Source organism: Callithrix jacchus, chromosome 13 (assembly GCF_049354715.1).
Source record: "Callithrix jacchus isolate 240 chromosome 13, calJac240_pri, whole genome shotgun sequence".
Classification (NCBI taxonomy): Eukaryota; Metazoa; Chordata; class Mammalia; order Primates; family Cebidae; genus Callithrix; species Callithrix jacchus.
In genome coordinates, this window is record NC_133514.1 from 62,296,918 (window position 1) to 62,441,096 (window position 144,179).

The 144,179-nt window shown below is 36.1% G+C and overlaps 1 protein-coding gene across 1 annotated transcript; it reads left to right on the plus strand.

The window, feature by feature from the left end:
- Positions 1–688: 688 nt before the first annotated feature.
- On the plus strand, positions 689–108,186 carry LOC100385865 (heterogeneous nuclear ribonucleoprotein A1-like). The gene is made up of 2 exons (XM_078346880.1): positions 689–740; positions 107,218–108,186. Exons 1-2 carry the CDS (start codon positions 689–691, stop codon positions 107,838–107,840), a joined length of 675 nt encoding a protein of 224 aa, XP_078203006.1. The 3' UTR covers positions 107,841–108,186.
- The last annotated feature ends 35,993 nt before the right edge of the window (positions 108,187–144,179 follow it).

Below are 144,179 nucleotides of genomic sequence, written 5' to 3' on the forward strand. Positions count from 1 at the left end.
CCTCCAAAGAAACACAATTGTTCTGTAGCAATATATATGAACCAAAATGAAAATTCTGAAAAAAAGCAAGACCCAACCATCTGCTGCCTTAGAAAAACTTAGCTAATGAATAATGATAACCACAGGCTCAAATTAGAAAATGATATATTACACAAATGGAAGACAAATAGATTAGAGGCTGCCATCCTTGTATTGTATAAAACAGTCTTTAAAACAAGAACTATAAAAGAAAAAGACAAAGACAATTATATAATGATAGAGTTCAATTCAACAAGGATATTTAACTATTCTAAATATATTCACACCCAACACCAGAGCACCAAAATTTATAAAATGAAGACTAATAGATATAAGAAAAGAGATAGATAGGCCATACAATAATAGTAAGGGGACTTCAACACCCTACTGGCAATACTAGATAGATTACTGAGGCAAAAACTGACAAAGATATTCTGGATGTAAATTAGATTCTTGAGTAAATGGACCCATTAGGCATCTAAAGAATATTGTACCCAACAACTAAAGAATATATATTGTTCTCATCTGCACATGAAAAACTCTCCAAAATTGACCATATTCTGGTGACAAAACAAGTCTCAATAAAAAAAAATCAAAATCATATCTAGTATTCTCTCAGACCACAGTGGAATAAAATTAGAAATAATTTTAATAGTACTAAGAGGACAAAATGGCCGAATATGAGCAGCTCTGGGGTGCAGTTCTCAGCAAGAATGCAGAGGGTGAGTGATCACTGCATTTCCAAATGAGTTTTTCCTGCCCACAGACCAGGAGATTCCCAGGTGGAAAAGTGCCACAAGTCTCCAACACATCTGTTTCAGCTGGTGCAGCAGGTCTCTGCACAGAAACTCACACAAATCTGGGGCGCCATTTAACTGGTGCCTGGAATGCATGGAAGACAGAGTCCCCCATTCAACAGAGAAAAAGGGGGCTGAAACAGGGAGCCAGAAGATCTGGCTTAGTGGGTCCCAACCCCACCAAGACCAGCAATCTGAAATGCTCTGGATTGAGAGTTTCACAGCAAGCACAGCTGGACCCAGGACAGTCCAGCTCTGCAGAGGGAAGGGTGTCCACCATTACAGAAGCAGTCCACAACTACTGAGGTCGTCCACCATTATTGCAGCAGTCCACCATTACCGAGGCAGTCCACGTTATGGAGGTAATCTGCCATTATAAAGGCAGTCCACCATTACAGAAGCAGTTCACTATTACTGAGGCAGACCTCCATTACTGAGGCAATTGTAACTATACGTCTATAAGCAAAGCCACAGGAAGTTCACATAGCAGCTGGGCAGAGCCAACAGCAGCTCAGCAATGCTTCGGCTGGCAGACTGTGACTAGGCTACCTCCTCTCTGAGTAGGGCATCTCTTAAAAAAGGCAGCAGCATGTCAGGAACTTATAAACAAAGCCCCACCTTTCCAGGACAGAGCACCTGGGAAAAAACGGTGGTTATGAGTTCTGCTGCAGCAGACTTAAACATACCTGCCCAGCAGCTCTGAACAGAACAATGGAGCTCACAGCTCAGCACTTAAGCTCCTATAAGAGACAGACTGTCTCCTCAAGCAGCTCCCTGATCCCCATATATTCAAAAAGACACTTCAGAAAGGAGAACTGAGGCTGACATCTGGCAGGTATCCTTCTGGGGCAAAGATAACAGAAGAAACTGGCAGTGACCCTTACTGTTAGGCAGCCACTGCAGGTGATGCATGGGCAAGCAGGGTCTGGAGTGCACCTCCAGCAGTCCTACAGCAGAGGGGCATGACTATTAGAAGGAAAATTAAGAAACAGAAAGAAATAACTTCATCATCAACAAAAAGGACATCCACTCAGAGACCCCATCTGAAAGTCACCAATTACAAAGACCACAGGTAGATAAATCCACAAAATGGGAAGAAACCAGTGCAAAAAGAATGAAAACACCCAAAACCAGAAGGCTTCTCCTCCTCCAAGGGATCACAACTCCTCACCAGTAAGGGAACAAGGCTGGATAGAGAATGAGTTCCATGAATTGATAGAAACAGGCTTCAGAAAGTGGGTAATAAACATCTCTGAGCTAAAATATGTTCTGACCCAATGCAAAGAAACTAAGAACTGTGAAAAATGGTTCGATGAAACACTAACAAGAATAAACAGCTTAGAAAAGAAGATAAGTGAATTAATGGAGCTGAAAAACACAACACAAGAACTTTATGAAGCATACACTAGTTTTAATAGCCAAATCAACCAAGCAGAAGAAAGGATATCAGAGATTGAACATCAACTCAATAAAATAAAATGATAAGGCAAGATTAGAGAAAAAAAGAGTAAAAAGAAATGAACAAAGCCTCCAAGAAGTATGGGAAAAGACCTATTCTATGTTTGATAGGTGTACCTGAACATGATGGAGAGAATGAATCCAAGCTGGATAACACTCTTCAGGATATTATCCAGGAGAACATCCCCAACCTAGCACACAGGCAAACATTCAAGTCCAGGAAATACAGAGAACACCACAAAGATAGTCCTCAAGAAAAGCTACCTCAAGGCACATAATCTTCAGATTCACCAAGGTTGAAATAAAGAAAAAACTGCTAAGGGAAGCCAGAGAGAAAGGTCAGGTTACCCACAAATGGAAGCCCATCAGATTCACAGTAGATCTCTTGGCACAAACCCTACAAAGGAGAAGAGACTGGGGGCCAATATTCAACATCCTTAAAGAAAAGAACTTTCAACCTATAATTTCATATCCAGCCAAACTAAGCTTCATAAGTGAAGGAGAAATAAAATCTTTTTATGAACAAGCAATTGCTCAGAGATTTCATCACCACCAGGCCTGCCTTACAAGAGCTCCTGAAGGAACCACTAAACACATAAAGGAACAACCAGTACCAGCCACTGCAAAAATGTACCAAATGGTAAAGAGTAGCGGCACAATGAAGAAACTGCATTAACTAATGGGCAAAACAACCAGCTAACATCAAAATGGCAGGATCAAATTCACACATAACAATACTAACCTTAAATGTAAATGGACTAAATGCCCTAAGCAAAAGACACAGACTGGCAAATTGAAGAAAAAGTCAAAATCCATTGATGTGCTGTATCCAGGAAACCCATCTCACATGCAAAGATACAAATAGGCTCAAAATTAAGGGATGGAGGAAGATTTACCCAGCAAATTGAAAGCAAAAAAAAAAAAAAGCAGGAGTTCCATTCCTAGTCTCTGATAAAATTGACTTTAAACCAACAGAGATCAAAAGAGACAAAGAAGGACATTACATAATTGTAAAAGGATCAATGTAACAAGAAGAGCTAATGATCTTAAATATATATGCACCCAATACAGGAGCACCCAGAATGAGACAGATAATTAACAAGAATATCCAGGACTTGAATGCAGATCTGAACCAAGCAAACCTAATAGTCATTTACAGAACTCTCCACCCCAAATCCACAGAATATACATTCTTCTCAGCACCACCTCACACCTACTCTAAAATTGACCACATAATTGGTAGTAAATCACTCCTCAGCAAATGCAAAAGAATGGAAATCATAACAAACCATCTTTCAGACCACAGTGCAATCAAATTAGAACTCAGGATTAAGAAACTAAGTCAGAATCACACAACTTCATGGAAACTGAAAAACTGGCTCTTGAATGTTGACTGGATAAACAATGAAATGAAGGCAGAAATAAAGATATCCTTCAAAACCAATGAGAACAAAGACACAATGTACCATGATCTCTGGGACACATTTAAAGCAGTGTCTAGAGGAAAATTTATGGCAATAAATGCCCACCAGAGAAGTGAGGAAAGATCTAAAATTGACATGCTATCATCAAAATTGAAAGAGGTAGAGGAGCAAGATAAAAAAACTCAAAAGCTAGCAGAAGACAAGAAATAACTAAGATCAGAGCAGAACTGAAGGAGATAAAGACACCAAAAAAAAAAAAAAAAACTCTTCAAAAAATAAATAAATCCAGGAGGTGGTTTTTGAAAAGATCAACAAAATAGACAGACTGCTAGCCAGGTTAATAAAAAAGAAAAGAGAAGAATCAAATAGATGCAATAAAAAATGATAAAGAGGATATCACCACAGATTCCACAGAAATACAAACTACCATCAGAGATTACTACAAACAACTCTATGCACATAAACCAGTAAACCTGGAGGAAGTGGATGAATTCCTGGACAATTGTACCCTCCTAAGCCTAAATCAGGAAAAAGTTGAAACCCTGAATTTTGTTATTGGTGAATAACAAAGACTAAAGTTGAGGCAGGGATTAATAGCCTAAAACCAAATAAAGCCCTGGTCCAGATGGGTTCACAGCTGGATTCTACCAGACATACAAAGAGGAGCTGGTACCACTCCTTCTGAAACTATTCCAAACAATCCAAAAAGAGGGAATCCTTCCCAAATCATTTCATGAGACCAACATCATCCTGATACCAAAACCCAGCAGAGTCTCAACAAGAAAAGAAAATTTTAGGCCAATATCCATAATAAACATCAATGCAAAAATCTCCAAAAAAAATACTGGCAAACCAATTGCAACAGCACATCAAAATGCTTATCCATCACTCTCAAGTAGGCTTCCTCCTGGGGATACAAGGCTGGTTCAACATACGCAGGTCTATAAATGTAATTCACCACATAAGCAGAACCAAACACAAAATCCACATGATTATCTCAATAGATGCAGAGAAGGTCTTCAAAAAAACTCAACAGCCCTTTTTGCTAAAAACTCTCAATAAACTAGGTATCAAAAGAATGTATCTCAAAATAATAACAGCTATTTATGAGAAATTCACAGCCAATATCATACTCAATGGGCAAAACTGGAAGCATTCCTTTTGAAATCTGGCAGTAGACAAGGATGCCCTCACTCAACACTCCTATTCAATATAGTATGGAAGTTCTAGCCAGAGCAATCAGGCAAGCAAAAGAAAAAAAAAGAGGGGTATTCAATTAAGAAAGGAGGAATCAAATTGTCTCTATTTGCAGATGACATGATTATATATTTAGAAGACCCCATCATCTCAGCCCAAAATTTCCTGAAACTGTAAGCAACATCAGCAAAGTCTCAGGACACAAAATCAATGTGCAGAAATCACAAGCATTCCTGTACACCAATAACAGACTTAAAGAGAGCCAAATCAAGAATGGACTGCCATTCACAATTGCTACAAAGAGAATAAAATGTCTAAGAATACAACTAACAAAGGATGTAAAGGACCTCTTCACGAGAACTACAAACCATTGCTCAACGAAATAAGAGAGAACACAAATACTTGGAAAAACATTCCATGCTCATGGTAAGGAAGAATCAATATTGTGAACATGGCCATACTGCTCAAAGTAATTTATAGATTCAATGCTATCCCCATCAAGCTACCTATAACCCTCTTCAAAGAACTGGAAAAAACCACCTTAAACTTCATACAGAACTAAAAGAGAGCCTGCATAGCCAAGTCAATTCTAAGCAAAAAGAACAAAGCTGGAGGCATTACACTACCTGACTTCAAACTATACTATAAGGCTATAGTAATCAAAACAGCATGGTACTGGTACTAAAACAGTGATATAGACAAATGGAACACAACAGAGGCCTCAGAATTAATGCCACATATCTATGACCATCTGATCTTTGACAAACCTGACCAAAACAAGCAATGAGGAAAGGATTCTCTATTTAATAAATAGTGTTGGGACAACTGGCTAGCCATGTGCAGAAAGTAGAAGCTGGACCCCTTCCTGACACCTTACACTATAATTAACTCCAGATGGATTAAAGACTTAAACATAAGACCTTACACCATAAAAACCCTAGAAGAAAACCTAGGCAAAATCATTCAGGACATAGGCATAGGCGAGGACTTCATGACTAAAACACCAAAAACATTGGCAACAAAGCCAAAACAGACAGATGAGATCTAATTAAACTCCAGAGCTTTTGCACAGCAAATGAAACAATCATTAGAGTGAACCAGCAACCAACAGAATGGGAAAAAATATTTGCAATCTACCCATCTGACAAAGGGCTAATATCCAGAATCTACAAAGAACTAAAACATGTTTACAGGAAAACAAAAACAAACATTCAAAAGTGGGGGAAGCATATGAACTTTTCAAGAGAAGACATATAGGAGGCCAACAAACATATGAAAAAATGCTCATCATCACTGGTCATTAGAGAAATGCAAATTAAAACTACATTGAGATACCATCTGATGCCAGTTAGAATGGCGATCATTAAAAAATCTGGAGACAACTGATGCTGGAGAGGATGTGGAGAAATAGGAATGCTTTTACACTGTTGGTGGGAGTGTATATTATTAGTTCAATCCTTGTGGAAGACAGTGTGGCGATTCCTCAAGGACCTAGAAATAGAACTTCCATTTGACCCAGAATCCCATTACTGGGTATATATCCAAAGGACTGTAAATCATTCTGTTATAAAGACACATCCACACATATGTTCACTGCGGCACTGTTTACAATAGCAAAGACCTAGAATCAACCCAAATGCCCATCAATGATAGACTAGAAAAGGAAAATGTAGCACATATATACCATGGAATACTATTTAGCTATAAAAAAATGATGAGTTCAGGTCTTTTGTAGGGACATGGATGAACCTGGAAGCCATCATTCTCAGCAAACTTACACAAGAACAGAAAACCAAACACTGTATGTTCTCATTCATAGGTGGTTATCGAACAATGAGAACACATGGACACAGGGAGGGAAGCATGACACACTGGGCTCTGTTGGGGGGTAGTAGGGGAGGGACAGTGACGGGTAGGGAGTTGGGGAGGGATAACATGGGAAGAAATGCCAGATATAGGTGACAGGGATGGAGGCAGCAAACCACATTGCCCGTGTTTATACCTATGCAACAATCCTTCATGTTCTTCACATGCACACCAGAACCTAAAGTGCAATAAAATATGTGTGTGTGTGTGTATATATATATATAGTATTAAGAGGAACTCTCAAAACCACATAAGTATATGAAAATGAAACAGTATGCTTGTGAATGACTTCTGGGTTAAGAACAATAAAAAGACAGAAATCAAAAAAAATATTGGAAACAAATAAAATATAAAACAACATACTAAAACCTTTGGGACATAAGAGGCAAATTTATAGTGATATATATATATATATATATATATATATATATACACACACACACACACACACACACACATACATACATACATATATGTAAAGAATATTAAAGGCAGTTGTAGTGGCCCATGTCTGTAATCCTAGCATTTGAGAGACCAAGGCAAGCAGATTCCTTGAGCCCAGAAGTTTGAAACCAGCCTGGGACACATGGTGAAACTCCGTCTCTCCAAATAAATCCCCTAGGATTAGCTGGGCATGCTGGCATGTGCCTGTAGTCTCAGCTTATTAGAAGGCTGAGGTGGGAGAATGGCTTGAGCCCAGTAGGTTGAGGTTGCAGTGGGTCATGATCATAGCACTGCACTTCAGCCTGGGTGACACAGTGAGACCCTGTTTAGAAAAATAATAATAATACATGAGTACAGAAAGATCTCAAATGAATAACCTAATTTCACACCTCATGGAACTAGAGAAATAAGAAGCTGTTGCTAGCAGAAGAAAAGAAGTGACAAAGATCCCAGGAGAATTAAATGAAATTGAGACTAAGTAAATTATACAAAAGATCAACAAAATGAAAATTTGACTCGTTGAAAGGATAATCAAAATTGATAGACCACTAGCTAGATTAACCAAGAAAAGAGAGAAGATTCAGAGAAGCCCAGTTAGAAATAATACCACAAAATATAAAACATCATCATAGGCTACTATGAACATCTCTGTGCACAAAAACTAGAAAACCTAGAGAAAATCAATACATTCCTGGAAACACAACCACCTACGATTGAACCAGCAAGGAATGTAAATGCTGGTTAGAACAATAATCAGCTATAAGATTTAATCACTAATACAAAGAAAACTCCTAACCAAAAAAAAAAAAAAACTGCTTCAGACCAGATGGATTCACAGATAAACTCTACAGAACCTAGAAGAGCTAGTGCCATTCTTACTGAAACTCTTCCAAAAAATAGAGGACAAGGAATGCCTCTCTAACGTATTCTACAAAATTGGTGTCATTCTTATACAGAAATCTGGCAAGGACACAACACAACAAAATACAGGTCAATATCCCTGATGAAAATAGATGCAAAATTCCTTAACAAAATACTAGCAAACTGGATCCAGCAACACATCAAAAAGTTAATTCACCACAATCAAGTAGGCTTTATTCCTGAGATGCAAGGTTGGCTCAACATATGAAAAAAAATGTGATTCACCAGATAAACAGAATCAAAATTAAAAAGCATGTGATCATCTCAATAGATGCAGAAAAAGTATTTGATAAAATCCAACATCCCCTCATGATAAAAACCATCAACAAATTAGGCATTGAAGGAACATACCAAAAAATAATAAGAGTCATCTGTGACAAACCTGCTGCTAATATCATATGAATGGGGAACAGCTGAAAGCCCCCTAATAACTGGAACAATATGAAAATGTCCACTTCTTTTCAACATAAAATTAGAAATCATGGCCAGAGCAATCAGGCAAGAGAAAGAAACAAAAAATATTCAAATTGGAAAACGGGAAGTAATACTATCTCTGTATGCTGATGATATGATTCTATACTTAGAAAATACTAATGATTCCTCTAAGACTGCTAGCCCTGATTAATTACTTTAGTAAAGTATCATGATATACAGTTGATGCACAAAAATCAGTTTCATTTCCACCAACAATGCTAAAGCTGAGAATAAAACCAAAAACTCAATCCCATTTACAACAGCTATAAAAAATAAAATACTTAGCAATATACTTAACCAAGGGGATGTAAGATCTCTACAAGAAAAACTTTAAAAAACTAATGAAACCAATTACAGATGACAAAAATAAATGGAAAAACATTCGATGCTCACAGATAGGAAGAATTAATATTAAAACAACCACAATGCTCAAAGCAAAGCAATGTACAGATTCAATGTAATTTCTGTCACATTGCCAACATCATTTCTTACAGATTTAGAAAAAGAAACTATTTTAAATTCATATGGACCCAAAAAACAGCCTGAAAACACAAAGCAATTGTAAGCAAAAAGAACTAAGCTGAAGACATCACATTGTCTGACTTCAAATTATACTATAAGACTACAAAAACTAAAACAGCATGGTAGTAGTACAAACATAGATGCATAGACCAATGGAACAGAATAAAGAATTCAGAAATAAAGCCACATACCTACAACAAACTCATCTTCAAGCATTCTGCCCCCATACTGCACAAAAAAAGTATAAAAAATTGGAGAGAGGACACCCAATTCAATAAATAGTGCTAAGAAAACTGGCTATCCACATGTAAAAGAATAAAAATAGACCCTTACATCTTATCATATGCAAAAATTAACTCTAGATGGAACAAAGACTTAAATGTAAGACTTCAAGATATAAAAATCCTAGAAGAAAACCTGTTAGGAACATTGGCCTAGGCAAATTATTTATGACTAAGACCTCATATGACTAAAACCTCAAAAGCAAAAGCAACCAAAACAAAAATAGAAAACTGGGGCAATTAACCTAAAGAGCTTCTGCACAGCAAAGTAAACTGTCAGTAAACAGAAAATCTACCAAATGGGAGAAAATACTTGCAAACTATGCATTCAACTAAGGACTAATATCCAACTATAAGGGCCTTACATCAACAATAAAAAAACAAATCACCCTCTTAAAATGTCAGCAAAGAATATGAACAGACACTTCTCCAAAGAAGACATACAAGCAAGAAACAAACATGAAAAATGATCTACATCTCTTATGATCAGAGAAATGCAAATCAAAACCACAATGAGATACCATCCCATACCAGTCAGAATGGCGATTTTTTTTTTAAGTTAACAAAATAAGAGCTGCTGATGAGGAGGTAAAGAAAAGGGAATGCTTATATGCTATGGGTGGGGATGTAAATTAGTTCAATCCTCATGGAAAACAGTATGCATATTTTTCAAAGAATTAAAAATAGAATTGCCATTAGACCATGCAGTCCCATTACTGGGTACTTATCCAAGAAAAAGGGATTGTCTTATTGAAAAGACACCTACACTTATATGTTTATTTAGCACTGTTTACAATAGCAAATACATGGAATCAACTTAAGTGTTCATCAGTGGTAGATTAGTTAAAGAAAATTTGGTATACATACACCATGGAATACTGTCCAGCTGTAAGAAAGAATGAATACATATCCTTTGCAGCAACATGAATGGAGCCAGAGGCCATTATCCTAAGTGAAGTGATGCAGACACAGAAAGTCAAATATTGCATGTTCTCACAAGTGGGAGCCAAACAATGGGTTCACATGAACATAAAGATGGAGATAATAGACAAAGGGGACTGTGAGAAGGCTGAGAGGTAGGTGAAAGTCAAAATGCTACCATTGGGTACCTGAATCTAAAAATAATAATAATAAAGTAAAATACATATTGCAGAAGTAAATACAATGACAGACTCCAAAGCAAAAAGAAAATACTAGGTCAACATGCCAAAATAATTATTTTAAATATTTCAAAATTTTGTTCATAATAACATGAAAAAGCACCTTAGGTTTAACATTATCGTTTGAATAACAGTCATTTGAAACCATAATAAATTTATGGAAACCTAGAAAATGAGAAGAAAGCAAGCTTGAGGTAGAAAGAATTCAATTACTTTTTTTCATGAGCTACCATTAAAAGTTAATATTTTAATTTTTATGTAAATTATTACATGAATATTGATTTGAAGTATAATAAATATTTCCACTGAAATAAGAAAGTTATATATGTTGAATTAATTTTGGAAAATTATAAGAGTGACTAAGAAAAGTTTTTAAATATTTAATGGTGGAATAAAAAATAAAAACAATCTACATTTCCTTCAAATCATGTAGATGATAAAAGTATGGAAAACATAATTTATACTACCAAAGAAAAAAGTAGAAAGACATCCAAAATGACTATGGAAGGCAAAAAGAGAACTATAACAAAATGCATTGTCAGATATCATAATTGACACAATGCTCTGAAAAATAAATCAACACAATAGTTTTTCAATTTAAAGAGTTTTAGCTTGAATTCGGAATAATAATCAAATTGGCATGACAAGCAAAATGGACTGCAATAGAATTATAGACAAATAAAGAGAAACTAAAATGAAGCCTCTATTGGCAACACTAAGACCAGAGCACTGAACTAAAGCAAAGGAAACCTTAGTAGAACAAGAATAGCTGTGTTAACATGAATGTGAAAATTTGAAAACATAAGTGATGGTGTAGGAGTGGTAGGTTTTTAATAAATTTTGGATACTTTTTAAATGTCCTGAAAATATTTATTAAATTGATAATATAATGAATTACAAAGCACATTCCAATAATAAGAAATAGTATATTGCTTAAGCTACACTTCTCTAAAAATCATATTTTTAAAATCCCAATTACTTTTAATGTTAAATAGATTATGTTTGTAGATTAAGAACGTTTTAAAAAATTTATTAAAAGACCAATAATAACATCAGATCAATTCCAGGACTAAGGAATTCATGTCTAAAAATGTTAGAAAAATAATAAACAATGTTAGATAATATGAAAATAAAAGAGGCATTTCCTTTTTTGTCTTTTTTTTTAAATTACACTTTAAGCGCTGGGATACATGTGCAGAAAGGGCAGGTCTGTTACATAAGTATACATGTGCCATGGTCATTCGCTGTACTCATCAACCTATAATCTACATTAGGTATTTCTCTTAATGCTATCCCTCTTCTACCCCCCATCCCTCGACAGGCCCCAGTGTGTGATGCTCCCTTCCTGGTGTCCATCTGTTCTCATTGTTCAATGCCCACTTATGAGTGAGAACATATAGTGTTTGGTTTTCAATTCCTATGTCAGTTTGCTGAGAATGATGGTTTCTAGCTTCACCCATATCCCTGCAAAGGATATAAACCCATTCTTTTTTATGGCTGCATAGTATTTCATGATGTACATGTGCCACATTTTCCTTATCCAGTCTATCATTGATGAGCATTTGGTTTAGTTCCAAGTCTTTTCTATTGTGAACAATGCCACAATAAACATACATGTGCATGTGTCTTTACAGTAGAATGATTTATAATCCTTTGGGTATGTACTCAGTAATGGGATAGCTGGGTCAAATGAAATTTCTATTTCTTGGTACTTGAGGAAGTGCCACACTTTCTTTCACAATGGTTGAACTAGTTTACACTCCCACCAACAGTGTAAAAGTGTTCCTATTTCTCCACATCCTCTCCAGTATCTGTTGTTTCCTGACTTTTTAATGATCACCATTCTAACTTGCATAAGATGATATCTCATTGTGGTTTGATTTGCATTTCTCTAATGACCAGTAATGAGGGGCTTGTTTTCATATGTTTGTTGGCTGCATAAATGTCTTCTTTTGAAAAATATCTGTTCATATACTTCACCCACTTTTTGATGAGGTTGTTTGTGTTTTTTCTCATAAATTTGCTTATGTTCTTTGTAGATTCTGGATATTGTCCTTTGTCAGATAGAATGCAAAAATTTCTCCTATTCTGTTGGTTGCCTGTTCACAATGATGATAGTTTCTTTTGCTATACAGAAGCTTTTTAGTTTAATTAGACCCCATTTGTCAATTTTGGCTTTTGTTTCCATTGTCTTTATTATTTCAGTCATAAAGTCTTTGCCCATGCCTATGTCCCGAATGGTATTGCCAAGGTTTTCTTCTAGGGGTCTTATGGTTTTATGTCTTATGTAGGTTAACTCATCCAACATAAGTTAACTCCACGTTGAGTTAGACAAAGGAAAGAAAACCTTAGAAGAACAAGAATAACTGTTAACTGTGTTAACATGAATGAGTGTTGACACGAGTGTGAAAATTCATTACCTTTCAAGATGGAATGATTAATCCATCTTAGGTTATTGTAAGGAAGAGGTTCAGTTTCAGTTTTATGCATATGGCTAGCCAGTTTTCCCAACACCTTTTATTATATAGGGAATCCTTTCCCTATTGCTTGCTTTTGTCAGGTTTGTCAAAGATCAGATGGTTGTAGATGTATGGTATTATTTCTGAGGCCTCTGTTCTGTTTCGTTGGCCTATATATCTGTTTTGGTACCACTAACACGCTTTTTTTGTTGTTGTTACTGTAACCTTGTAGTATAGTTTGGAGTCAGGTAGTGTAATGTCTCCGAATTTGTTCTTTTTGCTTAGGATAGCCTTGGCTGTATGGGCTCTCTTTTGGTTCTATATGAAATTTAAAGTAGTTTTTTCTAATTCTGTGAATAAAGTAAATGGTAGCTTTATGTGGATAACATTGAATCCATAAATTACTTTAGGCCGTATGACCATTTTCATGATATTGATTCTTCCTATCCACGAGCATGGAATGTTTTTCCATTTTTTGCATCCTTATTTCCTTGAGCAGTGGTTTGCAGTTCTCCTTGAAGAGGTCCTTCACATCCCTTGTAAGTTGTATTCCTAGGTATTTTATTCTCTTTGAGGCAATTGTGGATAGGAGTTCACTCATGACTTGGCTCTCTGTCTATTATTGGTGTATAGGAATATTTGTGATTTTTGTGCATTGATTTTATATCCTGAAACTTTGCTGGACTTGCTTATTAGCTTAAGGAGGCTTTTCTTTTAAAAGTACTTTTACAAATATATCTTAAATGCAGAGCACACAAATGTACACAAATCAAAAATACTAGTCAGTGAATTTTCACAAAATGAACAAACTTAGCATCTGTTGTACCAAATGATGAAAGAAAATGTTACCAGCAAGCCAGATGTCCATTTTACACTCCCACAGTTACAACTTATGTTATAGGTAACAACTATCTCAAATATTCACTTCCACCCATCTTTTCACTCAACATCATGCTTTTTTTTGTAATCTATGTTCATTTATGATGTAACATGTAACAGTGGCAGGTTCATTTTCATTGCTGAATAATATCCTATTACATCAATACATCAAAAACCCTTGTACGTAGTTTGGCTTCAGATTTGGCTATCACAAACAATGCTACTATGAAAAGTTATAAACATACACACATACAAACACCATGCACACATTCTGAAATTCATATATATAAAATAACTTAATTATGGGGAAGCATATACCCTACATTCTTGTCCACAACGGGGTTTTTCAGACTTCTTACTTTTTGATTACCTAAGTAAACAGTGTTATCTGATGGTGATTTTAATTTGCAAGACTGAGTTTGAGCACATTTTCATAGGACTACTGGTCCTATTCAAGTCCTTTTCACCTGTTTCTATTTAGTTATCTTTGGTTGTCTCCCTTTTTTTGTTGTTGTTTAAATCATTTGAGGGAGTTCCTTTTATATTATTTATGTAATTACTGAGTAAATTTATTGAAAATAAATTCTATGGTCTTAGGGTTGCCGTTTTACACATTTTTTATTAAAGAAGTTTGTATTTTTAACATATTTCAATTCACCAATCTTTTCATTTATGGCTAATACCTTTTAATAATCTTAGCCTATTTAATAAATATTTGCCTATCCCAATATCATGAAGATATTTACCTATGGAGTATCCCAGAAGAAGTATTTTACCTTACATATTTTGACGTATGATCTGTGTTTTTGCCTGCATGTTTTCCTGGTATCTGGTATAATAATGTGGTCAAGACTCGTTTTATTTTTCTGTCTAGTTGTCTAGTTCTCTTTCTCCTTTGCTACTGCTCCACAGTTTTTTTAATCAAATGTTTCTATAAATCATATATGCTTGAATATTTCTGGATTTTTAAAAATTTATTTATTTATTATACTTGAAGTTCTGGGGTACATGTGAAGATTGTGCAGGTTTGTTACATAGGTATACACGTATCATGGCGGTGCTTTGCTACATCCATCACCCCGTCATCTACATTAGGTATTTCTCCTAATGCTATCCCTCCCCAATCCCCCCACACCCTGCTACCCCTAGCCCCCCACCCCCCAGACACCAGTTTGTGATGTTCCCCTCCCTGTGTTCAAGTGTTCTCATTGTTCAGCACTTACTTATGAGTGAGAACATGTGGTATTTGGTTTTCTGTTCTTGTGTCAGTGTGCTGAAAATGATGGTTTCCAGTTTCATCCATGTCCCTGCAAAGGACATGAACTCATTAATTTTATGGCTGTATAGTATTCCATGGTGTATGTGTGCCATATTTTATTTATCCAGTCTATCATTGATGGGCATTTGGGTTGGTTCCAAGTCTTGGCTATTGTGAAGAGTGCAACAATAAATATACAAGTGCATGTGTCTTTGTAATAGAATGATTTATAATCCTTTGGATATATACCCTGTAAAGGGATTCCTGGGTCAAATGGCATTTCTATTTCTAGATCCTTGAGGAATCACCACACTGTCTTACACAATGGTTGAATTAATTTACACTCCCACCAACAGTGTAGTGTTCCTTTTTCTCCACATCCTCTCCAGCATCCGTTGTCTCCTAACTTTTTAATGATTGTCATTCTAACTGGCATGAAGTGTTATTTCAATGTGGTTTTGATTGGCAGTTCTCTAATGACCAGTGATGATGAGCTCTTCTTCATATGTTTGTTGGCTGCATAAATGTCTTCTTTTAAAAAGTGTCTGTTCATCTCCTTTGCCCACTTTTTTATGTGATTATTTTTTTCTTGTAAACTTGTTTAAGTTCTCGGCAGATTCTGGATATTAGCCCTTTGTCAGATGGGTAGATTGCAAAATTTTTTTCCCATTCTGTTGGTTGCTGGTTCACGCTAATGATTGTTTCTTTTGCTGTGCAGAAGCTCTTAAGTTTAATTAGATCCCATTTGTCTATTTTGGCTTTCATTGCCATTGCTTTTGGTGTTTTAGTCATGAAGTCCTTGCCCATGCCTATCACCTGAATGGTATTGCATAGGTTTTCTTCTAGAAATTTTATGGTGTTAGGCCTAATGTTTAAATCTTTAATCCAACTAGAGTTAATTTTTGTAAAAGGTGTGAGGAAGGTATCCAGTTTCAGCTTTCTGCATATGGCTAGCCAGTTTTCCCAACACCATTTATTACATAGGGAATCCTTTCCCTATTGTTTTTTCATAGGTCTCTGTTCTGTTCCATTGGTCTATATCTCTGTTTTAGTATCAGTGCCATGCTGCTTTGATTGCAGTCACCTTGTAATATAGTTTGAAGTGAGGTAGTGTTATGCCTCCAGCTTTGTTTTTTGTTTTTTGTTGTTTTCCTTATGATTATCTTGGCTATGTGGGCTCTTTTTTGGTTCCATATGAAGTTTAAGGTGTTTTTTTTTTTTTTCAATTCTATGAATAAAGTCAATGGTAGCTTTATGGGGATAGTATTGAATCTATAAATTACTTTGGGCAGTATGGCCATTTTCTCAATATTGATTCTTCCTAACCATGAGCATGGAATGGTTTTCCATCTGTTTGTGTCCTCTCTCATTTCCTTGAACAGTGGTTTGTAGTTCTCCTTGAAGAGTTCCTCACATCCCTTATTAGTTGTATTTCTAGGTATTTTATTCTCTTTGTAGCAACTGTGAATAGGAGTTCACTCATGATTTGGCTCTCTATTTTTGCTGTATAGGAATTCTTGTGATTTTTGCACATTGGTTTTGTATCCTGAGACTTTGCTGAAGTTGCTTATCAGTTTAAGGAGATTTTGGGCTGAGACACTGGGGTTTTCTAAACATACAATCATGTCATCTGCAAACAGGGACAACTTAATGTCCTCTCTTCCTATTCAAATACCCTCAATTTCTTTCTCTTGCCTGATGGTCCTAGCTAGAACTTCCATTACTATGTTGAATAGGAGTGGTGAGAGAGGGCATCTTTGACTTGTGCCAGTTTTCAAAGGGAATGCTTCCAGTTTTTGCCCATTTGGTATTATATTGGCTATGGTTTTGTCATAAGTAGCTCTTATTATTTTGAGATATGTTCCATCAATACCTAGTTTATTGAGGGTTTTTATAGCACAGAGCACTGTTGAATTTTGTCAAAGGCCTTGTCTGCATCTATTGAGATAATTATGTGGTTTTTGTCTTTGGTTATATCTATGTGATGAATTAGGTTTATAGATTTGTGGATTTTGAACCAGCTTTGCATCCCAGCAATGAAGCCAACTTGATCATGATGGATAAGCTGTTGGATGTACTGCTGCAATCAGTTTGCCAGTATTTTATTGAAGACTTTTGCATTAATGTGCATCATGGATATTTGCCAGAAATTTTCTTTTTTAGTTGTGTCTTTGCCAGGTTTTGGTATCAAGATGATGTTGGTTCCATAAAATGAGTTAGGGAGAATTCCCTCTTTTTGTATTGTTTGGAATAGTTTCAGAAAGAATGGTACCAGTTTCTCTTTTGTTCATCTGGTAGACTTCGGCTGTGAATCATCTGGAACTGGACTTTTTTTTGGTTGGTAGTCTATTAATTGTTGCCTCAACTTCAGACCTTGTTATTGGTCTATTCAGGCATTCAGCTTCTTCCTGGGTTAGTCTTCGTAGGGTATAAGTGTCCAGGAATTTATCCATTTCTTCTAGATTTACTGGTTGATGTGCATAGAGTTGTTTGTAGAAATCTCTCATGGTAGTTTGTATTTCTGTGGGACTAGTGGTGATATTCCCTTTATGATATTTATTGCATCTATTTGAATCTTCTCTCTTTTCTTGTTTACTAGTCTGGCTGGCAGTCTATCTATTTTGTTGATCTTTTCAGAAACCCAGCTCCTGGATTTAATGATTTTTTTGGAAGAAATTTTTTGAATCTCTATATCCTTCAGCACTGCAACCTCCACCTCGTAGATTCATGCGATTCTCCTGCCTTAGCCTCTTGAATAGCTGGGATTACAGGCACCTGCCACCGTACCTTGCTAATACAAAAATTAGCCAGGCATGGTGGCAGGCACTTGTAATCCCAGCTATGACCATCATGCCCAGGCCAGGAGTTGAATCTTAACCTTTTCTCCTGCAACAATTAATATGCCTAAATGATTTCTCTCCTTTATCACTTAATGAGTTGAACTCCATTGATTTACCTTGAACTACATTAATTTTAGCAAGTCAGAAAGTATTCCCCCTTTTTCCATTCTCTGTAGGGTTTGTGTACGAATTACATTATTTCTTCCTAAAATTTTTGTATGAACTTACCAATGAAGCCACCTATGTCTTTGTGGGAATGGTTTTAATTTCAAGTTCAAATTACTATTTTTGGCAAAGGAATACTTCTACTTATATTTCCTGTGCTAGCTATGGTAAGTTGTTGTTGTTTTTTTATTTTAGAAAGTGGTCCATTGTTAATCATATTAACAAATATATTAACCTAAAGTTTACAATAATATGTTATAAACTTCTGTAAGATTTATAGTTCTGTAACTATGTTCAATTCTGAAAGAGGTTTCTTGTTTTTCCCCTTTTTTCTTATACAAGTGTTGTAGATAGAGTCACAGGATTGAAATGTGGCTTCTATCAGGTAGGACTTTATTTACATTGAAGTTTGGAAAATTCATGTGTGATTTTCCCTTTATGTCTGGTAATGACGATATTTCACTCATCTCAAAGATAGAAACTAAAACCTAATGCTCACAGAGCTCACACTGGCTAATATGTGTGAAAAAGGAAAAAGCAAACTTCCTGGCTTTGGAAAGAGGCTCTGAAAATTATTTTTATTTTTATTTTTTTATTTTTGAGAAGGAGTTTCGCTCTTGTTACCCAGGCTGGAGTGCAATGGCGCAATCTCAGCTCACCGCAACTTCCGCCTCCTGGGTTCAAGCAATTCTCCTGCCTCAGCCTCCCGAGTAGCTGGGATTACAGGCACGCGCCACCATGCCCAGCTAATTTTCTGTATTTTTAGTAGAGAAGGGGTTTCACCATGTTGACCAGGATGGCTTGAGCCACCGCGCCCGGCCCTGAAAATTATTTTAAATTAATGTTTTGGGGAACTGATATGGTATCACCTATCAACTGCATACTTATATTGAAATCACTGCATGAGCAGCATTTGGGGAAGTAACAAGACTCTCTTACTAATGTAGAATTGTCTCTGATAAGTTTACTTTTTGATATTAAGAAGCTTATTGATTTCAATATACAAGTTTATAAATTGTAAATAGATATTTATAATCAACATTGTCATATCAATAATTCCATTATAAGTTCATAGTTTAACTCCATATTTGAATAAAAACAATGAGTTCTTTTTTTTTTTTTTTTTGAGATGAGTCTCACTCTGTGGCCCAGGCTGAAGTGCAGTGACATGATCTAGGCTCACTGCAACCTCTGCCTCCTGGGATCAAGCTATTCTCCTGCCTCAACCTCCTGAGTAACTGAGACTACAGGCACCCATGACCATGCTTGCTTGGCTAATTTTTTGTATTTTTAGTAGAGACAGAGTTTCACCATGTTAACCAAAAAAATCTCTATCTCCTGACCTTGTGATCTGCCCTGAGTTATTAAGCCTAACTAAATTAGATTTAATGTTACTATTCAGGTGACTCAAACTCTTTTGAATACAAATTACACATGACATAGACAAAAAGATGATCTTTTAACTCTTTATCCTTATTTCAACACAAATGTGGTAACTTCAGGATAGTTCTCCAGGTAGCCTTGGACTGGCTCAGCTCTCCCCAGTTTCCCACTTGTAGTTCTCAAGAATAACTGTAGAATATTCTAAAAATCTCACATCCTGAGATAAGGAGAAACTGGCTAGAAGAGCTTAGGCTCTGTTCTAGTACCCTCTCCTAGCCCTTCCCCCAGATACAGGATTTTCTTCAGTGATTTAGTACAGAGTGTCATATCACCCCAGGATATCAATACCAGGGCAGGTTGCTTTTTTGGGTCCCTCAATTGCAGTGCAAGTGCTGCATGCACAGAGGAGACTCCATCCGCCTTGAGCAGTTTTCCTAAGCCCTGAACTGTCTGGCAATGAATCCTAGGCTCCTGAGTCCCCTGCTACCTATCTGTAAGGAAGCTGCTTCATGCAGCTTGTTATGCGTGTAGGCGTTCTGTCTTAGTAAACCCAATCTGGTAACCAGCACACAATACTGGTAATAACCACTAACTTTCTCAGAAGTAGTAAACTTTTAGAGTTTCTCAATTTAATTATGGTAAGAATAAATATGTAAAAACAAAGTATAATAATAAAATATGAGTAAAATATGATACATGTATAGTGTTTGAATTGTATGTACTTAACAAAGAACATTATTTAATTGTTAGCTAAATGTGAGGTGGGAGCTAAAAATGTTTCTAATAGCTATCAACTCACTTTTTGTTGTCTTTATCATTATGGCTCATCTGAGGGACCCTAAGAAATTTAATCCAAAATAGATGTATATAATCTTAGACTGAGATTTGTATTCTCTTATCTTTCTTAATACTAAAGCACCTTCTGATTCATTTCAGAAGATAGTAACATTTTTATGAGAAATTCATATAGCATGATTCTTCACCTCACTATGTATTTTATCTTCTTGGTGATATTAATATTTTGTAATAAAATGGCATTTCTAACACTAAGATAAATCATGTTTTCAGCTAATCCTCAGAACCCTCATTGGAGCCAGCTTTCTAATAAATATAGGCTTTCAATTTCTAAAAGAAAAGAACAGAGAATTTAATCCATTGAATAAAGATGGTGACTAATACCTGTTCTGTCCTTAGGGCATCAGATGAACTATTCCAAAGGTGAGGAAATGGAACCTTCAGGATGGTTTTGGATCCAACTCTGGTAAATCAAATTTGACTCTCTTTCATTTCCTTCAGTCTGCCTGAATTTGAAACACTCATACAAACTCTAATTTGAGAAGGACGCACTGCCAAGCATGAACCGGGAATCCTCTAGAAGTGAGGGAAATATATTTTTGGCTAACAGTTATTTAGTTGATTAACATGTCTATTACTTATAGCCCTTGGCCAATATAAGCTAATTCTCATGTACCTATTTCCTCTTTTTAAGATCCAACATTCAAACTGATATAAAAAATAAAGCACAGTGTTGTACGCCTGTAGTACCAGGGACTGGAAAGGCTGAGGTAGAAAGACAGATTAAGCCCAGGAGCTTTAGGCTGCAGTGAGCTATGATCACAGAACTGCACTACAGACCCTGTCTTTTTGGGGGGGGTTGGAAGGAGACAGAGTGGTCCTCTTTTGCCCAGCCTGGGGTGCAGTGACATGATCTCGACTCACTGCAACCTCTGCCTCCTGGGTTCAACCGGTTCTCTTGCCTTAGCCTCCCAAGGTTAATCCCAGCTGGGATTACAGGTGTGTGCCACGACACCCAGCTAATTTTTGTATTTGGAGTTGAGACTGAGTTTCCTCATGTTGGACAGGCTGATCTTTAACTCCTGACCTCAGGTGATCTGCCCGCCTTGGCCTCCCAAAGGGCTGAGATTACAGGTGTGAGCCACTGTGCCCAGTGACCCTATTGAGAGACAGAAATAGACAGAGAGAGAGAGAGAAGAAATAAAAGAAAAGAAATTCCACCATGTGAAACCTATAAGCTCCAATACAAGTAACTCCCACAGATGTGATACTTGTAGGCAGCCATCACTGCAGCGGTCTTGCTTCGACTAAAAGAAACCATAATAAAGACTACAACAGAAAGTAATAACTCAAGTGAGAATAGAAACCTACCCGTAAGTCTTTATGAAGGATTATTAGTGATGATGTCTATACAGATATGAGTATAGACACAGTGCTGTTGCAGCTTAATATATCATTGACCTCACTGGGGCCTTTAGCATCTGTCATACTGGGTTAGTTCAATAAGAGGGGCAGGTAATTCAGAAAGCAGTAGAAATCTCTGTATTGTTGCTGTGTATTCTCCCCTTCATCCCCCAAAATCATGCATATGAAGTCATCCGTGGCTACCTAGATTCTGCCAAATTCTTCTATAATCATTTATTACCACAGAGGAGCTAATCTAATTGCAACTCAGATGACTTGGAAAAAGAAGCAAGAGCCATGCTGCATCCAGGAGATGGTAAATAAGGAGATCATAAAGGAGAAATTAAATGTGAGAAAATAAACATATGTTCATGCAAAACAATGCATAAGAACAATGAATTAACCAGTCTTTTATGGTATACTGGATGGTACCCAGGCCTTGCATTTAGCTTTATTTATTTTTGTAAAAATCATATGATGTCCTAGACTAGGCATGCAGGAGCTTTAGCTTCAGTGAGACAAGTAAAGGAGCTTCCTTCCCAGGAGATGTTTGTGTTTTGTGGTTTGCTAAAGTCTGTGTTTATCACAGAGGCTCCAGCTGAAGAGAGGAAGGCAAGCATGAAAGGGAGAATGATACGTGAGAAAGTCTTTGCATTTGAGGAAGATAAGGAGGCCAAAGAGACCTGAGCAAAGAGCAGGTTAGTCACCTTGAATCAAAAACCTCTACTCCAGTCAGGCATGGTGGCTCATGCCCAGAATCCCAGCACTGTGGGAGACCGAAGCAGGAGGATGCCTTGAACCCAGAAGGTCAAGGCTGCAGTGAGCCATGAGTGCAGGCAGCACTACAGCCTGGGAAAGAGGGAACAGGGTAAGACCGTATCTCAAAAAAAAAAAAAAAAGGTCACCTACAAAAAACATAATAGAAGCAAGCCTTTCCTATTTTTTTCTTCCTTCTTCCCCCCATATAGTGGACTTAAATTTCAAGCTCTCTACTTTCCTTGATCCCCACAGAGCTTAAAACAGCCCCAAAGCCCCACAGGTGGAAGACTTGCAATGTACACCGAGAGATGAGTAGTTTTTTGTTTCATGGAAAGTTATAATGTAGGTTTCAATTTAAAAATGACAAACCTATATCCCTCATAATCTCATCCAATTATGTCTTACTGTTTCCTTTTATGGAGACGGCATCTTCTGTGCCACCTCTTGGTGTTATGACTTAATGTAACTCACTCCCTTTGTTAAATTTGGTAGCTTCCTTTCAAGTGGAAAATGTATCTCTAATGGCATAGAATTTAGTATCTCAAAGCCTTTGAAATACCAAAGAGGGGGGAAGAGACCCTCTGCCCTGCTATTGAGGAAACTGCACATTTTTTGATCAGCCAGAAGAGAGTGCGGTATTTATTTGGTGAACTGTGAACATCGCTATTTTCTGATTTATCTTAAGGTGGCAAAACCACAGCAATAGCTTACTTTGGGGCCCTTTATAACTAGAGTTGGCCTGCCCTAAAGCAGTAAAGTTCCTCTGAATTCAGTGTCCTCATATGTCAAATGGAATACACTGCAGAGTTGATTATAAATATAATTATGTATCTGGAGGACAGAGGACTATGTAACACGGTGAGCATTTGGTAGACTTTTGTGGTTGACATTACTTCCCTTGTATTAGTTAACTACAATGTTATCAGGGAAAAGAAAGAAAGATAATCTTCTTATTTGAAGCTCTTTGTTTCTTCTACTCAATGATTTTGTATGTGTTTGTACATGACAGGTCCTTCCACCCTACTCTACCATCTGCCTGCGCAACATACGTGTCTCTTGTTAAAAATTAGCATTCAGAGCAAAGTGGACACACTCATTTATCAAGAACCACAGTTTTCACTCTGAAGCAAATAGAAGAGTAAAGTCTGCAGGGAGAAAGGGAAGGAATGAGGGTTTCAATCCATCTACCCTTGTCAATAAAATTTCATCCTTTAAAAAATATATTTACGGCCAGGCACTGTGGCTCATGCCTGTAATCCCAGCACTTTGGGAGGCCAAGGCAGGGCAGATTACCAAGTCAGGAGTTTGAAACCAGCCTGACCAACATGGTAAAATGCCATCTCTACTAAAAACACAAAAATTAGCCAGGCATGATGGCACACACCTGTAATCCCAGCTACTTGGGAGGCTGAGGCAGGAGAATCACTTGAACCTGGGAAATGGAGGTTGAAGTGAGCTGAGATCGCACCACTGCATTCCATCCAGACTGGGCAACAGAGCAAAACTCCATCTCAAAAAAAAATAAGAAAAATGTATTACAACATATTGTCAGAAAGCTCTAGCTATATTATTTTTCCCATGGCATATACATCTAATCTTTGTAAAACAAACACAAAACATTTTTATATAAAGTAAACATATCAGTAAAGTACACTAAATATATTGCTGCTGGTATTAGTCAAGATCTTAACCCATTATTCAGCTACTGAAGAAATGTTTTCAAAATAATATTCAACTACTTTCAAGATTCTGACAAAATCTGTTGAATTAAATTCTCCCAGTTAAATTCACTGAGGTCTTTATCTTAAGCTTGCTGCTTCGTTATAATTGTATAGCTATAAATCTAACTACCAGTATAGTTTCTGATAGAGTATTTCATTTTGGGAAAAGCAAAAAATAAAATTTATATGATTTTATTTTTTTAATCTTCTACTTATTGACTTACAATATATTAGCTTTCCATGAATGTGTGGAAAATACTTTTAATTATGTAGTTCCTTGAGAAAGTTCATTACCATTTTTCATTCATTTTGGATAGGTTATATGATTTTTATTTCTCTATGAAATGGACTGGGATCCTCCCACTCAGATGTTCATGATTTATTGCTGACTGAAGCAGCTTAGATTGGCAAGTTCACAAGTTGGTCCTCTTTAATACCCTATTGTGAATGCCATATGGGCCTGCTGTTTTCTGTGCATTCCAGTTTTTCAAATATTCTCTCGCCTATTGTTTTAAAGACATGCTGCTATTTTGGTAAGCTCTTCATTAACCTCTGATTATTGTTTATGTGTTATATTTTCCTTGTTCTAAGATATAGAGTAGAAATATAAAAAGTCTAAGTCAATATCTTAGACATTTTCAAGCAATATCACTAATTTCATTGATTTATATTTAGGGACTAGTTTATTTCCTTCCATCTCTAGAAATACCTTAATGGTATCCATGGAAGTTATCTTCCTACCTTCTTTTTCTAACACAATTAGAAATAACATATGGTATTTTCCATACTCTATGTCTAATGCAAACTACTACTGGACACAGTGCTCAGCTCTTGAGGTAAAAGATAATACTCCATGTTCTCATACTTTCATTTGTCATAGTGGTTAGTCTATGTTTCTCACAAGAAAGCTGAATATAGTCTCACAGTGCCCCAGCCAAGTTCCATTTTCAGAGCAGTAAATCTTTTCTATTCCATTTTTATTCCTATATATAATAATACAATACTTATGAAGCCATGACCTATCTGATACAGTCTGAAAGCAGTATCAAATTTAAAGAACTATAGCTTCCCAAATAAAATTCTACCCATTATTTACATTTTACCAACCAGATGTTTCACACTGACTCATATTAAAAATCACCTCACTTTTCGATTATCTAATATCCCTACAGTCTATGGAAGCATCGTATTCTGTTTGCAACACTATTCTGTCTCACCATTGTGCATCCTTGATCCCCTCTCTCCTACGGGCTATACCTTCTTGCCTAATAGCACCCCAAAACATCAAACCTCTTCATCACCTGTATGCCTGCATCATGTAGATATTCTAGCTCACCTTCAACTCTTATCAATTATTTCATGAAAATAAAACTGTTCTCTCTACTCTTTGAATCATCAAAAAATATGTAAAGTAGTGACATCAGCACGATGGCATAATAGGACCCTTCAGCACTCCTCTCTATGCAGAAATATCAATTTGAACAACTATTCATGTACAATAATACCTTCACAAGAGCTAGGAAACCAGGTGAGAGATTACAGCACCTGGGTATAGCCAGAAATAAGAAAAGACACGTTGAAGAGGGCAGGAAGGACAGTTACACATTACACATGTCAACCCTTCTCCAACCTATGCAGCATAGTACAGAGATAAATACCTACTTTGTGGGAAAGAGGACGGAAGTGAACACCCAACTTTGCTCAGACCATAACACTAGGCTCAAACCAGTGAAATCCAAAGCCAATCAGGCCCTCATGGCCCAGGTTCCTGGTTAGCACTCGTAGACTGAGTGGCCAGGCCCCCTACAATGCCAGGCTAGGACCTGGATAGCTATTTTTCATAAGAAGACTTAGGAAACATCACACACTGGGCCTGTTGGAGGGTTAGGGGCAAGGGGAGGGATAGCAGGAGGACAAATACCTAATGCAAGCAGGGCTTAAAACCTAGATGATGGGTTGATGGGTGCAGCAAACCATCATGGCCCATGTATACCTATGTAACAAACCTGCATGTTCTGTACATGTATCCCAGAACTGAAAGTACAATAATAATAAAAAAGAAGACTTAGAAATGGCCAACAGGTATATAACAAGATGCTCAACATCACTTATTATCAGAGAAATGCAAATTAAAACTCCTATGAGATGTCATCTCATACATGTTGGAATGGCTATTATCAAATTATCAAAAAGACAAAAGATAACAAGTGTTGATGAGGATGTGAAGAAAAGGGACCTCTTGTACACTGTTGGTGTAAATGTAAATTAGTATAGTCATGTAAAAAACAATATAAATATTCCTCAGATGATTAAAAATAGAACCACCACATGATCCAACAATGCCACTACTTGTTACTATTCAAAGTAAAAGAAATCAGTATATCAAAGGGATCCTTGCACCCTGATGTTTATTGCAGCGCTATTCACAATAGCCAAAATATCAAATCCACTTATGTGTCCATCAACAAATGAACAGAAAAAGAAAAAGTGTTATATACACATAATGGCTACTGCTCAGGCTTACAACCCAACCTCACTTTCCTTTCCAGTTCTTACATGCTCTATCATTTACAGGACCTCATTTCTAGCCAATTGTCAGCAAATCCCAATTTATCTGTTTACTAATAAGATTTAAGATGTATTCATCCTAAAATAATATGAAACTCTTAAAGTTCATGGAGGCCCCTTCATGACCTAAAGAAGTTCATTTTTGATGATGGGATATTAAAAAATCACAGATATGAAGGGAATATGAAATTTCAAACTGGTCTGTTTCATGACTGTCTTTTGATGCATTAGAAAATTAAGATCTAGAAAGAGGAAGAGGCTTGATCAGAGCCACACAGTAAGTTAGTCACTTACCAAGACCACTACACTTGTCAGATCCAAGGCCTCCTTACCCATTCAAATCATAATAGTCAGTTGGCCATGTAGTCAGTTGAGTACCTTGAAAATTAGCCTTGAGCCCATAGGCCTTCATGATACTTGGTAAACATACCCACTTGCCCTCTAAGCTGAGGGGATAGGAAGCAGGTGTCAGTTTCATTAATATTGTGAGGGATCCCAAAGGTTTTATGAACCATTTCCATAAAATAACAACTTTCTGGGAGGAAGTGGGTAGGAGAAAGAAAGTGAGGAAGTTTAAACATATTTGTTCCCAGATTTGTATTGAAAACCAGTGAGTTTCAAATCTGGGCAATGACTCAGAAGCACCTGTAACTTACATTCACAAACTAACATAGCTAGGGGAATTACTTTAAGGTGGGTTATAAACATAAGAGCTAAAACTATAAAAGTCTCTAGAAGAAAACTTAGGACAAAATCTTTGCAATCTGGAGTTGGCATATATTTCTTAATAAGTTGCAGAGACAGCCCTCAAAAAAGGAGAAAACTTTGACTTCATTATGTTTATCAAAAGACACTATTAGGAAAGTCAACTGGCAAGCTACAGAATAGGAGGACAGAACATATTTGCAAAACATACATTTGACAAAGGACATATCCAGGATGTACAGTGAACTCATGAAACTCAAAAATAAAAACAACAATCTAGCTAAAACATGGCCAAAAGACTTGAGGATACATCTCACAAAAGAAGGTTACTCAATAAGCACATGACCAGGTGCTCAATATCATTAATGATCAGGAAAATGCAACCACATTCTCTTATATAATTAGTGGCAATGTAAGTAAAATAGCGCAACCATTTTGGACAAAGGCTTGGCAGTTTCTTGTTTAACAGCAAGCAAATGAAAAAACTACCCTGTAATCCAGTAGTTCCACTCCTAGGTTTTGTCCAAGACAAATGAAAACAGGTGTCCTCAAAAAGACTTGTACAGAAAGGTTTGGGTTTTTGTTGATTTTTTAATAGCTGAAAAAGAAATTTAAGGAATATAAGTATCTCAATTTATTCCATTGACATTTTATCCCATAAATCTAATGTTTTTAAATTAACTGTCAGTGAATATTTTCTCACAAGAACTAGGAGATAAAATATGAATGAATAGCAAAGTCATGTTAACATTAATCTAGAAGTAGTTGATCATACTAAGATGCTTATTCTTTTTCTGGACATAAATTTTAATTAATATAATTTAATGTAATATACATATAACCCAAGTATAGTTATGCCATCTAATTTGTTCTGGTTCATTTGCCAAAATTAAATATGTCATTAAGGAAAATGGATTTGCATAAATTCTAATTCCACAGTTTATCCCTGAGTTTCAGTTCTTGAGTAGGATCAGATTTTTACTGGATTATTTTAATTATATGTACCTAAAACCAAAAATGAGACTTAACAGAATATACAGAAAAAGGTTATAAAAAATTAGAGATGATACCCCAAACTGAACTCCAGGACTCCTGGCTGCACTGGGGCTCTATAGATGACTCTAGGAGCCACTGCAGACCATCGGGGTAAGGGTGGAACCAGCCCAATGGTACACAACAGGCATTAATAATGAGCTCAGGGAAGAAGTGTGTTGATGCCCAGCAAGGCCTGCAGAATTAGAAAAGACCAGGTACTGCCGTAAATAATTTCCCAAGGAGTGCAATAGAAAATGCAGAAGACCTGATGCAACACCAAAGGCTACACAGCAGCCATTTAAAATTAGGTCAAGTCGCTTTGGCTTCAGTTTATTTTTCAACAAGTGGAATAACAATAATAGAATTAAAATGGCCATACTACCCAATATGTGCCAATAACAAATGGTTGTCATAAAGATGAAATAAACCAATGAATTTGAAATTCTTAATATTTTTGTCAAATTAACAATAATAGGAAGAATAAGAATTAATAGGATTACCCAACAAAGAAGAATAATGAAGCTAGAAAGTAAGGAAGAGATTCTGTGTAATGCCACGAATAATTCTTTATGTATTGAATATCCATGATTGTGTACCTATCCTCAAGATTATTTTAGGATTGCTGTCTCTTAGGGTGTATTCCCATGAGCAAGAATATTTAGAAGTAGGAATATGATATTTTATCTTCACATACAATCTGTAGCACTTGAAAAATATGATAAAGGATTTTGTTTCTTTCTAATAAAGAGTAGACTACTGACTCTGAAGTAGGCTTGTGGCATGATGAAAGAGAGAATACAAATCTCTAAGATGAGCAATGTTAAAAACACAAGAGTAAATAATGACTAGTTTTGTGTAGGGAGAAAACAAGAGATATTAATAATTTACTTTTGTTTGGTTTAATAAGAAAAATATCAAAACATCATCGAAGTAGTAGTTTCAAATCCAACTTCATTTTATGCACTGATAATAATTTATAGGCCAGAGGAAGAGTTACGAACCACACGAATTATTTAAAAGGCACAATGTTTCCTCTTTACTTTCCTATTCAAAAACAAGGACAGTTTTCAAAGAGAAGAGAGAAAGAATTGTAGAAAATGCCCTAACAAGACAAACTGTAAAGCAAAAATAAAAAAAACAGATTCTACTCAGTTATTAAAATTTAAACCAACCCCCCCCAAAATCTTAAAGTCCTAACTCCCCACCCCCTCGACCACTGGTTTTATAAAATTATATAGCCTATATTTATTTGACAGTCCATCAAATGAATAAAAATATGCCGTTTGTAAATGTCATTCATTTTAGCAAAAGAAAATTCTAAGGCAGTACATAATGGCATTTCACTGCATGAAATAAGTAGGATTATAAGGTTTTACGCTTTAGGAAAAAACATTAAACACATGGGATTCCCTCAGTTAGCAGGAGAAGCAGTCTCAGGGTCTATGCATGAAATTGCCATACTAATCTCAGTTGGCCCTTTCTCATTGTTCCTGGACTGAAAACCTGTAAATGTGCCTTGTTTTACAATTAAGTTTTGGCTCTGCTTCTACTGGGTAATTTGCTCCCAGCTTAGCTGCTGCTGTTCCCTTGCCACAGTAATAATGCTTGTAAAATTTGTAAAAAGAAAACAGGACCACAATTTATAAGGTATATAAGGTAGACAATTTCTATCTACTAGTAAGGCTGTATGTTGCAGCAGAAATAGTGAATTTAAATTATGATTAGACTATTTATTATCTGCATGAACTTGGGAATTTACTTAAATTCTCTGAACTTTATTTCCACATAATGTTATCTGTAAAGTTGCTGTAAGAATTAGAAATAGAATGTTCAAATTGCCTTATGCAATGCCTGGCACATATTAGGTATAAAATAAATGGTTTCATTATATTTTATTGTATTTCTACAATTAAGTTAAAAACTCATAATTTGGAACTAGTAAGTCTAATTAAAATTATGAAATCTTCAAACTTTCTAATATAGCACACTTAAAATATTTTCACATTATCACTATTGTTTCTCACAAAAACAACCTAAAAAGTAGACAAGACCCATGTTATTTAATTCACTTATTGATGTTTAGAATTGTTATTAAAATTTTCAACTTTTATTTTAGACTTGGCACATATACAGCTTTGTTACATGGGTGTATTTTATGATATGGAGGTTTGGGATATGAATGATACCATCATGCATAAAATGAACATAGTACCCAACAGTTGATCAACCCTTGCTTCCCTGCCTCCCTTCCCCCGTCTAGTAGTGCCCAGTTTGCATTTGCACCATTTTTATGTTCATAAGTACTCAAAGGTTAGCTCTGACTTATAAGTGAGAACATGCAGTATCTGGTTTTCTGTTCCTGAGTTAATTCACTTAGAATAATGGCCTCCAGCTGCATCCATGTTGCTGCAAAGGACATGATTTCATTCTTTTTAATGGCTGCATAGTATTCCATGGTATATAAGTACATTTTCTTTATCCAATTCATTGTTGATGGGCACCTAGGTTGACTCCATGTCTTTGCTATTGTGAGTAGTGATGTTATGAAGGTATAAATGCATGTCATTTTGGCGAATTACTTTTATTTTCTTTTGGATATAACCTAGTAATGGGATTGCTGGGTTGACTTATAGTTCTATTTTAACTTCTTTGAGAAATCTCCAAACTGCTTTTCATAGTGGTTGAACTAATTAACATTCCCAACCTTTTTTTCTGCAGCCCTGCCAACATCTGTCTTTTTTTTTTTGACTTTTTAGTAATTGCCATTCTGGCTGGTTTAAGATGGTACCACACTGTGGTTTTGATTTGCATTTCTCTGATGACTAATGATGTTGAGCATTTTTTCACGTTTGTTGGTTGCATGTATGTCTTCTTTTGAGAAGTGTGTGTTGGTGTCCTTTACCCACTTTTTATTGTTTTCTTGTTGTTTTTTACTTATTTAATTGTTTAAGTTCTTTATAAATTCGGCATATTAGAACTATTTGGCTCTTTTTTTGTTCCATATGAATGTTCGAACAGTTTTTTCTAATTCTGTGAAAAATGATGTTGGCAGTTTGATAGGAATAACATTGAATCTGTAGATGGCTTTGGATAGTATGGCCATTTTAATGATATTGATTCTTCCAATCCATAAGAATGAAATGTTTTTCCTTTTGTTTATGTCATCTATGATTTCTTTTGTTGCTCTTATAAATGGGAATGTATTCTTGATTTCACTCTCAGCTTGAACATTATTGGTGTATAAAAATGCTATGGATTTTATACATTGACTTCGTATCCTGAAACTTTACTGAAGTCATTTATCAGTTCCAAGAAACTTTTGGCAGAGTATTTATCATCATATCATCAGTGAAGAGATAGCGTGACTTTCTCTTCCTATTTGGATGCGTTGTATTTCTTTCTCTTGCCTGATTACTCTGGTATGAATTTCCTGTTCTCTGTTGAATGGGAGTGGTGAGAATGAGTATCCTTGTCTTGTTCTAGTTCTCAGGAGGAATGCTCCTAGCTTTTGCCTGTTTAGTGTGATGTTATTTCATTTTAAGACTAATGAAACATAGATTCAATGAGCTGTTCAAATAGCTAGTATATAATGGATCAAGGAAGTAAATCTATGCCTATGGTATTGAGCTTACTACATTATGTTGTTGGGAATAGGAGAAAGCTGAGAGTTTTACGTCTTTTCCTCTAAAATTGCCCTCATGTTAGTTGATGGCAACTCTGTTCTTTCCTGTAGCCGAGGTCAAAACTTTTGGAGTTTTTATTCTTCTCTACCATAGTACCTTATCTAATGTTATCTCCATCGATAATTTTGGGGGGCTTATCATCATAATATGTTCATATTTATACTAATTCTCACCACCAACACTAGTCATCTTTCTCTTGAATTACTCTCACATTTTTACTGGTATTACCTCCATACCCCCAACTATAATCAATTACCAACATGGCAATCAGAATGACTCCTTAATAATATAAGTAAGATGATGTGACTCCTCTCTCAAAATCCTCTAATGACTTTCCATTTGCCTCATATTAAACATGACATGGCTCCAGATAATTATTTGCTTTCCCTCTCATATTCTCCACTACAGTTCCAAACCAATTGAACTTATGCTGAGAGCTCAAGTGAGACTCTCCTGGGATGCACTTTCCCCAAATAGTCTCACAGTCAATTTCCTTACCTTCTTCAAGTCTTTGCTAAAATGTCACCCCGTCAGTGAGGTTTATCCCTGACCTCCCAATTTAACATTAGAATTATCTCCCAGTACTCCAGATCCTCTTACCCCGATATATTCACTTTTCTTTCCTAGTATCTTTTTTCTAATATTCTGTACAATTTGTTTATTAATTGAGTCCATTACATTCCTGCTCCCACTGACATTAAAATTTAGGTTCCATGAGGGTAAGGAATTTTTGCCTAATGGGTGCAAAAGGCATACACAAGTGCCTATCACATAAACATGTGTTGTCTGCATGAATCCTGCCTTCTGCATGCCATCACTGAAATTCTGTTAAAAATGATGTTGGTAGTTTGATAGGAATAGCATTTAAAACAAAACCTTGACCACTTCCTCCCTAAACAAACATACCACATGTACACATATACATGCACATACACATACACATACATGCACACACACTCACACATGCATGTGCACACACATATGTATACACACATGCACATACACATGCACATACAAACACGCACACTCACACACACATGCACATACACATATTTGATTACTTTTAACAGATCTACTCTTCCTGGCCATTACATCATAGCTTAGTGATTCTCAAAATACTGTCCATGTATCATGAGAATCAAGTTTACAAAAGATTACTGATTAACAGCATAGATCCTGAGCTCACTCCTAGAAATGTAAAGTTAGAATTTCTGGGGCTGGGTCATATTAGTAGGGTACCTTTGCAGACTAGAATTGGAAAACATTGGCTAGCCTTTCCTTTTTCCCCTTTTTCTTTCCTCCATCTCAGCTGTAGTTTTTCTTGCAAAAAGAAAAAATTGTGAAAACATCCCCTAAAGGGTCAGTAATTGGAAGAGGGGAATGTGTTCTCACCTTCTGTAGTCCACTCTGAAAAAGGAAAAGCACTGATATGAGTATCAAGATGTTAAAGCTGAAATATTTTATTTCATGACAGAGGTTAAAAATGCAACCAGCACATCACATGGCCTTTTAAAGTAATTTGTTTGCATTTCTTTTGTTTTCTGTCCTGCTTGTTTGGAGTAATTCTGTCTTATGGAACAGAGAGAGCTATCTGACATCCTCTGTCTCTCCCTAATGCCATAACCATCTAGGAAAACCTACAAGGAGATTTTTAGGCTAGCTCTGCTCTAGACATTGGGAAGAAACCGTCTCTTTTCTTGATGCTGATGTTCCTCACTTCATCGCACTGCTATCCTGGTGAGACATGATAATATGATTAGGAGCTTGGTCTGGGTGAAAGGAATTAAAGATTAACTTAGTTTTAGACCAGAAGCATATTTGTGGTCTTATCTACCTTAACTGTTCTGGTGGTGCCATATAGGAAAGTGATTTTTAGCTTGCACCAATGGAAGAGCTTTAGAGAATCCAAGAATTCCCTAAAATTATTTGCAAAATGCATTTTTTATATTCAATATTTTTATAGAAATAAAATAGTAAACTGTCCTTAAATTCTCAAAAGTTTCTGAGCATCAAAAGGTATTAAAAGCCTCTTTCCTTAAGATTCAGGGTTTCATTAGAATTAATGTCCATATAGAAAATTCTCTTTGTATAAACAAACAAGTAAATTATCTGTTTATATTTGCCTTGCAATAGTGTGGTATCAAATATATTTAATTCTAATTTTGTTCATTATTAACATCCATCATTACTCTTAGAAGACATGCATGCTTTTAAACAATTTTTAGGGGCAGGGTGTCTCTATGTTACCCAGACTGGCCTAGAATTCCTGGACTCAGGGGCTCCTCCTACTCAGCTTCCAAAGTAGCTGGGACTATATACTAGAGACACCATGTCCTGCAATGCATGCATTTCAATTTATCCTTTCTGTGACTTACTCCTAAGATATAAACAACCAGAGAATCCCAATGTCTTTGAACATGGATTGAGCTACGGCCATATTGAGCAATGCTTTGGTTTGGAGCCAAGAATATATCATCAAACCTTCAAACAGCATCTATCCTAGAAATGGTCTTTTGAACTTAATTCAACAATGAGAAAACATAAGTCATAATTTTTCAAAATCAAAATCTAACTAAATATATACATTCACACTTCAATTCTTAAAGGAAATTTGAGTATTTCACTTCCTATTCATTTATTGCTAGCACATAAGATTTAAAGTATTCTGAGGTTTATATTACAATTAAATACTTTCATTTGAACGGGAATTTGCAAGTGACTTCATTTTTCTCTTTAAATTCAAATACGGCTGGGCGCGGTGGCTCACGCCTGTAATCCCAGCACCTTGGGAGGCCGAGGTGGGTGGATCACGAGGTCAAGAGATCGAGACCATCCTGGCCAACACAGTGAAAACCCGTCTCTACTAAAAATTCAGAAAAATTATCCGGGCATGGTGGCACATGCCTGCGGTCCCAGCTACTCAGGAGGCTGAGGTGCAAGAATCGCTTGAATCCAGGAGGCAAAGGTTGCAGTGAGCCGAGATTGTGCCACTGTACTCCAGCCTGGTGACAGAGCAAGACTCCGTTTCCAAAAAAAAAGTAAAATACGTTTTTATCATATGTTAACATTTAGAATAAATCCAATCACAAATTATAATTTTTTTCATTTTTGTTTCATTTATTGAGAAAATTTTTTAAGCTCCTATTTTGTCCAAGATATGGTATGGGTTATTAAGAAATATTTAAAAATATAAAGATGTGTATAATCTCAGTCTTGCACTTCAGAGGCTTATAATTTTAAAAGAGTGATGAGATGCACACACCTATAGCTACAGAGCAAAGCACTAAAGGGTGTACATACGTTATCGACAATAAGTCATGCAGGAGTTCAGCTAAGACAGTACTCTGTGTTGGGGTGTGTTAAAGAAATGTACCACCAGTTATTTACATGAAAGACAAATGTTAGCCTATTATAATCATAGAGCTCAATACTCAATTTTATCATTCAGTATTGATCAGAATAATTTTAAAACTGTGAATAAATTCAATAATATACTTTCAGAATGCATTATGTATAGCATAGCAAATAGATGCCAAAGGTTTTCAGTAAAGATTCAGTCAATTAATCCACTCATAGAGTTGAAACACTTGCCAGCTCTCTGCACAACTGAGAAATGAGTGCTATGAAATGAATGAGGGAAGAGGGCCAATAATCTGACATAGCTCAGCTCAAATGGTTCAGTGTCCACTCAAATAAAGAAATAGTTCCAGGGAAAAAAAAAGAAGAAAGCTTTAAAGTGAGTTTCAAGTTTAACACAAAGGCAAATAATTACAACTTATAATCAGTATTTGCTGTCATGACAAAAATTCCAGAGTCCTTTGAGTGTCCTCCAAAATGTTGATCATGAACTCTGTGTATGAGACAGTGAACTGAATAGCTTCTTCATTTATTAGCCCCAAACTATTGAATATTAGAAAATTCATCTATCTCTGTGTATGTATATGTACACACATTTAATATAAACATATATAATGTGTATATATTACATATATATGTTCTCAACTTCTTCAAAAAAGTAAAACACATCACTTGATGTTTACCATTTAATATTCACAGTTTACCTTGAGGTTCCAAAAGGACTATCCTTATTAAGCTTATTCTACCTGGAAGAGAAACAGTGTTAATATTATTTTACTCAATATAAATTCAGGTAGATGAATTTTCTCCATGTGTTTATCTGACACAACATTATGTATTAACTTGTTGAAAATAGGAAACATGATAAAATATTGCATATTTCCCTGGAAAATTGATTAATTACTTTGTTTTTGATTAATGAAGACTTTTAGAGAGCAATATTTTCTAATGTATCTTTTCTTTGACATGAATAAATATTACACTGATTCATAAATAAAGAATAGGACACTTTCTTTTGCTGAGAATTAAGCCCCCAAATATGAAAGGAATATCAAATATTACACTTTCAACCTGAGAATGTGATAGTCATGAACATTGTGAATCAGGAGCTCTGGGAAATCCATTATTATGCAAATAACTCAGTTTTCTTCAATTCTATAAAGGTTAATCTCTTGGTTCAGAAATTTAAATTTCTTGAGAAATCTACTGATGGATGTTGAATAAAAGTATATCTTATTTTTCTGGTAAGTTATTTTAGTTTTTTAGATCTCTTATTTGGGGAGAATATAACAAACTGTTTTTAGTTGGAAAAGTATGCAACCACATAATAAAATTTTAATCAACTGTAACATAAAAATCAACAAAACATTAAATCCTAAATAAGTAGAAAGTATTCACTTATCCCAGCATAAAATGTCTTCACCCCCAAAAATTCTAGGGATCAGTAGTTCTTTATGCAACATTCTTGACAATTCATAATCAGTAAAATATACATTTTTAAAATATATATTTTATTGCATTTTAGGTTCTGAGGTACATGTGAAGAACATGCAGGATTTTTGCACATAGCGATGTGGTTTGCTGCCTCCATCCCGATCACCTACATCTGGCATTTCTCCTCATGTTATCCCTCCGCAACTCCCTACTCCACACTGTCCCTCCCCTAGTCTCCCTGAACAGACCTCAGTGTGTGATGCTCCCCTCCCTGTGTCCATGTGTTCTCATTGTTCAACACCTGCCTATGAGTGAGAACATGCAGTGTTTGGTTTTCTGTTCTCGTGTCAGTTGGCTGAGAATTATGGGTGTCCAGGTTGATCCATGTCCCTACAAAGAACATGAACTCATCGTTTTTTATGGCTGCTTAGTATTCCATGGGGTATATGTGCCACATTTTCCCTGTCCAGCCTATCATCAATGGGCATTTGAGTTGGTTCCAAGTCTTTGCTATTGTAAATAGTAGTGCAATGAACATACATGTGCATATGTCTTTATAATAGAACAATTTATAATCCTTTGGATATATACCCAGTAATGGGATTGCTGGGTCAAATGGAATTTCTATTTCTAGGTCCTTGAGAAATTGCCACAATGTCTTCCACAATGGTTGAACTAATTTACACTCCCACCAACAGTGTAAAGTCTTGCTATTTCTCCACATCCTCTCCAGCATCTGTTGTCTTCAGATTTTTTAATGATCGCCATTCTAACTGGCGTGAGATGGTATCTCAATGTAGTTTTGATTTGCATTTCTCTAATAACCAGTGATGATGAGCACTTTTGCATATGTTTGTTAGCCTCATATATGTCTTGAAAAGTGTCTTTTAATGTCCTTTGGCAACTTTTGAATGGGTTTGTTTTTTTCTTGTAAATCTGTTTTACTTCTTTGTAAATTCTGGATATAAGTCCTTTGTCAGATGGGTAGATTGTAAAACTTTTTTCCCATTCTGTTGGTTGCTATTTCATTCTGATGATTGTTTCTTTTGCTGTGCAGAAGCTCTGGAGTTTAATTAGATCCCATTTGTCTATTTAATCTTTTGTTGCCAATACTTTTGGTGTTTTAGTCATGAAGTCCTTGCCTGTGCCTATGTCCTGAATTGTTTTGCCTGGGTTTTCTTCTAGGGTTTTTAATGGTGTTAGGTCTTATGTTTAAGTCTTTAATCCATCTGGAGTTAATTTTAGTGTAAGGTGTCAGAAAGGGGTCCAGATTCTGCTTTCTGCATGTGGCTAGCCAGTTTTGCCAACACCATTATTAAACAGGAAATCCTTTCCCCATTGCTTGTTTTTGTCAGGTTTGTCAAAGATCAGGTGGTCATAGATGTGTGGCATTACCTCTGAGGTCTCTGTTCTGTTCCATTGGTCTATATCTCTGTTTTGGTACCAGTATCATGCTGTTTTGATTATTGTAGCCTTGCAGTATAGTTTAAAGTCAGGTAGCGTGATGCCTCCAGCTTTGTTCTTTTTGGTTAGAACTGACTTGGTTATGCAGGCTCTCTTTTGGTTCCACATGAAGTTTAAAGTGTTTTTTTCCAGTTCTGTGAAGAGGGTCATAGGTAGCTTGATGGGGATAGCATTGACTCTATAAATTACTTTGAGCATATGGCTATGTTCACAATATTGATTCTTCCTGACCATGAGCATGGAATGTTTTTCCATCTGTTTGTGTTGTCTTGTATTTCCTTGAGCAGTGGTTTGTAGTTCTCCTGGAAGAGATCCTTTACATCCTTTGCTAGTTGTATTCCTAAGTATTTTATTCTCTTTGTAGCAATTGTGAATGGCAGTTTGTTCTTGATTTGGCTCTAAGTCTGTTATTGGTGTATAGAAATGTTTGTGATTTTTGCACATTGATTTTGTGTCCTTAGACTTTGCTGAAGTTGCTTATCAGTTTAAGGAGATTTTGGACCAAGACAATGGGGTCTTCTAAATATACAATCATGTAATCTGCAAATAGAGACAATTTGATTTCCCCCTTTCCTAAATGAGTACCCATTATTTCTTTTTCTTGCCTGATGGCTCTGGCTAGAACTTCCAATACTACATGGAATAGGAGTGGTTAGAGAAGGCATCCTTGTCTAGTGCCAGATTTCAAAGGAAATTCTTCCAGTTTTTACCCATTTAGTATGATATCGGCTGTGGGTTTTTCATAAATAGCTTTTATTACTTTGAGATACGTTCTGTTGATACCTAGTTTATTGAGAGGTTTTAGCATAAAGCGCTATTGAATTTTGTCTAAGGCCTTCTCTGTGTCTATTGATATAATCATGTGGTTTTTGTCTTTGGTTCTGTTTATGTGGTGAATTACGTTTATAGATTTGCGTATGTTGAACCAGATTTGCATCCCTTGGATGAAGCCTACTTGATCTTGATGGATAGGGTTTTCAAATGTGCTGTTGCAATCAGTTTGCCAGTATTTTTTTTGAAGGTATTTGGATCTTTGTTCATCATGGATGTTGGCCTGAAGTTTTCTTTCTTCTTGAGTCTTTGCTGGGTTTTGGTATCAGGATGATGTTGGTCTCATAGAATGATTTGGGAAGGATTCCCTCTTTTTGGATTGTTTGGAATAGTTTTAGAAGGAGTGGTACCAGTTCCTGTTTGTCTGTCTGGTAGAATTCAGCTGTGAACCCATCTGGACCTGGGCTTGTTTTGGTTGGTAGGCTATTAATTGCTGCCTGAACTTCAGCCCTTGTTATTAGTCTATTCAGGGTTTTAACTTCTTCCTGGTTTACGATTGGGAGGGTGCAAGTGTCCTGGAATTTATCCATTTCTTCCAAGTTTACTGGTTTATGTGTATAGTTTTTGTAGTAATCTCAGATGGTAGTTTGCATTTCTGTGGAATCTGTGTTGATATGCTTTTTATCGGTTTTTATTGCATCTATTTGATTCTTCTCTCTTTTCTTTTTTATTAATCTGGCTAGTGGTCTATTTTGTTGATATTTTCAAAAAACCAGCTCCTGGATTTCTTGATTTTTTGAAGGTTTTTTTTTTTGTGTCTCTATCTCCCTCAGTTCTGCTCTGATCTTACTTATTTCTTGTCTTCTGCTAGGTTTTGAGTGTTTTTGATCTTGCTCCTCGAGCCGTTTCAATTTTGATGATATGGTGTCAATTTTAGATCTTTCCTTGCTTCTCATGTGGGCATTTATTACCAGAAATTTTCCTCTAGACACTGCTTTAAAAGAGTCTGAGAGATTCCAGTATGTTGTATCTTCATTCTCATTGGTTTTGAATAACATCTTTATTTCTGCCTTCATTTCATTGTTTATCCAGTCAACATTCAAGAGCCAGTTCAGTTTCCATGAAGTTGTGAGGTTCTGAATTAGTTTCTTAATCCTGAGTTCTAATTTGTTGCACTGTGGTCTGAGAGACTATTATGATTTCTATCCTTTTGCATTTGCTGAGGAGTGATATACTACCAATTATGTGGTCAATTTTAGAGTAGGTGTGATGTGGTGCTGAGAAGAATGTCTATTCTGTGGATTTGGGCTGGAGAGTTCAGTAAATGTCTATTAGGTTTGCTTGGTCCAGATCTGAGTTCAAGCCCTGGATATCCTTGTTTATTTTCTGTCTCATTGATCTGTCTAATACTGACAGTGGAGTGTTAAAGTCTACCACTATTATTGTGTGGGAGTCTAAATCTCTCTTTAGGTTGTTAAGAACTTGCTTTATGTATCTGGGTTCTCCTGTATTGGGTGCATATATAATTAGGATCATTAGCTGTTCTTGTTGCATTGCTCCTTTTACCATTATGTAATGCCCTTCTTTGTCTCTTTTGATCTTTGTTGGTATAAGTCTATTTTATCAAAGACTAGGATTGCAACCCCTGCTTTTTTTTTTCTTTTGTTTTTGCTTGGTAAATCTTCTTCCAACCCTTTATTTTGAGCCTATGCCTCTCCTTGCATGTGAGATGGGTTTCCTGGAAACAGCACACCAATGGGTTTTGACTTTTTATCCAATTTGCCAGTCTATGTTTTCTGATTGGGGCATTTAGCCCATTTACATTTAAGTTTAATATTGTTATGTGTGAATCTGCCATTTTGGTTCTAGCTGGTTGTTTTGCCCATTAGTTAATGCAGTTTCTTAATTTTGTCAATACTTTTTACCATTTGGTATGTTTTTGGAGTGGCTGGTACTGGTTGTTTCTTTCTATGTTTAGTGCTTCTTCCAGGAGCTCTTAAAAGGCAGGCCTGGTGGTGGTGAAATCTCTGAGCAATTGCTTGTTCACAAAGGGTCTTATTTCTCCTTCGCTTATGAAGCTTAGTTTGGCTGAATATAAAATTCTAGGTTGAAAGTTCTTTTTTTTAAGGATTTTGAATATTGGTTCCCACTCTCTTCTGTCTTGTAGGGTTTCTGCCAAGAGATCTGCTGTGAGTCTGATGGGCTTCCCTTTGTGGGTAAACCGACCTTTCTCTCTGGCTGCCCTTAGCAATTTTTCCTTTATTTCAACCCTGGAGAATCTGAAGATTACATGCCTTGGGGTTGCTCTTCTTGAGAAATATCTTTGTGGTGTTCTCTGTACTTCCTGGACTTGAATATTGGCCTGCCTTGCTAGATTGGGGAAGTTTTTCTGGATAATATCCTGAAGAGTGTTTTCTAGCTTGGATTCATTCTCTGTCACATTCAGGTACACCTATCAAATGTAGATTAGGTCTTTTCACATAATCTCATATTTCTTGGAGGCTTGGTTCATTTCTTTTCACTCTTTTTTCTCTAATCTTGCCTTATCACTTTATTTCATTGAGTTGATCTTCAATCTCTAATATCCTTTCTTCTGCTTGGTCGATTTGGCTATTGAAACTTGTGTACGCTTTGTAAAGTTCTCGTGTGGTTTTTCAGCTCCATCGATTCATTTATATGCTTCTCTAAACTGTTTATTCTTATTAGCATTTGTCAAATCTTTTTTTCAAGGTTCTTAGTTTCCTTGCAGTGGGTTAGACCATGTTCTTTTAGCACTGAGAATTTTGTTATTACCCACCTTCTGAAGTCTGTTTCTGTCAATTCATCAGGCTCATTCTCCATCGAGCCTTGTTCCCTTACCGGTGAGGAGTTATATTCCCTTGTAGGAAGAGAGGCATTTTGATTTTGGGTGTTTTCATCATGTTTGCACTGGTTTCTTCCCATCTTTCTGGATTTATCTACCTGTGGTCTTTGTAGTTGCTGACTTTCAGATGGGGTCTCTGAGTGGACGTCCTTTTTGTTGATGTTGAAGTTATTTCTTTCTGCTTTTTAGATTTTCTTCTAAAAGTCAGACCCCTCTGCTGTAGGACTGCTGGAGGTCCACTCTAGACACTGCTTGCCCTGGGATCACCTGTAACAGCTACAGAACAGTAAGGGTTGCTGCCAGCTTCTTCTTCTGTTATCTTTGTCCCAGAAGGATACCCTCCAGATGTCAGCCTGATCTCTCTTTTATAAGGTGTCTCTTTGGATATAGGGGAATCCGGGAGCTGCTTGAGGAGACAGTCTGTCCCTTATAGGAGCTCAAGTGCTAAGCCGTGAGCTCCTTTGTTCCAGTCAGAGCTGTGGGCAGGTATGTTTAAATCTGCTGCAGCTGATCTCATAAACTCCTTTTTTTCCCTGCTGCTTTACCCCTGGAAGGTAGGGCTTTATTTTATAAGTTCCTGATGTGCTTCTGTCTTTTTTCAGGGATGCTCTTCCCAGCCAGGAGGTAGCCTAGTCACAATCTGCCAACAGAGGCATTGCTGAGCTGCTGTGGGCTCTGCCCAGCTGCTGTGTGAACTTCCTTGCAGTTTTGTTTATACAGGTATAGTTAGAACTGCCTTGGTAATGGTGGTCTGCCTCAGTAATGGTGGACTGTCTCTGTAATGGTGGACTGCCTCGGTAATGGTGGATGCCCTTCCTAGCACAGAGCTGGACCATCCTGGGTCCAGCTGTGCTTGTTGTGAAACTCTCAATCCAGAGTGTTTCAGATTGCCAGTCTTTGTAGGGTTGGGACTGGCCAAGCCAGATCACCTGGCTCCCTGTTTCAGTCCCCTTCCTTTCAGTTGAATGGGGGGCCCTGTCTCCAAGGCATTCCAGGCACCAGTTGAAATGGCACCCATATTTGTCTGAGGCTTTGTGCGGAGACCCACTGTGGCAGCTGACACAGCCATGCTGGAGACTCATGGTGCTTTTCTGCCCATTAATCTCCTGGTCTGTGGGCAGTAAAAATTCATTTGGAAATGCAGTGATTGCTCATCCTCTGCATTTTCTCTGTGAACTGCAATCCAGAGCAGTTCCTATTGGGCCATCTTGCATTGTCCCTCTGGTTGTCCCTTATACATTTTAATATTTAGAAATATTTACATATCTTAAAGGTATCAATTAAATAAGTTAACAGTACTTCAAAAAGTATTTTTAAATATAGTCATTTTTCTGTCTATATGCTCTGCATTTAAATACTTAGCAATTGTTTTATAACAAGTAAGAAAAGATAACACAAGTCAGTAGAAAACAAATATTCTGATAATAATGTACTTAGTGGTACTTGACACATTTTAGCCAGCTCTTGAATGCTCTTTCCAAGCATTAAATCAACATGAGAGAGGCTGTCATCAGGCAACCATAATATTGTTCCTTTAAATTTCCAGCATTCTGGTGGTAAAGAATTATCAAACATTAGCTCTTGTAACTCTATTTGTACTACACAGCATTTACTAAACATTTTAAGGGATGTTTCAAAAGACTTGCTGTTGCTGCTTCTCAGTAATAGAAATATAATGGCCCCCAGTCAGCTTTTCTGGCCACCCTCCTTCTCTGGCTTCTAATGCCTGTACCATCTTCTTGTCATGCTCATACTGATCTCTTCAGTAGCCTTGATTAGTACCGATAGGGATCTTAAGTTCCTTTATTCCATGCCTTGAAGTCCTTTACCCCCTATCACATACAGAATTCTTGATGGAATAAAATCTTTTATTTTATGAACTGACACAAAATTTCAGAACATTGCTTTTTAGTGTCCCTCAGAACCTCTTTATACTGTAAGACTTTACCTCAGTTTTATTGAGAGCTTATAACTTGCCAGGAAATGAGTTAGGGATATATAGTCATTTAATCCTCATCAGAAACTTATAAACAGTGTGATGTAATTGAATGTTAACAGGATAAGTACCTTGCCCAAAGTCACTAGCAAATCAGAGGTAAAATTTGAACACAAGCAGTATGATACTGTAGCTTATGCATTTAACTACCTATACTATATTCCTTCTCATAGGTAGAAGGAAAGATTCAGGGACTTATAAATTGGTTAGTACTGCACACAATAGCCCTGGCAGTAGATTAATTGTTCATTGGTATTTAGAATGTATTTTAGTACTTCTGTGTTCTGTAAAGCCCTGTGGTTTCATTTCTTGGTGGACCATATGAAGTCCACCTCTCTGTGGGACTATCTATGTGCTCTACTCTACCTTACCCATCTTAAGGCTGGACCATGAGACAATGTGATGAATGAAAGATGAGCAGAAATGACATGTGTCACTTCTAGACAGAGGCTTTAAGAGCCCATGGGTGTTGTGCGTGCTCAACTCTATCTTTCCAACAGCAACATCCACAACACCACATTGTGGCTTCTCTGTACACCTGGATCCCAGAATCAGGTCAAGAGCAGTGGCACAGAGCCGAGGCTGCAGCTGACCCACAATGGACATTTGTGAGTGAGAAATAAGTTTTATTTGTTTTAAGCTACTAAGATAGATTGATTATTACCTAGCTTATCCTGGTTAATTTTTTACCGTAGAACCTGTCTTTCACAGAACACCTATTAATATCTAATGAGATACTAGTGTGACACAGAAGAAGGTTGGAGAAACTCTTCCCCCATATAGCATTACCGAAAGATGAAAACGGAATTATTTTGGAGACAATGAGAAAGTCGTGCTCTTGTCACAGCATGACTAGAGCCTGAGGAAAACAATGCTTAAAATTGACAGTTCTTTTATTATGTTCTCTCCAGCAACAACTTCACGGAAGTTCTTGTGCCTGATACAGCTATCCCCCAAGATTCTGTTTCACTCAAATCTATTCATCAGTTCATTCAATAATTATTTTCTGAATGCTTGATAGATGCTGCTGGCCAGTATCAGGTGCTTACTTCCAACCCAACATGTGGCTGTGTCCTTAAAGTACCCAATGATGATGTAGAAAATTCTGATTTCCCAATCGACTGATAGAAGCTTTAACTATGTTTTTAATCTTCTTGTAAAAATATCATGACATTTTTGAGATGCCAGCTTAGCTAGGATGGAGTTCCCAGTTAATCAGTGGAATGTTTGTCTGAGTATATGTTCTGTGAAGGGATGTTGCAGATGTAATTGGAGTCCCTAATCTGTTGACTCTAAGCAAGGGAGCTTATCTGGATCTCATCTAGGTGGGCCTAGCTCAATCAATTGGAAGTCTTGAAAAGCTGAAGTTTCCCTAACAGAAGAAAGAAATTCCACTGTGGCCTTTGTCCATTGGTCACATGTTGTTCTGCAACTTCCTTCAATCAACATAATATTTTATGAAAATGTATCCATATTGATATGGATAATTTTATCCTTTTGATGATCTTTCATTCTATGAACATATCATAATTTACTCTCCTATGTACAGACATTTATGTTGTTTCAATAATGTTGCCTTCACATAAAAAGCTGCCATTCTTATGCATATCTCCACATGATATGTGCAAGAGGTGCTTTAAAGTACACATCTAGAGGTAGAAACAGAGTACCATGAGCTATAAGTTTCTGCAGCTTTACCAGCTCTCACCAGGATACTCTACAAGGTTGTTTACAAGTTTAGAGTACCACCAGCAGCCTACAAGTGGTATACTTATTCCAGACCCTCAGAAAGACAGCATTGTCAGTCTTTGTCATCATATTCAAGTTATTAGCATGACATAAAATCTCATTTTAATTTTAATTTTCTTTATTTCCAATGGAGTTGAACATCTTATTTTTATTAGATATTTGGTTTTCTCCTTTTGTCAACTACTTCCTAACTTCCTTTCTATGCTTGTCTATTGAGTATTTAGTACTTTTCTTTCTGATTTTAAAAATTCTTGATATTCTGAATAATTTATTTTCAATTATGATAACGGATATATTTGCTTCTGAATCTAACCATTTATTCTACTTGTTAAAAGTAATATTTTCTGTAGACATTTCCAATTTTAATGTATTTAAAATAATCACTGGAATTTTTTTAGTTTCCTGCTTGATGTCTACTCAGCCTGGTTCTCTAGACTCCCACCAATGCTGTGATTCCTACATGTCATTTCAATTTCAATACACATCTGTTGGTTACAGTTGTCCAGAGACATTCGCTCCTGCTTTCAAACTAACTGGTGCAACCTTAAAATTATATTATGACTTTATCTAAATAGAAACTAAATTTTAGGCAGAAAAATTAATGCATAATAACACAAAATATCTTCTTCCCTGAGCAAATTTCTTATCACCTCTTGAAAATTTGAGATCAAATAATAGATACAACGCATGGATGAGGCTCACAGTGTATTTATACTTCTGTTTTATATCAGCTCATATACAACCAAAAAAGACATTCATATGAATACAGAGTATTTGAAAAAATTAATTTAGATTGTTAAATATAGTGTGAAGTAGAGAGGTTTTCACAGTGCTTCACATTAACATGGAACTTTCTGCAAGTTTCTGTGCATCCTTGCCTTTTTTGAAGTTGACTTTAAGTGAGGAGACTAGGTACAATTAAAAGAGAATTAAATATAATTTTAAAAATCCAGTTATGATTTTCAAGTCATCTTCAAAATTAGACAAACTAAACTACTTGCAAAATTATCAGAATAACTGTAGAAATATAAAAATCTCAGAGGCTCATGAGAACCAGGAGGTTTCCTCCACTAGGATTTGCCCTTAGTCATCCAGCATTAAAAATAATGGCTATTCTTGGAATCTCTCAAAGGTCAAGAGATGAAACCAAAACATCTTTCTGAGACAGCTAGAAACATTAAGGAGGTATGACCCAGCAATTTAAAGTTTCATCTTACTAAAAGTTCATCAGGAAAACCACAGAAAACTTAGATGAGATAATTAAACAGGTGTACTCACAGGCTTGATATATATTTCTAAGTGATACTGAAGATTGTTTTCTTTCTTCCTGTCCTAATATCAATCAGTGCTATGATAATTAATTCTATCAAACTGAATTTCTGTGATCCCAACTTTAAGACATGTATTTAGCATCTATATGCCTATCAATGAATATATTAGTCATGTGTGTGACTGTGTATATATAAAAATATACATTTAGCCATGACCCTAATTCAGGATGCAATATAATATAACAAGAAATTCCAAGATATACAATTCACATTTGACCTTTTCACTCAGTCCTTTTCACACTTGCTTCTACTGATCCGTGTGCCAAAAAGTTCCGATAAAATTAATGATTTGAAGAAGGAAGTTTAGAAGCAGAGAAGTAGAAACCAACCAAATGATGGCCTAAGGCTTACTTTGCCAAGGCTCAAGCTGAGATGTAGTCTTGGACATGTTATTACTAGCAAAATTGCCTGTTTCTTTGCCTATTGGCCTTATTGTACTTGTTTGGACTTACAATTGAAAGGAACCTTAAATGCCAAGTCAGAAGCCAAGAGGAATAATTGTTGAATTAAACAGAATTTGAGTGAGAGTAGGAAAAGCATGTGAATCTTCATTAAACAGATTTTGGAAGTCATTGACATCTTCTTTTGCTTATTGGCTCTGGAGGGAGCTGTAACTTTCACATCTTCCACACCTGGATCATGAATTGCCTAAATTATCAAAGGCCTCCTTTGTTCACTTATTCATTCTCTAAGCAAACAGGTATTTTAAATCTACTGTATGGTAGCTCTGACATACAGTAGAAAGAGACACAGCACAAACCATACCCTCAAAGAGCAACACAGTTTAGTGAAGAGGATCAATGAGCAGTAAAAACACTGGCAGAAGAGGGAAAGTCATTCCAAGGCAATGTTTGCAGAAGAGGGAAAATAAAAAGTTATTCAGCAAGAGAAGGTGTGAGTGAGGAGGAGAGCCATAAAGTCAAAAGGAGGAGGAGCAACAGACATAAAAACTGGGAAGCTAAAGAGAGGGTGGAACATTTAGAGATGGCAAGTGGTTCAGTGTGGCTGGAGCTCAGGCTCTGCAGTGGGGAATATTCAAAGACTAAATGTAGCCAGGAGTCTGGAGTCAGAGAAGGAAAGTCCAAGTCTGGGGTAAATGTTGACCAGGAAGTTTATCATCACAATAAGGAAATGAGATGGAATCAGAGCCAGAAACTACGGAACTCAGAAAAGGTCTTGTCTTTAATTTTGAATTATTTTCTTCCCTTAAGGTGAAGGAAGAATAATCTGAGCTTGAAATAAAGACTTAGAATGTAGACCACCACCTTCTAGCTCAAAATTAGAAGACATTATTGGATAGTTGCAAGAAGTTATGAACTTGAGAATAACCCAGAAATAAGGTAAGGCCAACGATATGGTTTTTGAATCTGTATCCCCACCCAAATCTCATGTTGAAATGTAATCCCCAGTGCTGGAGTTGGGGCCAGTGGAAGGTTATTGGATCATGGGGGTGGTTTCTAATGCTTTAGCACCTTCCCCTAGTGCTATCATTGTGGCAGAGTTTTCACAAGTTCTGGTTGTTTAAAAGTATGTGGCAACTTCCTCCTTTCTTCCTCATGCCCCAGCCATGGAAGAAATGACTGCTTCCCCTTCACCTTCAACCATGACTGAAAGTTTCCTGAGACCTCCCCAGAAGCCAAGCAGATGCCAGCTTCATGCTTCCTTTACAGCCTGTGGAAATGTGAGACAATTATACCTTTTTTCTTTATAAATTATCCAGTCTCATGTATTTATTTACAGCAATGTGAAAATGGACTATTATAGCCAAGATATAGCATTTTGTGTGGAATAACATAATTAAAGAGAATGTTTTATTTCTTTGTTCCTGCTTTTGGCATAGTCAGACTTTAAAGGGCATAGTGGAAAGAGATGAAACAGAAAATTGGAAGGAATGAGTCATGAAAGGGAAGATACAAAGTGACACAGGAAAGATAAGAAAAGGCTTGCTGGAGTGACAGGTTCCAAGGATAACAGCAGAGATGTTCTGTTCCCACTGGCCTCACCATTTAGAGTGAAGTTCTCCACACATTATGTGGGGATTGTAAGAATCTGGCTGGACCCCTGACAGTCAGGGCAGGCATTCCATAGAGGGACCTCTGAAAATTGACAATATCCATGGGATAGAGCCATTTCTTCATATGTGAGTGTCATGAGGTACCATATAAGTTCCAGGGATCAAGAATCAACATTAGCTTTCTTATCACTGAAAATTCACCAAACTTTCTTGGATTCATTTGTACTTTCCTGTAACACCCTTCCTAAGTGGCTGCTCATCTAACTTGGATAAAACACCACTGGTGTTTTTAATGCTTATTCGGTTGCCTAGAAGTGTTATGCTTGTGAATGTCTGAAGTAACTAATCCAAAAGGAAGAGTCTTTCTCTTTTTTCTCTCATTTTCTTGATAGTGTTCCTTTGCACCTTACAGCAAAACGTCATCTTAATCTCACAAGTGGTAGAAATTCTGTAAAAATACTCAATAATAGATCATACATAAAGGATGGTACCTAATGTTCTTTCATAGCCAGTGTATTTGCTGTTTAAAAATAGTAAAAAAGAAAGAACAATATTAACAATGATGAAAAATACCCTCTCACAAATTCCCCAAATCATTTTATCTGTAATTAATCTGTAGTGAGAACAGGCAGTTGGCATAAAGTAAAAAAGATCGTCCTAACAAGACCTCTTAGTTCAGTAAGTCTTTTAATTAAAATGAGGACTTTCTGAGTAGATGTTGTTTCCAAGCAGTGGGAAATTATGTCAGAATGTGACATTATTGAAGAATCCAAAGCAGACTAGAAAGAAACAGGAGAAACGGGCAAACATAAGGTCCCTGGTTGCACCCACTCTCATTGTAAATGTTTTATCTTCCCACCATGTATACTGCAGCAAATTTTCAATCTCCACTGGAAAAAGTAAGCCACTGAAACTTTTTAACATCAGTTGTGAGTGCTCATATTTTAGCATCTTTAAAAATAATACATATATTAGATTGTTGGTATAGATATATTAAATACATTTTTCATTTTTATTTTATAGTCCACATTTTAGAATACTCTAAATTGGAATTTGGAATACTCTAAATTTGGAATTTTGGGGCTGCATATTTGTCAAAGTAGATATTGGTGCCTCATTTTAGGAAACACACTGACATATGTGTAAGTCACTTCACAGAGGTGGTTACATACATACTTAAGAAAAGAAAGATCTGTTCATTATTTCCTTCCTCAGAGTGGAGCACATAAGGCTTTGCAATCAAGTAAAGCTGTACTGGGACAGCAGAAAGTGAAATTTTTTACAATAACTAGGATAGCAAATATTTGCCTTTAAAAAAAAAAGAAAAGAGAAACCACACATCTTCATTGGCAGCATAGAGTAGTGAAAGTGACATGCATCATTTGCCCTCTTACTTACAGGAAGTCTATCACTCTAAATTTAATAGCAGGGTAGGCAGTGACAACTCAGTCTTTCTGTCTTGGCATAATTGCATGCCCCAGAAAGCTTCCATAATTTCCATTACTATTTTCAAATGATTCTGGAACAAATTTGGGTTTTGAGAAGTGTCTGTTAGAGTAAGGGAAGGGAAAAACGTGACTGACCAGAGGGCAGCACTCACCTCCACCACAAAGAAGGACAAAAACAGAGAGTAGATAAGCACAGTTTGAACACAGCTTCTAAGGGAAAGCACTGAAATTCAGCATGGAAGTGACAAGGAATCTCTACAGAAGGAAAGGGAATCTAAGCAGCCAGCCCAGCCAAGATTGGCTCAGAGGCAGGAGGAACTCCCTATTTTGGGAAAACGGTAAGTGAAAGATCCTCAGTGATCCATATTCACCCACAGACTCCTGCAATCCTAGCAATGGGAGAGCCCCTCAGCTCTCCTAAGCTCTGAGACTAACACAGGGAGCTGCCAGAAGTCCACACGATGGCACTGTTTCAAGTTACTGTGAAGTTGGTGCTGGGTCCCACGTATTCCATGGGACAAGCAGCTGCATCACTGCACCATTGTGGGAACCCAACTCCTGCCAGAGTACATGCTACCCTGGTCCCCTGCAGCTCCTGAATACCAGCATCTCTGAGGCCCAGCTGACATCCCCCAATGTCCACCTAGAAGGTTGCAGCATTGTGATGCCATCTGGGCCTAGCAGTGAGCCTAGGTGCTTAGCACTCTAATGTGCCACTATTCTACATCCCTGGGGAACAGGCAGTGTGACATACCAGGGAGCTTTTCTTCAGGAGAAAGGCAGCCAAAGTTTGTGTTCCCCGGAGCCTGAGAGCTGCCTGACAGGACTGCTGCCTTTGACAGCAACTCCTCCCTGCCCAGCAGCAGCAGGGATGCCACGTACTTACATGTGCCTTTAGGGGGACTGAGGATCAGCTTGCCAGTGTACCATCTTGGGGTCTGAGAATAGGCCTGTCCTACCCATTGGCATGAGTACCAGCACATGCCATCAAGAGCCTGAGGACATTCCTGACCTGCTTACAACCATCATTGATGGTGCCTGAGCTCACTGTCTGGGGACCCAGAGATTGATGTGTTCCAACCACCACCGCTGGTACCTATAGTCCAGGGACCTGAGGACAGACCCTCCCTGATCGCCACTGCCATCATCATTGCACACCTTTTGACAGCTTGAAGATTGGCATGGTCTACCTCCCACTGCTGCCAGTGCACACTATTCAGGAGCATTGGGACAAATCCACTCTGCCTACCATCACCCATCACCAGAACATGCACATACTATCCAGGGGCAAAAACAAGCCTACCTTGCCCACTGCCTGTGCCTATGTGTGCTTCCCAGCAGCCCAAAGACTGGCCTGCCCCAGACTGCCACCACTGCTGCTGGTGGCCATCCATACACACCACTCAAGAACCTGGGGAATAGCTTGCTATCACCACTACTGGTGCCTGCGTATGCTACTCAAGGGTCTGAGAGTTGAGCTGCCACCACTGCTGCCACTACCAATGCCATGCATTCTGCAAGGATCCCAAAGACCTGCCTGCCTAGCCCTCTGCTGATACCACAACACCTGAGCATGCTGCTAGGAGGCCTGAGGACTGACTCACTCAGATCCACCACTGCTGGTGCCCACGTACACTGCACAGGAGCCCAAGAACCAGCATGCCCTGCTTGCTGCTGTCACCACTGGTGCCTGAGGACCAGCCCACTTTGCATTTTCATCCCCAACAAAGCCTTGCTACAGTCTCTACTAACAACTGAAGCTTAAGCCTCTAAGGAATGAATGGACACTAATGACATTGATTACAGAAAGACAAATCATATGAAGACCTCACTATTGCAAAGCACCCTAACCAACCAACACTATAAATACATCTATTAAATAAAGAAATTTTTAAAACTCTGTGATACCAGAGAACACAGGAAAACAATACAAAGAAATCAGAAATATAAGTCATAATTTGAATGAGAAACTTAGTACAGAGATAAATATCATTAAAAAAGAACCAAGCAAAAATCTTGGAACTTACAAATTCGAAAAATAAATTTGAAAACACAGTCATGAAAGAAACTAGAAGAAGCAGAAGAAAGAATTTCTGAACTTGAAGACCAATTTTTTTAAATAACCCATTTAGAGAAAGAAAAATAAATGAAGGAAGAAAGCTTATGTAATATACAGGACACCATAAAACAACTATGTATATATTTTTTAATCTGGGAGTTTCAGATGCAGAAGAAATGGACAAAGGCATAGAAAACCCATTTAATGAAATAATAACTGAAAAGTTATCAAGTCATGCAAGAGATGTAGAAACACAGTTATAAGAAGCTTAAAGACCTCAGATAGATTCAATCCAAAGAAGTCTTCTCCAAGGCATATTGCACTCAAACTATCAAAAGTCAAGACAGAAAGCGAATTTTAAAAGCCTCAAAAGTATCAAATCACATACAAAGGAATCCCTTTCAGACTAACAGGATATTTCTCAGCAGAAACCTTATAGGCCACAAGAAAACAGGATGATACATTTAAAATGCTGAAAACAAAACAAAACAAAAAACCAGCCAGCCAATATACCCTACCAAGCAAGGTTATTTTCAAAAAATGAAGGAAAAATAAAGTCTTTTCCAAATAAGCAAAAACAGAAAATGCATCACTACTAGATAAGCCCTACAAAAATTCTTAGGGGAGTTCTACATCTGAAAGTAAAAAGATGATATTTACCCTCATGAAAACACACAAAATATAAAGCTCACTGGTGGATCAAATATAAAAATGAGAAAGAGAATAAAATCAAATTTTATCACTATGCCAGACCACCAAATCATAATGGTAAATAATAAAAAAGGAAGAAAGGAACAAAGAATATGAAAAATCAGAAAACATAAAATGCTGGGAGTAACTCCTCACCTCTTGAAAGTAAAATAGCTTTAATTTCCCAATTAAAAGATATAGATTGCCTGAATGAATTATTTTTTAAAAGACTCAAATATCTGCTCCCTAAAAGAAACTCACTTTGCCTATAAAGAGGCACACAGACTGAAAGTGAAGAGATAGAAAAAGATATTCCACATCAACAGAAATCAAAAGTGTCCAGGAGTAGTGATACTTAAACATTAAAACGTTCTACTCTAAGGACACATGCACACGAATGTTCATTGCAGCACTGTTTACAATAGCAAAGACCTGGAACCAACCCAAATGCCCATCGATGATAGACTGGACAGGGAAAATGTGGCACATATACACCATGGAATATTATGAAGCAATAAAAAACGATGAGTTCGTGTCCTTTGTAGGGACATGGATGAATCTGGAGAACATCATTCTCAGCAAACTGACACAAGAACAGAAAATGAAATACCGCATATTCTCACTCATAGGCGGGTGATGAAAAATGAGAACACATGGACACAGGGAAGAGAGTACTACACACTGGGATCTATTGGGGGGAATAGGGAGGGACAGCGGGGGGTGGAGGAACTGGGGAGGGATAGCCTGGGGAGAAATGCCAAATGTGGGTGAAGGGGAGGAAGGCAGCAGAACACACTGCCATGTGTGTACCTATGCAACTATCTTGCATGATCAGCACATGTACCCCAAAACCTAAAATGCAATAAAAAAACATTAAATCAAAAACATAAATGAGACAGGAAGATTATTACATAATGATAAAGAGATTAATTCAGCATGAGGATGTAAGAAACGTACATACATATGCACCAGCACCAGAGCACTCAAATATATAAAGCAAATATTATTAGAACCCATTACCATGATAGTTGGGGACTTTAACAGCCCACTTTCAGCACTGGACAGATTAAAAAAATCAGACTTAATATGCACTATGATCCAAATGGGCCTAACAAACATTCCATCCAATAGTACAGAATACACATTCTTCTCATCAGCAAATAGAACATTGTTCAAGATAAACCATATGTTAGGCCACAGAAACGTTTGAACGAATTTTAAAAATCTAAATTGTACCAAGTATCTTGTCAGACTACAATAGAATAAAACTAAAAACCAGTAACAAAAAGAATTTTGGAAACTATACAAGTACAAGGAAATTAAACAACCTCCTCCTACATGACCACTGGAGTCAACTAAAAAAAAAATAAGAAAAATTTAAAATTTCTTGAAACAAATGTAAATGGAAACACAACATATCAAAACTTACATATGAGACACAATAAGAACAGTGCTGAGAGATTATAGCAATAAACATCTACATAAAAAATATTTTAAACAACCTAAAGATATACTCTAAGGAACTAAAAACAAACAAGAACAACCTAAATCCAAAGCTAGTAGAAAAAAAGAAATAATATCAGAGCAGAAATAAATAAAATTAAGACTAAAAAGATACAAAGGAATAATGAAACAAAAGTTGATGTTTTAAAGATAAATAAAAATTTTTATATCCTTTCCCTTGGTTTTCTTTACCAAGGAAAAATTCTCTTTTGTTTACCATAAATGGCCTCTCACCAGGGGCTCTTCTTTTTCCATCTAGCTTTTCTCTGGCCCCTGGTAGCTTTTACATTTTCCCTCAAAACAAAAGTGTGAGTCAGGACCATGTATGTTGGAATCACCTGGGCAGCTGGTAAGAAGTGATGGTTCCTGAGCTCAAAACCTCAATTATCAATCAGTAGGTTAAGAACTCTGGGATCTGTAATTTAAAAGGCATGAAAGCACTGGAGGACCATGGCAAAAGCATTAGCATGAAAACTCTCCTTGTTTTTTCCTTAGAAGAGTTTTTCTTTCGTTTCTCTTGTCTTTTTATTTTATTTTCTTTTAGCAAAGATAGCCCTGCAAGTTAACTAATTTTAACTGCCTATCTTACAGCTTGTTGTTTAATATTAAAAATCAGCTCATTGAAGTATAACTAACATAAAACAAAATCCATCCCTTTTCAGTGTTTGGTTTGTTGAATTTGGACAACTGCATATAGTCCTGTGAGAATCACCAGTCACAATGTAGAACAGGGGTGTCTAATCATTTGGTTTCCCTGGGCCACAGAAGAAGAAGATTGTCTTTGGCCACACATAAAATACACTAACAGGAATGTAGCTGATGAGCTAAAAAATTTTTTTTAAAAAACCAACAAACAAAACACCTCTCTCTCTCTCTTTTTATCTTGAGATGCAATCTCACTCTGTTGCCCAGGCTGGAGTACAGTGGTGCTATTTTGGCTCGCTGCAACCTCTGCCTCCCGGGTTCAAGCTATTCTCCTGCCTCAGCCTTCCAAGTAGCTGGGGCTACAGGCACATACGACCACATCTGGCTAATTTCATATTTTTGGTAGAGACTGGGTTTTACCATTTTTGCCAGGCTGGTCTCAAACTTCTGATCTCAAGTGATCTGCCAATCTTGGCCTTCCAAAGTGCTAGGAGTAGAGGCATAAGCTATCTTGCCCAGGCTCAAAATGTTCGATGAAAGTTTACAAATTTGTGTTGTGCCACATTCAAAGCTGTCCTGCGTCACATGCAGCCCACAGGCTAGGGTTGGACAAGCTTGATAGAGCATTTCTTTCTGCCAGTGACCAGGCAACCGCTGCTCTTCTCTTTGTCTTTATAGTTTTGCCTTTTCTAGATTTTTTTTCTTTTCTATATTTTCTTTATTGTTATAAGAACATTTAACATAAAATCTACCCTCAGAATGAACTTTAAGTACAGAGTGTGAGATGGCTAACTAGAGGCAGTGTTGTAGAGCAGATTTCTTGAACTTCTTCAACTTAACTGAAACGTTACATTCTTGGAATAATATCTCTCTATTTCTCACTCCCTCCAGTCCTGGTAAACCACCATTCTATCAGGTTCCACAGAACACTTACATTCTTTTATCTCATTATGCTAACTTTGTATAAAGAATTTTAAAAGACTACTGCTTTCTTATGAAATGTGTAGTTATTTACAAATAAAAATGAAAGTAAACCAGTAGCACAGTGTATTAGTCTGGGTTCTTTAGAGGGAATGGACTAATAGGATTGATGAATACATAAAGAGTTTATTAAGGAGTATTGACTCACATGATCACAACGTGAACTCCTGTGATAGGCTGTCTGCAATCTGAGGAGCAAAGAAGCCAGTTGGAGTCCCATAACCTCAAAAGTAGGGAAGCTGACAGTGCAGCCTTCAGTTTGTGGCCAAAGGCTTAAGAGGCCCTGGCAAACCACTGGTGTAGGTCCAAGAGTTCAAAAGCTGAAAAACTTCGAGTCCGATGCTCGAGGGCAGGAAGCACCCAGCACTGAAGAAAGATGGAGGCCGGAAGACTCAGCCAGTCAATTCCTTCCACGTTCCTCAGCCTGCTTTTATCCCAGCAGCTGATTAGATGGTGCCCACCCAGAATGAGGATGGGTCTGCCTCTTTCAGTCCACTGACTCAAATGTTAATCTCCTTTGGTAACACCGTCACAAACACACCCAGTAACAATACTTTGTATCCTTCAGTCCAATCAAGTTGACACTCAGCATTAACCACCATACACAAGTTTGAGCATTTGACACTCAGCATTAACCACCATACACAAGTCTGAGCATTTGACACTCAGCATTAACCACCATACACAAGTTTGAGCACTTGACACTCAGCATTAACCACCATACACAAGTCTGAGCATTTGACACTCAGCATTAACCACCATACACAAGTTTGAGCACTTGACACTCAGCATTAACCACCATACACAAGTTTGAGCACTTGACACTCAGCATTAACCACCACACGTAAGTTTAAGCATTTGACACTCAGCATTAACCACCACACATAAGTTTAAGCATTTGACACTCAGCATTAACCACCATACACAAGTTTGAGCATTTGAATAGTTACCTCTTTAGGTTCTAATTCCATAATCTTAGATGAAAGCTACAGACAATCCTAATGATTAATATTTTGTCTGACTACCTGGCATAAATTTCAGGTTTTGAAAGATGATAAATTACGAAAATTAAATTATGTCTAGAGACAGTTTTACCCATAACATCACAAACTCCAAAAATTAGCTTCACAGGCAGTAAGAGGAAACACCAAATACAGTTTACTGGATGTGAAGCTATCTAAAATTATTTTGGCTTTCAGAAATGTAATCGCTGCCAGAAGCAGCTTGAAATATAAATTGGAATTCATTTTTGTTTTCCTATTACTGATAAGGAAGAGTAAGGGGTGGTTGAAGGTTCTTGAAAATAATTCTCAAATTTGACTTTTCAGGTTAATTTCTTCCTATTTTTTATGTCTTGTTGAAGTGTAATACTTTTAATTCTGAAGCTAGAGGGCCACAGGAAAGACTTGTTTACCAAGCACATATCAAAAGAAAATAGTAATCGGTGATGATCTCTTTGTCTTTCAATATCTAACTGCTGGTGGATTGTGGAATGAGCAGTCTGTCACATACATTAGCCATGTGAGCTATGGACCATTAGACTAGAGTGGTACTCAATGTAGCTTTTCTAAGATGGTTGTTAATTTGTTTAAAGTAGTTTTGGGACTTGAAAATTTTTGTCACAGTTTGGGGAGCAGAAGTGTTTGTTGCCTTTCTACGTATTAGTGAAAATTGCTTTGGGTGGTACACATTTTTATTTTATTAGTCCATATTACAACCTGAATTATGTGCTTTCGACAATGAACTACCACATATTTATGAAAATAACTTCATAAATATTAATAAAGCCTTCCCCCTCAGGCTAGTCTATGGGTGTTGCTATGAATAAACAGGAGTGGACTGACTGGAATGCTACTCTATTAGGAATTATCAATGTTGAGAAATGATCTCTTCAATTTTGGTTTAGAGGTTTCTGCTAAGACTTTACCTTATTTTTTATTATAATGTGGTTTTCCTGTGTACCATATTCTAAATTATTTATTAATTGGAGTACAGCCTAACCACAGTATCATTAATAATTAATTCTTCTTTTGGATCTGTGTGCATTCATGTGATTAAATGCCCGTGCTTTAGCTTATGGAACCCACAGTCTGCTTTTTGCATTGATTAGAAGAAATGCACAAATGGCAAACGCCCATTATGGAATTCCCAAAGGATATTCACAGTAACCTTTTCCTGAGCGTATCTAACCTCTGATGCACCATTATGTGGGAAGGGAAAAACAAACACTTCTACCCAGTTTGCTGCATTTGAAACAGTGAATTTATGGGTAGGTAGAGCTTTGTGCCTGCTTCTTCACTATTGTTCTTTTAATACTTATTTTTCCTCAAGAGCAAAGAGATGAGAGAATAGGATCGATAAGCTACATGAAGTGTCCTCAGCAATATGTAGGAAAATAAAATAACATTTAAAAAATACTCTTTATTCAGAATTTTCAACTTTAGCCAACATAATTGATTTCATCTTGATAAGCTAGATTCTTGTTTTAAGAAAAAAAACACTCCTCCCAGCCCAGAGTTCAGATGCTTAATATAACATAACAGAAGTTTACTTTTTTTGTGAGCTTTTTAGTCTTTTCTTAAAATTGTACTTTAGGTTCTGGGGTACATGTGCATATCATGCAGGATTTTGCATAGGTATCCACATGGCAATGTGGTTTGCTGCCTCCAGCCCCCCATCACATACATCTGGCATTTCTCCCCACATTATCCCTCCCCGACCTCCCCTCCCCACACGCCCCCACTGTCCATCCCTTGTCCCCCCCAACAGACCCCAGTGTATGATGCTCCCCTCCCTGTGTCCATGTGTTCTCATTGTTCAACATCCACCTATGAGTAAGAACATGCAATGTTTATCTGAGTTCACACCCCATGCAGGTTGGCAAAAGGCACTGTTTCAGACTCCTACTCAGAAATAAAGTCTGGCAGAGGGCTCTCCTCCTATTACTTTTTGGTCTGGAATAAAAGGCATATTCGGTCTCCATACTAGGGAGAGAGAGGCTGCAGACCATACCTGGGCTTTTCGTTTTCTCAGAGTGAGACCTTCAATGATAAAATGAGTCATTGAGGTGATGATACATTGCTCCCACTCAGAGGTCATTGGCCATCCCTAGTCACATGAGTGGGAATTCAGGGAGATATACAAATGTGGGGGAGCATTACTGTCTATGGCCCTGTCTACCCATCTAGTCACCAAATATTCTTTTGTTATTTTCTCCCAATATATTGCTCACATTTAATAGCTTCCCAAGGGAGGACACAAAAAAATTCCATTCAGTCACAAACTCAACTTCAAGTCCAGGATCTCTGGGTAGTGTGCAGTCATCTCTATGTTAAACTCAGATATGACTCCCACAGCTCTAGGTCCAGAAACCTGTAGACTAAAAAAAGACCTGATACTGCACTCTCTAATGAAAAACAAAAGAGAAAAATAGGAGACTAACGGTAGTGACTTATTTGTATCAATTCCCAAATTCCACTGAACATGTGTTATCAAGGGCACTCTCTTCTGCGGAAATGGATCTCAATTTTTTAATTCTGACTCTCCTTAGCCACACTGATTCAGGCACTGAAGAGTACAACCTTCCTCCAGGATATGCAATTTTCTGAGCCCAATTCCTTCCTATAGAACATCAGTACGCTGTCATAGACCCCATTACTGTTTATCAATATTCACTTCCTCTCCTTGCAAAGGGATTGTATGTCCCACTCTGTATTAATCTCTGAGTGTTACCTGATTTTTGTCAAAAAGCAAAATCAAATAAGCAATGAAATGTATTAGTCTAGGGTAGCACATGTCCTCCCTGATGATGTCTTTGCCCTCTGCCACGCTAATTTGCAATGTCAGAAAGGGACCCAGAGAAAAGAAAACGTGGAGCAGAGTCACAGGCAACCTGTGATGGCGATGGCCCTGTGGCGCAAAGAAGATATGAGCTTTCTCTGCTGTAAGCTACTGAAATTTCACAGTTGTTTGTTGCTGCAGCATAAACTAATAAGCCCATTCAAAGGATACATCTCTTTAGTCTAGTGACGTTTTTGGCAATATAACTGTTTCAGAAACTTTGTAGAGCTTCTTAAATAGTCTATGCCAGTTAGTCTGATGTGCTAATAAATGTCTGTAACATTCTCTTTAAGGCATGATTCTCATCTATGAAATGTGGGTTTGCTTTCTTACTCTTATAACACTTACTCTTACTCTTACTCTTATAACACTCACTTTCTCATATATATATATAAACTCAAAAGTACTCCTGTCCTTAGTCCTTAGTCCTTAGTCCTATACTGCTCCGATCCTTAGTTTAGTTTTGCCCTTAAGCATTTAAATTACTTGAAAGGTTGTACGAGTATGTTTCTCAAAAAGGATTTCTTGCTGCCAAGTATCAAAGCAGTTGACTCTTCTAACTCAAAGAAATAACTGTCCTAATTCCCTTTTATTAAGCTGCAAATTGACAATTTCTTTACTGAAATTATCTCTTGCTTGAAACACCTTGTGAATACAACTAAGAAGCAATAAAAATACTATGAGTGCTCCATCTTTCAATCCTTTCCCATAGAGCTACATCAGATATGCTATGTGATCTACTTTGCAAATTATCACAGATTCCAGTTTCACAAAGTATTTTATGCCTGCAAAAAGGGACTGCTAATATAAATCTAAAAATAATTCTAAAATTCAAAAGTTTACTTAAAAACTAGGTTATTATCTTTTTACTGTGATAACCATTTCCTTAGTGGCCACTAAACCATTGCCATGTACTTTAGTGTTTTGGTTCGTTTGTTATAGGAGCATATCTCTCCTGGTACCAGTTTCTGTATTAATCAGGAAAAGCTAGGCAACAAATAATTTCCAAATCCCTGTGGCTTCATATACCAAAGGTGTATTGGTTAGTCTCAGTACATGTTCCCTGGAGATGGTCACAGCTTCTGCTCTCAACAGCCCAGTGGAGGTCCTGCCCTCTGGTATTTGTATTAGTTGGCCTGGCAGCAAGCCTTTAAAAACCCGATCCTAGAAGTGACACATAGCATTGCTTTGGCCAATGTATTGACCAGAACTGGTCTTCAGGACCCCACCCAACTTTTGCAAAAGGACTAGAAAAATGTAGAGAGGTAAATAAAATCTTTGGGGAATATTGCTATCTCTACAAAAATTATGAAATATACCAATCAATTAAAAAGAAGCAAGTGACTAAATATGAACAAAATGACAGGAAAAAGAACACATTTATAATAATAACTAGGCACAGTAGTCATTGAATAAATCAGATTTCTGATATGCCAGTTTGTATGACAGCAGAAAAAAAAAAACAAAACACAATCATTTCTGAATTACTCAGTAAAATGACTGTCTAATTTGTGTTATTTGTCTCTTCCTTGCTTATCTTTCCCCCTCTGGTAGTTACTATTCCTGAATACAAGATGAAAAACCCAAACTAGGCTATTTTATATCTTACAGTTGCTATGGCAAAAAGTATTAACAAATAACACTGATGTGTATTATTTGTACAACTTGTAATCTTAATCAATTGTGTGGCCATGTAATTTATTGCTCAAACCAGAACATTTTGAGAATGAAAATTGGTGATATTAAAAAAACAGAGAAATAACTCAAGCAATTTTATTTTTCAAAATATAAAGATGGGTAAAAAGAAGTTGCACAGAGATTAACAAATTTATTTGAGGTTATAAAATTAAGAAGCAGGAGAAACATGCTTAAATTTGAGGTGCCTAATTGCCGTATCTCAACTCTTACTGTGCTGTCTCAATTACCTCCTCCCTTCGCACTAGAGAGTCATTAATAATAAATTTCCCAAACTGGGATAAATATATAAGGAACTTTGGAGGACATAGGAAGCTTTGTTTCTATGATATTTATTTGTGATGATTCCACATTAATCATGAAAGAGCAAGGGAACCGGTGGGAATTATTAAATAAAAAGAGCCCAGTTCTGCCATAATTTTTGCTTAAATGTGGAGGGAGGTGAAATAGGATGAGACGTCATGCCAAAGTCTTAAGGGACTCCAGAAGACTGGCTCAGTACTTTGACCAATAATGTATTAATGTAATTAATGTACATTATTATTGTAATTATTTGAACAATAATGTATATTAAAATTATTCAGAAAAGAATAAAATGGATAATATCCAGTTCAGTGTAAATGACTAGTATATACTCAGATATACAGTCCAAACATTTTTCTTTCTTTCTCTGTATCCTTCAAAAGTCATAAGAATATTTGCACCTAATTATATATATAGTATTAAAATATGCCGTGGAAGTTGCTAGACAGTATAACCTGATGGAAGAAACAGAAAATTTAATGGAGGTGAAATCAACAGAGAAGTTGACAGAACTTAGAAGCAATGATGCATTTCGTTTTCACAGTATGCCCTATGGTTTTTCATTTTATTTTGTTTCGCCTTTAAGACCATAAAACTATTTGTTAATTTCCATGCTCACTGCCTACCAAAGTTTATGGATATATTTTGCAGGAATCTGTAGTGCCTATCAAGCATAGTGTAAGTAGTGATTAAGGGGTCAGATAAAGAAACTAGGTAAAGAGGGTAGATGAATGAATGAATGAATGAATGAATAATACAGGGCTTGAAATAGATAATTTTGTCCCACTGCAGCCTCTACTCCTCAAAGATAAGCACTTAAAACCAGAAAGGCCATTATCTTTGACTCCATATGTGACTTTGGCCCCAAAGGCGAATGCAGTTTCACAGTGGGCAAAACAGTTAAACTCAAATAAAGTGGTTATTGAGCATTTTTATGACATCTCAAAACATTTTCGAAAACAACATTTACCTGTAAAATTGGCAGTCTCTATTTACCTTTACCAAGGTTTCCCTTAGAAAGTCCCTTATTGATTAAGTATGAATTAGGACAGTCTTAGTTGATAATTAACAAGGTCATTTGCAGGTTGCCCAGTCTGGTTTAAAATTAAATTTACTTTTTGGATTGATATTGGACATTTGATGTCCCTTAGGAAGATAGTATTTCTTGTGTTAGCCAATTTACATACTTTTGGCTACGGAAAATTCTTTTAAATGACCCATAAACTGCCAGAAATCAATTTAGATTTTGGTATAGTGTTTCAACCAGGCAGGGAATACAATTCAATTAATCCTTAATATTAAGTTCTCTGAATAGACCTTAGTTAATTTTTATTGCACATGGATGATTGTTCATGATGGCATGTGGCACTACTAGCAAAAGGAAAATTGACCATTGTCAGAGATAAACTACATGTAATTATGTAATTACACTTGACATAAATATAAGGATATTGAATGCACCAGGAAATCTGTAATCTGGACATTTTATTGTCTAATTCAAATATCTAGCCAATAAGCTGTGTAGATATTTCTTTTAAGTAGCTAACCACAAATGAGCTAATGACTGATTGTTTTATGGTTGCAATATCAGTGCACATACGACCAAAAATTGCTAATGGATTTAGTTTATATAGCTATTTGAGAAAAACAGATACTCTGGATGTTAGAGAACAGTCAGCATGTGTTATTTCTTTGCTTTGAAAATAATTTGGTGCTCTAGTCTTCCAGCAGGATTCTTAATAGGTCTGAAGCCCCAGAAATGCTGAATGGGGACTTGAACCTTCATTAGGCATAATCCTCATTAGCTGTGTCATATCCAGACACAACTCGCCAATTGCTGGTCCTCACAATACCAACTGGTCAGTGGCCCTAAGGCCCCAACTCTTCTACTGGTCCCTTAGCTTATTCCCAAGGCTGTAGGTCCACAGTAAAATATTAGCACAGCTTCCCTGTCCCCATTCCTCACCATTACCCTCCTCACTGAAACTTGTCTTTTCAGCTTCTATCGTGAAACTAGCCCCGAGTTTCCCGGGCTCCAAATTCAATGTATTTATGAGGTGCTGCCCAAAATAGTGTTCCCATGCCATAGCTCCTGGAAAGAAAGTATCACATCCTAGGCTCCACCTAGGATTTTGGAATGCCTCACCCTGACCCTACCTTCTGTGCCCAGAAGTAAGCATTGGACTCCTTATAAAAGGTAAACCCAGGAAATAAGTTTTACTAATAATTGAAACACAAGCCGGCAAGGAGGCGAAGATATTTAACAGGTGGTCAGAAGAGACAGGAAGACATATTTGAGCATCTCCCTTGTGAAAACCAGCATGCTCTGAACTAAGATCCTTCAATCTAAACATTCCAAAAGTATCATCTCTGCTTCCAAATGGTAGCCAAAGGAAGAGAAAGCTAGTGTTATTGAAAAGGTGATTCAGGGTTACTACAGTAAATTATCTTTTTTAAAACAACAACAACAACAAACAGTCTCATTCTGTCATTGGGCTGGAGTGCAGTGGTATGATTTCAGCTTACCACAGCCTCCACCTACAGAGTTCAAGCAAGTCTCCTGCCTCAGCCTCCTGAGTAGCTAGAATTATAGGCGCTTGAGACCGTGCCTGACTAATTTTTGTATTTTTAGTAGAGACAGGGTTTTGCCATGACGGCCAGACTGGTCTTGAACTCCTAGCCACAAGTGATCCATCCACTTCCGCCTCCAAAAATGCTAGAATTACAGGCATGAGCCACTGTACCTTTCCTGATGCCTGGTCTGTAAATCATTGTTTATGGTTCAAAGGAGATGGTCAATATTTTTGCCATGATCCTATGGTTAGTCAAGATCACTGCAGAGCTGCAGTGATGCCTCACATTGTTTTTTCAAGCCTATAATTCTGAATGTATTTAACCCTATGCTTCCAAAGGTCAGTCAGCCCACCAAGATGGCAGAAGCAGGAGAAACTTGCATCCTCAGCCAAATAATCGGCAGCCACCTGATGCACCCCTCTATGTGAACTCCTGTGCCCTTCCCTTATTCAGGTTTATCAGCAAAGGATCTCTCATCCCTTGGGAGAACTTTTCCTCCTTAGGGACCTCAAAGGCTTTTCCAGTATGTGAACTTATGTCTGAAGTATCTCATTAACCTAATTGAATTAGGGAAGTTCTGGCAGCATTTAACCTCAGACAAGCAGGTATAATTTCTGTAAAATAAAGATCCCTTGGGTATAACAGCTCAAAAACCTTCCTATGGTAAACATATTGAGATTATTTTATAAGACTGTGGCCTATTAAAAAGTCACACATGCAAGACACCTCATAAAAGTGAATAGGATACAGATTGCAAAATGCGTTAAACATCTTCTATCAGATTTTCTTCCAATCTGAGCCCATTTTTCATAGACATTCAGTCCAGCTCTGATTATTGTTAGTAGTTTTCAGTACATGCAACATACCATCTCTACTATAGTCACATTATATTTTATGGCCTTTTTATAGCAGTGTTGCATTTCTTATTTTGAATTCTAAATAACAACTAAATATTTTATTTCAGAGAATATAATATGTCCTTGTATATTTTTAAAACCTGATCATAAATGCAGTTTGAAAAAGGACTTATAGTAGTGACGATATTCTTTATGATGTGTATGAACTGTTTTACTCTATCACAATTTAAACATAAACTGAGGAACAAATGTGACCTCTAGGTGGCATCTAACTATTATTGAAATCAAAAGTTTCCTACAATGTTCGGAAAGTTTGAGAGCCAATTCCTGTCTTGACTACCATTATCTGAGCACCCCTTGTAGCTGACACATTTTCAAGGAGGTTCACAACCCTAACAGCCACACAGTCTCCCAGTACTAGTATGCCCTGTGGTGAAAGTTAATAGCAAATAGCAACGCCCCAATTCTGGAAGGACTGTTAATGGCCCAGACTCTTCAGCATTGAAGGTTTGAGTCACTCTACCAAGTACAAAACCAAGACTTACTGAGGTTCTTGCTTAGGGCAAAGGAAATGTGGAGTAGATTGTAAAATAAGACAGTTATAAATACCAGCTATGACCACATGACCCATTGCAGAAATAGACTCTGATTATTATAATATATCCTTATTTTATTATGAATATGTTTGCATATATGTATTTGTGCATAAAAGTGTTCTTGTTTTCTTCTCTTTCTTATTCCTTTGTCATATAACATGAGATAAATTAACTTTTATTTTAAGTAATGTGAATTTACGTGTAACATGAGGTAAATTAACTTGTATTTTAAGTATTGTGAAGTTTACAATAGTATGTAAGTAAAAGAATATCAAGGAGAAAAGTAAATATCACTGAAGGATTTCACATCCTCTTCTGGAAAAAAGGTAAGTGCATTTCCAGTTGCATGTAGGATAGGTGTATCCTGCTTGGCAGAAATGATACTTTGTTCTTATCTTTATTTGGATATTAAGTATGGCTTACAAAAATGTGTATGGTGTCAAGCTGACAAGCAGTGGACCCTGATGATTAATCTATTGTTCAACTCGGCAAGGTTGTGGTGCCCAGTTACCTGGTAATACACTAGTCTAGATGTTGTTGTGAAGATATTTTTACATGTAACTGACATTTAAAATGGTTGACTCTAAGCAAGGAGATTACTCTCCATAATATGGGCAGGCATCATCTAATTGGTTGCAAGTCTTCAGTAAAGACTGAGGTTCCCCAAAGAAAAATGAATTCTTCCTCAAGACTGCAATGTAGAAACTTTGCCCAGGTTTCTAGCTTACTCGTTGGCCCTAACAATTTTGAACTCAAGATTGCAACATCAACTGTTACCTGAATATTCACCCTGCCTGTCTGCCCTATAGCTTTTAGACTTGTCAGGAACCATAAATATTAAGTGAGCCAATTCCTTAAATAAATAAATTTCTCTCTATCTAGAGAACTCTAACACACATACCTTTGTTTCTCTTCAATTTGTTTTGTTAAGCCTGCAGCTTAAGAAATCATTTAAGCCAAATGAAATCAATGTAGAAAGTCTTGATTTGAAGCTTTTGCTCTTAACTTACTATCCAATACAATAAAAATTTAATAAATCATATTGAACCATTTCTAACTTACAAAGCCAAAACTTACCAAAGTGTAAAGAATTCAACAGCGACTTTTTGAAGTAAACTAGGAAAGCCTAATACAACCTTTTCTCCTCCACACAGAGAAGACCCATCCTTGGAAATAGAACACACATAATTTCTAACTGCTCTGGATGAAAATATTGTGAATTAAAATTCTGTGTTAATTTTTGTTTCAAAATGGCTGGCTATGGACATTGGATGCTGGGTCTCCTCAGAAAGTTCACAATTACCAGAGAATGGAAAGTTTCAAACGGAAAACTAAGGAAAGAGGGCCAAGACTTGTCCAAGTGTCCATGGGAAGAATCCAGGTTACAGAAAAGGAAAGCAGCAAGAGTCTGGCAAAGATAAGCCCCTAAGAAACTCAGAGCCCTGTGGAAAAAGTAGATGGAAGTCCATCTCTGCTCCTCTCACCACTTTGACAATCTGCTGACTGCCAAAATCTTGGAAACTCTCTGCCCTTGTGGCCCAGAGCAATTCTATCAGTGGTGATTTGGAGACTACTCAAGAACAGAGAACTGGGTAGCCACCTTGTACAGGTGCACCCAGAATTCCCTCAGACCCAAACTGAGATAGCAGCCACCATATTGGTTGTGGGCCACTGCTTTGCCCTTGAATTCTCTGCCCCTGTGTCACTGCACCACCAGGTTCCCCACAAGCATACCCCACAAAACCATTCTGACTTTAACAAGTACAGGAAGTGGGTCCCTTAGGAGCTGTTGAGACCCCAAATATATATAATGCTTGGCATGAGCCACCTCTAAGGGAGGGGTGAGCACAGCCTGCCAAAGCCTCCTTGAGACAAAGGAAATGTCGGTGCCATGGAAATCACTGAAGGAGGCAGCACTAACGCCTAGGAAGAAACATGTAGAGGGGGTCATCTTCTGCTTACCCCCCACTATTTTGAACACAGAAGGCTTTCTTTGGAGAAAGCATGTTTGTAATTTTTTCAATGGCCCCACCTGTACTGAAAATGAGCCCATGTCACTTGGCTGTACACAAAAGCAGGGTGGCAAATACCCCTCCCTAAACAGAGTGGCAGAATCCCAGCAACAGAGAATGAACAAGTTGCAGAATTACCTGCTCTGAACTGGGAGAGAGGCTATGTGCCCTAAGTGCCCATTTTGGTGGTAGCCATGAGAAGAGTGTATCTCCGGCCCACAGCCACACTGAAGCCAGGAACCAAAGGACAAAGTGTTGATGAACTGAAGGTCATGAGCCCATGACAAGGGCGTGATAGGGGAGGAGATCTGTACCTGACAGCTTAGAATGAGGAGCTGGTTCATCACCTCCCACTCTTTCCATTAAGACTTTGATGCATTCTAATATGATCTCTTCCCACTCACTACCTGCTGTCAGGATGAGTTCTTTCACAGCTTATCAACCCACCTGAAGGCAAGTCTGTTCTTAGTTTTAGGTGCTACTACTGAACTGTAGCCTGAAGTACATCATCAAAAAAAAAAATATTTCTGCCAGAAGGGCTTAGCTGGTCCCAGAGACAAGAACCATGAGACCTCCACACCCTCAGCATTGCAGGGGATAGTGTGTCAGCTCAAATACACAATAAATCAGTATAACAAGTAGCATCTAAGAAAGCTGCAGATGCTACCCACACCATCAAACCTAAAAAGAGCCTTGGAACCCTGAATGTACAGAAACAAAACAAAATGATCATACACATAGTTCACAGTCATACACTCAAGAGAAAAGTAAAAACACTAAAAATTCTTATCCAAATGATACCAAATTCAAAAATTAGAAGTGGCAGCTCTCTCAGATGAGAAAGAATCAGTACCAGAAATCTGGCAGTACAAAAAGCCAGAGTGTCTTAACACCTCTAAAGGATAGCATAGCTCTCTAGCATTGGATACTAACCAAGTTGAAAAGTTTGAAATGACAGATGAAGAATTCAAAATAAAGATTTCAAAGAAACTAAATGAGATCAAAGAGATAGTTAAAATCCAATACAAAGAAACCATAAAAATGGTTCAGGATATGAAACACAAGGTGGCTATTTTAAGAAAAAGCCTTATAAAACTTCTGGAATTGAAAAAGTTAACTAAAGGAATTTTAAAGTAAGTTAGAAGCTTTAACAATGGACTAGGCTAAGGAGAAGAAAAATTTCATAACCTTAAGATCAGATTTGAATTAACACAGTCAGACAAAAATAAAGAAAAAAGAATTTTTTAAATGAACAAGGCTTATTAATAATATGAGATTATGTAAAACAACAAAATCTCCAATTTATTGGCATTTCTGATACAGAAAAAGAAAAAGTAAACAACTTGGAAGACATATTTGAAGGAATAATTCAGGAAAATATCCCTAATCATGCTGGAGAAGTCAACATTCTGATTAAAAAAACATTGAGAACACATGCAAGATACAATACAAGATGACGATCCCCAAGGAATATAGCCATCAGATTATCCAAATGCAATGCAAAAGAAAAAATGTTAAAGGCAATTATAAAAAAGGGCCAAATTACCTAAAGGGAAATCCCATCAGACTGACAGTGGACTTCTCAGCAGAAATCTTACAATCAACAAGAGATAGAGGCATATGTTTAGCCATTCTGAAGAAAAAAATAAGTGCCAGCCAAAAATTTTATATCCTAAGCTTCATAAAAGAAAGAAGAATAAAATCTTTCCCAGAGAAGTAAACACCAAGGCAATTCTTCAACAGACCAATCATAGAAGAAATGCTCAAAGAAGTTTTAAACATGTAAATGAAAGAATCATACTTGCTACCATAAAAACACACATAAGTACAAAGTTCACAGAGTCTATGAAGTAATTAAACAGTTGAGACTAGAAAGCAACTCTCTAATGACACTAAGATGGAACAAAACCTCACAAACTAACATTAACCTTGAAAGTAAACACCCTAAATATTTCACTTAAAAGACATAGGCAAATTAACTAAAAGTAAGACCCAACTTCTGATGGATCTATAAAAATAAACATCAGAGAACCCAGACTCATAAATATCACTAGACCTAACAAAAGTGATAGACTGCCCACTCTGTAGTGGGGAACTTCAACACTCCATTGAAAGAACTAGACAAATAACTGAGGGAGAAAACTAATAAAAAATTCCTGGTCTTCAGTTGAACCTAATATACATTTACAGAATATTTCACTCAACAACAGAATACACATATTTCTCATCTATATGTGGAATATTCTCTAAAATTGATCACATGCTTAGTTAGTCATGAAATAAGTCTCAATAACCAAAATCATATCAAGCATCTCCTCAGACCACAGTGAAGTAAAATTAGAAATCAATACCAAAAGGAATTCCCAAAACCATGTAAGTGCATGGGAACTAAACAACTTGAATGACTTTTGGGTAAACAATGAAATTAAAGGAGAAACAAAATAAATTATTTGAAAAAAAAAGATAGATAGAAAGATCCCAAATCAACAGCCTAATGCCTCGCCTAAAAGAACTCAAAAAAAATAAAAAAGATAATTAGCAAACCAAACCCAAAGGTAGCAGAAGAAATCACAGCAGAACTAAATGCAACTGAGACCAAAAGACTTTTCATTTTGTTGATTACAGAATCAAATTACTGATTATTATATCTATAATTTATGTAATTTATTTGTATAATAACAAGTTATTATTTAAATAATTAACAAAATGAAAAGTTAGTACTTTGTGACCAGGTGCAATAGTTCATACATGTAATCCCAGGACTTTGCAAAGCCAAGGTGAAAAGAGCACTTCAGCCCAAGAGTTCAACACCAGCCTGGCAACATGGTGAAACCTCAGCTCTATTTTTTTTTAGTGATGCTTCTTTGAAAGAATAAACAAAACTGATAGACGACTAGCTAGATTAACCAAGTAAAAAAGAGAGACAATTCAAATAAGCACAATCAGAAATAACAAAAGTGACATTACAACTGATATTACAGAAGTATGAAAGATCCTCACAGACTACTATGAACATCTCTATGCAAACAAACTAAAAAACTAGAGGAAATTAATAAACTCCTGGAAACATACAGCCTCCCCAGAGTGAACCAGGAAAAAATGGAAATCCTGAACAGACTGATAATGAGTTATGAAATTGAATTAGTAATAAAGAATCTACCAAACAAAAAAACCCTGGACCAGACTGATTCACAGCCAAATTCTACAAGACATACAAAGAAGAGAATCTACCAATCTTACTGAAACTATTCAAAAAATCTAGGAGAATCCTCCCTAACTCTTTCAACAAAAGCAAAATCATCCTGATACCAAAATCTGGCAAAGACAAGAAGAAAGAAAACTTCAGGCCAATTGCCCTGATGAATATAGTTGCAAAAATCTTCAACGAAATACTAGTCAACTGAATACAACAGCATATTAAAAGATAATTCATCATGAACAATTGGGTTTTATTCCCGAGATGCAAGGATCAACATATGCAAATCAATAAATGTGATTACCACACAAACTAAAAAGAAAACCATATGGTTATCTCAATGGATGCAGAAAATAAAATGCAATATCTCTTCATTGTAAAAACCTTCAACAAAGTAGACATTGGAAGAACATACCTAAAAATAATGAGTCATGTATGATGAAACCACAGCTGACATCATGATGGGCAAAAGTTGAAAGCATTCCCCTAAGAATTAGAACAAGACAAGGATGTCCACTCACCACTTCGGTTCATCATAGTTCTGGAAGTCTAAGCTATAGAAATTACGCAACTGAAATAAAAGTCATCCAGGCCAGGCGCGGTGGCTCAAGCCTGTAATCCCAGCACTTTGGGAAGCTGAGGCAGGTGGATCACAAGGTCAAGAGATCGAGACCATCCTGGTTAACATGGTGAAACCCCATCTCTACTAAAAAAGTACAAAAAATTAGCTGGGCATGGTGGTGTGTGCCTGTAATCCCAGCTACTCAGGAGGCTGAGGCAGGAGAATTGCCTGAACCCAGGAGGCGGAGGTTGCGATGAGCCAAGATTGCACCATTGCACTCCAGCCTGGGTAACAAGAGCGAAACTCCGTTTCAAAAAAAAAAAAAAGTCATCCAAATAGAAAGAAAGGAAGTCAAACCATCTGTGTGTCCATGATGTGATTCTATACATAGAAAACCCTAAAAATGTCTCCAAAAGACTCCTATACCTGATACAAGACTTCAATAAAGTTTCAGTATATAAAATCAATGAACAAATATTGGTTTTTCTAAACACTAGTAATATTCACACTGATAACCAAATCAAGAACTCCACTCCATTTACAATGGCCTCAAAAAAGGTAAAATGCCTGGGAATACATTTAATTGAGGAAGTAAAAGATCTCTACAAGGAGAACTACAAAACACTGATGAAAGAAATCACAGGTGAAACCAACAAATGGAAAAACATTTCATGCTCATTGATAGAAAGAATCAATATCATGAAAATGACCATACTGCCCAAAATTCATTCAGAACCAAAAAAGAGCCTGAATAGCCAAAACAATCCTAAGCAAAAAGAACAAAGCTTTTTTTTTCTTGAAATGGAGTCTCGCTCTGTTGCCAGGCTGGAGTGCGGTGGCATGATCTCTGTTCACTGCAGCCTCCAAGAACAAAGCTTTAGACATTACATTATCTCACTTCAAACAATACTACAAGGCTTTAGTAACCAAAACACCATCATACTGATGCAAAAATAGATCAATGGAACAGAATAGAGAACCCAGAAATAAAGCCACATAGCTACAACTAAGTTAACTTCAATAAAGTTGACAAAAGTAAACAATGGGAAAAGGACACTTTATTCTATAAAATATGCTGGGAAAACTGGCTATCCACAGGCAGAAGAATGAAATTGGACCATTACTTTTTACCAAATATAAAAATTAACTCAAGATGAATTAAAGACTTTCATGTAAAACCCGAAGCTATAAAATTCCTAAAAATAAACCTATAAACAACTCTTCCAGGCATAGAATGTGTGACTAAGACTTTAATAGCAAATGCAACAAAAATAAAAAATAGACAAATGGAACTTAAACTAAAAAGCTTCTACACAACAAAAAACTTTTAAAAATCAACACAGTAAACAGACAACATATAGAATGGGAGAGAATATTTGCAATGTGCATTCAACGAAGGACTAGTATCCAGGATTTTTAAGAAATTTAAACCAACAAATTAAAAAACTATTTAACAGTGGGAAAAGGAGATGGATACTTTTCAAAAGAAGACACAGGCACAGCCAACAAATGTGAATAAATGCTTACCATCAATAATCAGCAGAGAAATGCAAATCAAAACTACAATGAGATACCATCTCATACCAGTCAGCCAGGCTGTTATTCAAAAGCAAAAAAAAAAAAAAAAAATGAAGTTGTGGAGAAGAAGAGGAAGCACTTATACACTGTTGGTAGAATTGTAAATTAATTCGACCCCTATGGAAAACAGTATGGAGATTTGTTAGAGTACTAAAAGTAGAACTACCATTCCACCCAGCAATCTCACTGCTGGGTATCTACCAAAATGGAAAGTAGATTTATCAAAAAATCCACTGTACTCACATGTTTATTAAATCACTATTCACAATAGCAAAGTCATGGAATCAACCTAAATGTCATCAACAGTGGATTGGATAAAGAAAATGTGTTTAGTGTACATGGTGAAATACTAATAAATGATGGCCTTTAAGCAGCAACATGAACAAAGTTGGAGGCCACTATCCTAAGTGAAATAATGTAGAACCAAAATCAAATACTACGTGTTCCCACTTATAAGTGGGAGCTGAAAAGTCAGTACACATGGACATAAAAATGTAAATAATAGACACTGAGAACTCCAAAAGAGGGAAAGGAGAAACAGGGTAAGGGATGAAAGTTACCAGTTGGGTACAATGTTCACTACTTGGAGTATGGGTCTGCTAGGAGTCCAAACCCCATCATTACACAATATATTCATATAACAAACCTGAACCTATAATTAATTAAATAAATAATTATTTATTAGTTATAAAATAAAGAATTTCTACATTAAAAAATATATTGCACAACTCAGTTCAAATACTTATGAAAAGCATACTATACTCAGGAAAGGTCTTTGTTCTAGAAAAAATAATAAACACAATTCTTTTCACCTGAGTTTTTCTCTGTTGCAATGAATTAATATTCTATGTAGTCAGGTATCTTAAGCATAAGTCCCATAGGCCATTATTAATTATCCAGGAGCCTGGGACAAGGACATAAGGCAGCACTATGACTGTAGGAAAAACAGACATTGGCCTTCCTCATTCCCACCCTCAAGTTCTAGCTTCAGCTCCACTAATAACAGTGCAAATAATAGATTAAGTTGGGAAAGCAAGAGTCTTTAGGGCTTTATAAGATATTATATCTGTTAAAATATACATTGAAATTCTTTGAAGGCGAAGGATTTGAGTCACCTAGCTGACCCCATAGTACTTTTTATAGAATAAATTCTGATAATATCCATGAATAGTGGTCCAGTTTTGTGAAACCAATCTCATTCTGAGAAGTAATAATATTTACTTCCATTTATTTTTGTGGATGCTATATATATTACTTTAACATAATTTGTGCTCTACAAAAAGATTTGTTTAGAAAAACTTTATAAAGCACTACATATATATTCTAGAAAATGACCTTGTCAAAAAAGGAAAATAAGAACTTTTAGTATAAAGTCTAAAGCCGTATTGCTTTCTGCATTCAAAAACTTGTATGAACAGAACAATAAAATAAAGAGACATAACTACCCTCTCACTCATACCACATTTTAAAGAAAATAAAAAGAGAAGGGGCACTACTTCTGCAATACAATTTACAGCTATAATTAAAACTCCGTCACTTTCGAATTCTTCTAAATTTTGTAGTTAGAGTCCTTTCCTCCATGGCTGAAATTACTTTCTTGTCTCAAGCTTCATTATGCAGCTTGCTTGCTCAACACTTTTCTTAAACTTTTCATTTTCTGCTACTATCCTCTTCTCATTCTTAAAATCTTACCTGCAATCTTTCTTCAAGCATATGATTTCATGTAGAATAACTAATGTATAGGGAAATGTAAGAGGAAAAGTGGATGTGGGAAGGGTCCCAGGCAGGTTGGAAACTATGACACTATGCAATGTATGAAAGATTAAGGTCCAAGCACTTTTGAGAGGCTAAAGTGGGAGGAATACTTGAGGCCAGGAGTTTGAGACCAACATGTTGAGACTCTGTCTCTATAATAAATAAATAAATAGGAATTAGCCAGGTGCTGTGGCATGCCCCTGTAGTCCCAGCTATTCAGGAGGCTAAAGTGAGAGGATTGCTTGAGCCCAGGGGTCCAAGGTTACAGTGAGCTATGATCACCACACTGCCCTCCAGGCTGGATGACAGAACAAGACCTGTCCCCAAAACGAAAAACCATAAAATAATTTAAAAATTTAAAAAGAAAAGGACCAGAAATAGTAAAAGAAGAGGCCAAGTGACTGCCAATGTGAAGAGCACCTGGAAACTCAGCTACACCACTGAGATCTGAATCTTTGTTCAGAAACTCAGTGGCATCAGTTCACCTAAGGAAGGTCAAATTTCAGTGATGTCTACCCAACTCACAAAAGGAAATTAGCAGGGAGCCAGCTATTGGATAATGTGCCAAAATTATCAACTCAGTGGGGATCCAGCTGACTAGAATGAAAGGCTAAATCAAGCCAGATTTAGCTAACACATAATAGTAGTGTTGAATGAATAAGCAAAAAGAATACCAGGTCATGAAGACAAGTCAAGGTAGATAGCACAGTTGAAGTCAAGAGGAGGTACGATGCAAGTGCCAAGCATAAAATGAAATCAGATCCCACTAGATTAGGGAGTTTTCAAGTAAGGCTAAACCCAAAAGGGTCACTTACAAGCTCCTCTGTAAAGTTAGTTATATAGCACATTGCAGCTCAGAGATTTTGAAGTTTAAAAACACTTCACCTGTAACTGGAAGTTGTCTAACTCAAGCAGCCATATCTATAGTCATATTCATTACTAACATGTGCCTATCTTAGTTTCCTATTGATGCTGTAACAAATCATCACAAATTTGTAGCTTAATATAGCACATGAGTGTTGTCTTACAGACTGCAGTTAGAAGTTTGGGTTGGTTGACAGGTTTCTCTGTTTCAGGTCTTATAGGCTGAAACCAAGGAATTGGGCTCTGGGAAGAATTGCATCCAAGCCCATTGAAGTTGTTGATGGAATCTCATTCTTTATTGTTGTATCACTTAGGTTGCTGTTCCCTTCCTGGCTGAAAACTGGGTGCCACCTACAGCCATAAGAGGCCTCTCTCTAGTTCTCATACACAACCCCTCCCTCTCAGGACTTCCCTTCCTTTTACATCTGTCTTTGCTTCCTCTTCCATGGCATCTCTGACTCCAGAAAGAAAAAGTTCTGTGATTTAAGGACTCATGTGATTAGATTGGGCCCAACCCAATAACCAGGATTTCTCTCTATTTTGAGATCCTTAACCTTAGTCACACCTACAAAGTCCCTTTACCTTTTAAGGTAGTGTATTCCCATATCCTCAGTAGCCGCAGTGGCTGCCACTCCCTCTGCCACTATCCCCAGGGAAAGAAGGGCTCTGCCATTTGGGAAGGTGATTTCTATGTCGTTGGACACCAGTTCTGAGAGTTAATTTAAGAACTCATTCCCGAGGGTGCTGTCCTTCCTCTCTCCTGCCCACCACATCTTACATTTAATAAATATGGTTGTTATTTTCTTATTGTCAAAAAAATTCTCAGGTGTGAAAATTAGGGTGTGGATATTAGGGGGCATTATTCTGCCTACCACATACCCATACTTTATTATTATTTTGCTGGTCAGATTGACCATTTTGTAACATTCACTGCTGCATATGACCGAGAAGCTCACGGTTACCCTGCTCCTTAGGAAATATTAAGATTAGAGGTTTGCAGAGCAAAAGTGTACAATCAGAATACTACACAGGAGTTGGATGGTCTTCAAACATATTATCAGGGAGCTTTGGTAGTCAGATGAAATAACCTTGTTGAGATTATTTCTATGAAGGCTACTAAATACTGCTGTGACCCTCTCAGGGCAACCATGTACTTTTGTGCAGGTTGTGTCCTGCATTAGCATGCTCAGCTGAAGGGTTGGAATCCAGCCAGCATTTCACCTAGAGCTCTGTGTTCTGCCAGCACCCAGAGAAAGCAGTGCCCACAGGGTCCGCACAGCCCTGGAACTTTCTCTGCTCAATAGTGTTAAATGACAGCCTGACCCATTCTTGCTCTCTGACTTTCTCTTTGCTCAGCCTTAAGATGCCCATGTCTCTTCTCTTTCCTCTTGTCATTCAATCATTGTCTTTCTCATTTCACTGGGCAGTTGTAAAATACATCAATTCCCAACATTAGAGCACTTCTTTCCCACTAGTTACATTCTAGGTTGGCTTTTTTCTGATACCATCTAAATAGTCACTGTGACTGTGCTGGTAATATTTATTCACACCACATTTTAGACTAAATGCTTTCTGGGAAGATATCTTAAAAATTAATTTTTTTCCATCCTGTGAGAATTCCTATAAAGCTCAGTCAAAGAGGGGAACTATTCTTGGTCAAAATACCTTACCCTTTTCCTTTCTGGACTTTTAACTGTTTGTCACGGTCCAGCTTAGTCTTTAAAGCTGTATACTGCTATCAAATGCAATTTTAGTTCTCCAGTGTTTATTCATATAAACATTGGGTAAGTTCATCTCACATTAACTAAACATTAGGATAAGTCATTTATACATGTAAAGTATAAATAAAATTAGTAATTCTTTTTTCAGCATTGGCCATTTTATTTTGGTCTTACTCAATTTAATGGGCTGTTAAAAATGTTCAATTCTTTGTAAAATTTTTACAGATTAAACATAGATCAGCAAGACTGGTGGAAAAAGGTTGGCACAATTCTTTTTGGTAATTTTGAAATCTAGATCCTTGAGACTTTGACTAGTATAAAAGTTCATACCTTTGCTACTCTCCACACCTGAGCCAGTCTTCCTAAACAAAATGTAGCTTTCACCACCTGCATGTTTGTTTGTGTCATTCTTGCATTCTAAAATGCACAGTCACCACCACTTTTCCTTACCTTGTCAAATTTTCACCTCTTTACTATTGCCATTGAAAACATTTTTCAAGATCTGGCTGCAATTCCACTCCCTCTCTGAAGCTTTCCTTACTCATTCCACCTAAAAGTGAGCTCTCACTCTGGACTCCTTTTACTCCTTGGTCCTTTCACTTTTATAGTATTGATTACAGGCAAAATTGTATCATATATTTTTTCTAAGCATATTGCATGTGGGTTTCTCCAGCCAATGAACAGAAATGCCTACAGTGGTTTTTCATGACTACATGAAAGATTTAAGAGACTCATTGACTGATCTATGTGAGTATGTAGGTTGTCAGTGGCAGATTTCAATGTGACTATATGGAAAATTCATCTTAGGTTACATGTTCTTTAAGGCCTAGAATTAAATCCTGTTTGTCATTTTTCTGTACAATGGTCAGGATATTGTCATTTACCTGGTGGGTGTGCAGCAAACATTTGCAAGAAATTAATTATACAAAATATTTTTAATTTATTTTGAAACACACTTTCAGAGGGGAGAGATTAACATACCCAAAATATATTGCTATCAATAGAACAAAATTAGAATTGTGTTCCATGTTCTTAAATAATAGCAGTAATACCCTGCTATTAGTACTACTAGTAGTAATAGTAAGAGCAAATGCTTATACAATGCAGACAATGCACTGTTCTTAATTAATATTAAGTTTAATGTTAACCAGTTATAATATATATTAACATTAATAGGTAATGCATTTTATATATTAATTTATTCAACCCTCATAAAAATGCTAGAATGATATTATATTTGCTATCCTAATCTTAAGAAGAGAAAACTAAAAAAACAGACATTAGGTAACTCGCTAGAGGTCATATAGCTAGCAAATGGCAGAGCTAGTTAGGTTTTGAAGTAGTCTGTTTCCAGATACTATGCTCTTAACAGTTAGACTATATACTAAGTGGAAATACTTTTTTTAATGTATGGAAAATTATTACCATTCAGGAACCATGGACTGGATCCACATTTAACAATGACTGTCAGGTTTTGAAGATAAATTCTGAGTAGCTGAGAGCTTTACATACACAAGAGGTCCTGTGGTCTGATACTTCTGGGAAAGACCACACTAGATATATACTTTTCTCATACACCCTGTGATGAAAAGAATACAACTTGAGAAAAATCAATATGGACGAATGCAGTTGCCCCCTAAACTGGCTTCCCTTATTTATCTCTGATAATAAATAGTATTTGAACCAGATAGTGTGTTTCCCGATACTGTGTAATCTGGTAACCTACATGCAATATCCTCAAAAAATATATAATTCAATTTCTTCTATTATCAATACTATAAAAGTGAAAGAACCAAGGAGTAAAAGGAGTCCAGGTGAGTGAGAGCTCACTATTAGGTGGAGTGAGTGAAGAAAGCTTCAAAGGGAATGGAATTTCGAGATTCCACTTTAAATACTATTCATGCTCACCCATACATGCACATGCACGTGTGTGCATGCACACACACACACACACACATGCACACACACTTTAGTCCCATCTAAGAACTGCTGCATTTCAACCCTGCATTTTCAGTGGTCAACCAAAAAGTCCAATTATAGTAATAGATTTCAGAGCTATACTGATAGAATTCAAAGATTAGGACACATTTAGGTATTAATATATGTTCTTCACTACATTCTGCACGCAGATTTTACAGTAAAAAGAAAGAAAAATAACAATGTAATTTCACATTGCTAACCCATTATTTTAGTTATTTCAAATTCAATTACTTTTTATGTTATTATACTGTGGATATTTCTAACCAGGGACCAAAAACAGTAAGTATAATTGAAATCATTTAGAAGACAACTAAACAAGAGGCAGTACTATATAAAATAAAACCAATACTTTTATTACTCTTAGCATTATCAGTGCATATATTCATCACATTTATTAATTGTTTTTGCTATCTATTTGACATACGTCTAATTCTTATAAGACTAATTTGGAATGCAACTTTCAGCCAGTCTACTCTTTCTTTGGGTTTTAGAAATAACAAGCATGAAGGGATTTCTGGCAAGATGGCCTAATAGGATGGCAAGATGGCCTAATAGGAACAACTCCAGTCTGCAGATTTCAACAATTTCGCCTGCCTTACAAGAGTTCCTGAAAGAAGCACTAAACATGGAAAGGAACAACTGGTACCAGCCACTGCAAAAACATATCAAATTGCAAAGACCCTTGACACTATGAAGAAACTGCATCAACTAACAGGCAAAATAACCAGCCAACATCATAATGACAGGATCAAATTCACACATAACAATATTAAACTTAAATGTAAATGAGCTAAGTTTCCCAATCAAAAGACACAGACTGGCACATTTAATAAAGAGTCAAGACCCATTGATGTGCTGTATTCAGGAGACCCATCTCACGTGCAAAGACACACATAGGCTCAAAATAAAGGGATGAAGAAATCTTTACCAAGCAAATGGAAAGCCAAAAAAGAAAAAAAAAAACCAGCAGGGGTTGCAATCCTAGTCTCTAATAAAACTTTAAACCAACAAATATTGAAAGAGACAAAGAAGAACATTACATAATGGTAAAAGGATAAAGCAGCAAGAGGAGCTAACTATCCTAAATATATATGCACCCAATACAGGAGCACCCAGATTCATAAAGCAAGTTCTTAGAGACCTACAAAGAGACAGACTCCCAAACAATAATAGTGGGAGACTTTAACACCCACTGTCAATATTAGACAGATTAACGACACAGAAAATTAAAAATGACATCCAGAACTTAAACTTGACCCTGGACCAAGTGGGCCTAACAGACATCTACAGAACTCTCCACCCCAAATTCACAGAATATACATTCTTCTCAGCACCAGATCACACTTATTCTAAAATTGACCACACAATTGGAAGTAGGTCACTCCTCAACAAATAAACAGAAATCATAACAAACAGTCTCTCAGACCACAGTGCAACCAAATTAGAACTCAGGATTAAGAAACTAACTAAAAACTGCACAACTACATGGAAACCAAACAACCTGCTCCTGAATGACTAATGGGTAAATAACAAAATTAAGGCAGAAACAGAGACATTCTTTCAAACCACTGAGAGCAAAGACACAACATACCAGAATCTATGGGACACATTCAAAGCAGTGTGTACAGGGCAATGTATAGCACAAAATCCCACAAGAGAAAGGAGGACAAATCTAAAATTAACACCCTAATGTCACAATTAAAAGAACTAGAGAAGCAAGAGCAAACAAATTCAAAAGCTAGCAGAAGATAATAAATAACTAAGATCAGAACAGAACTGAAGGAGATAGAGACACACAAAAAAAAACTTCAAAAAAACTCAGTGAATCCAGGAACTGGCTTTTTTAAAATATCAACAAAATAGATAGACTGCTGGCCAGATGAATAAAGACTAGAGAAGAATCAAATAGACAATAAAAAAATGATAAAGCGATATCACCACTCATCCCACAGAAATACAAACTACCATCAGAGAATACTATAAACACCTCTATGCAAATAAACTAGAAAATCTAGAAGAAACGAATAAAATTCCTGGACACATACACCCACCCAAGACTAAACCAGGGAGAGGCTGAATCCCTGAATAGACCAATAACAAGGTCTGAAGTTGAGGCAGCAATTAATAGCCTACCAACAAAAAAAGTCCAGGACCAGATGGATTCACAGCCAAATTCTACCAAAGGTACAAATAGAAGCTGGTACCATTGCTTCTAAAACTATTTCAAACAATAGAAAAAGAGAGTATCCTCCATAACTGATTTTATGAGGCTAGCATCATGCTGATACCAAAACCTTGTCAAGGCATAACAAAAAAGAAAATTTCAGGCCAATATCCCTGATGAACATCACTGTGAAAATCCTCAATAAAATACTGGCAAACCAAATCCAGCAAGACATCAAAAAGCTTATCCACCACAATCAAGTAGGCATCATCCCTGAGATGCAAGACTGGTTCAACATATACAAATCAATAAACAGAATTCATCACATAAACAGAACCAAAGAGAAAAACCACGATTATCTCAATATATGCAGAAAAAAACCTTCAACAAAAAGCAGCAGCTCTTCAAGCTAAAAACTCTCAATAAACTGGCTATCAATGGAATGTATCTCAAAATAATAAGAGCTATTTATGACAAACCCACAGCTAATATCATATTGAGTGGGCAAAAAATGGAAACATTCCCTTTGAAAACCTGCACAAGACAAGAATGCCCTCTTTTACCACTACAATTCAATGTAATACTGGAAGTTCTGGCCAAGGCAATCAGGCAAGAAAAAGAAATAAAGGATATTAAATTAGGAAAAGAGGAAGTCAAATTATCTCTGTTTGCAGATGACATGATTGTATATTTAGAATACTCCATTGTCTCGGCCCCAAATCTTCGTAAGCTGATAAGTTAAGCAAAGTCTCAGGATCAAAATCAATGTGCAAAACCCACAAGCATTTCTATAAACCAATAATAGACAGAGAGCCAAATCATGAGTGAAATTCCATTCACAATTGCTACAAAGAGAATAAAATATCTAGGAATACAACTTACAAAAAACATAAAAGGACCTCTTCAAGGGAAATTACAAACCACAAGGAGAACTACATGCTAAGGAAATAAGAGAGGACACAAACAGAAAAACATTCTATGCTCATTGATAGAGAGAATCAATATTGTAAAAATAGCCATAATTCCCAAAGTAATTTAAAGATTCCATACTATCCCTATCAAACTACCATTGACTTTCTTCACGTAATTGTAAAAAGCTGCCTAGATTTCATATGAAGCAAAACAAAAAAAAAAGATCCCATATAGCCAAGACAAACCTAAGCAAAAAGAACCAAACTGGAGGCATCTGACTTCAAACTATACTACAAGGCTAGAATAACAAAAAACGGCATGGTACTGGTACCAAAACAGATATATAAACCAATGGAACAGAATAGAGGCCTCAGAAATAACACTGCACATCTATAATCATCTAATCTTTGACAAATCTGACAAAAACAAGCAGTGGGGAAAGGATTCCATATTTAATAAATGATGTTGGGAAATCTGGCTAGTCATATGCAGAAAGCTGAAACTAGATCCCTTCTATATACCTTATACAAAAATTAACTCAAGGTGGATTAAAAACTTAAAGATAAGACATAAAAACCTAGGCAATACCATTCGGGGCATAGGCATGGGCAAAGAATTCATGATTAAAACACCAAAAACAATGGCAACAAAAGACAAAAGACAAATGGGATCTAATTATAAAGAGTTTCTGTACAGCAAAAGAAACTGTCATCAGAGCAAACAGGCAACCTACAGAATGGGATAAAATATGTGCAATCTATCTGTCTGACAAAGGGTTAATATCAAGAATCTACAAAAAACTTAAATTTACACAAAAAAAAACCATCAAAAAGTGGGCAAAGGATGTGAACAGACACTTCTCAAAAGAAGACATTTATGCAGCTAACAAACATCTGAAAAAATGCTCATCATCACTGGTCATTAGAGAAATGCAAATCAAAACCATAATGAGATACCATCTTATGCCAATTAGAATGGCGATCGCTAAACAGTCAGGAAACAACAGATGCTGGAGAGGATGTGGAGAAATAGGAATGCTTTTCACTGTTGTGGGACTGTAAATTAGTTCAACCAATGTGGAAGACAGTGTGGCGATTCCTCAAGGATCTAGAACTAGAAACACCATTTGACTCAGCAATCCCATTAGTGGGTATATACCTAAAGGATTATAAATCATTTCACCATAAAGACACATGCACATATATGTTTACTGTGGGAATTTTCACATTAGCAAAGATTTGAAACCAACCCAAATGCCCATCAGTAATAGACTGTAAAAAGAAAATGTGACATGTACACCATTAAATACTATGCAGCCATAAAAAATTATGAGTTTACATCCTTTGCAGGGACACAGATGAAGCTGGAATCCATTATTCTCAGCAAACTAACACAAGAACAGAAAATCAAACACTACGTGTTCTCACTCATAAGGGTGAGTTGAACAATGAGGACATTTGGACACAGAGAGGGGAACATCACACACAGGGCCTGCTGCAAGGAAGGAGGCTAGGGGAGGGATAGCATTAGAAGAAATAACTAATGTAGATGATGGGTTGATGGATGCAGCAAACCACCATGGCACGTGTATACCTATGTAATAAACCTGCACTTTCTGCACATGTACCCCAGAACTTAAAGTATAATAATAATTTTAAAAAGATGAAAGAACAAGCATGAAAGAAAGTGGTATGTTGCACATATTTGTATTTTAAGGAATTTTTTCTTCTAAAAATCACATAACAATGAGCAAGCATCAGATATGCCACATTAAAATTAACTAGCAATCTTTTTGTTTTAAGGAAATGGAAAAGTTTATTAGCAAAAGCAATCAAAATGATGTTATTGCCCTACTTGTGTGTCTACTTTGCTTATACACTTGTGGTTGAATCTCATTTCTCCCGACAGTGAATATAAGCTTTTCAGTGTTTTTCCATTGCTTCACAGGAGAATTTATGAGAATATTTTATCATTATTACTGGCTAACCCGTACATGTCTATATCTATATATACAGACTTTAATCTAGCTCAGTAAATGATTGATTTCAGTTTTGAATACTGAGGCATTAAAACAAACAAGAAAAAATGTGATAATCCAATTTAATATAGAAAAGGACTAATATGCTTCATTAAATGCCTCTTTATAAAAACATAAGTTTTAAAAAGATACTTTCCTGGGGTATTTTTTCACAACTTTTGGATACATTCTCTCATTCATATTGCCTGTAAGTTTTAATTTATTTGAATGAAAGTTTATTCAAATAAAGATATAACCTGTGTGTGTGTTTGTGTGTGTGTGTGTGTGTATTAATCTTTTAGTATTTTTAACTGTGCATTACATTCTGCTCCCTCATAAGTGTGTGTTTGTCTGTGTGTGTGTGTGTGTATTAGTCTTTCATGATTATAAATTGAGCATCATGTTCTGCTCCCTCACAGGGGTGTGTGTGTGTGTGTGTGTGTGTGTGTGTGTGTGCATACACACATAGAAGTATCTTTGATTTCTTTTGTAATTATCTTAAACATGGAAAAGAGTGGCTTGAGTTAGTAGAAGAAAAACCCAAAATTAGAAATTATCTTTGATCTTTTTTGTAATTGTTGCAAAAAGAGTGGAAAGAAACTTCATGAGATCCACTGACATTCAGTGGCTAGAAAACAACTGCAGTATGTCATTTTGATTCTAAAAAACACATTATTCTAAAGCATATAATAAAACATTATTCTAAAAAAAATAAAGCAATCTGCATTACTAGAGAGGTTTAATGTCTTTTCCTTGAAATTTTTTTGATTAAATAATTTGACACAATCAGATATTTCACAATAAATGGCAGTTTTGTACACTGAAACTAACAGCCTTCTTTCTCAGAAATATGCCAGAGAAAACAAACAACACTGGAACACTGGGTATGTAGAGAAGTATGTTGGAGGTAAGAACATTTTAGGAAAAAGACCACAGAGGACCTTAAATATCCAGCTAGAGATCTTAAAATATATTCTCTATGTGCCATCAAATGCTTCTGAGTGATGTATTTATAATATCTTAAAGAACTTATTGAATTTTAAACATGGAAAAGAGTGGCTTGCATTGGATATAGCTGGTAGAAGAAAAACCCAAAATTAGAAGGACACTGAAATATATCAATATTAACAACAATGATAAAGGTTATTACTAACCATAATTAAAATGGAATTCAATCTTAGCCACTGCCTTTGGGCAGGATGGCTTAATAAATACACAGAAAAAGCAAATAATGATCAGTCTGGGAGACCAAGAAAAATAGAAAGAATACAGTCATTTGGGTCAGTTATAGTGGCTTTCCTAATCCAGTTGTTACCATTAAGTAGCACTGTGGTTTATAGTAATGGTTCACTCCTCCCAGAACTGTGTGTGTCAGTGTGACCTGGAGTCTGATATCCTCCATCTTTTAGGCTCTGTCTCAATGAAACATTTACATTTTATTTGCAGTACAGTGGCTGTCACACGAAACTTCAATTCGAAGCATTATCCTGTGTGATGCAGCTTTTATTCACTCCAAGACACTTAGGTAAAGTTATTGCTGTTGATTGTATGACTTGAATGTGGAGGGTGAATAGTAAAACTGTACCATCCTAACCATCATTCAAGAAAGAACTAATTGGACTCACTGACTCAGAATCTTTTTGCCACAATAGCTACATTAGAACAGATAGCTTAACATAGCTTAATACCACAATATAGTACATTTACTAGCTTTTTCACAACAAAGGGAACTTTGGCTTGAGTTTCAAATTTATGTAAAATGTGTTGTGTTTTTTTGATACAAAAAAGCAAAGTCACCATCTAGTTGACAACAATTATTTGTGACACCATTGTAAAATATATAAAAATGAAACAAGTTGAGATGATTAAATTAGCAGAAAACTGTTTAAAAATTATGTCTTCAATGTTTGGTTTTGTTTTAAAGGACTATTTTACTATAACTTAAGTATGGATAGTCATCGTGTGGTCATGTCTAGGTTTCATGTTTTCTATATCTATTCATCCATTGATAGGCAATTACGTTGATTTCATATTTTGGCTACTGTGAGTAGTGTAGCAATAAACATGGGAGTGCAGACAACTCTTCAGTGTACTGATTTTCATTATTTTAAATATACGCCCAGCATATATTGCTGGTTCATATGGTAATTCTATTTTTAGTTTTTGGAGGAACCTCTATAGCATTTTCCACAGAGGCTGCATTAATTTACATTCTCATCAACAGTGTACAAGTGTTCCCCTTTCTCCACATCCTCACCAGCATTTGTTACTTCCTGTCTTTTAGGTAGTAGCCGTTTTAACTAGGGTGAGATAATATTGCTTGTGGTTTTGATTTCAATTTCATGACAGTTAGTGAATATTACACACTTGAATATGTAACTATATTATACTTAACATTGATAGAACATTAAATTACAATGTTTATTATTTCATGATACTATATTGTAAGTGTATAAGTTAATTTAATTGCTAGATACTATACATATACAAATAGAGTAAACACATTTTATTCAAAATCCATGGAATAATTTAAAATTTTGATCTTGTTCATGTGGTTTGACTCTGTGTTCTCAACCAAATCTCATCTCAAATAGTAGTCCCCATAATCTCCATGTATCAAGGGTGGTACCTGATGGGAGGTGATTAGAACACTGGGGTGGTTCCTCTATGCTGTTCTCATGATGGTAAGTGAGTTCTCATGTGATCTGATGGCTTTATAAGTGTTTGACAGTTCCACCTACACACTCTCTCTCTTGCCTGCTGCCATGTAAGACATGGCTGCCTCTCTTCTGACATAATTGTAAGTTTCCTGAAGCCTTCCTTCCCAGACATGTGGAACTGTGAGCCAATTAAACCTCTTTTCTTTAAAAATTACCCAGTCTTGGGTAGTATCTGTATAGTAGTGTGAAAACAGACTGATACACTTGTTATCCCCCAAAAAACTTTAATTAAATCCACCAAAGTAGAAAGTTTCTATGAAGAACCTGCAATAAAACAGAAAACAAAAAGAACAAAATTTAAATCAATAAAGCTACAACCAATTAATTGTTAAACTTATATAGTTATTGGATGAAATATATAGCCAAAACTTCAATTATATAATATTTTTAAAATGCTAACAATATGACTCATGGCTAAACTGTACTTACAGTCATTTTTTTCTCTCAGAAATTCTTGAATTATTTGAAAATAAATATTAGTGCAAGTAAGTTTTATAAGCCTACAGAAATTGTGCAAATTCTAATGAGTGAATTAGAAAACTTTTTTTAAAAGAATAGTAGAGGGAGGAATAGCATTAGAAGAATACCTAATGCAAAGGACAGGTTAATGGATGCAGCAAATCACCATGGCACTTGTATACCTATGTAACAAACCTGCATGTTCTGCACATATGACTCAGAACTTAAAGTATAATAGTAATAAAAAGAAAATGCATCAAAAATATTGAATCCTTCTTGAATATGGTACCTGGGAAAAAGAAGATAAAATAAAAAAATTTTTAAAAGAAGAGTAGAATTGATATACAGGAGATATTTCTTTGAGAAAAAATAAAATAAATATAGGTATAATAAATAAAAGAGAAACAAATTGAATGGGCAAAATGACAAATTAAAATAAGAGCTCAGCAGATTTTGTATTTTAATTACAATCAAATATTATTTATAATGCTGTACTAAAGAACTTAAAAACTCCAAATGGATGTTTTTGTGATTGATTGAATAGAGAATGGAAACCCAGAATAGCTTAATAATAATGCACAAAGAAGCTTAAAACCTCTCCATGTGTCAAACACTTTTTTCTAAAATATGCCCAGAGGCCAAATGACTTACAGATACATTCTTTCAAATTTTGAAGAAGTTCCTAGTTTCCATAGCATATAAATTCTTTCAGAGCATATAAAATGATAGAGTGCTTCACAAATCATTTTATGAAGGTTGTACCATTGTGATGGTAAATCTTGACAATAATTTCATAGCACTTGATCTTGGCCATAAAATTAAATTTAAATTAAATCACAAAAGTAAACCTGCGAAACAACTCGCATTATAAGTACAAAACTGGAATATTAACCAACACAATGGGACTTGAGAAAAGGGCTTTGTTAGAAGGATATGACACTAAGATTAATATGAGGAACTAAAGTGGAAAAGTGGCCATATGTAATTACAAATTTTAAGGAACAGAAGTAGGACAGATATTTTCTTTCATGGAAATAGATATACCCTGGCAAAAGAAGTTAACCTGGGTTTGAATCCAGGCTCCACCAATGAGCTTTCCATCACTTTGCAAGTCTCTTAACATTTCTAACTGTCTCTCACCTCATCTGTCAAAGGAGAATAATAAACACCTTAAAAGTTCCTTGTGTACATTGAATCATATAAAAGATATAAAGATTTTTATATGAACTCTGGTGTATAGTAAGTGCTTGTATTAGCAACTTTTATAATTAATGTAACTAGCATTAATTTCAGGAATCAAAATAATATAACATTGGCACAAGAATCAAAATACCAGTCATGAATCAAGAAACTAAGAAATAGGAATTATTTGAAATTATTTCATTTATTACAGACACATTAGCAGAAATTATTAAAGAAAAATTAGAATTATTTTAAAAACTCTGTGATAATATCTAGCTGATTGTCCCATCATCAATTATTGACTAGTTTGTCTTCATGGAATGTAAGTCTTATGGTGCAGACCTGATTCAGGGCAAGCTAAACATTTCTAATTTTTTAATTTTTCTTATCCACGTTCTTAACATAACACTAGTGTCAGGTTAAACAATTTGCCGCAATGGCTCACAGAACTCAGAAAACTACTTTACTTACTGTTAACACTTTATTATAGTGGATACAACTCAGAAACACAAATGGAAGAGTTGCAAAGGGCAAGGTATTTGGTATGTTATTTTATTCTATCTGCATAATTTGTATTTTTTTATTTTTGCCATTAATTTTTTGCTCAGAATAACTCAATTTTTACAAATAATAAAGTTTCACTAGACATTGTCCTCATTAGATATTTTGAAATGAGTTTCCAGTAGAATAAAATTCATTATATGCTAAATATAATTAAGTGTATACATTCTATTTTTGGATTTTTAAATTATTCTTTAAGTTCTAGGGTACATGTGCAGAACATGCAGGTTTGTTACATAGGTATACATGTGCCATGGTGGTTTGCTGCATCCATCACCCCATCATCTACATTAGATATTTCTCCTAGTGCTATCCCTCCTCTATCCCCCCAGCCCCTGCTTTCCATCCCCTGCCCTCCCATACCCTGACATACCCTGGTATGTGATGTTCCCCTCCCTGTGTCCATGTGTTATCACTGTTCAGTACCCACTTATGAGTGAGAACATGAAGTGTTTGGTTTTCTGTTCTTGTGTCAGTCTGCTGAAAATAATAGTTTCCAGCTTTATCCATGTCGCTGCAAAGGCTATGAACTCATCCTTTTTTATGGCTGCATAGTATTTCATAGTATACATGTTCCACATTTCCTTTAGGATAGTTAGCTCTTCTTGTTGCATTGATCTTTTTACCATTATGTAATGCCCTTCTTTGTCTGTTTTGATCTTGGTTGATTTAAAATATGTTTTATTGAAGACTAGAATTGTGATCTCTGCTTTCTTTTTGCTTTCCATTTGCTTGGTAAATTTTTCTTCATCCCTTTATTTTGAGCCTATGTGTGTCTTTGCACATGAGATGGGTCACCTGAATACAGCACATCATTGGGTCTTAACTATTTTTCCAACTTGACAGTCTGTGTCTTTTAATTGGGACATTTAGCCCATTTACATTTAATGTTAATATTGTTATGTGTGGATTTGATCCTGTCATTTTCATGCTAGCTGGGTATTTTTCCCATTAGTTGATGCAGTTTCTTCTTAGTGGTGATGGTCACTCTCTGTTCACCCTAAAATACCAACAACAGCTAAGAATACAGACAAAATAAAACTTCCTTGTAGTTCACCTATTGATCTTCTACATAACTATCAATATAGTAATTCTATATCTAATTTAAATACAGTACCATAGAAGCATCTTTTTTGCATGTGTATCTCATACCCAATGCTGATTATCTAAGAAGATGAAAATAGTTTATATCTATGCAAATCTCAAGAAAAACATAATATGTAAAATATTTTAGAGAAACATGTCTGAAGAAAGATTCTAAAATAGATTGCCAGCCTGCTATGACTAGGTTATGATAAGGGGCACAGGAAGATGCAGCTGACCTTGCGGAACCTACGGTCTAGTTTTTCTCCTTATCTAGACAAATTAAATTCCAGAATTATTAGAGAATGGGCACATATATTAAACCATTATAAGAAATATCCAAAATGATGGAAAATGGGGAAGGTCCAGGAATGAAGCCAGAAAAATATTATTTAGATGGTTGAATGGGGGGAAAACATAGGTACCAAATAAATTTAAAAGGTTGGATTAGCAACAATTCCAGGAAAACTTCTATAACAGATTACTTAAAGAGGGTAGGTAATTTTCGACCATTTAGGAAGAAGTGCTCTTAAGTGTATAATTTGTTAAGCAGCTTGTCAATTTGTAATATACTATTTCTATTATATTTTTTTCCTAAGTGTATGTCTGGGTTGAACCCTGAAACCTTGAAGTCTATATTATTTCTCTTGGGGCACTTTGCCAGTGTAAATGGCAAAATTTAATTTTTAACTTAAGCACAAAGCCGTCAGTGATTTTTTTTCTATTTGAGAGACAGGTATATATACTACCCCTTCCTAAATCATTGAATTATTGTAATTCTATGAATCAATCTTTTTTCTTTTGTATGCCTTTATATTCCAGATTTACCCAACTAGGATGATTCTTGCCTTCATTGCTTTTCAGCTTCATTCAAGAACACCAGGTTTTTCTCCTGCCCTCAACATGTAAGTTAAAAGGGATTCTAAATGTTTCAATGGAAGATAAACTTCATGTCCTTCAAATTAAGAGAAGCTGAAAAGATAAATAGAATATGATGAGTAGCAAGAATTGAGAGAAAATGTAGTAAAAGGGAGAGTTTTGTATCATTAAAATAAGAAAAATTACCACAATCTTCTCCCAACCACTAATGTAACCGTTTGATAGTAAACACAGGAAACAAATAGGGATTGAGTTAGATTGGAAAACTTGGCTTGTACCTAGAGTCAAATTTGGTCTTCCTTCTCTTCTGCCAAAGAAGTGACTTATTAATGTAATTGCAGGCACAATTATGCTTGACAGAACATCTTAGACAAAACAGATCCAGATGCTACATTTTTTGCATGGTGAAGATAAGCACCACAAAGTCCCTGAATCTTACAGATGGACATGGTATGCAATACCAAGAGGGGACACGAAAGTTTATTAAGAGAGCGGACAGACAGGAGAGGGGCTGGACATTCTCCCCCACCTCCCAGTTCTGTCCTTTGCTGGAGATTCTTCTCCACATTATTGAAGTCCTAGAATAATCGCAAAATAATTACTCTCCCCAAAAATAACACCAAAGAAAGAGTAAAAAATAACTCTAAAAAATATCGTAACAAAGCAAAAAGGGAGGATGACAACAAAGATGAAAGAGACAATTTCAAATATTTAACCTGAAATTAAGATTAAAGCTACTACCTGGAAATCTTTAGTAAGCTGCTTTCATCTTTTAAGTTAGTGAGTTAGCATAGTAATCACAATTACTTTGGACTCATCAGGTGAATTAAATAATATGAAATAGCAACCTCCTCTTACCCATTCATCCCAGCATTCACAAAAGAGAAACCTTTGTATTCTCTTTGTATTAAAGCCTTAATAAGTGCAAGACATATACACCATGGAATATTATGCAGCAATCAGAAATGATGAGTTCGTGTCGTTTGTAGGGACATGGATGAATCTGGAAAACATCATCCTCAGCAAACCGACACAAGAACAGAAAATGAAACACCGCATATTCTCACTCATAGGTGGGTGATGAAAAATGAGAACACATGGACACAGAAAGGGGAGTACTAAACACTGGGGTCTATTGGGGGGGAAAGGGGAGGGCCAGTGGGAGGGGGAGGTGGGGAGGGATAGCCTGGGGAGAAATGCCAAATGTGGGTGAAGGGGAGAAGAAAAGCAAAGCACACTGCCATGTGTGTACCTAAGCAACTGTCTTGCATGCTCTGCTCATGTACCCCAAAACCTATAATCCAATAAAAAATTAAAAAAAAAAATAAATAAATAAGTGCAAGAAAGACAATATCTCAAGAGGGATACTAATAAGTCTCTGAGAAAAACATTACTTAATTCCTTTATTCCATTAGTGATTTGGAAAATGTTTGGTTGATGATTTTATTTTAGAGCAAAATAATATTTCATTGTACCTTGCTACTCAGAAAGTGGTCTTCAGACCAGCAACATTAACGGTCCCTAGACGGGCAACAGAAATTAAGGTTCCCAGGCCCCTCTCCAGACCTACTGAATCCCGACTGGCATTTAAGGAAGATAAGAATCCCAGGTGATTCATATGTGTATTTAAGTATAATCGATTCCTCAAAATAAATTACGAATTATTAAAATATAGCTTTTGACTTTCATAAAAATAGTACGTTCCAAAGAGTTGCTTGTGTTAGAAATAAAATGTTCACCTTAATAAACTCAGACTATATTTCACATATCTATATTATCCTTAAGTGAATGAGTTCAGAATTTAAGTCGACATACCAGATAATGTAAATTATTATTATTTTGCATCTTTCTTTATTCAGATTCTTACGGAAGAATTTAGTTACTATAACTGAAGAATTGAGAACTGACCAGCAAAAAGTGCTCTGAGAGTGTGTTTGGTTGGAAATGAATCCAGATGGCTCTGGGAGCCTCTGGCGGCTTGCATGCTTAGGTATAGCTAACTCCTCCAAGCTGTTCTGCAGCATGGTACCTCTGCTCTCTAATGAACAATAGCAGAGGACTACCATGGACCTTTAAATAACTGCCAGGTAAGACTTGCACTAAATATGTATGCAGGACAAAGCAGGAAGTTAGGGAAGATGGACCAAACTTTCAAAGTGAAAGATCTAGGATAAATTTTCTGAAAAAAAGATTGAAGTTGTGTGACAGTGGGAGACATGAAATAAGGAAATATAGGTCCTTTTCTCAGGGTAATTAAGATAAGATTATTCTTTAGCCTGCATCAATACATTAAATTCTCCCTTCAAGTTTGTATTATGCACCCTCCTCTGCATTCTACTTAGAGTATATTTGCGTATTGATAATTTATAGGGATAAGGGAAAGTTGCCTCCTAGACTGATTTTATCTCAATGACAGTATCCAAATGTTTAAAAAATGATCATACAACCAATTCAATGTTTACCTAATATAAAAACGTTTTAAACCTAAAATGCAGGTTTTATTTATGTTACAACATCTGAAAATGTGTCCCAAGTCCCTATGAGTTTCTGAGGTCTCTACTTTGTTAACCATGAGCCAGAACTGGCTAGTGATTTGGCAAAGGCAGCAAAATTTACAGCAAATAAATAGACCTGATTTTTGCAAGTTGGATTCTCTTCAGATCTCACCTCTAACTCACAGCCGTTGATAATTAATAATCATGTTTTCAATGTAAAAAAGTAAACAGACCAATTACTTCATAATCAGACAATTTTAATAAGTGAAAGAGACTGATAAATAAATCTGTATTTTTACAAAAATGACTATGACATTCAAAGTTTTTGTTGATATTGCACACTATTACGGAATGAATGTTTGTGTCTCCCCCAAATTCCTATGTTGAAGCTCTAACCCCCACTGTGATGGCAATTGGAGATGGAGTTTTGGAGATAAGGTCTTAAGAGTAGGGCCTTAATCTGATGAGATTGGTGTCCTTATAAAAAGAAGAGGCATAAGAGTGTTCTCTTTCTTCCTTTCTCTCTCTCCCGTCTCCTTCCTCCCTTTCACCCTTCCCCTCACCCTCCCTGACTCTCTGAAATACCCACGAAGAAGAGATCATGTGAGTAACACAGTGAGACGGTGAAGTAACAGCAGCCTACAAGCCAAGAGAAGAGGCCTTAGAATGAAACCAACCCTGCCAGCACATTGATCTTGGATCTCCCAGCCTTCATAATTGTGAGAAATAAATTGCTGTTCTTTATGTCACTGAGTCTATGGCATTTTGTAATAGGATTCTAAGCAGACTAGTGCACACTTCAAGTAATTTATGTTCCAAATTATTTGATAGTAGGCGTAGATAAAGGAAAAGGTCAATTTGACTATTACATCATAAGATTTCAAATATAATCATTATTTAAAGACAAATATGAGAAAACTGACCTAGAAATGCAACTTACGAGATGCCAGAGAAATTTAGAATGCTTCCTTTTTTTGCTTTATTGAATCAAGTAAATCTAAAATATATTTAAAAAATAGTAATGACAAACCATGTCCTGATTTCTGAAAACAGGCAATGTAAAAGCAGTACTATATACAACTTAATAAACATATCAAAAAGGTTAAATGCATACATAATACATAAATGTTTTTACATAAATTCTAACATTGGCCCAAAATTACTAGTAATAATAGAAGAAAGTGCATATATTAAGAACCAGAGACATGCAATGAAGATTATTAGATATAATGAAGCTATGTAGCTGAGAATAAAATCTCTGAATCACTGTTGATATTGAACCTAAGAATCCTTAAGGTAGTGTACTAGGAAAATGTTGTTTAAAAGCATGTGTACAAAAAAAAAAAGAAAAAGAAAAGCATGTGTACATAACTAGCAATTCCATGCTACAAATTGAATCTTAGAACAAATCTGTGTACGTGAGTGTTTTCTTCAAGGAATAAATAAAACAGGATATTCTAAAAGTTACATTTTATACACATACATAAAATTGTCTTTCTCACATAATTTGCATAGTGCTGAAATTCCAGGAAGATATTTTCTAATGTATCTGTAGAATGCTATGAAAATTAACCAGAACAAAGTGGTTATATCTGATTAAAATCCACGTGAGCCAGAATTTATTTGTTTTCATCATTCTCATATTCCTTGTGCTGAGAACATAGCAGGGACTCAATAAATGCCACACAGCAGGGACTTTATAAATATTGAATGAGTGACTGAATTGACAGGAATCAGAATGTGCTACCCTGAAACATAATGCCTTGGCATGTTGGATACATTAAGCTAAAGAAATTTGAGTAACAGCAGGTTCAGGAAGGGCTCTCTGACCTCCCCCTTCACAAGACCCTCATGTGAGAGATGCCTTTCTTATAGCCAAAAGAAACATCCTTATGTCCAAAGACAGAGGGATGCCAAGAGGAATCTGAGTGAACATACCTTGCTAAGTTTCCCCCAGTTTTCCATCCTTATCTCATACACCTTTGTCTTATCATATTTTTGCATGACCTTCCATTCTTCATCAAACCCAATATAAAAACACTTAGGTTTAATTATTTCTTCAGGTCTTCACTTCTTTGCAACTGACATTAAATAAATTAGTATGTTTTTCTCTTGCTCATAGATCAATCTAATTTAAGGGGTCCCAGTAAATGAATCTAAGATGGGTAAAAGATTTTTTTTTCCTTCCCTAAAGAATGAATATATTGGCCAGGGTTTTCTAAAGAGAGAGAACTAATAGGATCGATGTATGTATGAAGGAGAGTTTACGGAGTATTTACTCACACAATCACAAGGTAAAGTCCCACAATAGGCCATCTGTAAGCTGAGGAACAGGGAAGTCAATCTAAGTCCCCAAACCTCAAGAGCAGAGAAGCTGACAGTGCAGCCTTCAGTCTGTGGCCAAAGGCCCCGACAGCCCCTCGCAAATCACTGGTGTAAGTTTAAGAGTCCAAAAGCTGAAAAACTTGGAGTCTGATGTTCGAGGGCAGGAAGTATCCAGCACAGGAGATAAATGAAGGCCAGAAGACTCAATCAGTCAAGTCCTTCCATGTTTTTCTGCCTGTTTTATTTTAGCCACACTGGCAGCTGGTGCCCACCCAGATTGAGGGTGGGTCTGTATCTCCCAGTCCACTTACTAAAATGTCAATCTCCTTTGGCAACACCCTCACAGATACACCTAGGAACTTTGCATCCTTCAATCCAAACAAGTTGACAATCTTTGCCATCACAATAAATGAACACTGTTTAAGTTGTAAAGTTATCTTCATTAAAACTACTCTAGTGGTGTTTAACAATATTAATTATAAGTACTTACAAACAACAGAAGAAAGATATTAAATAGACATTTAATGTTATTGTTTACTATACTTAATTGCTAATGAACAATAAAATTTCCATGTAGGTTTTTACAGATATAACTATCTTAAACTTCATTTGCTTGTATGCCAGTTTCTAGCTACCTCACTCATTAGGATGAAAACTCTATAAGAACAATAGCTTTGTTTTGTAAACACCTATACTTATGGTGCTGAAAACAATGTTTGTCAAATAGCAAGCGCTCAAAGACTATTTGTTTGCTAAGTGAAAGAATAGATGTAAAGCACAGGTTCTCAAACCAATTTAGCTGCTGAGGCATCTAGAAATTATGCTTGATATACTTTTTAAAAAATACTGTAACAGGCAGGGCATGGGGGCTCACATCTGTAATCCCAGCACATCAGGAAGCTGAGGAAGGAGGATTGCTTGAAGGCAGGTATTTGAGGTCAGCCTGGGAAACAAAGTGATATGGTTTGGCTGTGTCCCCACCCAAATCTCAACTTGAATTCTATCTCCCAGAATTCCAACATGTCGTGGGAGGGACCCAGGAGGAGGTAATTGAATCGTGGGGACTAGTCTTTCCTGTGCTAGTCTCATGATGAATAAGCCTCTTGAGATCTGATAAGTTTATCAGGGGTTTCTGCTTTTGCTTCTTCCTCATTTTCTCTTGCCACTGCCATGTAAGAAGTGCCTTTCACCTCAGGCTGTAATTCTGAGGTCTCCCCAACCACGTGGAACTATAAGTCCAATGAAACATTTTTTTCTTCCCAGTCTCAAGTATGTCTTTATTAGAACCATGAAAACAGACTAATGCACAAGGCCAGACCCAATTTCTACCAAAAATAAAATAAGTTTAAGCAGGGATGACTGTGCACAACTATAGTCCCAGATACTCAGAGGACAGAAGCAGGAGGATCAATTGAGCCCAGGAATTTGAGGCTGCAGTGAGCTTTAATCATGCCACTGTACTCCAACCTGCATGACAGAGTAGAGAGTGAAACCCCACCTTTTAAAAGAAAAAATAAAGATAAATGTAGAGAGAGTGAAACATCCAAATACTAAGCTTAAAAGTATTAAGCTTATAATTGGATAAAAATCATGCAATACTATCTGGAGTTGTAAATTATAGATTAGATAATGTATGTTGATTTTTTTAATTCTACTTTTAACTCCCCACTCAAAATTTTAAATATGATAAAGCGTGTAGCATCTACCAAGTGTCTTGAACATAATATTTGTACTTTAAATGTGATTGGGTTTAGATTATAATTTGCAAGTTATTTAAACTCAGAGCACCAGCATTGCATTTGTAAAATGGATTTGTTGTGCTAATACATGCCCCTTTTCTGTCTTGTGCAATGTTAGCATCAATAAAAATAGATTTTTTAAAATGCCAGCAGGTTATTAAAGGTGACACAAGTCCTTTCATTAAAATAATGCTATTATTATCATCTGAATGCTAACATCAGCTTCTAGAATCTAAAGGCCAATTTCTACAGAATCTCTGTACATTTTTCTTAGTCTGTTTGGTTGCTATATTAGAGTACCATAAAGTGAATGACTTATAAACAACAGAAATTTATTTTTTATAGTTCTGAAAGCTGGAAACATAACTGCCCAATGGGGTCACCTGGCCTACTGTGTAGACAGCGTTGATTTATCAAGACAGGGGAATTGCAATAGAGAAAGAGTAATTCACGCAGAGCTGGCTGTGCAGAAGACCTGAGTTATATTATTACTCTAATCAGAGTTTTCCAGGACACTTTAGTGGGTGGGGGAATGCCAGTGTGTCAAAAGTGCTGATTTGTTGAGTCAGAGATGAGATCATTGGGAATTAAAGTTGTCTTCTTGTGCTTAGTTCCTGGGTGGGAGCCACAGATCAAATGAGCCAGTTTATCAATCTGGTGATGACAGCTGATCCATCAAGTGCAGGGTCTGCAAATATCTCAAGCACTGATCTTAGGAGCAGTGTAGGAATGGTCAGAATCTTGTAGCCTTTAGCTGCATGACTCTTAAATCATAATTTTTAATCTTGTGCCTAATTTGTTAGTCCTACAAGGGCAGTCTGGTCTCTGGGCAAGGAGGTTTGTTTTGGGAAAGGGCTGTTACCATCATTGTTATTAACTACAAACTAAGTTCCTCCAAAGTTAGTTCAGCTTATACCCAGAAATGAACAAGGACAGCTTGGAGATTAGAAGCAAGATGGAGTTGGTTAAGTCAGATCTTTTTCACTGTCTCAGAATTTTTCAATAGCATTTTCAGAAAGAACAAGATCAAGGCACTAGCACTGGCAAATTTGGTGTCTGGTGAGGACATGCTTCTTGGTTCACAGACGGTTGCTTTCTCCCTGTGTTCTTACATGGTGGAAGGAATAAGAGAGCTCTCAGGGAGCATTTTTATAAGGCAAATAATCCTACTCATGAAGATTCCAATCTCATGATGAAATCACCTCCCAAATGCTCTACTTCCTAGTACTATGACATTGAGTGGTAGAATTTCAACATAAGAATTTAGTGGGGACACAAATATTCAGTCTATAGCAACTACAGTGCCAAACATTGTAACACTATAGCATATTTCAGCAATAACCTAAGTTGAGAAAAATTGCAAAGAAAAGATAATGTAATATTAGATACATAGCTATTCTTGAAAAAGTTTAATATTCAATAAGGATGAATATGTAGGTATTCAAGTTACGTGAGGATTCTATTCCTACATATTAACCTAGGAAATAAAGAAAATAGTTGACCAAATAATTACAGGGCAAATAAATACATTAAGGGAAAAAAATCCCCATCAGCAATACTTTGAGAAATAAGGTAAGGACATCAATTTAGCATTGCTTATGGTTTGCTTTTAAATTTTCTAGTAAAAGGAAGATATACTCATCTGTCTCAAATGCATTATTTCTAGAATACTTGGCCTTTTTGGCAACAACATCTTCATCTCTAAAGGTACTGCTGAAGCTGGCTAAGGGCATCAGACTGTGAGCTCCTTGGAGGCAAGGATAGCATCTTGGTTATCATTGGAACTGAGATACAATGCTTAGAAAATGTCTGTAGAGCAAATATGACTGTGCTGAATGTGACAACCACATATAATTATTTGAAACACACCACATTGTTGTTTGTCATAAACCATTGAAATATCCAGCAATTGTTCTGTGCATTCAAAACCTATCTTGAGGCTGACTATCACATCCAGGAGATGCAGAAATTCCATTGTCAGTTCATATTAGAAAAACTACTAGGAATGTTCAATTCAATTCACTAAAGATTTGTTAGTCTTCTGCTATGTGTCTTTTTATTACACTAGATGCTATATGAAAATAAAAGGCATTAATATCCTGATCCTTGCACTTAAAAGGTACTTGTCTATGTCTATCCCTGTATATATGTGCCACTGTAACTGTTTTCCAAAGAAACTTATCTCTCAAACTTTCACACTAAGTCACTATAGCATTTTTATTAGAAAACTCAAATAATAAAAAGGGCAGTTCTCATAAATGTTAAATCTGAACAAATAAACAAGGGGCTATAAAGTAACTAAGGGAGTCATAATACTAGGTGAGCAAAAAAAGAAAGAAAGCTACAAGTTAAGTAGCACTGTAACTAAAATAATAGCTGAGAATGAAACTATCTCATAGGAAAATACAATAAAAAGACAAACACTGCCACCTGGAAAACAAATATCATCTGTATCTTATGGGTAGTAGGCTCAATTTTTTCCTTCCTTCTAATCTTTTAATGATAATTTAGAAGACACCAAATAAAAAGAGATAAAGATAAACATTTTGAAGACATGAGGTGACACTCGTGATTGGTCAACCAGAAGAGTACACAATAAACAGTATAAAAGGAAATATCTTGGTGAAGCCAAGACATCTGCTCCCAATCCTAATTTCATTGAACAGTTTGATTAAAGGAAAAGGGAATTCATCTAAATTAATGGCTAGTATTTGCATTTTAATGGAAATTTTTGGAAGATTTAGTAACCAAATATTTCATCTATTTCCTTAGGGAAGGCAACAGGAGTTCAATTCATTTCGGAATTCTAAAGCAAGTAAAAATGTGGTCCCATTCTCATAAGAACAAGCAAAGCAAGTCTTTTGAATGTCTTTGAACAAATCAATTCAATGGTAAATTAATAAATATTTTAAAAGGAGAATATTCACAACTCCTTACTTATTTCACCATAATCCAGAGAGATAAATTGGACCCAGATTTTTACAAAATCAAGAAGTTTGGATCTTTTTATTGAAATTCAACCACATCCAAGTGATAACTGATTGACAAGTTCTAATCTCAATCTTCAAAACTGTATCCAGGACAGTTGGAGACACTGATGGATTTAGCTGACTTGTAATAAGCTATTGGTGCACTTTGTTGTCAATGTGCCTGTTTACTCTTTCATTTTTAGGAATGGCCATGACAAAAGAGCATTTTAATTGTTTGTACCCTTCACATTTACTGAATTGAAGAAATAAAACAGGTTTTAAGAAGCATGTTATCTTGAGTGTTAAGCTAATTCTCTAGCATATGAATGGCTACCTAACACTAATATTTCCTAACTAGTAATTATAAGATAAAATAATAATAATGATACTAAATTTTAATAGGAAATCAAGTATTTTGAAAATATGTTATGTGTTCTTTCATCATTTTTCTGTGTTTTTTACATCAAAGATGAGAAGCAAAAGGAAGAAATATATTTATCCCTTTTCCACTAATTGGGCAAACTGCTTGCAGATGCCAAGTAATTCTTCATGTTTTTCTCAGTGAGTCAGGTCCCAGACTCATGGAGACTAAGATAAACAGAGAATAGATTTACCTATAAGACAGCTTATTACATCAAAGTGAACATGGTTTCAATATTGATAAATAAAAATATTTGCATTTCCGTTGGCAGTTTCTACCTGGCCAATGTCTTTTTCCACTTAAAATTTTAATATCAATTCAAATATATTTCAGAAAGGAAAAATATCTACTTGGATTGATATAGAACCTAAGGTCATGGATTTATTATTTATAAAGGCATAAATCCTAGAAAGCAAATTAAAATTTGTCTTCCTTTTTGCAGGTGAGAGAACTGAAAAGCAGATTCTTTAGCTAGAGGAATTACTCACTATGGGAGGGAGTACAGTGAAGCCCTTAAGCTGAATGGTTCATTAGGCAGTTCAAGTGGTGCTCTCAGTTACCCATACCTTTTGAGTTTCCATAATGCCATAGTTTACTAAAGATGTGAAACAAATAAAATTCGCTTTAAATTGATCCTCAATTTTGTGGTATGAAGCCAAACTGTGAAGTAAGGGTGGATAAAGACTCTTCTAATGAGCATAGAAAGGAGTCACAGTGGAGCATGGTGGCTCAAGCCTGTAGTCTCAGCATTTTGGGAGGCCATGGTGAGTGGATCACTTGAACCCAGGAGTTTGAGACCAGACGCGGCAACATGGCAAAACCCCGTCTGTACAAAAAATACAAAAATTAGCCAAGCTTGGTGGCATGCCCCTGAAGTCTCAGTTACTCAGTAGGCTAAGGTGGTAGGATCATTTGAGCCTGGGAGGTCGAGACTGCAGTGAGTTGTGATTGTGCCACTGCACTCCAGCCAGGCTGACACAGGGAGACTCTGTCTCAAAAGAAAAAGAAGGAGAAGGAGAAGGAGAAGGAAAGTGAATCACAAAAGAAAATGGGAGCAAAACATCATTTTTCTTACCACTGCTTTCCTTCTTTCTTTTTGAAAACAGTTGTGATTTATTGATTGTTTTCTAATAAGTTGTGGAACTCAGTAGATTTGCAAAGGCATTACACTGATGCCCAAGCTGGGTACCTGTCTCTCTAGGTGAAGCCAACAATTATTATTGGAAAATTCACAGAGATGGGGAGGTGGCAAATACAAGACTCTTAGGATGATATAGAGCATAAAATGTTCTGCAAAGTTCCATTAGAACATTCTGCAAAGTTCCATTAGAAAGATGGTGGACAAAATGTTTTATGGCCAGAATATGAGCAAACAATGTTTGAAATAGCAAAAGCCTAAAAGTCCCACTTTCTGCTTACAAATCAGAGTCAAGATATTGATGAAGCTATTATAGACTTAAAAAATACTGCTGCAGTTAAAGTGAAACCTCTAACTTCTGGAAGTCCCAAACAGGAAGAACAGTCACGCTAATCCAATGAGATGACAAAGGATCTGGCATCCAAACTAAAGGCTGCATTTATGCACACTCTCCTACAGTGTGCTTGCAAAGGAAATACTGTCGGCTCTGTGATAACTCAGAAGGAACAAACTGTGCCTGCCCTTAACTTAAGGTAGTTAATGTCTTAGCTAGAAAAATAACAAGATGAGTGGCTTTCCATTGATTATTTTTATAGCACTCAACACCATAGTACATATGCTTGTTAGCCTAATGACCACCACAAATGCTTTGAGGACATTTGGGTGGCTAACAATATATCAGGCTATGTATACCCTGCTATGAAGCCACAGAGAAAATGCAGGCAGAGAAAGAAAAAAAGTTAACATACATGCTAAATAAATGTGTCAAAGGAAGTACAAAATGTTTCTCCTATGTTCTGGGATGGAAAGGGCTAGAAAAGGTCAGGGGAACACTAGAAACCTACAATTGCTGGTCCTTTGGGGAGCCAAAAACATTTCTTGAATGATTGTACTTCATACTTAGACAGAAATAAGTCTTATTAAAATCACATTATAAAATGGCTGAAGTTTTTACCTGATTTCTCCAATGCTGACTTCAGAATGTTTAGATAAACATCGTGGAGAGTCTGTCCCACATGCAGCATGTAAAAGACAGAGAAGCTTCCAAATTCCATGAAGAGAACCAAAGGATTAGCTGAAAATTCTTGAACTCAAATTGTGGAATGAAAGTTATATATTCAGTTTTCTATATACCTTAAGTTCAATGACAAACTTCAGAAATTATACAGTGAAGATCTAATTCTAATGATTTTAATTTCAATGCTCTCCTCACCATGAAATTCATAAAAGTCATAAATATTAAACTATTCTAGGACCCAAACATACCATGTTCATTTTTTACTCAATAACAGTGTTTCACAGAGCATTTTCTTTTTTTTTTTTTTAATTGTACTTTAGGCTCTGGGGTACATGTGCACATCCTGCATCCTGCTGGATTGTTGCATAGGTACATACATGCCATGTTGGCTTGCTGTCCCTATCCCCCCCTGCCCTTGCCTACATCAGGCATTTATTTCTTCTGGTGTTATCCCTTCCCATCCTCCCCACCCACTCCCCACTGTCCCTCCCCTCCCTTCCCCTCCACCCCCCACCTAGCCCAGTGAATGTGTTCTCTTCTCTGTGCCCAAGGTTCTATGGAACATTTGTCTCTCAAAATACTCAAGACAATAGAATTTCATTGTTAAAAAACTTAAATGCTTGAATATACCTAAAGATTCACAATGACCATGAGCATATTAAAAGTTGGGAGCAGTCCTGCAACTTAAAAAACAAAGTTATCACCAGATCAATAAAAATAAAGCACAAGGAAAGACAGCCAGACTATTATTTCTTATGAATATAGATGCAGAAATTCTCAACAAAATTTAGCAACAGAAATGAAATAAGTAAGGCAAAGAGATCTCTGCACTCACATGCTCATTACAGCACTATTCACAATAGCCAAGGAATGGAATTAACCTAAGTGTCTATCAACAAATAAATGGATAAAGAAAATGCAATTCTAGCTATTTATACAATGGCATACTATCAGACTTAAAAAGAAGAAAATTCTGTCATTAGCAATGACGTGAACATCCTGCTAAGTGAAATAAAACCAACACTGAAAAATACTGCATGATCTCACGTATATGAGGAATCTTAAAAAGTTGAACTCATAGAAACAGAGAGTAGAATGATGGTTGCTAGGGTTTGTGGGAGGAGTTGGTCAAAAGGCACTAAGTTTCAGTTGGAATGAATAATTTCTGGAGATATATTATACAGCATGGTAACTATAGTTAATAATGTATACTTGAAAAATGCTAAGAAAGTGGATCTTCAATGTTTTCTACACACACACACACACATACATATATATATATGTGAGATGATGGATGTGTTACTTAGCTTCATTTAATTATTTTATGATAGATGCATACATCAAAACACCATGTGATACACATAATTTGTCAATTATTCCTTAATAAAACTTGGAGGGGGGGAAGAATTCAGCAACCTATAAAAATCATTGTACATCATTATGAAGTGGAATTAATTTCAGAAATCCAAGGTAAATTTCACACCTGAAAATCAGCTAATGTAATCACACAATCCATTTACACAAAATGTTCAAAACCAACAAATCTGTAGAGACAGAATATAGACTGGAGGTTGCCTAGGGCTGAGGCAGGGTGCAGAGAATGGCAAAAATGTGGGGTGGTGACTGCTACATAGTCTCGAGTTTCTTTTTTTTTATTTAAAAAAAAAAGTTTTTATTGCACTTTAGGTTTTGGGGTACATGTGAAGAACATGCAAGATAGTTGCATAGGTACACATGTGGCAGGCTGCCTTCCTCCCCTTCACCTATATCTCACATTTCTCCCCGTGCTATCTCTCCCCAACTCCCCACCATCATTCTCAGCAAACTGACATGAGAACAGAAAATGAAATACTGCATGTTCTTACTCATAGGTGGGTGTCGAGTTTCTTTTAAGACCAATAAAAACATTCTAGAACTGGTTGTAGTGATTGTTAGACAACCCTGAATATACTAAAAACCACTGGATTGAATACTTTAAGCAAGTGAATTGTCTCATGTGTTAATTTTATCTCAGTAAAGATATTACCAATAATTATTTTCATAGACTTCCTACATATAATATTATCATTGCTAGAGTAATATTGGCAAGAGTTATTTTCGTCTTTGCAAATGCTACTCCTTTTGCCTGGAATGCCAAGCATATTTTCTACTTCTTTCTCTCTTAAAAGCTTCTACTCCTTCATTAATAATCAGCCAAGGTGTCATCACCATTGTAATGTCTTGCATTATTCACTCTGGACCCGCACATGAACCCCGGGAGAGTGGATAGATAGATGATAGATAGATTTAAAAAATTATAAAGCAATATTTAGTCTTACCACATGCAGTTCATACCAAAATTTCTATTGCGTATTATTCTAGTCTAGTCAATTTCACTTTTTAAATGTTTTGTGGCCCATTAAATTAATTTCATAACCCTCCAATGAGAGGCAATCTACAATTTGAAAACTACTACCAAAAATAAATTGATCCCATATTGTACATTTTAACATAAACATCAGTTAGTTTGCGACAGTGAATATCCTTACCTTGGGTTAGTGTTACAGGATGTTATAGTTATTGTCGGTATTCTGCATTTATCTTCGTGAATATTAGAGTTCTGCTATTCTTTTTGAAGTATTGCAGTCCTGAACAACACAGGTAAGTAATTTTTTATGCCAAGGAATTATTTCTGTTTGAAGAAAAGACTTGATCACAGGCAGCTGCCGAAGCAGCATCGTTAAAGTCTCTCTTCCTGCGATCATGTCTAAGTCAGAGTCTCCTAAAGAGCCGGAACAGCTGAGGAAGCTCTTCATTGGAGGGTTGAGCTTTGAAACAACCGATGAGAGCCTGAGGAGCCATTTTGAGCAATGGGGAATGCTCACAGATTGTGTGGTAATGAGAGATCCAAACACCAAGCACTCCAGGGGCTTTGGGTTTGTCACGTATGCAACTGTGGAGGAGGTGGATGCAGCCATGAATGCAAGGCCACACAAAGTGGATGGAAGAGTTGTGGAACCAAAGAGAGCGGTCTCAAGAGAAGATTCTCAAAGTCCAGGTGCCCACTTAACTGTGAAAAAAAATTCATTGGTGGCATTGAAGAAGACACTGAAGAACATCACCTAAGAGATTATTTTGAACAATATGGAAAAATTGAAGTGATTGAAATCATGATGGACAGAGGCAGTGGCAAGAAAAAGGGCTTTGCCTTTGTAACCTTTGACGACCATGACTCTGTGGATAAGACTGTCATTCAGAAATACCATATTGTGAATGGCCACAACGGTGAAGTTAGGAAAGCCCTGTCAAAGCAAGAGATGGTGAGTGCTTCATCCAGCCAAAGAGGTCGAAGTGGTTCTGGAAACTTTGGTGGTGGTCGTGGAGGTGGCTTCAGTGGGAATGACAACTTCGGTCATGGAGGAAACTTCAGTGGTCGTGGCGGCTTTGGTGGCAGCCGGGGTGGTGGTGGATATGGTGGCAGTGGGGATGGCTATAATGGATTTGGTAATGATGGAGGCAATTTTGGAGGTGGTGGAAGCTACAATGATTTTGGCAGTTACAACAATCAGTCTTCAAATTTTGGACCCATGAAGAGAGGAAACTTTGGAGGCAGAAGCTCTGGCCCCTATGGTGGTGGCAGCCAATACTTTGCCAAACCACGAAACCAAGGTGGCTATGGCAGTTCCAGTAGCAGCAGTAGCTATGGCAGTGGCAGAAGATTTTAATTAGGAAACAAAGCTTAGCAGGAGAGGAGAGCCAGAGAAGTGACAGGGAAGATACAGGTTACAACAGATTTGTGAACTCAGCCAAGCACAGTGGTGGCAGGGCCTAGCTGCTACAAAGAAGACATGATTTAGACAAATACTCATGTGTATGGGCAAAAAACTCGAGGACTGTATTTGTGACTAATTGTATAACAGGTTATTTTAGTTTCTGTTCTGTGGAAAGTGTAAAGCATTCCAACAAAGGGTTTTAATGTAGATTTTTTCTTTTTCTTTTCTTTTTTTTTTTTTTTTGCACCCATGCTGTTGATTGCTAAATGTAATAGTCTGATTGTGACGCTGATTAAATGTCTTTAAAAAAAAAAAGACTTGATCACTTACTTTAAAATAATACTTAATTCCCAATTTCCTGCTGTATCAGCCAGAAAATTGTTTTTCCCTCTACTATGCTCTACAAAGTGGTAGCTGACTGCTTAACTTCCTATTCTGGTAGGAGTAGGAAGTGGCTTCTGAGCTATAACTCTGTCCTATATTCTGAGTTTTATATGCTATCCATAAACTCCTTTGTGTTCTGCTCTAGGTTTTTTTAACGCTAGCAGATTGGAAATATAGTGAAAGCAATTTCACCATGAGCAGAGATATGGGTACAAATGACACTTACTGCACAATGCAAATAATTACATTCTATGAATGTATACCACAAGGAATTTTATACTTGAGATAAGTCATGCCCCAGTGACAAATAGGTTATCCAAACAAAATATTTCAGATTTTCATTTTTTCTTTTGTCATATTTACTTATGATCATTTTTGTTACTGTTTCTGTGTCCATTGTAAAACATTACATCCAGTCTTTAGATACATAATCTGTATGGAGTGGGAGTGATATGAAGTAGGTATAGAGTCTGATAATCACTTCTTTGTTACAGGGATAGGACAATATTGCATATAGTTACCTGCAAGTTTATTCTACATATGTCATTTGAATTTATATTTTTTACAAATTCCTATTTAAGAAACTGCATATGTATGTGAATGTGTGTGTGAGAGACAGAGCTTCAAAAGGCCCAGAGTATATTAATGCATGATAAGTCACATAGCCTGGGTATTAGTAATGTTCTCCAAAAATAATTCCAAAGAAGACGTCCATCAGGAAACACCACAAAAACAGTATTAGGCATAGAGTTTTAGAAGTGGCCTTTATTTAAATTCCAGTTTGGGTCCGGGTAGTTTTTTTTTCTACAAATACTGACTCCATTCTTATATCTACATTCTATCTAGATATAGCCTGTGTTATATTTTCTTTAAGCTAGAATTTTATGTCTCAGAGCTTCATATACTTATTTTTAAGCATTCTTATGCCTCATTCAGTTACTCACATACCTTGGCAAATGTCTGTAAACATCCTATCTTCATTCTAGATCCTTGGAATGGGCCTGAAAAACCACAGACTTAAAGAGTACATTATTGACTTTCGTATGTACTGCAGATTCTTTATAAGATCTCTGATCTCAAGGGACATAAAATCCAGTTGCAGAGACAAAATAATGATGATTAACCAATAAAGAACAAGAGTGAGAATGTGTGGTGCATATCATAAGTGCTACAGGAATTTTGAAAAGGGAAATATTTCTGAGAATTAATAGTCAACAAAGGATTCTCTTGAAGACTTACACTGCACATAAAGAAGCAGAAAGGGAGAATGTTCCAGGAAAAAGAAATACATTTGGGAGGCTGTGGCCTATAGTGTAATGGGTCTGATGGTTTCAACTTCAACTCTCAAATATATCCTTCCTACCTATGCTGTTTTTGAAAAGTTAATGTCCATTTCTGAGCCAATAGTATTTTTACCTCTAGAATTAAGACAAAATACCTGCGGTGCTTGGCAACAGTGAGCAATTAATACAAATTTATTGTTTCCTCTTTCCAAAAAAAAAAAAACATGAATAGAAATACAGTCGAAAATTAGAAACATTTGTTATTTTATGAATTTGTGGTAAGAAATGTGTTTGTTTAGAGTTCATTGCAATCGTGAATTCCATACATATAACAGGTAACACAGTAACAAAACTGAGAGCTTTTCAAAATTCTAAACACCTTAGACATTTATATTCAAATGAAATGATATATGGCAGGATAGCATTTCTTGCCCTTTTGCTCCTTGTTACTCATGGCATCCTCATTACTTATGGGGAGGAGACTTGTTGGGATAATAAAGTTATCAAACTCTTGCTGTGAAAAGCAATTGATCTTAAAAAGTAGATACTCCATTCAGAAAAATGTGACAATTCATACTATACAGAAGTTGACAGGAAGGTCAGACAAACTGCAGGGAAGAAAGGCAAAAAATAAAGGAGGGAGAAAATTCATAGTGAAAAGATCTCAGTCTGATGAGAAGGTCATCTGAAAGCTGAATAAAGATTGCCTGCCCCCTCCTGAGACTACCAATGAAATATTTTCCTAGCTGCCAAGTGTAATATTGGGTCACCAGTGGTGAACGATTGAATTTGTGACCTCTCCAATTGTTACTGAGATTGAAGGCAGGGTTTTCTGAAAACCCAACTGAAGGTTAAATGGAAGTAATAAGGATTACCCAGTTTGGGATTCCCATGCTACTGATGGCCCTCTTTACCCTTCCATCTCCCAGTTACAGCATCAATGTTTTCTTCCTTTTAAGGAAAAAGAAAAAATAAACCTATACTGTCAAAAGATTGATATTTAAACAAAACCTGTATTGACAATAAACACTTAAGTTTCAGCTGGGCAATATGACTTTCACAGGACTTGGAGTGTGGCTCCTTTTAGCCTGGTCTGTCTTTCTTTGTGGCCTGAACACAGCAACTTTGTCATGATTTTTTCAATGAACTTTGCATCTGAGAATTTCCATTGTTTTCCCACATTTTGCAGGAGAAATGCCCAGGAGTACAATTTTTGAGCCATATGATAGTTGTATGTATAGTTGTTGTTATTGTTTTTAACCTGCTGAACTGTTGTCAAGATTGGCTGTAAAATTTTACAGTCTAACCAGCAATGTATGAGTGTGATCCACTTTTTCTGCTTCCTTGTTAGCATTTGGTTCTAGCTGTGTTTTATTTTAGTCATTCAGTTAGGTAGGATCTCATTCTTTTTTATAGATGAGTAGTACTCCACTGAGTATATGTGCCATATTTGCTTCATCCATTCATCTGTCGATGAGCAACATCTGTTGAAGCAACACTTAGGTTGCTTCCAAATTTTGGCTATTGTTAACAGTTCTACAACAAACGTGGGAGTGCACATATCTCTTTGATATGCGTATTTCCTTTATTTTGGGTGAATACCCATCAGGAAGATTGTTGAATCCTATAGCAGCTTAATTTTTTAGTTTTTTGAAAGATCTCCAAACTGTTCCCTATAATGGTTGTACTAATTCACATTCTCACCAACAGTGTATGAGGATTGTGTTTTCTCCACATCCTCACAAGCATTTGTTATTACATGTCTTTTGTGTATAAATCATTTTAACTGGGGTGAGATAATGTCTCATTATAGATTTGATTTGCATTTCTCTGATGATCAGTGATGTTGAGCACCTTTTCACATGCCTGTTTGCAATTTGTATGTCTTTTTTGGGGAAACATCTATTCAACTCCTTTGTCCGTTTTTATTGGATTATTAGAACCTTTTTCCCTGTAGAGTTGTTTGAGCTCCTTATATATTCTAATGATTAATCCTGTGTCAGGTGAATAGTTTCCAAATCTTTTCTCCCATTCTGTGGGTTGTCTCTTCACTTTTTTGATTGCTTGCTTAGGTGTGCAGAAGCTTTTTAACTTGATGTAATCCTATTTGTCTATTTTTGCTTTGGTTGTCTGTGCTTGTGCAGTACTACTCAAGAAATTTTGCCTAGACCAATGTCCTAAAGAGGTTTCTCTGTGCTTTCTTTTGGTAGTTTCATAGCTAAAGGTCTTGGATTTAAGTCTTTGATTTGATTTTTGTATCAGGGTAATACTGGGCTCACAGAATGAGTTTGGAAGTATTCCCTTCTCTATTTTTCAGAATAGTTTCAGCAGGATTGGTATTAGTTCTTTTTTAGATGGTTGGTAAAATTCAGCAGTGAAGCCATCATGTCCTGGGCTTTTATTTACTAGACGACTCATTACTTGTTATTGGTGTGTTCAGATTTTGTATTTATTTCTTAGTCAATCTTAGTAGGTTGTATACATCTAGGAATTTGTCAATTTATTCTAGGTTTTCCAATTTATTGGCATATAGCTACTTATATTAGCCACTGAAAATCTTTTGATTTTCTTCAATATCAGTTGCAATGCCTTCTTTTTCATTTCTGATTTTATTTATTTGGATCTTCTCTCTTTTTTTCTTAGTCTGGCTAAAGGTTTGTCAATTTTGTTTATCTTTTCAAACAACTAACTTTTTGTTTTAATTGATATTTTGTTTTTTATTTCAATTTTATTTATGCTGTGATATTTATTTTTTCTTTTCTTACTAATTTGGGATTTGGTTTGCTCTTGCTTTTCTAGTTCTTTTAGTTGAATTATTAGATTGTTTATTTGAGCTTTCCCCTCTTTTTGATGTAGGCACTGTTAGTGATAAATTTCCTTCTCAGTACTGCTTTTGCAGCATCCCTTACGTTTTGGTATGTTGTGTTTGCATTATTATTTGTTTGAAAAAAATTGTCAATTTCTTTCTTAATTTTTTCTTTGGCCCACTGGTCATTCTGGAGCATATTGCTTAATTTTCACATATTTGTATTGTTTCCAAAATTCATCTTGCTGTTAATTTCTAGCTTTATTTATTGTGATCAGAGAAGATGCTTGATATTATTTCAAATATTTTTCAATTCTAAGACTTGTTTCATGACCTAACATTTGGTCTATCCTGGAGAATGACCCATGTGCAGAGGAAAATAATGTGTATTCTGCAGCTGTTGGATGAAATGTTCTGTAAATATTTATTAGATCTATTTGGTTTATAGTACAGATTAAGTCTGATATTTCTTTGTTGATTTTCTATCTGGAAGACCTGTCCCATATGAAAGTGTGGTGTTAAAGTCTTCAGCTATTATTATATCAAGGCCTGTATCTCTCTATAGCTCTAATAATATTTCCTTTATATATTTGGGTGTTTCAGTGTTGGGTGCCTATATATTTAAAATTGCTATATTCTCTTGCTGAATTGACCCTTTTGTGATTATGCAGTATTCTGTGTGTTTTCTCACCATTTTTGTCTTAAAGTGTATTTAGTCTGATGTAAGTATGGTGACCCATGCTCTTTTTTTTTTCTGTTGACATGAAATATATTTTTCTCTCCCTTTTTTTTAGTCTATATGTATACTTATTTTCAGTCTATATGTATACAAGACCTATTGTTCTGTTGCCTGCAAGAAACATATTAACTTATAAGGCCTTGTCTTTTCATTTAGAAAAAATAGGTCTTGTCTTTTCATTTATTCAGCTGGCCTATGCCTTTTGACTGGAAAATTTAGTTTATTTACATTGAATGTTGTTATTAATAAGGGGGACTTATGTCTGCCATTTTATTATTTCATTTCTGTTTGTTTTGTAGTCTTCCTTCTTTCTTTTATTTCTGCCTTCCTCTATTGAAGATAATTTTCTCTAGTGATATGATTTAGTTTCTTGCTTTTTGTTTGTCATGTATCCATTGTATGTTTTTTTAGTTTGTGGTTACCATGAGGCTTGCAAATACTATCTTATAACCCTCTGTTTTAACCTGATAACAACTTAGCACTATATTCATAAACAAACAAGCACAAAGAAAACTAATAAAAATTTACCTTAACTTCTTCCCTCTCTTTTTAACTTTTTGTTGTTTCTATTTGTATGTTATTGTGTTGACTGTGTCTTGAAAAGGTGTTGTAATTATTATTTTTGATTGGTTCATAGTTTGACCTTTCTTCTTGGGATAAGAGTAGCTTCCACACCAGAGTTACAGTGTTATAGTATTCTGTGTTTTATGTATACTTACTGTTACCAGTAAGTTTTGTACCTTCAGGTGATTATTTACTTCGCATTAATATCCTTTTCCTTTCTTGTTGAAATACTTCCTTTAGTATTTCTTGTAGGATGGCTCTGGTATTTAGGAAATCCCTCAGTTTTTGTTTGTCTGAGGTTTTTATTTCTCCTTCATGTTTGAATGATATTTTTATCAGATTTACTACCCTACAGTGAAGGTTTTTTTGTTTGGTTGGTTTTTTGTTTTGTTTTGTTTTTTTTTTTTTACCAGATTTACTACTCTATGGAAAAAGGTTTATTTACCAGATTTACTATTCTAGGATAAAAGGTTTTTTTCTTTAACACTTTAAATATGTCATGCCATTCTCTCCTGGACTATAAGGTTTCCACTAAAAAGTCTGCTGTCAGACACATTGGTGCTCCATTGTATGTCATTTGCTTCTTTCCTTTTGCTACTTTTAGGATCATTTCTTTATCTTGACCTTTGGAAGTTTGATCACTAAATACCTTGAGATAGACTTCTTTAGGTTAAATCTACTTGGTGTTCTGTAACCTTGTACTTGGTTATAAAACCTTTCTCTAGGTTTGGGAAGTTCTCAGTATTCCTTTGAATAAACTTCCTACTCCTTTCTCTTTCTATAAATAATATTAAATTCATCTCTTTATTTAATCTAAATATTTATTTATCTCTTTAGATAAATATCTACAATTATCTATATTATCTATTTTAATTATACTTAATTATAAATGTTACCTATTTATATATAATTATCTATAATTTATCTATATAATTATCTCTTTAGATAATCTACTTAATGTATATAATTATCTCTTTAGATAGATTATCTAAAGAGATAATATATAGAAATATTATCTATTTATAGATAAATCTCTTTCTATAAATAATTAATAAACATTCTACTCCTCTCTCTTTCTCCTCTTTAAGGCTAATAACTCTTAGTTTTGCCTTTTGGCAGTTAGTTTCTAGATACTGTAGGTGTGCATTATTGTTTTTTCTTTGGTCTCCTCTGGTTGTGTATTTTCAAATAGCATGTGTTTTAGCTCACTAATTTTTTCTTCTGCTTGATCCATTCCACTGTTAACAAACTCAGATGCATTCTTGAATATGGCTAATTGTATTTTTCAGCTCAAGAATGTCTGCTTGATTCTTTTAAATAATTTAAATCTCTTTGTTAAGTTTGTTTGATAGAATTTTGAATTTCTTCTCTGTGTTATCTTGATTTTCTTTGAGTTTTCTCAGCACAGTTATTTTAGAATCTCTGTCTGAAAGGTCACATATCTCTATTTCTCTAGTTGTAATTCCTGGTGACTTATTTAGTTCATTTGGTGATGTCATGTCTTCCTGGATGGTGCTGATGTTAGTAGATGGTCTTTGGTGTCTGGACATTGAAGAACTAAGTATTTATTGTAGTATTCACTGTCTGGGCTTATTTTTAGCCATCCTCCCTGAAAATGATTTCCAGTTATTTGAAAGGAATTGAGTGTTGTGATCCAAGTTCTTTCTGGTTTAGGGGGCACCCAAATCCCAGTAATGCTGTGGTTCTTGTAGACTTGTACAATTACCACCTTGATAATTTTGGATAGGATCTGGGAGAATTCTCTGGATTACCAAGCACAGGCTCTTGCTCCCTTCTCTTACTTTCTCCCAAACATACAGAATCTCTGTCTCTGTTCTGAGCCACCTAAAAATGGAGGTGGAGTGACACAAGCACCCCGTGACCATCACCACTATGACTGCACTGGGTCAAACCTGAAGCCAGCATAACACTGGGTGTCACCCAAGATCTGCTGTAACCACTCCCTGACTACTTCCCATGTTCACTCCAGGACCTGGGCTTCTACAGTCAGAAGTTGTCAATGCCAGCCAGGCTTGTGTCCTTCTCTTTAGGGCATGAGGTTCCCCAATCCCCAAATGGGTCCAGAAGTGCTATTCAGGAGTCAAGGACCAAAGTCAAAAACATTATAAGTCTACCAAGGATTCTATTACATTGCAGCTAAGCTAGCATTCAAACCCCAAGATGCAATCCTTCCCACTCTTCTGTTTCCTATTCAAAGGTAGAATAGCCTTACCCTGTCGCTATGGTCAGACCTGGTAATGAGGAGTGCTGTCAGACTACCATTGATGTTCCCTTAAGAACCAAGGACTCTTAAGTCAGCTTGTGATGAATGCTGCCTGGCCTGGAACTCACCCTTTAGGGAAATGGGCTCCCCTCTGGCCCAGGGAAGGTCCAGAAATGCTGTCCAGGAGTCAAGTTTTGGAATCAGGATCCCAAGGCCCTGCTTGGTGCTCTACCCCACTGTGGAAGTGTTGATACCTAAGGTGTAAAACTATGTCCACTTTACTTTTCCCTCTGCTTTGCTCTAGCAGAAGGAGTTTAGTTTTATAGCCACTATTGCTAGTAATGCGTTGAGTTTCACCTGAAGCCAGCAAGTCTCAGAGGCTCACCAAGGCCATCAATATAGTACCTGGGTATTGCTGCTGGTTATTCAGGGTCCTAGGCTCTTCAGTTAACAGGTGACACATGGCAGGTCTGAGTCCTTACCTTCAAAGCAGCAGGTTCCTTTCTAGTCTAGGATGTGTCTATAAATGTTGTCTAGGAGCTAGAACCAGGAACAGGGGCCTCATGACTCTGACTAATGCTGTAGTCTGCTGTGGCTGAGAGCTGATATCCAAGATGCAAGACAAAGTCTTCCTCATCCTTCCCTATTCTCTCTTCAAGTGGAGAAAAGGATTCTTTTGGAGCTGTGAGCTGTGCAGCCTGAGGTTAGTGGAGAGGTGCAGCATTCCCTTGGCTACCCAGCTGGTATCACAGCATCTCGTGTTCCTCCCTGGTCTACTGTCTCTGGACCTATTTCAGCCCTAGGACTTGACTAAGGCTGCAGTCTTTGTGGCCCAGACTGGTTTTCAAGTTTACTTAGAGACCAAGAGCACTTTGGCTCTCAGTGGCAAGGTTTTCAGGGCACTCAAGTTTGGACAGCTGGGACCGTGATTTCCCTCTGGCTAGGGCTAGTTTAAATGCTCTCTCTGCGGGTGGGCATTAGCTAAGTTTGGTCTTACTGCTCTACCAGTGCAGCACTGAATTTAATTCCTCACAATTGCTGCGTTCTCCCTTCACCGGGGCCCAGAGATGCTCTCTGCACTATGCTGCTGCCTGTGGTGTGGGAGGGGTGGCATCAGCAACTCAAGGCTGTTTTTTTTTTTCTGTCTCTTCAGTACCTTTTTTCAGTGATATGTAGTTAAAACCAGGTACTGTGATTGCTCACCTGATTTTGGGTTCTTATGAAGGCAGTTTTTTCTGTGTAAATAGTTGTTAACTTGGTGTTCTTATGCAAGGGAGAGGAGTGATCAGTGGTGCCTTCTATTCCACCATCTTGCCCCACCTCCTCTCCACAAGACTTAATTATATGTTCTTTAAAATACTTGAACTTTGATTATAAAGATACAAGTACGTTCACAGTAAAAAGCGGGAAAATTTAGCATACCAAAAATATAAGAAAGCTGGTGTGGCTATATTATTATCAAAAATCAACTTTAAGATAGAAGTTCAGTGACGTAAGGAAAGATATTTCAAAATGATGAAAATATATGTTTATAAAGTACACAAATTAACCTTAATATTTATGGGCCTAACAACAGACTTCGAGGCAGATGGATCACAGGGTCAGGAGTTTGAGACCAGCCTGGCCAACACAGTGAAATCTTATCTCTACTAAAAATACAAAAATTAGCTAGGGGTGGTGGTGCACACCTGTAGTCCCAGCTACTCAGGAGGCTGAAGCAGGGGAAGCATTTGCACCCAGGAGTCAGAGGTTGCAGTGAGCCACGATCGCACTACTGCACTCCAGCTTAGGGGTGACAGAGCATAGTCTGAAAAAGAAAAAAAAAGAAGCAAAAATGGACAGAACTAGAAAGAAGGATATAGAATTTTTCAATACATTAGGAGATTGTAAGACCCCTCTCTTTTTAATTGATAGAACAAAAAAAAAATCTGACTATAGGAATATTAAGATAAAACTAAGTAGTAAAATGTCTTAAAAATTTCCAATTATGTATATATTAAGCAACACACTTATGGGTTAAAAAGGTAATAATCAGAATTAAAATGTTTGCACTCAAAAATTAAAATTTGTATGATGTAGTTAAAGAAATTCTGTAAAAGAAGTTTATAGCTTTAAATGCTCCAAATTAAATAAAGAAGAAATACAATGACCCAATTTTCCAACTTCAGGAGCTAGAAAATAAAGAAAAATAAGCCTCCAAAATAAATAAATAAATGAAAAATATAGAAGATAAATCAATAAAGTGGAAAACAGGTAAACAATTAAAAACATTAAGAAGCCAATTACTTCTTTAGAAAGATTGATAAAAATGATAAATCTCTAGCTTTGCTAAATTAAATAAGAGAAAGATATAAAACCCGTTACTCATATCAAGAATAAAAGGGATAACATTATCACAGATACAATAGACATTGAAAGAAAAATAGGGTTGTATTGTGAACAATGTTATTTCAGTAAAATAAAATATTCTTTGAAAAATTATTTGTAAACATTGAAATAAAAAGTAATAAAAATTAAATTAGCCTAATTATTACAGAATTTAAATTTGTAACTAAAAGATTTTCCACAAAGCAAATTTCTAGTTCAAATAGCTTCAATTATGAATTCTATGAAACATTAAATAGACATATTAACAATTTTACATAAACTTTCATAAAAGAGGAGGGAATATATTATTTCACAACTACTATGAAACCTAAAAAACAGAAAATATTATAAGAAAATAAATTATTAATAGAATTATTAATTATTTCGTAACAAATATCTAGGAAATTTTAAATGTCATCTTAGCAAACTTACCAAATCTGTTAATATGTTAAAAAGCAATATAACATGATTAACTGGAGTTCAGGAATCCAAGAATGGTTCAACGTCTGAAAATCAACAATATAGTTTACCATGTTAATGGAATAAAGGAGAAAGATCTGATAGTTATCTTAGTGGATGCAGTTTTAATAGTGAAAAACTAAGGATGTTTCCCAGGTCAACAAAAGTATTTACTCTCTCCATTCCAATTAATATTCTATTAGAGAATATTAATATTCCAATTAATATTCTATTGTCTTAGTCATAACAATAAGGCAAGAAAAATAAGTACAGGGCATGAAGACTGGGAAGTAGAAGGAAAATCTGTCTCCATGCACATCTGATAGAATGATTTACATAAAATCCTAAATATTGTATTTTTAAAACTACTTAAATTTCTAAGTAAAACCAATAAGGTTACAAAATACTAACTCAACATAAAATCATTTTTATTTCTACATGCTAAGAACAAACTATTGTATATTAATTTCTTCAGGCTGCTGTAACAATTATCACATACTTGGCACCTTAAAGCAAACAAACAAAAAATTACTCTCACAGGTCTGGAAGCCAGAAGTACAAAATCGAGGTGTCAGTAGAGACATACTCCTTCAAAAGACTGGAAGAGAATCCTTCCTTGTATCTTCCATATTCTGGTGGCTTCTGGCATGCTTTGGTTTGTGGCAGCATAAATTCATTCTGCTTTAATCTTCACAAGGATTTAGGATCTGTTCTAAATTCAGGATGATCTTATCTTGAGATCTTTAATTACATCTGCAAAGTCCCTTTCTCCAAATAATATGATCTGTACAGGGTCCAGGAATTAGAATTTGAACATATTTTTTGAGCTATTATTCAGCCAACTAAAGTCACTAAATGAAATATTAAACACATCACAAAAATCTAAAATATTTGAAATAAATTTAACAAAAAGATGCGAATTTTTACACTGAAAACTAATGTACATTGCTGAGAGCAATTTCTAAAAGATGAACATAGCAATATATACCATATTCATGGACTAAAATACTCAATATTCTCAAGATAACAATTTTCTCTAACTTTATCTACATATTCAACATCATAATAAAAATTTCAATGGATATTTGTACTGAATTTTAAAAGATAAACCTAAAATTTGGATGGCCTTAGATTAGCCAAAATAATCTTAAAAGAAACCAAGAAATTTGGAAGAATTACATTATTTGATTTCAAGATTTATTATAAAATGACAATAATCGAAGTAGTAATATTTCAGTATAGGGAAAGACAGAAAGATCTATAGAAGAGAATAAAGATTTCAGAAAGAGATGTACAGATATGCAGTCAACTGATTTTGTTCTTGTAGGGAACCAGCCCCACATCACACCTGTGGGTACCCCAAGTTCGTTGGTGACAAAAGAATGAGAAAAAGACAGATTAAGAGTGCAAAGAGTGGGACCAGGGAGCCATCACGTATTACTGGAGGAGACAGTGAAGGCCCTGAGTGCTGGTCTCTCACACTATTTATCGGTTACAATCACTTTGATCTATAGGGTAGGTGGTGGAGTGCTGGTGCAGAGAGGATGATGTGATGGTGGGGTGAATCAGTGAGCCAGAACAGTTGTGTCATTCTAAAGATTGATAACAGTGGCAGTTTGAGAGTTTCACAAAACAAGAACATGTGGTTACCTTTAGCTTATTATCTATGCGCAGCTGGTGGAACTCAGGCCTTAGGAGGAGCCCACACATCTGGCTACATCAGAGTGCTACAAAGGGGTTTTAGGTCCTTGAGCACAATGTTTATGGTGAAAGAGCCTAGGTCACCCTGTACCGGAATGTGAGGCATGGAGAAGTTTGCCTCTCCAAAGGCCTCCTGCAGTTTGCTGCAGTTTGTTGTTCCCAGTTTATATGTTACTCATAACCAATTTATGTAGGCACTCTGTAAGTCCTTTCTCCTTTGCTACTTCTCCCAACATTTTCTTACAAAGCTACCAAAGAAATTCAGTGGGTCAAGTTGCAGCAAATAGTACTAGTAAAACAGAATATCTGCAAGGAAAAAAAATATATCTAAAAAAATATATAGATAGATAGATATATATCTCCACCCTTATTTCACACAATGCACAAAAATATATTTCAGATGTACCCTTAACTTAAATGTAAATACTAAAATTATAAAATGTCTATAAGAAAACAAGAGAATATCTTCATAACCCTGCAGTAGGCAAAAAATTCCTGGGGAACAAAGATTAGTCATTATAAATAAAAATCTGATAAATTGGATTCTATCAATATTTTAAAAATTTGTTTAACAAAATGTACTGTTACAAATATGTAAATGCAAGTCACAGACTGTGAGAAAATATTCTCAAGAAATATATGACAAAGTACATTAAGCATTTAGAAAGAACTCCTGTAACTCAATAATTTTTAAAAACTAGCAAATAAAAAATATCAGGCAAATATCCTTAATGAATACTTCATAACATATGATGTAAAAATTAGCAATAAGCATGTGAAAAGTAGCTCTATAACACTCATCAGCAAAATGAAAAATTCAATGACATGCCACTTCATACCCCAAGAATGCATAAAATGAAATACCTGATAATACCAACTATAGGCCAATATATAGAGTGATTGGAACTCTCATAAATTGCTGGTATCAGTGTAAAATGGTAGAACCAAATTAGAAAATATTTTTGGCATATTTTTATAAAGTTAGATATATAATACACTTACCCTACCATCCATCAAATAAACTGTTGAATACGTACCCAAAGGATATTGAAATATATATGCACATGAATACTTGTACATAATTATTCCTAATAGCTAAAACCTGGATGCACATGAATACTTGTACATTTTATTCATAATAGCTAAAACCTGGAAACAACTCAAATGTCTACTAACAGATAAGCGAATAAAAATCAGGACATCATTTACAATGGAAAGCAGCAATAGAAAGGAAGGAATACTAACAAAGAAAACAAAAAATTTAAGTGAGACAAAAGGAATCCATACAGTATGATTCTATTTATAGGACTCTCTAAAAAAGGCAAACCTAAGGTATGAAGGACTGCAAAAGGCATGAAGAAATTCTTATGAAGATTAAAAACTTCTACACCTTATCAGGGTGAGAATTACATCAATAAATAAATTTGTTAAAACTTATTAATTTGTACACTTAAGTGTTGTAGATTCTACTGTATAAAAAAAAGTTGACTTTAAAAAATTCCTGTGGCATTAAGAACAAGTTTGAGGATTGGAAATACACAATGCACTGCTAAAGTATAATCAAAACTCCTAGGCTTTGCGTCTGCATGTAATATATTGATTGTACATTATTTTAGCTTGTTGATTGTTGACCCTAAAATACGTTTCTCTATACAGATATTGCCTTACTTTGGCGGTAATTTAGGACAGGCTAGAAAAATGCATAAACGATTGTCTTAATTTATTATGATCATGTATGTCCTCTTTATACGCAGACAAAGAAAATCTGCTTGTGGTAAGATTAAGGTTAATCATATATATATATATTGCTAAAAAAACGTACACACACTTTAGGGACTTATTAAACAATAAAAAAACAGATACGGGTATCTGTCCCCAGTCTTTGGCACAGAGCTTCTAAAACCCTTGTAATTTCCTAAGCAGGAAGTTACTAGTAGCATCTTTTATTCTAACATTTGGTCTTTTACCCTGGTTCTTGACACAGAGTTCCTAAATCCCTAGAAATTCCTTGATGATAGGAACATCTTTTGTCTAATGAGGCAACTCTTGGTGGGCTACTGAATGGGAACTAGTCATCAGAAAAACCAAGCTAGTCATCAGAAAAACCAAGCCATGTTTAGAATTTTGAAACCTTCAGCCCCAGCCTTTATCCATCAGGAAGAGGAGAGGAGTTGAAGATTGAGTTTATCAATCATGCTTATGTGATAGACCCATCATTAAAATCCCTAAAGTACAGGGTTGGAGAGCCTCCATGTTAGTGAACACACGGAGGTGCTGGGAAGGTGGCAAGCATGGAGAAGTCCTGAAAGCTTTGCTCCCCCTGCCCCATTCCTTGTTTTATGCATCTCTTCCATTTGGCTCCTTCCGAGTTGTAGCCCTTATAGTAAACTGGTAAACATAAGTAATGTTTCCCTGAGTTATGTGAGTCATTCTAGCAAATTATTGAATCTGAGGAGGAAGCCGTGAGAGTCTCCAATTTATAGTTTGGTCAGAAGCACAGGTGACAACTTGAACTTAAAATTGACATCTGAATTAGTTTATGGGGATACTATTGTGTGACTGATCCCTTAATTTGTGGGCTGTGATGTTAACTGCAGGTAGATAGTGTCCGGATTGGAATGAATTGTAGAACATCAAGTCAGTGTCTGCAGAGAGTTCAAAAGTTGTTTGGTGTGGGGAAAAAACACACACACATTTTGGTGTTGGTAGTGAGGTGTTTAGAATTATTGAGTGTTGTAAGTGAGAATGTAAGAAAAATATTATGTTTTTCTTATACAGGTTGCATGAGTTGTAGCATTTAAACATTGGCTTTTTTAATATTTCATGTTATATATATTATGTTAAAAAGTACAGATGATAACCTATTGACAATCTGTGTATCCATCACTCGATTTTATCATTGTACCATAGTAATCTCAAATTGTTTGGAGTGATAACACTAACTGACATTGTTTAAAGGTCCTACATAAACCTCATTGATTCTATTTCCTTTTGCCCCTTTTTCATTATTCTGAATTTGGTGCTTATTATATAATTAGACTATGGATAATTTATATTACATAAAATGGAATGAAATTGACATAAATTGTTTTTTAATATATGTGCATTGTAGCGTACTATATATGTTGGTTGATGTTTTTTTCATGCAACATTGTTTTTTATATTTGTCTACAATAATAGATATAGTTCTAGTTTACTCATTTTAGTAATATATATTATTTCATTGTATGAATATAATACAATCCACTTTTTTGTCTCCTATTAACTTAGAAGTTTTCATATTACAAAAATGCTGGAATAAACATTTCTTAAGATATTATACAAATGTGCAAGAGGAACTCCACTGCAAGAGTTCTCAAATTGTAGCCTGGGGGCACATGGGGATCTGAGACCCTTTATAGGCTCTGCAAAAACAAAACTGCTTTTATAATAATACTAAAACATGATTTGCCTTTTTTGTATTTTAATTCTCTCCTGAATGCAGAGAAAGTTTTCCAGACACTACATGTGGAGTGGTCATGTCATCACTCTCACAGCTAATAAAATGTATGTTTGTATATTCTTATGTTTTAAATTTTTCACAGCTTTAATTTTTAATGTTGTAAATATATATGTATATATATAAACCAAATGAAAATAGTTCCTTGGAGTCCTCATTAATTTTTTAGAGTGTAAAGAGATCATGATACCAAAATATTTGAGCATCATTTTACTAGATTTTATAAGAAAAATGCATCTTCAGCTTTACTAGACATTGTCAAATTTTCTCCAAAGTAGCTGTAATAACATACATCTTCACAAATAGTGGGGTAGCAAAAATTGGCCTCTACTCAAGTCTGACTTCTACACCTTGTGTAGGAGGGTCTGATTAGTTGAACCTGATCACATTCATTATCTTAGTTGAAAAGGAACCTGTGATTTGTAATTATCTTACTAGGTTTTGTGAATCCAGAAGTCACAGTAGAAGATTTACATGTTCACTGAGTTCCATATCAAACACAACCATCCTTTAATACATTAAATTTAATTCTAAAAACTGTGTAAGTTGTATATCAGGACTTTTCAGATATAGTATTATTATTGCCATTCAGTTCTAAACATCAACACTATCCACTGTAATTTTTGTCCTTTACCTACAAATTACTTGCTATTGCAGTTGTCTTAAAATTTATTTATTTATTTAGAGATAGGGTCTTGCTCTGTCACCCTGACAGTGGTACAGTCATAGCTCACTGTTACCTCAAATTCCAGGGCTCAAGTGACTCTCCTGCTTCAGCCTCCTGAATAGCTGGGACTACAAGCACATGCCACCATATCCAGCTAAACATGTTTAAGGCTTTAGGTATATTATTAAACCTTCTATTGATTTTCTGTTTAATTGCATTCTGGTCAGATTTCAGTTTAAGTGACCTCGATTTTTAAAAAATGTGTTGAAGACTTCTTGAGAGATTTGTTGTATGGCCGTATGGTCAATCTTAATTTAGAAGCCATGTAAGAGTTCCATTTCAGAGATACAAGGTTTAAAATGGATATTTTAAGTCAAGCACATTATGTCATCCAAATTTTTTGTAAACACATATGTAATTAAAGTATATAAACACATAAATAATATAATTAATATTAATACTATTTGCATAAGTTCAAAATATACTGGTGTATTATATGTTATTAATATATTAGTATTACCATATTAATTTTTTTCTATTTTTGGTCTATTCGATCTCTCCTTTTTGAATAATAATGTGTTAAAAATTGCCATATCCCCATTTTTGCTTCTTATATTTCTAGATTATGTTGTTAGGTTAATATGAGGTCATGATCATGAAATTTTTTTGATGGATTGTTCTTTGTAATATTGAGTTATCCCATTTTATTTATTTTAAAATGTTTAAAAAAAAAAAAGATGGGGTTTTACCATGTTGGTCAGGCTGGTCTTGAACTCCTGACATCAGGTTATCTGCCCACCTTGGCCTCCAAAGTGCTTGGATTACAGGCATGAGCCACCACGCCCGGCCTATTTTAAAAGGTTTTGTCTTTAATCCTGTGTTGTCTGATCTTAATGTTGCTACCATCACTTTTGTTTTCATTGCATGACTAATCTTTTCTCATCCTTTAATCCAGTGTATGTGTTTATGTCTAGCATTTGTGATTTCGGGGATATTTTTCTTAAGGAATATATAATCTCTTTATTTACCTTTACTTCTTTTGTCTCTTTCATTTGTCCCCTCAATAGCAATTGCCATACTTTTGGTCATAACCATTTTCCCTTGTGCTTTTTCTGACATAATCTTCATTTCTAAAGTAATGTCCTTTTTTTTTCTTCCTGAATTTTGTCAGTTCCTGCTCATTTTCCTTCTCTTCTCTAAGCTTTTTCATTTTTTTCTTATGTTATTTCATAGCTAGAAATGTTTTTTAAATTACTAATAGTTCATATTGGTATAATGTGTTACAGCTTTTCATCATTGTTCTGTGTGATTTTTCTGGTTTGTTTCTTCCGCTACGGAGTTTTATTTCTTGTTTTCTGTTTTGCGCTATTTTGTGACCAGCCCTGCTCCATGTGGAATCTTTCATTTTATCTTGTTTCATTAAAGCCTTTATTATCTAAAGCGTGTTTCTTTCCTTCACCATCAGCTGATTCTGCCCAACTGAAGATGCATACAGCCTAGGACAATGATTCTCAAATATTTTGCTATCATGATCTCTTTACACTCTAAAATTTAATGATGACTTCAAGGAACCATTTTCATGTGAGACAGACAGACAGATAGGTATATAGGTAGGTAGGTAGATAGATAGATAGATAGATAGATAGATAGATAGATAGATAGATAGATAGATAGAAATACTAATCACATTAAAATTAAAGCTGCAAAAAAATTTAAAACATAAAAATACACAAACATACATTCTATTTGCTCTAAGTGATGAAATTACCACTCCTAGCATCTGGAATTCCTCTTTCTTGTTTTCTTTCAGGAGCAATGACTTCCCAAGACCATTCCACCTTGTCCCATAGCTGGGCAAGCTCCTTTCTTCTTTGCCAGTGTTCTGACCAAGTTTCAGAACTGTTCTCAGGAGTGCCCATACACAGTGGCACTTTTTCTTCCTGGTTTTTTTTTTTTCACTACTGGCACCTTTAACCCTTCCCAGCTCTTCTGCACTCCAGTCTCTATTTCCCATATTCTACAAAATAGGTATTTGTAATCTTCCTTCCTTCCTAAGAACGTTGTGAGTATAGATTGTAGGTATATGTATTTGCTTTCTTCTTTATCCATTCAGATTTTAGAAAAAGGTGAGGGGCTATCAAAGTCTACAGGGCTACAATTATGCTACCTTCTATCATCTCCTGGGCTGACTTATTTTAAAGTCTTCATCAGAATTTAACACAATTATAATACTGATAATAATATCTTATGAAGTTAATCTAGTTATTAATTTTATCAATTGTCTTTCTTAACTTTAGATTTATTTACATATTTTGGGATGCTCATTTGTAGAATTATTTCGTGTGCTAGGTTTTAATGTCTTATATGCCTTTTTTCCTGTCTCCCCACATGTGCAGGTCTAGCAGTTTTGAGCTTCCTTCCACTCAGATCTTCTTCTAACTCCAGAATAAGACCTTGTCATGGAATTTTGAGTTTCTTCTTCACAGTGATTTTTGGGAAATCACAGAGCCAGCAGAGAGTTTCATTCATGTGCTGATTACAGGCCACGCCTGTGTCTTCTTGCCTTCCTTAGTTGACAGCCTGATGAAAGCTGTATTTTAGAAGCCAGCATACTTTTTATATTCGTTCTCCTTCATACTTTTTATATTCACTCTTCTTTCATTTTGCAGAGAATCCCATCCCACCTTCACCCTGGCTTCAGTTGTGAGCCCAGCTTTGGATTTGCATGAAGTATTTTCATCCTCTTTTACTCACAGAAATAATGCAACTCTGGCTGCCCTTGTTGGCTTACAGAACCAGAGCCTGGACAGCCACAGCCTCAGGTCTGATCACATCACATATCTGGTCACCAGAGTGTATATCTCACTTTCAAGTTCAGGTACATATCTTTTCAGCTTTTATTTTTTATATTTTATCTAACTTTGTTACGTATCTAGAACAGATGACAGCATCAAACCATGATTTGACGGAGGCATTCTGGACATAGATTTTTAGATTTAATTAAAAGAAAAGTTGCAGATCTTTAGATGTTAAAGTCATAAAATCCTTCCTCTAGAGGATGATAAGATATCTGCATGCATCGGTATTGGACTTTGCCTAGCACTAGAGTTGTTGTTTTACGTACATTATTATTATCTATATTTTTGTAAGTGTGGAAACAATATGGGTAATTAAATTACTCAGGACCCCTTGCCAGCATGTGACAGAAGTGGTATTAAAACCCAGGTCATCCTCCGTGCCAAGTAGATACTTTAACCAACATATCAAGTATTTAATGTTTACTTCTTAAAATATAGGAAATAATTCTAGGAGAAAAAATATATAGCCAAGTTCTTCACAGTTAAAATTTCTGAATTTGCATCAAAAATCCACAGACAGGTTTTTAAAATTGTTTATAAAATACTTTGAGATCTTCCAACGAAACTGCTATTAGCACAAAGCATATTCTCCACACTAATAGAACCAATTGTGCCAGCAGACACTAGTTTCCAGGCAGGCTCAGTGAAGTACAGTTCCAGATGTCCTATTTGAACAGTATCTTCTGAGCCTTTCAATCTTCTTGATTTGCCGCATAAATAATGCTTATCACCCCTCAGAGTCAGCTTACCATTACCTGCTGACCCAGCCTGCTTAGAGCTTTGTATGCTGCCTCTAAAGGGAATAAGGGGACTGGGATTGGCACTGGTCTTGTGTCCTCACTAATCTCAATCTGAGGCTGACAAGACAGAATGGAAAAGTGGCCACTGTAGGAATTTTATCCTTTCTGCTATGGATATTTTACTTGCTTTATCAAGAGTAATTCAGCCTTATGAGCATCAGCGTCTTACCTTCCATGGGCTCTCGATGTCTCCTGCCAATGTGCAGAGTTCTTGGTGGATTTTTTTTTAATAAAAGACTCCTTGTAATTATTTTTCTTATAAATGCCTAAATTCTTTAACTTTTCACCTTTAATTTCTCATAGTTGGCTCTACTGATTTCTGAGAGAGTACTGACTCTCTTATAACTGCTTTCTATTTAAATTCAATATCTTTCTTTTGGTCCTTATTCTCTTTAACCAGATTCTGTCACTTTAACTCTCCTTCCAGCCTTCTTCTGGCTTCTCCATTTCTATAAGATCCCACAATGTCATTTTTTTTTTTTTTTTGCAACTTTAAGCAGCCTGCATATTCCATTCTGACTGACGGCTCCTCTTGCTCCAGTCTCTTCCTTGCAGATCTCACTTCCATGGATTCAGCTCTTGCCCATGCAGACGACTCAGAGGTGTCATGCATGCCTTCAGTTACTGTCCACATTTCTACTAACTCTTAGTTATTTACCTGGAATTTCCAGCATTACCCCAAACGCATCTTGACTAAAATGAAATGTTGAGTCTTCCCCTCAAAAAAATTCAATTCTTCCTTCTTCCCTGATAATTTCCCAGTCACAGGAAATTGACTTAATTATTTAACAATAATCAGATTTCATTCTTAATTAATTTGTCTTAGTTAATTTGTCTAAATTAATGAGACACTTTTTAACATAATTAGTCTATCTGTTTTTTTTCCTTCAAACACTGTCGCACCTGTTGCCTTTTTTTTTCCTACTAACGTCATCCTACTTCTCCTCTTTACACCAAAACACATTATTTCTGCAGCGCTGAACAAAAACAACAGAAAGGGCAGAGCAGGATACTGGATGGCATGATGGCACTGGGTGAACTGCATTTGTATAGAGCCCAGTTGGAAGAGTCTGCACTGAGAATGCTGCAATTTAAGCTGAAGTATGAATAAGTAACCCCTTTTCAAGGTTCCCTGTATGCTTGCAGAGAAGTAAGGGAAGAAGACAGTGGTAGGAATCAGGTGAAAGGCAGCAGGTATCAGACACTTAGGGCCTTTTAGACCATTGTGAGAGCTTCAGCATTTACTCTGAGGGAAATCTGAGGGTGGGTGGGGTCAGTTTGAAAAATCATGTAGACGTCCTAGTGGCAATTTCTGGTGAGCAACTGGATACGCATGCCTCAAGTGGAGGAAAGAGGTCTGGACTGGAGATATATTGGGGGGATTGCCAGTGTTAGAAAACACTATCGCTATACTCATTAACCTAACTTTACCACGGCTACTCTACTCTTTCTTCCCAAATCTTTGTATTTTCCTTTATGTATATACATTCTGCTTTATTTTCAATGTAGTACTTGCTTTCAACCACTGCCTATCCTTTTATGGTTGAGTCTTGTGTAATCATCTTTAACTTTATTTGCTATTTACTGAGCATTTGACTATGCTGGAAATTAGAGATTCAATAACATACAATAACATATATGAAAGAACTTTTGCCTTCCTGTAAATTACAGTCCAATGAGGGATAAGAACAATAAAACAGACACGTTCACCACATATGACCACTCCTTGATACTCGTTCTTCATCTTGTCATCAGCTTTAAGTTTTTACTTTATCTCAATAGTGTCTCTTTTTCAGTTTCCTTTGCTGGTTCCAGCTCTTCTCCCCATCCTCTCCATCTCAGATGGCTCCAGGGCTGGCCCTCTTTTCCTTTCCTCTGTGTGCCTTCTCACTCTCATGGTGATTTCATTAATTCCTATACCTTTAAATGCTGCTTATAGGCCAATGACACCTAAACTGGTATCTCCAGCCTGCATCACCTTCCCAAATTCCATACTGCTTTCAAATTGCCTATTTGACAACACCACCTGAGATGAAGAAAGGACATCTCAAACTCATTATGCCCAAACTGAATGACAGGTTCTACCCTTCAAATCTGCCCCTTCAAACTCCCTTCTCCATGTTTGTTAATTACAAAAATATCTTTGCTGAGGCCAAAGGCACTGGAGTCATTTTTTTTTTACTTGTTTCTTTGTCTCAGTATGGAGACAAAAATGACTCCATCTTGGATGTTAATCCACTGTGATAACTTCTTTTTAGCCCCAGTTCCATGAAATGCCTCCTGATTCCTACTTTGTTTATTATCCCTAGTGTAAGAACATGTCAACCTTGATGTCTTCAAGCAAATTAGAGGCTATGATGCATAGAGCATGTATGCCCTTTCCCTGTGGTATGTAAGCCTTGGGTCTGGGGAGTAACAGAGAAGAGATCTACCTGTTGCAGCCACCCAAGATCATGGTTTTGTCTTTAAGTTCCCCAATAAAACAACTTTTACTAACAAACTGAATGCATCTGCTTGTTTTTTGGTTTCTTGGCGCCTCTGATCAGATGTAAATGATCAGATGACTGATCATTTCACTTCTTATACTAGCTAGAAAAAATTAAAGAGACCTGGACCAAACAGGTGTGAAGAACTAGAGGAAACAAAATAAACCTTACCCTTTATTTATGCCTCCACTAGTACCATCTTTTTTCTTGCTAAAATTATGGAATCTTAATGTAAAAAGTCTTCAACCTACTCCAAGATGCTTGACTTTCCTGTGCCAAGTCCCTGGCACATCCCTGGCATTTGGGGGCTGCTTTGCAGATATAACCCTTTCATGGAACACTTATAGATCACCACCAATTCACTAGGAAATACTTCTGCTTTCACCTCAAAATGCATCCAGAATCTCACTAATCTCATGACCTCCACTGCTATCTGCCTGCTCCAAGTCTCCATCAACATCATATCTAGGACTCAGACAGTCTTCTAACTAGGCTCTGTATTTATCCTCTGAAACTCTTGCAATCTTTTCTTAACAAGTCACCAGAATGACCCTTTTACACTGCCAGTCAGATCATGTCTTCTCTGTGCTCAGCACCCTGCAATGATTCTGTATGTGTCTCAGAGTCAAAGTCCAAGTCCAACCAAGACCTGCAAAGCCTTTCATGGTCTCACATAAATCCCCTCGTTACCACTGATCTCATCACTGCTTTCCCTACCATTCACTTTGCTCCCAGCAACCTGGCCTCTGTGTTCTTCCTCAAATCCACTGGGTACTCTGCTGTATGAGAATTTCTGCACTGGCCATTTCTTCTGCCTGGAATACTCCTCCAGGTATTGACATAGAAAGCCTCTTAGCTCCTTAAAATCTTTCTTCAAATATGACTTGAAACTCTCAATTATTTTACATTGCTCCTTCCACTGCCCCCTTTTTAAAATCAAGGTTTATAACATTCTAATGCATCATGTAACTTCTTCATTTTGATATTTTTAAACACATATCCCCCATAACAGAATAAAAGCTTCATGAGGATTTTTATGTAAGTCATTCGCTTTTAGAACCATGCCTAGAGAAGTGCCAGGCATGTAACAGCTGCTCAGTATGTTTGTTAAATGACTGAGCAAAGGAAGAATACAAATAAACACATTTCAAATTATATATTTTGATTAGTTCTATCAAATAAAGTACTGTGATAGAACATAAGCAAAATATGTAAGCATACTTACACATTTAAGGGAAAATGCAGCTCTAAACATGATACTTAAGGCATCATGAGAAGGATGGAAGGCTGATGATTAGAAGCATAGTAAGACAGGTGTGGGGTGGAGAAGGACATTGTAAGCAAAAGCGGAGGGAACAGCAAGTGCAAAGGTGCTGTCTGTGAAGATTTTAGTATTTTCTCTGAGTGAGTGAAAAAGCATCAGAAAGAGAGAATAACACATGACAGGGAGATTAGTGTGAGATGATACCAGAGAGGCAGGCCATAAATAAGATAAGACTTTTATATCTTAGTAAAAGATCAAGGGGAAGTCGTTATAGAATTTCCAGAACAGAAATGACCTAATGTAATTTGTATTTATAAAGGTCACTCTGAGTAATGCATGGAGAATAGATTATAGGAGAGAAAGAATAGAAACAAAAAGATCAACTAAGAGACGCTGCACCAGTCACAGGGCTCTCCCTGATGGTAGCCGAGACTGCCTGGTGGCAGTGAAGTTGGAAAGAAATAGACAGATAAGAGAGATATTTTGGAAATCAAAACTGATTGTCCTAAGTATCAGGGCCATTCATTCCAATTCTACTACCCAGATGTCAAGACAATTTATTTGAAATATTGGGGAGGGATAACATGGGGAGAAATGCCAGATATAGGTGATGGGGATGGAGGCAGCAAACCACATTGCCATGTTTGTACCTAGGCAACAATCCTGCATGTTCTTTTCATGTACCCCAGAACCTAAAATGCAATAAAAAATATATATGTATATATATAAAAATCTAAAATAAATAAATAAAAGAATGAAAAAAAGAAATGTCTGACATTGAATATCAAATAGCAAATAAATGCTTTTATTCTGTTTAGAATTAACAGTGTTTTTGGCCGCTAGTTTGAAGAAAGTCTCAACCTCTGCACAGCATTACTGCTTATACCTAGTTAAGTTCTTGGATTTTACTGGGGGGTTTCATTTCTACTCCATCACTGTGATGGATGATTTAGAAAAGGTCTAAGATATTATTTGCATTCAACCTAATTCCTTAAAAGATTCTCTCTGACAAAAATATAGTTTCCCTGAACTGCAATAATCAAGAATCAGAGTAATTTCTTTTGTTTTCTTTTGTTTTTTTCTTTTTGAGATGGAGATTCACTCTTGTTGCTTAGGCTGGAGTGCGATGGCACAATCCTTGCTCACTGCAACCTCCACCTCCCAGGTTCAAGCGAGTCTCCGGCCTCAGCCTCCCTAGTAGCTGGGATTACAGGTGCCTGCCACCACTCCCAGCTAATTTTTTGTATTTTTAGTAGAGAAGGGCTTTCACTATATTGGCCAGGCTGGTCTCGAACTTCTGACCTCAGGCAATCCACTTGCTTCGGCCTCCCAAAGTGCAGGTATTATAGACATGAGCCACCATGCCTGGCCCAGAGTAATTTTATATGCTGTGATCCTTCAGCTAAAATAAGAATGTAAAATAATAAAAACTACAGTATGTCATATAAAATAATTTTGGTATTCATGAAATATTCTCAGCAAACTGTGTTTTGAGGACTTAGACCCTTCTGTTAGTCATATATATATATATATATATGTTTTGAGTATATCTGAAGTTTGTGGTGATAAAAATAGTAACTTAAAAACATATGTATTTACTCTAGCCCATTTTGTTTTAGTTAGTAACAGTAAGCTAAACTTCTTATTCACAGGTGACAGGTATCTGGTATTTCTTTCGATGTTAATATTATTTTATATTGTGTACCCTTTTGTCTCCAGGCACACATCTTTCACAAAATGCTTGAGCAACTAATATATTGGTGCCATGAACACAGAGAGGGTGTAATATACTGAGTGTTTAGGGTAGGAGTGACATAACAAGTTCAATTTGAAAGATTACAGTGAATTTTAGATACTTTCATTTAGTTAACTGTTTTAACCTTCTTTCCTTCCTTTCTTTCTCCTTTTTTCTTTCTTTCTCTCTTTCTTCCCCTTCCTCCTTCCCTCTCTTCCTTCCTTCTTTCCTTCCTTCTTCCTTCCTTTTCTTCTTTTCTTTTTCCTCCCTTCCTTTATTCCTTCCTTCCTTCCCTCCCTTCCTCCCTCCCTCCCTTCTTTCTCTCTCTCTTTCTTTCTTTATTTTTGAGATAGAGTTTTGCTCTTGTCGCCCAAGCTGGAGAGCAATGACATGATCTCTACTCACTGCAACCTCCACCCACCAGGTTCAAGGCATTTTCCTGCTTCAACCTCCCAAGTATCTGGAATTGCAGGCATGTGCCACCACACCTGGCTAATTTTTGTATTTTTAGTAGAGACGGGGTTTTGCCATGTTGACCAGGCTGGTCTCGAACTCCTGACCTCAGGTGATTCACCTGCCCTGAGGTAGAAGTTGTGTAGAATAAAAGCAGCCATGTTAAATATATAATTCCTTGCATTTTGGCATAGGTGTTCACCTGAAAAGCAGCACCACAATCAATATATATAATTCCTTCTATCTCAGCCAAGTTTTCTTGTGACCTTCCCATGCAATAGTACCACTCACTGGGCCTAAGTAACCACTTACCTTACCTTATCTTATCTATGTTATCTTACATTATAGATTAGATATCTCTTTTCTAGTTTTATGTAAAATAGAACAACACAATAGATACTCGTTTATCTAACTTTTTTAGATCAAAATAATGTTTTTGAGATTCATCCATATTATTAAATGTATTAGAAAATTTCCTTTTAACTGCTGAGTAGTCTATTGTATGAAATCACCTCAAGTTGTTTATTTCACTGTTGTTGGAATAATTTAAGTCTTTTTCCAGTTTTGGACTATTATTAATAGATTTTCTATACATTCATGAAAAATCTTTGTGGGGTCCTGGGTTATCATTGTTCTTTGGCAAATACCTATTAATTGAATGGTTGGGCCAAATGATAAGTGTACACTTAACTTTATAAGAAACAGTCCAACTGTTTTCCAAAGTGACTAAACTGTTTTGCATAGTCCCAAACAATATATGAGAATGCCAATCAGTCCAGTCACGATAAACTTACAGTGATCCAAACAATGTGATTTTATCATAATGATAGAGACCTAGATCAATGAAATGAAATACAGAATCTGGAAATAGACCCCACACATAGGGTTGAATAGATTTAACACAGATGCCATGGTAATTATGTGAAGAGCAATTTCAACAAATATTGTGGGAATAGAAAAATAAATCCGGTCATGTGTCATGTAACAACATTTTGAGTGACAAACCGCATCTACAACAATGGTCCCATAAAATTATGATGGACTGAAAAATTCCTGTCACTCAGTGTTGTCTCAATGATCCTGGCCCTATGTGGGATTAAGCTAATCTGTATGTTTGTGTAATCGTTTTTAAAAACAAAAAATAGTTTAGAAAAATTCTTTAAATTACATAGAACAAGCTTATAGACTAAACATGTAAAGAAATAAAATATTTTTGGACAGCTGTGTGGTATATTTATATTTATGTCTTTAAGCATTATTACAAGAGTCGAAAAGAGAGAAAATAAGCACATAAAGCTAAAAATATCAGTAAGCTAATGTTAATTTATTACTAAAGAAAGAATTTTTAAATAGTGTTGCATACAGTGTCTATAAAGTCTACAGTGGTACATGATAATATACTGGGCCCTCACATTCACTCAACACTCACTGACTCAGAGAAATTTCCAGTCCTGTAAGCTCCATTCACTTAAAGAACCTTATACAAGTACACTATTTTTATCTTTCATTCAGCATTTTTACTGTACCTTTTTTATGTTTAAATACTACAACTGTCTGCCATGCACTAACATACTGTATAGGTTTGTAGCCTAGGATTAATAATAGGCTATACCATAGAGCTTAGGTGAGTAGTAGGCTATACTATCTAGGTTTGTGCAAGTATACTCTATGTTCAGACAACAACAAAATTGCCTAATGACACATTTCTCAAAACATCTTCCTGTCATTAAGCAATGAATGAATGGCTATAAAGCTTTACTCTCACATACCATTCATAAAATTCAACTCCAAACAGATCATAGGAATAAATGTAAAGGTCATGACTACGAAAGTTCTAAAAGAAAACAGGAGAAAATGTTTGCAACCTTGGGGTGGCAAAGATTTGTGGATAGAATACAAAAAGCATAAATCATTTTTAAAAAAGTTTATAAATAGGACTTTAAAATTAAAACTTGGTTGCTCTTCAAAAAATACCTTAAGAAAATGAAAAGGAAAGCCTTATTGCTGGGAGAAAATATTCACTCTATGTCTGATCAGAAAACTTGTATCCATTATAGATAAAGAACTTTTACAACTCATTTGTAGGAGAAAACAACCCAATAAAAATTGGCTAAGAGATTTAAACAGGGTGGGTGCGACGTCTCACACCTGTAATCCCAACACTTGGGGAGACTCAGACAGGCAGATCACTAGATCAGGAGACTGAGATCATCCTGGCCAACATAGAAAAACCCCTTCTCTACTAAAAACACAAACAATTAGCCAGGCATAGTAGCATGAGTCTGAAGTCCCAGCTGCTCAGGAGGCTGAGGCAGGGGAATCGCTTGAACCAGGAGGCGGAGGTTGCAGTGAGACAAGATCACGCCACTGTACTCCAGCTTGGCAACAAAGCAAGACTGTCTCAAAAAAAAAAAAAAATTTAAATAGATATTTGACAAAAGAAGTTCTACAAATAGCCAATATGCATTGAAAAATGTTTCAACATCTTTGATACCACTACACACTCACTAGAACTGTTTTAAAAATAATAAACACAAACCTAACAACATCTAATTTTTCTATTCTATAATCCAACATGATTACAACATTGCCAGATGTTTATTTATTTTTTGTTTTGAGACGGAGTCTCAGTCTGTCGCCCAGGCTGGAGTATAGTGGAGCTATCTCGGCTCACTACAACCTCCGCCTCCTGGGTTCAAGTGATTCTCTTGCCTAAGCTTCCTGAGTAGCTGGGATTACGGGCATGTGCCATTACTCCCGGCTAATTTTGTATTTGTAGTAGACACGGGGTTTCTCCATGTCGATCAGGCTCGTCTCAAAATCCTGACCTCATAATCCATCAGCTTTGGCCTCCCAAAGGGCTGAAATTACAGGCGTGAGCCACCGTGCCTGGCCTCTTCATTTATTTTTAAAAACTTAGTCTTCAAAGGCTTCTTCATCACCTGTAACAAAAAATTCAGACTGCATTATATGTGAGCGTTTGCTCCATGATTTCACCCCATTTTTTCTACATGTCCCTATCACGAAACCTGCAATCTAGCTCTAGCTAGCCATTCACCTTTACCCGATTTCACCACGTGGTTCATGCCTCCATGCTTTTGAGCATGCTTCACATATTCTAATCAATTTCCAGTCGTGCCCAACTGTTGAACCTATTTTATTTTGGAAATCAAAGATTTTGCCTTTTCACACCTCCATTTAATCAAATATTTATTTTTTAAGACCAAAATATTTATTTCGCAGGCACATTGGCCTTTCTGTTTTTTTAAACACACTAGTCATACTTTCATTTTAGGGTCTTTGCATGACTTTCTGGAATGCTCTCCCATCCACTCCTGTATCCCCATATCTCCATGACTGCCTCCTTCAGGTTTTGGTTTAAAGATCACTTTCCCAATGACCCCCACCCTCATCATTTTATTTAAAATTTCAAACAACTCTAACCCCCACCATTGCATTTGCTATCACATTTATCCTACTCTATTCTTTCTTCATTTCCTTAGCATTTAACACCTTCTAAGGTACCCCATAATTTATTGTCAGTCTATGTGAGCAGGATCTGGCACATAGTTTGCAATAACAAAACATTTGTTAATTACTGAAGAACAACTTTTATTGGCTTTCACAGCTCTAACACCCCCAATAAACAACTTTATTTTAAAGTCTCTTTATTTTCTCTTAGACTTTGTGTTGTGCATGTACTTTAAATGGGCTTTCTACCCTTTTCAAGCCCTCTACTTGTTGTTCCTTTCATGTACCTTTGTTGGACGAATCTGGAAACCATCATTCTCAGCAAACTGACACAAGAACAGTAAGCCAAACACCGCATGTTCTCACTCAAGGGTGAGTGTTGAACAATGAGAACACATGGACTCAGGGAGAGGAGCATCACACACTGGGGGCAGTTGTGGGGGGTAGGGGAGAGACAGCAGTGGGTGGGGAGGGATAACTGGGGAGAAATGCCAGATATAGTGTGCACCTAAAGTAAAAACAAACAAACAAACAAACAAAGAAAAGCAGTCAGTTAAATACTAATTCATATTAAAAGACATATCTTCATAGGGTCCAATTACCAATGAATGTGATACTCATTCAGAACTTCAGTCCCAAAAGGGTTAGATAATTGACATTAAACATTTATGGCAAAAAATTATTAGTATATTTTACCTTATAATTATCTAAACTTTGGTCCCAGAGATTCTAGCTAAATGCCATATTAGTCTTCTACAGTGACCTTTCCAGTCATTTTGAATTGTATTTATCTACATATTCTAGTAAAAACAGTTATTTGGGTCTTCATATTTTGGGAACACAGCACATTTTATTTTTGACTTATAGCAAACACTGACCTTGCCCATTATTATTTGTCTATACAAATATTGATACCAATCTTTATTTGCACTGCTTTATATGTACACTTAAGATGTTTTTTTAAAATAATTTTTGGCATTTGTTGTCAACTTTAAATTGTCAAGACTTTATCAGAAATGCAGTGTTACTACAAAACTTTCATATATAAATTTTCAGCAAAATGACTTTAATAAAATAAAATCTTCAAATTAAGTAAGATTTAGGACTTGATCACCAGTTGTCAATGACTCCTGAGTACTTGGTATTCTACTATCTTAGGAGAATGGTGCAGTTTTCCAGATGATTCAAAATAGCCATAAGTTGCTGATCTTATTTATAAGGCCTTAGCATAAAAATAGCAAGTACATGGGGTAGAAAGGTTGAAATCCCTGTGCCAGTAGCATTTAATACACATTATTCTTCTTGATTAGCTGCCTTCTATACTAGAATAGGAGCTCCTCAAGCAGGAATTGTCTGTTTTGCTTGCTGCTCAATCTCTAGGACCTTACAGAGTGTTGGGCATTCAGTAAGCCCTCAACTGAATGAATGAGTGTGGGGAGTGAATTGGAAAAGAACTGGGAAGGGAATTAAACCTACATTCTAGTACCAGCTATTTCATTTGTGTGGTATCTCTGAGCCTCATTTTCCTAATTTACAAAAAAAACAGTTTGGATTTGATGATGTTTATGGTTATGGTATGCCTCATCATTCATGGGTTTCTTCCACTTCATTTATTTACAGAATTGAACACACTGTTAAATATCCACTCAAAAGTTCAAGTTTTAAGACAGCAAGGCAGTGAAATGAAGCAATTCTTCTCTTCCAGATGCTCACTTATTTTACAATTAAAAAGTGTCCACAGGATAGTTATTAAGTTTTAGGTCAGAGTATTAATTTAAACCACTGGCTCTTGCACCAGAAAACCGGACCAAGTCTTCCCATTTTTTTCACTAAATTGCCAAACTGGACAAGGTGGAGCCAAGTTTCGTGAAACCTAGAAATTATAAAACTGGGAAAGGGGCTGTTAGCACTTGAAAACAAAATACAACCTCAAAAATATCAAATTAATATTTTAAATATTTACTTAAAATGAAAAAGGAAGTCTCAAAAAATTACAAATTTTAAGTAGCTTACTACCACAAATAAACTAAAAAGGAAAAATAACATAATGTGGTTCATTAATTGGCTTACTGACACATTTTTGTAATACTTTTAACAACATTTTTACCTAAATACCCTGAGATAGCTCTTCATGTGACAATATGACATTTTGTAACAATCGTAATAATTGCTATGTGGAGAATAAAAAGATAATTGCTTTCCCCAAGAAAGTCTCATTGAAGTTTCAAAAATTGATAAACTTTATCAAATCAAATCAAAAATTGATTTTATCAAATCAAAAATTTAAAAAGCTTTTTTCATCTTTATTAATTATTATTGGTCACTTCATGTAAACTTTTTTAAATGTTGTTAAATTTGAGAAAGCAAATTGAGTGTCTTATATTTATAAACTCTAAGATTTCGAGACACTTCAAATTTTCTTGTACAATAATTATATAGATACATATAATTAGTTGTATAAAATTATATTGTATACAATTATGTATGGTTATATACACAATTTATTCATATTAAATAATTGGATTATTACTAAATCAAGAGCTTATTCATTATGTGAAATTTTCCTTTTCTTTCTAATGAATCACTGTTTTCAGTATAATCTAAAATTGTTTTCTTGCCATTAATTTCTAGATTCTAGGATAATTTCTATTGATTTTATCATTTATCTGAATTTTCTTATATACTTAGTAAATCAATTTTAAAACTACAATCATATACCTCAAAACCAGAAATGTGTTCTCTTTTACTGTTTTTATAGAAACTTTCCAAAAAGTATTTTATATTTTCAGTTACAATGGCTTATTCGATCATTAACCACTTTTTGAGTAACTTTGTCATCTCTTTCACATTTAAGTCTCTTTGAAATTTCATTTTAGAGAACTTGAAAGGTTGTTTTACTCATAATGTACACTTTGAACAGTCTTAAAATGTGTGATCTCATTACACTTGAAATATTTTTTTAAAATTTATATTAACATGTGTATTTAAAGGATTCCATCTATGTGATAAAATTGAATGAAAATATATATCTATTAGAAAATGCTGAATTAGCCATTTGCATAGTCACCTTATGTCTTGAATGACACCAAGGATGAGTTGAGTGGGACACACTTTCCATATGTTGATTATCGTTTTAAAGGGTGCTTGCAGCCAGAACTGCCTATAATGTGTGCAGCCTTTTGTCCAAAAAGTATAAAAAATTTTGAGAAAGTGATGGCAGACAGTTAAGTCAGTGCAGTTTCCTTCTAAGTGCTGGGAACTGTGTAAATCGTACAGGTAACATGCCCACAAAGCCTTCCCTACTCACAGCCCCTGGCTCTTCTCCTTCATAACAGCAACACCATTATATGCCTGCCTGACTGTTAAATCCCTAACAAAAGAAACTCCTAGCCACATATATTTCACTAAAAGGCAATTAAATATTTCCCCAAGTCAATGTTTCCATAGATCCATAAAACATTCATTGCTACTCTAATGCTCTCTGACATGAAGGAAAGGGTGAGGAAGGGAAAGTTAGAATAGGAAAAGGCAATCTTAGCCAATTTCGGATTGACTATTTTATATTTGCAAATATACCAGCACATATTACCCTATAAACGTATTTCTAGAGTCTCTACCAGAAGGTTAGATTGGGTCTCTGCAAGTGAAGAACGTTGAGGCAAAAGCATATAGCCCCTGGGCATGGTGACTCCTGCCTGTAATCCCAGCACTTTGCGAGGCTGAGGCAGACAGGTCACTTGAACCCAGGAGTTTGAGACCAGGCTAGGCAACATGGCAAAGTCCTGTCTCTACTAAAAATACAAACATTAGCTGGGCATGGTGATGCACACCTATAGTCTCAGCTACTCAGGAGGCTGAAGTGGGAGGATTGCTTGAGCTTAGGATTTGGAGGCTCCAGTGAGTCAAGATCACACCATTGCTCTCCCGTCTGTGTGACAGAGTGAGACCCTGTATCAAATAAATAAATAAAGACATAATAAAATTAAATTTAAGAAAGCCTGGATTTACTTTATGGTAAATCCACATCTGGGGATGGGCCTGAGACACTGCCACATGTCAAGATCCCCTGAACACAGGTGTTTCTGCCACAGAAGGGGTTTCCTTACCACCTACTTTGGGGCCACCATTGTTTCCATATTGCTACCTGAGAATCCCAGTAAGTTAAGTCTCCATCCATTGTTCTTTGGGAGACAGAAAGAAAGAGAGAATCAAGTCAACATGCTGGGCAGGCTTTTCCATCCCATAATTTCCAGATTCTCTCTGGAAATTCTCTGATTTGTATCTAAACATTATAGGAGTTTGCTAGATCTTAATCCAATGGTCAGTTGATGGCATATAACTATGTGTCCTGGTATAGTTAAGTATATTGCAGCCTAAAATATATTTAGTAGCTCTCAGAATGAGTATAATGAGGCTTTCTTACCACTTACCAGTTGCTCGTCACAGGACTTTTCAATATTTGGCATTGAACTTCAGATTTGGGGATGGGCATGGATGTGTTGATGGTAATAATGGATCTGCAAAACTGATAATTTGCTTAGAAAACATCAATCATTGACTTCACCCCCATCTAGTCATCATCAAGTTTGGTGTTTCTGATATCACAGGGGCAAAAAAGGAGGACTACCTGTAGAAGTCCTAAGAAATTCTACCTCCCTAAACTCGACCCCCATATCCACACACTGTTTTATGAACTTCCAGCTAAAATAATGACTCAGAAGTGAAGATTGTACACTATTTTCTACAAGGGCTCAATAGTGAAGAATCATAGTTGGTTTTGTATTTATCAAATCAGATCCTTAAAACACTTCTCACATAAGCATTAAGAACACCCTGTTCACAGAGTTATGCTGCTAATAAACAATTGATTCTATTTCATTCTGGTGAAAATGAAGCATTTTCCAGGAAATGTTCTGATTATCCAGCCTAATCTCCTACATGTCCTTGGCAAATGGCTTTTCTTTAATTCTAATTTGAATGAGATCTCAATTTTTCATCGAAGCAAAAGACTCAATAAGAAGCTCTCTTTTTGACTTCACTAAAGAAAATAATAATATCCTTGGCTACCACTTTTAAAACATATAATCATCTCATCAAGTTTTTGTGCTAAGCTAACTGCAATGGCTTTATTGGTTTCTAAATTGCAGGTTCTTTTTCTTTCTGCCACTCATCATTACCCTTTGTCATCTTATTTGTTCTAGCCAATTTAACTCATTGATTTTCATTGTAAAAGCCACAGTATTGCCAGCAATTTGGGACTGTCACAAGTTAGGCTAATTCATGTTAACTGGTATAGCTGTCAGTTTTATCTTTAAGAATGTAAGTTACGACCTTTTTATTCTGGGTATGTCTGTAAAGGAAGGGGCTAGATGAATGAACAACAATGATTACAAAAAGAATGAACAAGAAAAAATTTGAGACTCATACTTTATAAAGAAGTTAACATTCTGGAAATGTGCTAGTTTGTTTAAAAGGGCTTTAGAAACATGAATTGAATTTTGATACCAAACCAGCATTCAATCAACACATTTTGAGCTCCTACTAAGAGTCAAACTACTTGCCTACAATCAGCAGTGCTGACAACTAAATACAATTGAAAGTAGTAAGGATTCAAGTAGAGGCATGGATATAGCCCATACTACCAGTTAAACCACAAACCAGGGACTCAAAGCCTTACATTACATTTCCAAGTACTGGTTGTTTTCTTATATTAAAAAAGTACTATTCTTTCCTTTAAAGCTAGACATGTTGTGAAAAGTTACAGGGATTTCTTAACAATTCTTAATATTATTTTTCTCACCATAGCTTTCATTTAACACCAAAAGTTAATGCTGTTTTCTTGACTTATGAAAATAGTGTCTAAAATGTAATGCCTTGAACCTAGCAATGACACCTTGTTCATAGCTTTTGGAAAATTAGAGTAGAAGACTACTATAGACAGAGCAAAGACATTATTGATTTTTATAGATTATTTAAAGAGTTTGTTTTAGATTAGAACAGTACAACAGTTATCTCCCATAAATGAAGATGCAAATATTTTATATTTGATGGAAAAATATCTTGCATTTCTTTTTTCAAAATTTCAAGTCTTTCAAAATTGTTTTGAGTTCACAAATGATAGAAGTTGTGAGCCATTTATTGCCACAATGCAGTTACCACCTCCTCCTTTGCGTTGGCCAGTCATTACTCTGCCACATACATAACCCCTGAGGAAACCACAGTTTAACAAACATTTGGAAGGAATTTGGTGAACTCAAATATTAGCATGACTCAAGAAAACTATATATTTTAGTCATCAGTGTATCTAATAAATATAACTACATTGGCACTATCAGTAATCACCTATTAAAAAGTAAGCTCCTTCAGGGAAAGAATTTGGCTTATTCATCTTTTTATTTTCAAGGCCTAGCAAGGCACCAAGTCTCAACCTGGAATTAGGCAAAATAGGTATGTGGACTGGCTGTTGTTCTGGTACTTTTCCTGTATAATTTAAGAAAAGGATTCCCTTGGTGCCACCAAACTCTATCTGGG

Coding starts and splice junctions, on each gene's coding strand:
- LOC100385865 (XM_078346880.1), top strand. CDS start 689: ATGGCCGAATATGAGCAGCTCTGGGGTGCAGTTCTCAGCAAGAATGCA. Junction 741..107,217: donor TCTCAGCAAGAATGCAGAGG/GTGAGTGATCAC, acceptor GTGGCATTGAAG/AAGACACTGAAGAACATCAC.